The sequence below is a fragment of the Marmota monax genome, unplaced genomic scaffold, assembly GCF_021218885.2.
Source record: "Marmota monax isolate L192 unplaced genomic scaffold, Marmota_monax_Labrador192_F-V1.1 WCK01_AAM20220418_F8-fsc00014, whole genome shotgun sequence".
NCBI classification, from domain to species: Eukaryota; Metazoa; Chordata; class Mammalia; order Rodentia; family Sciuridae; genus Marmota; species Marmota monax.
In genome coordinates, this window is record NW_026695222.1 from 15,773,450 (window position 1) to 15,881,362 (window position 107,913).

General features: G+C 41.3%; 3 protein-coding genes across 7 annotated transcripts in view; 1 reads left to right on the forward strand and 2 right to left on the reverse strand.

Moving 5' to 3' along the window:
• Ggt7 (gamma-glutamyltransferase 7) overlaps window positions 1-7,204 on the reverse strand; it is a 24,336-nt gene extending 17,132 nt beyond the window's left edge. For 2 of the 3 annotated variants that reach the window (XM_046433744.2, XM_046433743.2), the window contains exons 1-2: window positions 6,989-7,203; window positions 1-183 (exon numbers count right to left, since the gene is read on the reverse strand). The exon at window positions 1-183 is cut by the window's left edge and continues 53 nt beyond it. In XM_046433744.2, coding sequence (XP_046289700.1) covers window positions 1-183; window positions 6,989-7,157 — 352 coding nt within the window. In that variant the 5' untranslated portion in view covers window positions 7,158-7,203. Of the gene's footprint in view, window positions 184-6,988 lie in introns of all 3 variants that reach the window. The other variant, XM_058575501.1, reaches the window with a different exon arrangement.
• A 3,287-nt stretch (window positions 7,205-10,491) lies between these two features.
• Acss2 (acyl-CoA synthetase short chain family member 2) lies at window positions 10,492-58,955 on the forward strand. Of its 2 annotated transcripts, XM_046433727.2 has the most exons (19): window positions 10,492-10,735; window positions 16,346-16,541; window positions 43,613-43,704; window positions 43,909-44,012; window positions 44,260-44,332; window positions 44,599-44,674; window positions 44,834-44,948; window positions 45,763-45,801; window positions 50,877-51,014; window positions 52,138-52,308; window positions 52,581-52,714; window positions 52,916-53,048; window positions 53,129-53,185; window positions 53,362-53,442; window positions 54,939-55,047; window positions 56,819-56,887; window positions 57,221-57,397; window positions 57,950-58,024; window positions 58,156-58,955. In XM_046433727.2, the coding sequence occupies exons 1-19, from the start codon at window positions 10,558-10,560 to the stop codon at window positions 58,281-58,283; spliced, it is 2,145 nt and encodes a 714-aa protein (XP_046289683.1). In that variant the 5' UTR covers window positions 10,492-10,557; the 3' UTR covers window positions 58,284-58,955. The 2 variants fall into 2 exon arrangements, with proteins under 2 accessions (XP_046289683.1, XP_046289684.1); XM_046433728.2 differs by lacking the exon at window positions 45,763-45,801 and having other exon boundaries at window positions 10,493-10,735.
• On the reverse strand, window positions 49,844-88,493 carry Gss (glutathione synthetase). 2 transcript variants are annotated; one of them, XM_046433730.2, is made up of 13 exons: window positions 88,386-88,493; window positions 84,265-84,399; window positions 77,247-77,392; window positions 73,927-74,002; window positions 73,464-73,603; window positions 72,662-72,778; window positions 68,071-68,151; window positions 67,915-67,992; window positions 66,376-66,442; window positions 62,988-63,182; window positions 62,405-62,486; window positions 60,862-61,051; window positions 49,844-50,050 (listed from the first exon to the last, which is right to left on the reverse strand). In XM_046433730.2, the coding sequence occupies exons 2-13, from the start codon at window positions 84,391-84,393 to the stop codon at window positions 49,939-49,941; spliced, it is 1,413 nt and encodes a 470-aa protein (XP_046289686.1). In that variant the 5' UTR covers window positions 84,394-84,399; window positions 88,386-88,493; the 3' UTR covers window positions 49,844-49,938. The 2 variants fall into 2 exon arrangements, with proteins under 2 accessions (XP_046289686.1, XP_046289685.1); XM_046433729.2 differs by lacking the exon at window positions 49,844-50,050 and adding an exon at window positions 52,580-59,916.
• Between the last annotated feature and the right edge of the window lie 19,420 nt (window positions 88,494-107,913).

The window sequence follows — 107,913 nt, forward strand, 5'->3', positions numbered from 1 at the left end:
CGAAGGTGAGGCAGGCAGTGACGATGACCGTAAGCCCATCTTGGCGGCAAGAGCACTCGGCCGCTGCCGCGGAAAATGGGTCCTTGCGAGTCTCTCTTAGCGGTGACCCGTCCTGGCTGCCCATCTCCGACGACGACGATGGCAGCCGCTGCAGTCGCGCCGACTTCAGGAAGGAATCCGGGTCTGCAGGAGGACGGGGACAAAAGTTGGTCTGGGCGTCTCCTACCTGGCCCTGCCTGCGGTCCCCCCTGCCTTGCCCCTGCAACACAAACCCCACTAGCCAGCCCTTCTCGCTTTTGGTCTCTGGGACCACTCCAGGGCTGGCAGGGACTGTGGTCCCAGGTTAGAAAGAGACAGAGACCCTCAATTGGGCAGCTGAGAGAGACTGCACCCCTTCTTGAGTGATACCTAGGTCAAATTTTCTGTGATCCTGAACAAGGACTGGGAACGCTTTGGGAGAGGGGGTGGACCGGTTCAGCCCTCTCTGGAAACCAGATCCTGCCCCAGTTAGGGCCCAGCCTTGTGTATAAAGAGGCAGTTATCAGGCAGGATAACTCCAGTTATCTACTTATTCAACAACTATGAAGAGCCTACTATGTGTCTGGCCCTATGCTAGATGCTAAGGGGAGAGGAAAAGACAGTTCCTGTCTTCATAGAGTTCATGGACCAGTGGAGGAAAAATGCAATAACAAGTAAACAAAGCACTACATTATTACAAGTTGTGGCAGGTGCTAGGAAGAAAAATAAGGATGAAATGATAGAGAGTGGGCTGGGGATGTGTCTTACTGTTAGAGTACTTGCTCTGGTATGATAGAGGCCCTGGGTTTGATCCCAGCCCTGCAGGAAAGAGGGGCAGGGTGAGGAGAGAGAAGAAAGTGAGCAAGGGGGAAAGAAAGAGACTGTTGGTTGGGGGAGACTGCTACCTGGGGAAATCAGAGAAGGGAGGAGGTGGTTTTAAGCAGAGAAGTCAGTCACTATTAGAGCACTGGGTTTGTATGTGGAATGTTCCTGAGGGATCAATAAGAGCCTAATGTGGGAATGAACTTGGTACATTAGAAAACAACATAAAACAAAACAATCAAACAAAAACCAAGGCCTGGGTGGCTCTAGTGTAGCAGGAAAGGAAAAGAATAGTAAGGAGAGAGTGTAGGCTCCATAGGCTAGGCCCTCGGTGCCTCCTGAAAAACTTGGATTTTACCCTGTATTATGGGAGGTCACTGGACAGTTTTAAGCAAGAACATGAAGTCATCAGTTTTGTGATTTTAAATGATCCATCTGGGAACTGGGGACAAAGCTCACTTACCTAGCATGTGCAAGGCCCTAAGTTCTATCCCCAGCAATGGGGGGAAAAATCCCCCTGGCTGCTGTCTGGAATAGATTGGAGGATAGTAAGAATGAAGTCAGAGAAGAACTGAAAGCCACTTACTTGTTGGGTGACTATGGACAAATAACTTCATGTCATGGGCCTTACCTTTCTCATACTGGTAATAGAAGTAATCCCTAACAGGTGGGATGTGTGATAAATACCAAGTGCACCATAGCTATAATGTAGTTAATAATTGTTGTTATTTCCATTCCTTTCCTACCTTGACCAGAGTTAAGACCCTCTTCCATCTCATAGTTCTCTCCTCTGGATGCTGCTGTCCTTGAACCCAAGTGCCTAAATGGTCAAAAAGTCCTGAATGTTTGTGAACAATAAAGAATTAGCTGAGGGTTGGGTTGTGGCTCTGTGGTAGAGTGCTTGCCTAGCAAGAGTGGGGAACAGGGTTCGACCCCCAGCACCACATAAAAATAAAAATAAAATAAAGATATTTTAAAAAAAGAATTAGCTGGTACCTTCACCTTAGCACCTTACTATATTCATATTTTAAGAGTTTATTCATTCAACAATTATTATTTTTTAAGATATTTATTTTTTAGTTGTAGTTGACCACAATATCTTTATTTTATTTATTTATTTTATGTGGTGCTGAGGATCAAAACCAGGGTCTCGCACATGTTAGGCAAGCGCTCTACCCCTGAGCCACAACCCCAGCCCTCAACAATTATTTTTTAGACCTTTTTTTTTTTTTTAAGGGGCAGTGTCTCATTAGGTCTTCAAAATTGTGGGCTCATGTGATCCTTTCCTCCTGAATAGCTGAGACTCCAGGTATGTGACACCATTCCCAGGACTAGGAGTATAATGCCTTTAAAAGTTTGTGTTATGGGCTGGGATTATGGCTCACTGGCAGAGCACTTGCCTAGCATGTATGAAGCACTGGGTTTGATTCTCAGCACCGCATATAAATAAATAAATTAAATAAAGGTTCATTGACAAATAAAAAATATTTTTAAAAAGTTTTGTGTTATCATATTAAATATCAACTTATAATTTCCTATTTAAGATACTGTCATGGACTGGGCACAGTGTCTCATGCCTAAAATCCCAGCAGCTCAGGAGGCTGAGACAGGAGAATCGAAAGTTTGAGGCCAGCTACAGCAACTTAGGAAGACCCTGTTTCAAAATAAAAAATAAAAAATGGGCTGGGATGTGTCTCAGTGGTTGAGCCTCCTTGGGTTCAATCCCTGGTACCAAAAAAAAAAAAGTACTATCATGGTTCACTGATCATTGAACCATGAATTAACATGAGACAAAACATGATTTAAAAAAATCCAAGCTTCTTGATTTAGTGTTTAAGGCCCTCCCTGATCCAAACTCTTCTCTGTTATATAAATAAGAAATCACAAATATCAATAAAATGCTGACATAGGCAAGATATTTTTCAGAATTTATTTATAGGCGTTACTTTTGGGAAAAGATACTACAAGTGGGAATAAGATGTGATGAAAGGATTTTTTGTTTACCACTTACATATATTTAAAAAACAATACATATCAGGGTTGGGAGTGTAGCTCAGTGATAGAGTGCTTGCCTAGCATAGGTGAGGTACTTGGTTTGATCCTCAGCACTGCATAAAAATAAATACATAAAATAAAGGTATTGTGTCCATCTACCACTAAAAATTTTTTTTAAAAAAATCAATACATGGGGCTGGGATTGTGGTTCAGAGGTAGTACACTCACCTAGCATGCGTGGGGCACCTGGTTCTATCCTCAGCACCACATAAAAATAAAATAAAGGTATTGTGTCCATCTACAAATAAAAATATATTTTAAAAAATAATACTACTAATTTTACTCATATACAAGACACTGGGAAAAAAATTATTTGGAAACAGAAGAAAACAAGTCTCTTAGGAGAAAGATGATGAGTTTCATTTTGAGTAGGACCACAAGGAGCCGCCGAGAGGATAGCTAGCCTAGTAGACATCTACTTTTTAGATGTTTAGATACCATTTCCCAATTTTCTTTTGAGGAACACCCTCTCCCTTCCCTCAACCAACTCCCTCATCCTTATCCTTGACCAGATTTAAGAGTGCGATTCAGGTCTTGCCAATCAGAACATGCATCTCTGTATCAGGCCACTAAGACTCAAACTTTGTTTTTTGGTTGGGTTTTTTTGTTTGCTTGTTTGTTTGAGACAGATTATCACAAATTGTTGAGATTATAGGTGTGCACCTATCACGCCTGGCCAAACTTTGTTCTTTTGCTAGAACTATTGGGAAAGAAAAAAGTCCTCTTTCTGCATAGGTTGATAAATTGGTAGAATATAAGCCTGTAGCTGCTGGGGGCATTTTGCCTCAACAACATGGAATGCTTTCTGACTATGCCCACAAAAACAAAGGCAGAGCAGAAGATCAAAAGTTAAATTCTTTTTTTCGTTTTTCAGCAGGATCTTGCTATTTTGCCCAGGTTGGTCTGGAACTCCTGAGCTTCCTGAGTAGTTGGGACTACAGTTGTATGCCACCATACTAGGCCTAAATTAATTTATTCTGTAATTTTTTAAAAATATTTTTTAGTTGTTGATGGACTTTTATTTTATTTATTTGTATGTGGTGCTGAGAATCGAACTCAGTACCTCACGCATGCTAGGCGCTACCACTGAGCCACAACCCCAGTCCCTGTAATTTGTTTTTGTTTCTATTTTTGTGGTACTGGGAATTGAACCCAGGGGCACTCTACCACTGAGCTATATCCCCAGCCCTTTTTATTCTTTATTTTGAGTCAGGGTCTTGATAAATTGCCAAGGTTGGCCTCAAACTTGCAATCCTTTTGCCTCAGGCTCTTAAATCACTAGGATTACAGGCATTGCTACTATGTCCAGCCTAATTAATCCCTATTTAGGACACTTTAATCCATCCAGTCTCCCCCAACCAACAGTCTCTTTCTTTCCCCCATGCTCCTGGACTTCCTGATTATACTGTCCAATAAAATTCCTTTTTTGATGTAACTGTTTTAACTGGGTTTATAACAAAGAAACCTTGAAAAGAGAGGATTATGAATCCATTGTCCAGGAGACAGATCTCAGCTAGAGATTCAGGTCGTCTCTGGTTTTCTCACTCCCTTAACAGGAGATTTTTGAACCAGGGATTACATGACCAGATGTACAGGATGGTGGATGGATTGGGGTGAGGACAGAGGCAGGAAGAGTAGCTACAAATCTGAGTAATATAGATCTGAGAGGTTCATAGTTTAGTCCAGTGGTGATGACAGGATGGAGATATAGAATTTGGAAAATACTTAGGAGGAGGAGAGAGCATTTGATCAGCTTTTGGAAGAAATAGGGAGTCCTGGAGAATGGTTAAATGACAGTATTAATTGAGAATGACATTGGAAGAAGAGCAGGTGTGTGGAGAAGAGATCATGAGTCCAGCATAAAATATATTCAAGATAAGGCACTTGCAAGATATTTAGAGGCAGATGTCTGGGAGAGGGAGGCACATGTGGGCTTGGAGTACAGGAAAAAGGGAAGGAAAGTATTTCTAGCCTTGGAGAGATTGTTGACTCGCTTTGTTTTCCATAAAGAAAACTGCTGTGGGATGCCTAACACTTGGTTTTGGAGAGTGGCAGAATAGTCAGTCACAATAAGATCCTAGTTAAGAAGATGGGACAATGCCACTAGGTGGCACCATGAGGTTGAGAACATAGGAGGCCATGTTAGCCAGTACTCTGGTCTAGCTGGAAGAAAGAAGCCTAGGAATTTGGAAGCAGGGCTAGGTGACATGGCACTGAAACATTTATACCAATATGATGGCAATGTCCTTGGAATCTACATAACATGTCCCTGGGAACCTTGGTATACAACCTCATCATAAGGTTTAAGTTCCTAGAAGCTTGGTGACCAGGGTGAGGGCACAGCCTGTATTGGCATGTCAAGATATTCCCTGAGGTTTTGGAATTCCCTTTCCTGCCATTATTTCATCCAGAGATCTTTTGTTAATTTTTATGTGGTGCTGAGGATCAAACTCAGTGCCTCACACATGCTAGGCAAGCACTCTACCACTCAGCTTAGAACCCCAGCCCATCATTCAATAATTATTTATTGAGCCCAACTCTGTGCTGGATGCTGGAGTGGTTAAAACAATCATGATTCCTGCCTGCCCTCAGACATTGGATAATCACATCATTGCAGAAACAAATAATTGAAGGCTTTTAAAAATGCTAATTTATTTGAGGGGTGGGAGAAGAAAATCAAGGGAGTCTCATCTTTGGGTTAGGAGAGACTGCCATTCTTTGTTGATCTGGAAGAGGAATCTAAGGCCCACTACAGGGGAGGTATGCCTATTGTAACACAATGAGTTGGGGGCAATGCTAGCACCAAAAGCATCACTCCTGACATCTAAATGAAAGACCTGGCTTCAGGCTAGTATCCACCAAACCACCCCTCTCCCTACTACCTCCTGATTCCAAAGCTATTCCCTCTGGAAAAGAAGTTTCAATCTGCAGTCCTGACATTTGATGTCCCAAATCCTCCACACCCCACTATCCCCTCACTCCTATCACAGGTAGAATAGAGTCTAGTCAAGTTGATAGGTGCTATTGGTCAGGGCCAGATGACCAGAAAGTTATGGAGTGGGTGAGAATTGGAGGCTGTCAGACTGGGAGCAGCTATGGAAGGGCCAGACCAGGGACGGCTGGGCCAGAGAAGCAGTATCTCTCAGGCGGTTAAGGGCTAAGGCTCTAGTGCAGGCACTAGGAGGAAGAGAGGCAGAAGGATGCTCTAATGCCAGGAAGTGACGTTGAGGGAAAGAAGGCTGGGGGATGGAGGATGAGAAATGGAGGGGAGAATGGAGCTGGGCCACATGGATAGGACAGAGACCAGTAGGGAAGGAATACTCAGAGAGCTCCTGGTCACCAGGTTTCTCCCAAGAAGGGTCTTGTCCCTCCCTACCCCCATTCCTTGCAGTTTCTGCAGAGGGCTGAGGACACAGTAAGATTCTGAAGATTGCTTCCTAGGGAGCTGAGGTACCTAACATCCCAGCCAGATCTATGTCTCCAGAAGGATGGAGTAATCCACAGGACAGAAAAGGCACTCTGGTCCCCAAGGACTTTGAGAGGTCATGCAGTCCATCCCCCTGTCTCCCAATAACCAACATTCCCAGACAGAGGGGAATCATATTCTCTTTATCCCTCCCTGGACATGAAGAGATTCTCAGCAGCTCCCCAGACTCTCTGCTTTCCATAACCCCTGGTCATGGTGAAGTTCTAAAACCTAGGTTCTATCCCTCCTGCTGCAGTCTCTGACTTGGTTTCTTTTATCCTGTCCTCTGTGGCTAGAGAAAAGCCTTTTACTGGGTGATCACAGCTGTTCTTTAGGATTTCCCCTCCAGCATTCCTTCCCTGTTGGTTGGTTCTTCCCAAGAGATAATCCCAATCCCTCCTACTGCAGTCCCTGGCATCAGCTCCCTTGTCGCATCCTATGCCTCCAAGGCAGAAATGCACCCCCTTCCTGACTAGATAATTAACAGAGACAGGGAGAAAGGAGAGGTTCAGGAGGATGGTGGTCCAGGGAATGAACTAAGGATATGGAGGCTGGAAGTGGATGTACAACACAGATGAAGGAGGATCGGGGACTTGGGTGGACACGGACGGGGCAAACGGGCCTCACCGGTATCGGGGTCTCCCAGGAAGGCATCCTCGTCCTTGCGTCCCCTCAGCGGAGCGGCAGGCGCCGGCTCATCCTCCGGCAGCCGCGGGAAGCTGGTGATGCTCATGTAGTCTACTGGCGAGTAGGCGCCCAGAGCGCTCTCCTGGCTGGCCTCGCTCTCTGCCGCCATCCTCACTTGCACCCTCTAGCAGCGCAGCGCCTGCCGGAAGTGGCTGCGGCGGGGGTTGGAGGGAGTGCGGAGCGGAGGGCGGGGCCTGAGCCCCTGGACAGCCGGGAGGGGGCGCCCCCTCCCTTGGCAGTGTCCGGGTCTGACTCGCCCCCGCCTGCTTAGAGCTGTCATCCTGCAGTGGGCACGCAGGTGCAGGTGGATGGAGAACCGCGAGGGCGGCGGAGCGTTGGGGGAGAGCGCGCAGCACAGTGGACCCAGGCACTTCATGCAACTGCAGGTTCAAAGTCCTTTCCCCTTACAGTCTGAATCCAGCTAGTATTCTCCTCAGAAGCAGACACTTTCCTGGGACCACAGACCTTTTCACTGACCGCAAACACTTCTTCGACCCCAAATTCTGTTTCTGGTCCCAAACTCTTTGGACCCTCCCAAACTCTTCTTAAACTCCAAAGATCCTCCTCTTCCGATCTCAGACTACTCCTTCCACCCTGGACATCTCTTCAACTTCCAACTGTCTTCACCCCACCCCCAGACACCGTTAAAAATGCCAGGCCCTACTTTATCCCTAGACCACTTTTTTACTTGCAGACCCCTCCTTGGACAAAGGACCTTAGATCCCTTCGTGCACACTGACACTTCTCAGATTTTTCTTTCCAACCACAACGGTTCTGGATTCCCTGATGGATCAGCAAAAGAGATTGGTCCTCAAATATTAGTGTGTATTGGGATCTTTGAAAGCAAACCCTAGATTCCACTGGATAGATCATGATTCATTCAGTAGGCTGGAATGAGGTCTTTAGAACCTGAATATCTACCCGTCATTTAAAGAGTTTTTGATGTGGTTCTGGAAAGGACACTTTTGAGAAATAATGGTGGCACAAGGTTGGTGGGATGAAGAAGATAAAAGGGTGAGAATGGGTCTCTGTAGTCTAGATTCTATTCTTGGCACTACTGCTCACAAACTTTGTGATCTTGGGTAAGACAATCTCATTGAGTATCAGTTTCCCCATCTGTAAAACGGAAAGAATAATAGTATCCATTTTAGAGGGTTTTCATGAGGATTAAATAAAGGATGGAAGGTGCTTTTTTCGTGTAGGATTTGGCACTTACTTAATAAATGCCAACATCATCATCATCTTCATCTTGTTGGTTCTCATCCCAGCCAAACCCATTTATCCTTTACCTACTGTCAGGAATTCCAATTAGACCACAACTTGCACTACTTCCCCATCTCCAAGGATGGAGGAGGTTTCCTTCCTTATGAAGCCTCTATTCCAAATTATTGTGCAGTCCACAGGCAGAGGCAAGGGGCTGAAGAAGCCCCTGGACACACTTCCCCTCCTCCAACCCCAGACTTCAGGCCCAGTTAACTTGAATTGATTTACCATTTACTATGAATGTAGCAGCTTCAGTGCAACTCTAGACAGGAGCAGGCAGCAGTGGGTGGAGCTGCTGTAGGTTTGGGAGAAAGGCTTGGGGTAGGAGAGAGGAACAGCGATTTAGAGCTGTATTGTGTGTGTGAGGCTCATATCTTCTGAATGAAGTTGGTATAGCATATTACAGTGCAGTGAGGATTGATTCTCTCAGTGGGACCTAAATAATGCCTGTGCCCTCAGTGATGTTCACTCCTTCAGCACAGTTAGAGGCCCTCGAGTGAGGTTTGAATCTTTTCACTCAGGTCCAAATCTCCTTAGTGAAGTCTGCATCCTCTGTATCTTCTAGAGTGGAATCTATATCCCTTCAGTAGGGTCAATGCCCTTCAATGCCATTCATATCCTATTAGAAGGGCCCAGAGCCCTTGGGTGGGATCTAAGACACTCACACAAGATCTGTGCTCCCTCAGGGGAGTCTTTGTATGTTCAGCAAAGTGTGTGAAACTCTAATGCAATTTATGCCTCCTCAGTATCTGTCCTTTCGTTGAGGTTAATGTCTACTCTACAAGCTTGGTATGCTTTCACTGGGCCCTCTCCTTAGGATTGGGTAGGCTCCAGATCATATGTGTGACCATTAGGAGTTGTTTTCTGGCTTAATGTATTCTGGACTCATGGTCACTGGGCAAAGAATAGAGGAGGAGGGGTGAGGGAGGCTAGATAGGTCACAAGTTCTGTGTAGGCACCAGAAGGCAGGGACTGCCTGCTTTAGACCTCAGAATCATTCTTGGAGTTAAATATTTAAGTATCTTCCTTGCATTGACAGCCAGTGTCTGAACTGACATGTACAGAAGGCCCTTCTTGGTGGTGAGCACAGGTAGAAATTTGAGGGTCCTGCCTGGCTTCTTCTTTCTGTGTGAAGAGAATAGAAGGAAACCAGGGGTAACTGAGCTCAAGTTGTGGCAGGTGGGAGGTGTCCCTTGGTGAAATAAAGAGATTGGTAAGCCAAGAAGAATAGTTGCATTACTTCTCCTATTGCATAGACAGGAATTTTACAAGCCTTAGCTTCAACTAGAGGGAATAAAAACAGACCTGAATCAGTGACCACAGGCTTGGCCCTAATTAGATTCTTTTTGCCACGACCTTGTGAAAGTTACTTCCCTTTCCTGAGTTTACAATTTGTACAATGAGCAGGTGGGTTTTTTTTTTAAGCAAAGTCTTATACCTTCACTTAATGCATCTTGTACTGGGTGAAGATTAATGGAGGCAAGGAAAATGAAAATATGTCCTCAGAGGTGGGAGAAAATCAGAACTGGCCCCTAGGTTAGCAGAGAGGGGTGTCCTGTCCTGAGCGCCATGACATCAAGGTTATGGAGTTTTTCCGGTGGACGGAGTGGGATTATTTCTGAGGGTGAGAAATTTGGGTGAAAGTGTGTCACTTAGAAGGGACTGTACTTCACTTGGCTTTATGATTCGGTGGAGTGACAATCAGGATTGTGCAATCAAACTACAGGGTGACTCCACGATGGACTCGATCCAACTTCCCTCTCCCTCTTCCCTCTCCCGCTGGAGCCCTGCCTAAACCCAACCCCTTAGCTGTCACTCCAAGATCCCAACTTGGTCACTCCACTGCCCTGCCTCCTCTCCAGTCATATTCAGCCCAGCTACTCTGGATCACTCCATGGGACCACCTTCTCTCCTGTCACGCTTTGACCCACCCCTTCCCTGTCATTCCATGGTTCCACCCTCTCTCCTGTCATGCCCAGTCCCGCCCCTTCTGCTTTCACTTTATGTTCCCACCTCTTCCGGCAAGACAGCTACGCCCCTATCCTTCGATTTTTCCATAGCGCTGTCTTTGCTAACGTGGCCCCGCCCACAATACACGGCCCCGCCCATCACAGACAGTAAAAGCCACGCCCCAGCAACAGGCCACGCCCCTCGCCTAAGGCTCCGCCTCTAGGATCGGCTTGTTTTCCCCGCCCGGCCACCCGCGGCCACCGCAGAGGCAACCCCGGTGCTCGGAACTTGACGTGATGGGACTTCCCGAAGAACGGGGTCGGAACAGTAGTGGGAGCGGTGGCCGGGAGGAAGCTGGAGCCGGGGGCCAGACACAGAGTTGGTCTCCGCCGCCCGAGGTCAGCCGTTCGGCGCACGTCCCCTCGCTGCAGCGCTACCGCGAGCTGCACCGGCGCTCTGTGGAGGAGCCGCGGGGTGAGGCTGGGCCCGAGCGAGCCTGGGGGGCGCCAGTGAGGAGAGGAGCAGGGGCTCCCTGGAGGGGTTGGGGGCTCTGTGAGGGGTTTCACCGAAGAATTGCGGTTCTGTGAGGAGATGGAAAGGGGATTCCTGAAGGAGATGGGAGTCTATGAGAATGGGGGTTCTGTGAGTTGAGAGTTCCCTGGAAGTTGGGGAGTTACTTGGGACTTGGCAGTTTTGTGAGGAGATGGGGGTTCCGTGACTGAAGAGTGGAGGTTCCTTGAGGAAATTGGAAGAAGGGAGATTTCGGAGAGGAGAGCGCAAGTTCCAGGAGGTGAGCTGCTGGGCTCCACGGGGCCAGGTGACGTCTTGAGGGGAGGAGGACCACCAAGAGAGTTTTTTGATCTCCCTTTCACACCAACTCAGAATTGCCTCCTGAGACCTTTAAATTGTGAACTAATCTCAGTTGTTCAGGGGGCAGTAACGGGTCTGGTTCCCATCTTGAGAGTTCCAGATTTTTTTTTTCTTTCTATCAAGCATTCCCCATAAATTACCCAATGTAAGACTGAATGAGTCACTGTAATGTCAGTTTCTTTTAAAATTTGGGCCGGGATTGTACTAACTCAGATTCTGATCGTTGGTTTCATGTCTTTAAAAATGTACCAAGAAAATTCCCTGACTTTGCCTTTAGACTGGGCAACATCATATTTGGTAGTGAGAAAAGCACCCGCCATGCCACTCATTTACTGTGGAGTCTTGGGCAGATTTTTAAACCCTCTGAAATTCCTTTCCTTCAACTATAAGATAGGAATAATAATATTTACCTCATCGATTTGTATGAAGACTAAAGTGGGTAAGAAGTGTGCATTATAAAATGCCTGGTGCACTGTAAACATTCAATAAATGATTAGTTTGATAAAAATAATGTGGATGAAGTAGTTACTGAGTAAAGCAAGATAAGATGGAATCAAGTGTGAAGTGGTTGATTGCTGCAGGCATTGTCCAAGTTTGAGTCCTCAGACCTCTTTTTACTTCTCTTTCCTCTTTATATTTTCTCCCATCATAAGTTCATCTGCTTCCCAGGGGTGAGCTATTACTACCACAATAATTCCTATTCTTTACCCTATACCCAGCATTTCACTTATGTTTTGGGCCCAAATTTCATAGGGATATAGACTATATGTATCTTGCACACTGTGATGTTATACCATATTCAACATGACTATGAATGGGATTTACCAATTTTCCCTTCCAAACCTGTTCTCCTCCCTAATTTTCTTATTCCTAACAGTGTCAAATGGCACTATCCCAAACTGTAAATCTCTTCTATCAGCCTCTCTTCTAATCAGATCTATCTATATATCTTACCTAGTTACAGATTGCTTACTGCTTGCTAAGCACAATTCCAGTTTGATTTGGTGTGGGGACTATAATGTTCCACATTTTACAGACAAGGAAACTGAATCTTAGAGAGGTTAACTGACTTGCACAAGGTCATAAAGCTGGTTAATGGTGGAGTTGGGATTTGAGCCAACAGTCTTAACTGCAGAACTTATCCTCCTATCAGTGATTCTGATCCTCTTTCTTTACCCCACAGTATGCTTTTCACTAAATTTTGTCAAATACTTCTTCAAAATGCCTCTTGGATTTACCTTTTCTTCTATTTCTATAGACATTTTGTTGTTGTTTTGTGGCTCTGGGGATGAAAGCCACAGCCTTGCACATGCTAAGCGGGTGCTCTACCCCTGAGCTACACCACCACTACCCTGACAGACATTTTAAATCAAGAAGCAACCTCCTAAGTTTTCCTTTCTTCCTGAGTCTTACCTCTTCCCTTCCATCTCTCACCATTAGAGTAATATTCTGGAAACACTGCTTTCAAATGTTATTGCCCAAACTATCAATAGTTTCCTATTTCCTTCAATTTCAAATCCTGCTTTTTTCCCAAGTCCTCTGATAATCTAGCCCCACTCAACTTCTTCATTCTTATCTCCTGCTACTCCCTACCCCACCCCTCATTCACAGGTCTTTCTCTTTTATATTCTGGATATGCAAAGGTCCCTTCCCACCTCCTTGCCTTTACCTATTTCCTTCTGTTCCTCTTAATCAAACTCTACCAGTTCCACAGAGCTTTTCCTGATCACCCCAGTATGTGTTCATCTCTTTCTTCTTCTGAACTTCATTACTAGATCATGCCAAGGGAACATTCAGATTGCTACACACACTCACACACACACACACACAAAAAAAAAAAAACCTGGAAAAAATTCTAAGTGAACATAAAACTCAGTTTTCTTCATTCCTTGTTGATGGACATAAATGTGATTCATAAATAGTCTTATATACTGTGTCTATTATCGCACTTAAATATTTTTGAATATGTATACTTTTATGATTAGCTATGTTGTCCTTGGGGAGAGTTTCTTTGGTGTGTTTTTTTTTTTTTTTTTTTGGTGGTGCTGGGGATTGAACCTAGGGCTTTGTGCATTTGAGGTAAACACTGTATCAAATGAGCTATATCCCCTGCCCTTCGGGAGAGTTTCTTATGCTTCCTGAACTTCAGTTTTCTCATCTATAAAATTAGGATAATATATATTTCATCAAACTATAATATAAACTTATTAAATGCTGATTCCCATTTGCTATCTCTTTTAATTGCCATTCAGAGTTCTGTTATAGTACTACTTGTTTTACTTGTGTTCACCAGTTAGTAGTTGTTGGACTTGAGTTGTTTCCAGTTTCAGTATTATAAATAGTGTTGCTATAAACATCTCTTAAATAATCACTTTCTTCCCTTTTAGGAATATTTTATTGGAATATATTCCCCAAAGTTGAGTTAGCAGATAAAAGGGTCAAAAAGTTTTATGGCTTTTCTCAGGTATTATCTAATTATTAGCTAATAAGATTATATTGACATCTTATAAATGCCATTATTGTATAAGAGTACCTGTTTTCCCAGGGCCACCCAAGTACTGGGTTTAATTTTTTAAAAAAATCTTTGCTAGTTTGATAAGTATACAATGGCGTCTTGGGTTGAAAATTAATTTGAATTTCTTTGATAGATTGAAAGGTTATATACCATGTAATTTATCTTTCAATTATATTGTCTTCTATATTCAAAACTATTTCATTTGTTAATCTTATCTCTCCAAATAGATTGTCTAAATTCTTTGTTTTTGAGATTTGGGTCTTCTTATGTTGCCTAGGTTGGTCTTGAATTTGTGGGCTCAAGCAATACTATGGCCTCAGACTCCCAAATAACTGGGACTACAGCCATGCACCATCATGCCTGACCTAGGCTATATAAATTCTAACTCATATAATCCTGAACAAATTATTTAGCTTTTATAATTTTGTTCATTATGAAATGAGGGCTGGAGTTGTGGCTCATAAATAGTGTTGCTATAACCGTCTCTTAAATAATCACTTTTTTCCCTTTTAGGAATATTTTATTGGAATATATTACAATCACACTTGAGGCACTGGGTTTGATCCTCAGCACCACATAAAAATAAATGAATAAATAAAAGGTAGTGTCCATCTACAACTAAAAATATACATTAAAAAAAGAGGGGGTGATAATTGCTAAGATTCCTTCCATTATTATGGATCTAAGTGTGTCTGACCCAATTCTCATAATATCCTAAATTTTCTGCATTTACTCATTTTACCTGTTGAGTGTATTTTTTTCAGAGTAGTAAGGCAGATATTTTAAGAATATAAATCTGATCATGTCACTCTTTTGCTTAAAACCGTTTAATATGGGCTGGGGTTGTGACTCAGCAGTAGAGTGCTCACCTAGCATGTGTGAGGCACAGCACCACATAAAAATAAATAAATGAAATAAAGGTATTGTGTCCAACAACAACTAAAAAAATATTAAAAAGTTCAGGGGCTGGAGTAGTGAGCATTCACCTAATACGGGTGAGGCCCTGGGTTCGATTGTCAGCACCACATAAAAATAAATAAATAAATGAAATAAAGGTATTGTGTCCAACTATAACTAAAAAGTAAATTTTTTTTTTTTTAAAAAAGTTTATCATTGGGATGGGGCTTTAGTTCAGTGGCAGAGCACTTGCCTAATGTTTGAGGCACTGGGTTTGATCCTTAGCACCACATAAAAATGAAACAAATTAAATAAAGGCATGCTGTGCATCTACAAATTTTTTTTAAAATTAAATTTTTTTAAAAAAATTTAATTTTAAAAATTTTTTTAAAATTAAAATTTTTAAAATGTTTTTCCATTGCTCTTGGGATCAATTCCAGATTCCTTATCATGCACAGAAGAATTGCATGATCTGCCCAGTTATGCATCAACTTCCGCAAAAATTCCTGCTATTCTTTCCTTTATTCTGTGTTTCAACCTCAAGAAATTTAACATAAACCCTTGATTTACTCCCATCCTATAGTAGCACTCTCTTATTTGGTGAGGGATTAGAGAAAAACTATTCATCTTTTAGACTTTAGCAAAAAATGTTTTCCTCAGGTTAAGTTCAAATGTTGACTAAGCAAATTGTGTAACCTTGGGACTGGGGTTGTAACTCAGTGGTAGAGCACTTGCCTAGCACATGTTAATTACTGGGTTTGATCCTCAGCACCACATAAAAATAAATAAATAAACAAAGGTAGTATGTCCATCTACAACTAAAATTTTGTTTTTAAAAAATTGTGTAACCTTGGGGCTGGGGCTGTAGCTCAGTGGTAGAGCTCTTGCTTAGCATCTGGGAGGCACTGGGTTCCATCCTCAGCACTACATAAAAATGTATAAATAAAATAAAGGTATTGTGTTCATCTACAACTAAAAAAATTTTTTTAAATTGTGTAACCTTGTAAAAGTTATGTAACCTCTCTGAGTCTTAATTTCAAATTTATAAAATGAGAATAAAAATAATGCATACCTCTTAGAGTTGTGGTAAGAACTAAATGAGATAATACATGTAAGGAGCTTAAAATAACTTCTGGCACATAGTAATACTTGTGCAAGTAGTAGTAGTAGAAAGAGATGCTTAATAAGTAATTGCTAAGAGAAAATGAACAAATTAAAAGAAGAAAGAGTTGGGTGTGGTGGCACGCACCTGTAATCCCATTGGCTTGGGAGACTGAGGCAGGAAGATCGTGGGTTCAAAAGCCAGCCTCAGCAACTTAGTGAGGACCTAAGCAACTCAGTGAGACTGTCTCTAAATAAAATATTAAAAAGGGTTTTGGATGTGGTTCAGTGGTAAAGCACCCCTGGGCTGAAACCCTGGTACAAAAAAAAAAAAAAAAGATGGTCATGGAAGATCTGGTTAAAGAATTTCTTCCTTTCACTAAACATTTTTAACTGCCTACTATGTACAAGACATTGTGTTAGATAATGCTTGGTTATTACTGGAATAGACGGTGAAAAATGAATAAACAGTTTAGAGGACAGAGGAATAATCTGAATCAAGATTCAGCCATGGGAGTAGAAGAAGGTAGGTTAGGAGAGTTGTAAATGATACCAAACTCAGTAAAGGAGTGAGGGATCCAGGTGGTGGGTCCTAGGACAGGGAAATTGTAACTTGGTCCTATGCATAGACTGGATAAGCCAGGTGGGGATAAATATGTCTGAAAAGCTTAGTGATGCCTGGGCTTCTCTTTTTGTTGCAGAATTTTGGGGGGAGATTGCCAAAGAATTTTACTGGAAGATTCCATGCTCTGGCCCATTTCTCCAGTACAACTTTGATGTGACTAAAGGGAAAATCTTCATTGAGTGGATGAAAGGAGCAACTACCAACATCTGCTACAATGTGCTGGATCGAAATGTTCATGAGAAAAAACTTGGAGATAAAGTTGCTTTTTACTGGTAAAAATATTTGTCTTATAGTCTGAGATAGATAAAAAGAGTTACCCCTTGACAGGCATTGTGGTACACACACACCTGTAATCCCAGTGGCTCAAGAGGCTGAAGCAGGAGGATTAGAAATTCAAAGCGAGCTTCAGCAATTTAGCAAGGCCCTAAGCAACTTAGTTGGACCCTATCTCAAAATTAAAAAACACACAAACAAAAAAAGGACTGGGCATGTAGTTAAGTGATTAAGCACCCCTGGGTTAAAGCCCCACTACCAAAAAAAAATCACTTCTTCATATTTATTTAGTGTTTCATAGTTCACAGAGTGCTTTAAAATCCATTAACTCATTTGATGCTTACAATAATCCAGCAGAGTAAATAAAATAACAATAAATTAAAAAATATTTCAAGGAAATTTAATTAGTTCCCTCAAATTATAAAACTAGTAAGTGATAGAGTTGACATTCAGAGCCAAGTGTCATGACTAATAATCTAGTGTTCTTGGCTTGTGGTTGGAGAAGGAAGACAATGGGTAAATGGAAGAGAACAGGCCTAAGTACTTTTCTTTTTTTGCTTTGAGAGAAAAGTGGGGGTATGGGGTTTTCATCACCACTGTCACTGTTATAATTATCTTTTACTGGATTATGTGCCAGACATTATGCTTAAGTGCTTAACAAATATTATCTCATTTGATGCTCACAACAATTATAAAAATTCTGTTTGTTTTTTTCATTTTACATATGGGAAACCAAATTCTGAGAAGTTCAATGACTTATCTGAAGTCAAACACCTAGCAAGAAACAGAGCTGTGATTCAAACCCAGGGAGTATAATTACAGAGCTTAAACTCTTTTTTTTTCAATTATTTAATTTATTTATTTTTATGAAGTGCTAAGGATTGACCCAGTGACTGCCACATGCTAGGCAAGTGCTCTACCACTGACTGAGCTGCAGTCCCAGCCCTAGAACTTAAATTCTTTTTTTTTTAATATTTATTTTTAGTTGTAGTTGGACACAATACCTTTATTTTATTTATTTTTATGTGGTACTGAGGATCAAACCCAGGGCCTTGTACGTACTAGGCGAGCGCTGTACTGCTGAGCCACAACCCAGCCCCCAGAGAACTTCAATTCTTAACCTTGATATTATACTTTTCTGACTCCTCTCAGCTTTACAAACTGGGATTCTTAGACCCATTTTACAAGTGCAGAAAAACTTGGAGGGGTTACATAGTGAGTAAGGTCATAGAGTAAATGACATGGCCAAGATTCAAATCCAAATCTGTCTCACTCCTTGTTTGTACCACTAGGCTGGCAGCCTCCCCAGTGGGAACTTCCTAAGACTTTCTCCCCCTAGCAATTTGGCTCTCTACGAAATATTACTATACGGAACCCAAATAGGGCATTAAATTTCTAGTAATTGAGGTATTGCTTCTGCCAATGCCCATGAACATTCTGAGAACTGATCTGTTTCTTTATAGGAAAAAGTTGGATGTTTCATGGCAAAGAATTAAATTGGCCCTCATTCAAAATCTGCCCTGTTAATGTGATATAGCAAGAAGTACCCTAACCTGAGATAAGAAATTTAGGTTCTTATCCCAACTCTGCCACTAACTTGCCATGTAATCACAGGCAAGGTATTTATATATTCCAGATTCAGTTTCCTCTTCCATAAAATAGGGATAATAATTCCAATCTTGTTTTCCTCACTAGATTGTTATAAATATCAAATGAGATGATATTGGAAAGCATTTATTTATTCATTGAGTGGTTGGTTATCATATTACTATTGTTTAGTAATATGAGGGTATTTGCCACCAAAAGCTCACTATCTGTTAATGTTTGTTGAGATTCACTTTAGCTCCTGCTCTAGGACTTACAGTTGAGCTCCAGCTGACATTTGGGCCCACATCTTAGGCACTGTAAGACCAGAAAATAATTAAAGATCTACACAGGAGATGCTTGTGTCTGAATTTATTTCCTGGTTTGAAAGAACTGATGCAGGTTTGAAAGGTGCCTATTGAAAAACAGAAAACACAGGCCAGATTTGTTCAATCACTAGAGATTTCTCCAAAATTCTGAGACACTGGTATTTCAGTGGTTTCCCAACCATTCTTACCTGAACAGATTTTAAGAAGCATCTCTTTCCCCACCTGAAAAATGAGGGGAGTAGATTAAATTAGTGTTTTCCAAAGAATGCTCCAGGAATCACCAATTACTTGAGATATTAGCAAGGACTTTTCTTTTTTTTTTCTTTTTTGTGGTGATGGAGGTTGAATCCAGTGCCTCTGCATACTAGGCAAATGCTCTACCTCTAAGATATATCCACAGCCCTAAATGTTATTGGTGCGCATTTTGTTTGTTTGTTTAGCAGGGGTTTCTAGAATCATGAAACAAATGAGTTGGGGAAACACTACATAATAAATTGCATTTGTGTGGCATCCTCAGTATATGTTAAAATAGTGAAGTCTCCAAGAAGTACCACAGGAAAGATACCTGATTAATTTGTTTAACATGGGATCTCCCAAATTTATTTGAGCCCCAAATATTTTTTGCAGTGTGTTGTTAGTATCACAGGAAACAGTATTCTGTGGGAACACTGGATTAAATAATCTCTAAATTTAGAGTATAAAATTCTTTAATTCCATAATAAGACATTCTCATTCCAGTTTTACATTGATCATTACTTCAACTGGAATTATTAAAGATATTAGGTATTCAACCCTGTGCTAGGTGTTATGGATACAGGGATAGAGGGGTGGGGTATAAGTATCATATAGACAATTACTATTTCATTTTTGGTGATGGTGGGATACCAGGGATTGAACTCAGGGGCACTTGGCCACTAAGCCACATCTACAGCCCTATTTTGTATTTTATTTAGAGACAGGGTCTCACTGAGTTGCTTAGTGCCTCGCTTTGGCTGAGGCTGGCTTAGAACTTGTGACCCTCCTGCCTCAGCCTGCAGAGCTGCTGGGATTATAGGCGTGCACCGTGGTACCTAGTTTACTGTATTATTATTATTATTATAGATTAAACTCAGGAGTGCTCTATTATTGAGCTATATTTCCAACCCTTTTATTATTCTTTCATTTAAAATTATTTATTATTTTAATGAATTATTTCATTATTAAAAAAATAAAATAAAATGAGAAAAAATGAGATGGAGTCTCACTAAATTGTTAAAGCTAGCTTCAAACCTATGATCCTCCTGCCTTAGCCTGTTGAGTAGCTGAGGTTTTAGGTGTACACTATCATGTCCATACATATGGCAATTATTATTCAATTCTTTCATGTTTATAATAAAGTAAGAGCAAACTATAAGTAAATAACCTTTTTTATAAGAAAGTAAAGTTCAAATATGGCATATAGGTTGTTATTTCCTTTTATTTTCTCTATTTTTAAACAATTTACTACTGTTTCTTCATCTTTGTTGGTGTGATGCTGAGGACTGAACCAGAACCTTTGTGCATGCTAAGCAAATAAATGCTCTACTACTAAACTAAACTCCTGACCTTTCTTTATCTTATCTTTCCTTCTTTCCATCCTTCCTTACTTTATTTTTTTATTAATTTCTTTCTTTTTTTGGTACTAGGACTTGAACTCAGGGGCACTTAACCACTGAGCCACATCCCCAGCACTTTTTATTTTTCATTTTTTTAAATATATATTTTTTAGTTGTAGTTGGACACAATACATTTATTTTATTTTTTTATTTTTATGTGGTGCTGAGGATCGATCCCAGGGCCTCACATATGCTAGGCAAGCATTCTATTGCTGAGTCACAACACCCTCCCCTTATTTTTCATTTTTTAAAAAATATTTTTTTTCATTATAGATAGACATAATATCTTTATTTATTTTTTTGTGGTGCTGAGGATTAAACCCAGTACCTCAGACGTGCGATGCAGGTGCTCTACACCTGAGCTACAGCCCTAGTCCCTTTATTTTTCATTAAAAAATTTTTTTGTAGTTGTAGAAGGACAGAATGCCTTTATTCTATTTATTTACTTTTATGTGGTGCTGAGGATTGAACCCAGTACCTCACGCATGCTAAGTAAGTGCTCTTCCTCTGAGTTATAGCCCCAGACCTTTATTTTTCATTTTGAAGCAGAATATCACTAAATTGCTTAGGGCCTAGCTAAGTTGCTGAGGCTGGCCTCAAACTTGTGATCCTCCTGTCTCAGCCTCCAAGTCGCTGGGATTACAGGCATGTGCCACCATATCTGGTCATCAATGCTTACTTTAAAAAAGGTAAAAAAGGTGGGCTTGATAGATGAGTTCTCATATACAAACCCATCTTTTCTTTCTCCCATCCTCCCAATATAATTATATTTTTTAGTTAATTTAAAATCACCATTTAGGGGCTGGGGTTGTGGCTCAGTGGTAGAATGCTTGTCTAGCATGTGTGAGGTACTGGGTTCGATCCTCAGCACTACATAAAAACAAAGAAAATAAAGGCATTGTGTCCAACTACAACTAAAAAAATATTTTTTTTAAAATCACCATTTATATAAGAGTAGTATATTAAGATTGCATTTCCTTTTAGGTAGATTTTTGTGTTTTTTTGAATAAACCATTACCTGCCACTTTTTTTATTCTATTAAATTCTTCTTTTCCCCAAAGTTCTTCCTTTAGATCCCAATTTCATTCTGTTTTAATTTTTATTGATTTTTTTTCAGTATTGGATATTGAATCCAGGAGCACTCTACCACTGAGCCCAACCCCCAGCCCATTCTCCTTTTTATTTTCAAAACAAGGTCTTGCTAAATTTCCCAGGTTGGCCTCAAACTTTTGATCTTCCTGGTTTAGCCTCCAAAGTGGCTGGAATTACAGGCATGTGCCACCATGCCCAATTTTTATTGATGCTTTAAAAAATGACATCTTCTTAGTTATTTGTTCCAATTGTACTTCTTGTAGAGCTTTCTTTTCTTACAGCTTTCTTCTCAATTTTAACTGTGTCATTTATATAACTGTAGTGACATTAACAGACTACTTTTGTAGCTCATTCTTTGTTTTGGAACATGCTTATATATGATTGAAATAGTCAACAAAAGAAATGGTGGTCTTAGGAAAATACTCCAATTAGGTAAAATAGAACTATAGCAAGTTAGAATTTGGCATTTTATTTTTGGCTTGACCCATTGTAAATGTTCATGGAATAATAGTATTTTTGGAATTTTAAAGCAATTGTTAGAATCAATCTAGTCCATCCTCTTTATAGATCCATAGATTAAGGGCCAGAGAGGCTGTGATTTACCTAAGGGTCATATACGTATTTGAAGGCAGAACTGCTACTGATATCCACACAGTTTCACTCTAGTGAATTATTTTTCTATATGATACACCTTATTCTAGAAATCTAACACTTGGCTGTGACAGATGGAAAGAGAAATTAACCAGATTAGCTAATTTAAACTAACTTTTAAAAAAATATTTTTAGGATATATAAATGGACATAATATCTTTATTTTATTTATTTATTTATTATGTGGTGCTGAGGATTGAACCCAGTGCCTCACATGTGCTAGGCAAGCTCTCTACCACTGAGCCATAACCCCTTCCCAATTTAAACTAGCTTTGAAAGTGTCAGATAAAGTTTGTTATCAGGTTTAAATGTCCTAACTCATGGTCTTGTGGAGTTTACATCCTATTTGGAAAGACTAAATAGGCCTCTATAAAATAGCCTGAAAGCAATTAAAAACCAAACTGAAAAGAGTCACTACACAATTTTTTTTCACAAGGGAGAAAGCATTTTAGGGAGGAAATATGATGTAAAGATTAAGAGAACAGCCAGATATGGTTTCACACGCCTTTAATCCCAGTGGCTCTGGAGGCTGAGAAATTCAAAGCCAGCCTTTGCAAAAGTGAGGCACTAAGTAACTCATTGAGACCCCAGTCTCTAAAATGCAAAATAGGACTGGGGGTGTGGCTCAGTGGCTCAGTGTCCCTGAGTTCAATCCCTGGTTACCCGCCTCCCCCTCAAGAAAAAAAAAAATGCTTAAGAGAGAACAAGGTTTTGGAGTCAACTAGCATAGTTTGAGATCTGACTGACACTAACCAGCTATCTTGTCTTGGAGAAATTAACCTCTTGAACCTCAGTTTTCTCAATTGTAAAATATGGATTAAAAATAGTTTTTATCTCATGAAGTTGTCACTAAGAAAGATTGGAAAGATTACAAACCCAAGTGGCCAATTCCTGGTATACTGAAAGCACTATTAGATATTAGTCACCAGTATTATTATTATTATTGATTAGTGAAAAGACTAAATCTGTTTGGAGTAAAAGCTTTATTCAGGGAACAATTTGTTCATTCAGTAAATACTTACTGAATACATAGTAAGTATGTGCCAGGCACTATTCTCAACCAAAGTTCCTGCCCTCATGTAGGGTACAATACAGTATGAAAGACAAATGGTAAACAAGCACAAGTAGTGACAAGTGTTATAGAAAATATAGAGCAGAGTAAAGGCTAGGAGAATGACAATGCAGAGTTGGGATTAATAAGGGAAGGCCACTCTTATAAGGTGTTGTGGTTTGGGTTTGGGTACTGGGGATTAAATCCAGTGGTGCTCTACCATTGAATTACCTCCCCAGTTCTTTCTTTCTTTTTTTTTTTTTTTTTTTTTTTGAGATAGGGTCTTGCTAAATTTCTGAGGCTGGCCTCAAGCTTTCAATCTTTCTGCCTTAGGCTCCCCTTGTCACTGAGATTACAGGCATGTGCAACACCTGGCTTGGGCAGAGATTTGAAGGAAATGAGGTAGTCCCTTTTTATATCTTATTTAAAGACAGGATCTTGCTAAGTTGCTCAGGGCCAAAGTTGCTGAGGCTGGCTTTGAACTTGAGATCCTCCTGAGCCACTGGGATAATAGGTGTGGGCCACTGCGCCTGGTTGACAAACCCATATTCTGACAGGGATATTTTTAGGAGGACATGGAATACCAGAGCCTATCATTCAGTGGCTCGATTAATTATCTAGGTCCAGCCTGGAGTTTACTTCAGTGAGTAGGAAGGGACTTTTTACCTCAATCTATATCTTTACTGATTTCACAACAGTATATCTTCTAATCAAAATATACTTGGTAAAGAAAAACACTCATTTGAGGCATAAGATAGCTTCAGATCATTCTCTTCCCCCTCTCTGAGCCTTCCTTTTGTGAGAATGATGGGAGATGAATTACAGATAATCTGTAAGATTCCTTCTGGCTCTGATCTTTCAGAATTCTATGATTGTTTCTGAAGAGGAAGTGATTTTTAGAGGTTCTGCTGCAACCTATAGTGACTCTCTGGTGATTCAATAGACAGATTGGGTTTCTGTTAAGATGGTAAGAAAAAGGGAGAATTTTAGAAAATTTGGGGTGTAGGGGCTGGAGGAGGAATCTGCTTTTCTTACTTGGGGGTAAGTTGTAGCTAGAAGTATAAACACTCAAAACTAATGGGAGATTGGTGGGAAATAACTTGTTGCTGGAAAAGTCTTCCTCTACTTAAATGAGGTAGGCAGATTGTGGAGGAGTGCTGGAGGATTTTATGTTTAACATAGATTTTAAAAAATATATATTAATTTTTTAGTTGTACACGATACTTTTATTTTTTATTTATTTTTTTTAATGTGATGCTGAGGATTGAACCCAGGGCCTCACACGTGCTCACACGTGCTAGGCAAGCACTCTATCACTGAGCTACAACTCCAGCCCATTAACATAGATTTTTAATCTGCTTCTCTCACTTTCTCCCTGAGTTTCATGACCCTTGATAGTCTAAAGAACCCTTCCCTAATGTGGTGAAAATGAGACAAGTAGGCTATACTTTTTCACTTTTTTTGGAAGTAGGTAGCAGATGAATAATAAATGGATTGTTCTGAAAACTGTCTTGAGAACTGTTTCAGTGTTCTGAGCTCCATGTCAGCTACTTGAGTTTATACTCACGTGTTCAGTAAACATTTAATGAGGAGATTGGCTTTAGGTAATGCCCCTTTTTGAGCCTGTTTTTCCCATGTGTCACAACTGTCAGGGGTAGGGAGGAGACTTATTTACATAACTTCTAGCACTGACCTTCAGAATTACACAAATGTAGGGAACTGCTCCTTCATTATTCATGGAGGTCTCCTAGACATAGTAAGGCAGCTGGGATGGGTGAGGTGGGGGAACCTGTATTAGTAGGTAGTCAGTGGGATCAGGGTTCTTGATTGAGGGCAGAGTAACATTTAAAAAATGTTACAGAAGGCTTGGAGCCGAGGATGGGCCTTGCTTCTTTTCCTGGATTTGGTTGGGGACAGATTAGGTACTGGTAATGATCATCAGTGTCTGACACCTTAAACTTTTTTCTAAGAATTTGAGACTCTCAGTTCCAGTTCTGAGAGGTCTTTTGGACTTCCCACGGAAAGCAGGAATTATATATCAATATCCCTACCCGAACAATCCCCAAAAGTTTAATTCTGATTCTTGATCATTCCAATTTGGCCCTTACTCTAACATTCACTTTGTGGGAAATTACCTCCCTTGTAAGCACTGTTTTTTCCCATTTGTAAAATGAGAATAATAAGCTCCCATGACATAGATTTTTAGAGGCATAATTGGAATAATCTTTGTAGAGGCACAGATGGGAAGCCTATTTGCTTCTCCACTTTATCACTGTGGACTCTGTGAGGTATGTGTATAGAAACTCTAGGAACTTGCAAAGCTCAGTCTGAAACCCCCTGAACCTAGTCCAATATTCTTGTTTTATGAATGAGGTAGTTCTGAGACCACATTCCTATGTTCCTCATATGATATGGTTTCCTAAACTCTTTCATTATTCATGGAGGTCTCTTAGACATAGTTTAGTTGGCAAATATCTCATTAAGTATTCCAGTTATGCTCTGCCTTACACACATACTATTACCTGCTTTGACTTTACATATCTAAGATTACATTAGCCTCATTGGAAGCCACATACTACCACTTAGTGTATAATATCTCATAATACCTAAGATGTTTCTATGTATCTTAATAGCAAACTGTGTCTCCCCTGTACTATACTTATATATTTGTTCCCTGTCCCCTGCTTTTTTAAGTGGAGGGTATGGTTCACAACACTTGACAGATGAGGAACTTGAGGATCTGAGAGTAAAAGAGATTTGACCAGGGTCTCATAGCAGTTATAACTTGTTCTGGACAGGAGGACACTTATATTCCTTGTTCTAGACACTGTGCTTCTACTTACACAGCTTTAGCTTCTTTGACAGTTTGTTATCTGTCTAGCCAGAAGTTTACTTAGGAGGGTTGGAGTTGGTTTGGGGAATGTTGACTACAGTTTATAAGACAAAAGACGTTAAAGAGAAAACCTCAAAGATATCCTTTCCTTAACTGAGATATGCTTATTCATCCATTCATTAAACAGTTTTTTAAACTGAGCATCTATAGCATATAATCTGCACACTATCTTGAGAACAGGTTTTTGGGGATGTGGGATAATAGCAAGGGGTCCAATAACGAGGCACTTACAGTAGTTCAGGCAAGATTTGATAATGATAGAGGTCATGAAAAGTGGTCACATTTGGATATTTTGAAGGAAGAGTCAATAGGATTTATTGATGAACTTGATAAACAGTATAAAAGAATGGAAATATCTCCAAGGTATGTGTGTGTGTGTGTGTGTGTGTGTGCTTGCTCACATGTGCTTGCAACTAGAAAAATGGAATTTTCATTAGTTGAGATGGAGAAGATATTAAGAGGAAAAGCTTTGGGGAAAGTCTTAGAATTTATGTTTCATACACAGATTGTATAAATGCAATATTACAAATGCTGAGAAATCATTGAAGAGTTTCCAGTAGGGGTATGACCTACCAGATTTTCAGTTTGAAAACATAATCCTCAGATGGCACATGCCTGTAATCCCAGCGGCTTGGGAGGCTAAGGAAGGAGGACACAAGTTCAAAGCCAGCCTCAGCCAAAGTGAGGCGCTAAGCAACTCAGTGAGACACTGTCTCTAACTAAATAAAATACAAAATAGGACTGGGGATGTGGCTCAGTTGTTGAGTGTCCCTGAGTTCAATCCACGATACCCCCTCCCCACAAAAAAGAATACTATCCAGCTGGGCCTGGAATATACTTGTAATCCCAGTGGGTTGGGAGCCTGAGGCAGTCTCAGCAATTTAGCAAGGCCTTAAGCAACTTAGTTGGACCTGGTCTCAAAATAAAAAAAAATAAATAAAAAGCCTGGGATGTGGCTCTGTGGTTAAGTACTCTTGGGTTCAATCCCTGGTACCAAAAAAAAAAAAAAAAGCCTATCCTGAGGATCTCTAGGCAGAGGCCCTAGTTGCTCTGTGATCTTCTGCAAGTTATGACATCCCTAGGAGCCTCACATTTTTGATCTTTAAAATTGGGTAACAAATCTTGTTCTTCAAATCTCCAAAGATTACCACAGGATTAACTGAGATGGAAGATGAATAAACACTCAAAATACGTACTACAATGAGAATTATAAAATTCTCAAATTTATAGAAATGTTGCAAATACAACACAAATAACTTGCCTGATCCATTGGAGGGAAGATGTGATATAGATCCTTTAGCATGTATATAGGACTTTCTCCCATATAACTATAATAAAAGTATCAAAATAAGGAAATCAGTGTTCATATATCACTGTCATATAATCCTCAGACTCTGTTACAGTTTTTCCAAGTTGTCCCAATGTCCTTTAAAGTAAAAGGATCCTGCCAAAGAATTGCATGTAGTATATAGTTGTTATTTCTCTTTTTAGTCTCCTTTAATCTAGAATAGTCCTTTAGTCTTTACTTGACATTTTTTTAATATTTATTTTTTAGTTGTAGTTGGACACAATATCTTTATTTTATTTATTTTTATACAATGCTGAGGATTGAACCCAGGGCCTTGTATGGGCTAGGCAAGTGCTCTACTGCTGAGCCACAACCCCAGCCCTTTACTTGACTTTTATTATCTTGATATTCTATCTTTTTAGTCTTATAGCCAACAAAATGTAGCCTAAACAGAATTGGTTGCTATTTTATTTAAATAGTGGTTGATATATTTTTTTAAAAATTTCATTAACACTTCAGCAAGTACCCAAATAAAAGTAAAGACATTTTGCCCCTGCAAATATCAACTATGACACCACACTGCTCAATTAAAAATAAAGATTTTGTAAAAAAAAACTAAATAAATAAAAAAATAAATAATAAAAATAAAGATTTTAACTGCATTAGAATAGAGCATAACATCACAACATATAGTACTTTATATTCAATAAATTTAGCATTATGAAAAAGTATCTCTGATAGAGGAAAACATTATTATTATTATTATTATTATTATTATTATTATTATTATTTTAGATATGAATGGACCTTTATTTTATTTATTTATATGTGGTGCTGAAAATCCAACCCAGTGCCTCGCACATGCTAGGCAGACGCTATACCACTAAGCCACCCCCACAGCCCCAGGTGAAAACATTATTTAGAATTAACTTTGGCTTTTAGATTGGTCATACTTCTCAGCTTCTTCACCTAAAATCTAAGACTGTTCTCTCTTCCTAAATAAAAATAAGGGCTTTCCTTACCTGGGCCAGTCTTAGTCCTGCTTATTCTTTCAGAACCATGTGAAATATCTCCTTTTTTGTGAGTTTTTTCCAGTTCTCACTTTCCAACCCTCTTTCTTGCCCTCAGAATGAACAATAAAATCTAGATTTAGAAAGCACATTTAACAAAACATTTCCCTCATTTACAGTTAGGCAAATGAATTGAAGTAATCTATAGAAGTTTGGTCTAAAATTCAGTGTTCCTGACTTCTAATCCAGAGTTTTTCCTCTGACCATTCATTTCCCTATTATTATAGCATTCTTGCCCAGGGACTGCAGGAGCTTCAGCTAACACTAAAGGCAGCCTAGAAGAACATTATAGCTCAGATGGATCAGTTAAGGTAGTGCCAGACCCTACAGGGACCCAGGATATAGGGCTGAGCCAAAAAACACATAGGAGCAGTTTGAACTCCATGCACTAGGCATCAGGGAGCTTGTAATTTTGAAGCAGAGATGGGACAAGGAATATCCAGAACTTCAGGCCTAGGAGAACCTTAGACATTACCTGTTATCTCTTTTTTGGGATGGAAGCTTTGAGAATAGCCCTCATCTAAGGTTTGGTCTACTTAAAGTTTTATGGTTTTATCAACAGGAAGAATCATTATTTTATTTAAAGAAAATACATAAGACCCTGAAGCTATTTACCCTGGAACATAGTGCATAGACTTGTTTATGCAGGAAATATTTCTAGTATACCAACACCTGCATTTCTTTTTATTTTCTTATTTGTTTATTTAGGTCTGGGATTGAACCCAGAGGTGCTTTAGCACTGAGCCACATCCTCAGCTCTTATTTTTATATTTTATTTTGAGACAGGGTCTCACTAAGTTGCTTGGGAACTCACTAAGTTGTTGAGGCTGGCCTCCCAACTTGCAATCCTCCTGCCTCAGCCTCCTGAGTCACTGGGATTATAGGCATACACCACTGTGCCTGGTAACATCTGCATTTCTGAGTATGATTTTTAACTGGAAGTTTGTTTTTTGCTCCCTTTTGCTCCCGCCCCTAATATATAGGCTCTTTTCATTCTGTGCATTGTATGAAGAAGTTATAGTGGTCCAAGTTAAATAATTATACAAACTATGAGGTTTTTAAACTTGTGACAGGGGACCGAAGGGAAATTCTATTAATTGCAAGGAAACCCTCACTTAAGCTTCAGTTAGCCACAAGCACTTAAAACCCATGAACCTTCAGTTGATTATCCTTACCCAATCCAGTCTCTACCAGGAACTGACTTATGTCCTGTGCTGGTCACCCTGTAGCTGTATTTTTTTTTTTTTCATTTTATGGATGCTCAATTATAGTACAATTGGAGGGCAATTTCTTCTTAAATGCCTTCACTAGTTACTTTTCATCATAATCATCAGCAATCCCTTGGACAGTAGAAGTGATCTTCCTGCCATTTCTCTGTTGAATTCTTTTTTTTTTCCTTTCCTCTCTGTTGAATTCTTACGTGGATATAATCCTTAGAGCCATCAGGAAGCTGGCACCCTTACTTGCATCAGCAAGGGGGTCGAAAGAGTGGAGTTTCTAGATTGCAGACATACAGTATGATTCCTTTTCCTCAGTGGAAACAGCCTGCAGAAGACAGCTGGGTAGAAGGCAGGTGGTGGGGTTGGGGGTTGGGGAGAGAGCTCAAAAGGGAGGTTGTTGAGTCCAGGGCAACAACGACCCAGTGACTAGGGTGGCCATGATATTTTAATACATGGAAATCTATCCAAATAAGCAGTCACACAGGCCTCTTATTGAACTTTAGTATCAGCTGCTTTTTCAGATGACTGTACCTTTTGAAATGTTCCCCAAACTACTACAAATATTGTTAGAGAATCTTAAATTTGACAACCAGATTGGTGAAAACCTATTCGGTTGTTTTCACATGATGTGAAACATACTGACAGAAATCTAATTTTATTTTTATAGATATATGTCAGGAAATATAATATGTGCTTAGGATATAGCAATAAACAGGGGAAATCTACCTCATGGATCTCACAATCTCATGGGGGCAAAATATTTGCCTGTGAGCTGCAATTTTATTTAGGAAATATTGGGAACAATGTCCTTTTTCTTATTTCAATGGAGAGGATGGGGAGGTAGGAGACACATCTCTGGGAGCAAATGGGTATATAAATGCTTCTATGACACTTGACAAGTCAAGAACTATGAAGGTTCAAAAACATGAGAGCTTCCTGAATTTGGGATCTTTCAGGAAGTTGTCAGGAGGTTAAAGAGATCATGGTAAATGTGGTCTTGCCCCAGTCTAAAGTTCAAAGTGGCTGGGAGTTTCCTCCTCAGCTTATGACAGTGCTCCTGGAGATTTTTAGGAGACAGACTTCTCCAAGTTCATTTGGGTGCACTTCACATTGGTGCAGTGGAACATACACTAGTCTGAAAGTCGGAAACCTTGAACCTTGTCACAGATTTGCCTTTAGCCCTCTTTGTGGTGTTGGCAAGTCTTTTCTAGATTTCTTGTATCTTTAAAATTGGGTTAATAATATGTGCTGTACTCACTACAAGGCAGTTGTGAGGATCAGGTGAGGCAATGCATTTTAAAGCAGTTTTATATTATATTAATTTGAAGAATTAGCTGAATTTGTATTGATTTATATAACCATGTGAGGCAGGCATGATGTGTTTCATTAATTTTCTTTGGCCTCTACCTTAGCTAAGTTTGTTCTTTTTTTTCCCCTCTTTCCCATAAAAGTATTGGGTTTCCATATGAGTGCCATAACCTGAATCCCAGCTCCAAGGGCTTCTTTCATTTTCTCCCATGGCACAGAGTCCAGGAATAAGCCTACCATAGGGACTCAAAAAACACTTCTTGACATGACTCCTAATTCTATTCTACAAGTTCCATCTCTTCCTCTCTCTGTCTACCTCTTTTCTTTGAAACTGATTTTGAAGGCCCATTCTCTGCTGCTGGAAGGGAGAGATGGAACCATAATTTGAGACCTGTTACAGATTATCCAGTCTAACATTAACCTTCACCTCCTTCTATTTCTCTTCTCTCATTTTATATTTTATCAAGAAAGAAACAGGCTCATTTTTTTGCAGTTCATACACTGAATAAGGAGTAAACAATAAATCTAGTGACTCCATATTCAGAGCCAGGACTTCCCAAATTTTAGCATGTATAAATAAGTGCCTGAGGACCTTATTATAAATCTATGACCCCACCCCAACCTAATGAATCAGAATCTCCTGAAGATAAAACCTCTGACATTTTTTGTGGGGCAGGGGGGCGGTGATATTGGGGATTGAACTCAGGACCTTGCACTTGCTAGCAATTACTCTACCACTGAGCTACATTCCCATACCTGACTTGTATTTTCACAATCCCCTCAGACAATTCTGATGTCAGAGTGGGGTACCATCAAAAAATAATTATTTAGGAGCTGGGGATGTAGGTTAGTGATGGACTGCATGTTTTAGCGTATGTGAGGGTTTGAGCTTGATTCCTCCCCATAATAAAGTTTGGGATAAAAGAGAGAATATGACATTCATATTAACATGGGAGAAGGAAAACTGTGAAGGAGAGAGTAGGCAAGGGGAACCAACTCCAGATTTCCTAACAGATCAGTGTTAGGAAATATTACACATGAAATTTGAGGATCTAGATATATTTAATCTCTGAAAACTTTTCTGTTTAGGTATCCACAGAAATAGAGTACACTAGATTGAAGACTAACAATTTAAACAATGCTGCTTACCTAGATAACAAACCACTGTAATGAGTATTTTTGCATGTATCTATTTCACTTGAGGGATCTGATGTACATGTAAGATGGTACCCTTGGCTATTCTTCCCATTTTCTTTTATAGTCTAGGCTTTCTTTCTCTGTCTCTGTCTCTCCCCTACCACCCTTAGGGATTGAACCCAGGATTTCATGCATGCTAGGCAAGCACTCTACCCCTAGCCCTCAGTTACAATTCTCTTTTAGGCAGCATTCCAAATGCTGTGACAATAAAGGATTTGAAAGCTGCCCTCATTCACTTGTTATGGGTAAGGCCAGCACAGAATGGTAGGAAAAATCGTGTATGATTTCCCTCCTGTAAGTAGATGGAGAAAAGGGTTATCTTCTGTACTGGCTCATGTTCTGTCTTCTCAACAGAGAAGAGGTACAGAGTCCAGCTGGCACCAAAGCTACCTTCCAAGGGGAACAGACACAAGGTCTCTGGATTAAGGCCTGAAAATAGCTGGCAGGAGGACAGTGTATAATAATAGCACAGATAACAGAGCAAGAGTACTGTACTTTGAACCTCAGCTCCAGGACCTTCTTCTAGTCTCATGGCAATGGAGTCCGGACTGAGCCCACTTTAGGGGTTCAAGAAATTCTTCTGTAGTCCATTCCAAAAGTTCCACATTCTTTTCTTCTCTGTGTCTACCATTTCCCGTGCCTGTCCAGTGTCTATCTTCTTTGTCTATATCTTCTCTTATCTCCTCCTTCCTCCCATATTTCTTTTCTCAGATCAGCCTGGGTCCTGCTGGTTACAAAAACAGTCATAAGTTTGTTCATTTGTTCATTCATTATTTTATCCAATCATTTCACAATTATGTATAAAATGCCCATCATGTATAAACTTGGTGCTAGGCACTGAGAAGGAAACAGATGTCTACATGACTGTAATACTACTAAAAAAGTGCCAACAAGCCAAGAAGGAATGAATGAATGGATAATGCTAAATTTTTCTGATGAAATAATGGTTATAATATTTCTGGAAAGGAATACTTGTAAAGACGTCTGTATTTTTTTCCAAATTAATCTATATGTTTATTGTAATTCTAATCAAAGTCACAGTGAGTTTTTTTATTGAGGTGTAATTTATATCAAACAATTCACCCATTTAAAATGTACAAATGATTTAAAATGTATATTTCAGGGCTGGGGTTGCAGCTCAGCAGCAGTGAGGCACAGTGAGGTAGTGAGGCACAGGGTTCAATCCCCAGCACCATATACAAATAAATAAATAAAATAAAAGAATTGTATTCATCTACAACTAAAAACTTTTTAAAAATGAATATTTCAATGATATTCACAGAGGTATATAGCCATTATCATAATCAATTTTAGAACATTTCATTGCCCTAAAAGAAATTCCTTTCTCAATAAAAGTCACTCCTCATTTCCTTCCAACTTTCCCCACTCCAGTTCTTGACATCCACAAATCTATTTTCTGACTCTCTGACTCTTGACTATTTTGGACATATCATATGAATGGAATCATACAATATGTAGCCTTTAGTGTCTGGCTCTTCACTTAGCAGAATTTTTTGTTGTTACTGGGGATTGAATCCAAGGGTAGTTAATCACTGAGCCACATCCCCAGCCTTTTTTTTTTTTTTTTTTAAGAAATGGTCTCATTAAGTTGTTTAGGGCCTCACTGAGATGCCGAGACTGGTCTCAAACTTGTGATCCAACATGCCTGGCGCATGTTTTCAGTGTTTATCCATGTTGTAGCATGCATGTATCAATATTTCATCCTTTTTATGAATGAATAATGTTCCTTTGTATGGATATATCATATTTTTATTTATACATTCCTCAATTGATAGGCATGTGTGTATGTGTGTGTGTATGTATGTGTTTGTGTGTTTTACTGGGGATTGAACCCAGAGCCCCATGCACGCTAAGCAAGCACTTTACCACTGACTTACCTCCCCATCCCTTTTTAATTTTTTTTTTTTTTTTGGTACTAGAGACTGAACTCAGGGACACTCAATCACTGAGCCACATCCCCAGCCCTATTTTGTATTTTATTTAGAGGCAGGGTCTCACTGAGTTGCTAATTGCCTCGCTTTTGCTGAGGATGGCTTTGAATTCTAGATTCAGCCTCCCAAGCCGCTGGGATTATAGGCATGTGCCATGCGCCTGGCCCTATGTATGTATGTATATATATATATATTTTCCAACTACAACTAAAATATATATGTATATATATATATATATATATATATATATATATGTATATTTTAACATGCTAAGTAATCTTGAAGTCATCACTTCCCATTTCTGTGCCATTTGTAAATAAAACTGGTAGATCAAAAAAAAAATATATATATATATTAGTTGTAGTTGGACACAATACCTTTATTTTATCTATTTATTTTTATGTGGTGCTGAAGATCGAAACCAGCGCCTCACACAAGCTAGGTGAGTACTCTACCACTGAGAGACAGGGTCTTTCTGAGTTGCCTGGGCTGGCCTTGAACTTGCAATTCTCCCACTTCAACTTCCTGAGTAGCTGGATGTTTTTACTTTTTGACATCAGGAATAATGTTACTATGGGTATTTGTATACAAATATATATATATATATATATATATATATATATATATATATATATATATATATATTTGCACTTTCAATTCTCTTGGGTATATATTTAGGAGTGTAATTGCTGGGTCATATGGTAACTCTGTACTTATCCTTCTGAGGAATTGCCAGTCTCTTTTCCAAAGTGACTGAATCATTTTATATTCCCACCAGCAATATATGAGGCTTCCAATTTCCCCACATGCTTGCCAACATGTTATTACCTGTCTGTTTTATTATGGTTATCCTAGTGGGTGTGAATTGGGATATCATTGTAGTTTTTATTTGTATTTCCCTCAACATTCAGTTGGTACAGACCTGGCTTTCTGAATCAGGGAGGAACAAAAGGTAAACTATGTTTAGGCAGGTGTTTCTCCTTTATTGAGACTTTTTACTCTAGTTTTGTTAGTTTTAGAGTTAATGGGAAGTACTTCCAGGTTCAAGTGATAGGATGATAGTTGATTCCAGTTTTTAAATCAGGAGCTGGATGAGGCTGCATTAGTGTCTGCAAACTAGCTATCACTTGAATATAGAAATCTATGGAGTTTAAAAAAAAAAAAAGAACAGAGTGAGAGAGAAACCAAAGAGAATGATAGATTTCTGATAACTACACTAAAAGTCATCCTTAGTAGTCTTCAACCACACTCTGATTTTGATTTTCTTCCTTAAACTTTTTTGTTTTTTTGTTTTGAGAACAGCATCTCTCTTTTGAAGACCATGTCATTTAGGAAAACAATGTCCTGAACTAGAGTCATTTTGTTATAAAGCCACACTATCCAGTATGGTAACCACTAGCTACATGTGATTATTGAAATTTAAGCTTATTGAAACTAAATAACTTTATTGAAAAAAATTCAGTTCTTCATCCACGTTTCAAGTGTTCAATAACTTTAGGTGGTTAGTGACTACTACTTATTGAACAGCACTACTTTAGAATAATGTTGATAGTAAAGTGCTAAGTAACCTTGAAGTCATCACTTCCCATTTCTGTGCCATCTGTAAATAAAACTGGTAGATCTCAAAAGCTTCATTTGCCTTTGGCATTCTGAGTGATTTGTGATGAGTTTTGGGGTGTACCTCCTTCTACTTCCTCTTTCTGCCTTTCTCTTTCCTCACTTCAGCTAGGGCAAAAATACCCAGAGGGAACATTAGACTGCTAATTTGTCAAGTTACATTGCTTCCACTTCTTGCTCCCTTGGTGAAAGGGAAAATAACTTGAGGGCATATTTACCTCAGAATGCCTCATATTTGTGCAGTACTTCATGGATCATAGAACTCTTTCATATTATTTCTTCATTTTATAAAAATCAAAGAATCTTAAAGTTGGAAGGGCCTTACAGATCATCTTAGTCTTCAGTGAACACAAATTATATGGAAAGCTTGTAAGATGAAAATTCCATGTCCCCCTCCCTGGAGAATCATCTATTAGAAGTATTTGTTTCCCTAACTCAAATTGTACATCTGTCTATCCTGAAGCTGTATGAGGTGGGACCTTGGAATCTGCATTATTAACACTATCTGACCATACTTTGAGAAACGCTGGATTTGCTTGTTCCACATGGCAGAATGTGCTCTTTCGTATTCCTGCAAATTCAAAATTGTTCATGATATCTTTAGAGTTAGGAAGTTCCTAAAGGATCTTCTATCTTTGGACAACTCTGACAGAAATGAGCTCTCCCACTGACCTAGCTTTTTTTTTGTTATAACAATCCTTCAGATTCATTCATTCATCCAGAAATATTATTGAATATGTATTATATACAAGGTTTTGTCAAGGCATTAGGAATTCAGCAGTGAACAAAACCAACCTGGTCTCTAACTTCAGAAGCTACCTTTTATCTAGTAGGGGAGACAGGCCATTAGAAGAGGTGGGGAAGAATAAAAGAAGCATCCTTAAGAAAACTGCCACGAAGAAAATGAAGGGAATGTTGTAAGGAAGAATAACAGGAAGGGCTGATATTAATTAAAGGTGATCAGAGGAAGCCTCACTAGGAAGGTGACATTTAAGCTGAGACCTGAAACATAAAAGCCATTCAAAAAGTTGGGAAAAGATAGTTAAAAAAAAACAAAACATGGAATGTTCTGTCTTTCTGAAGATTAGTGTGTTTGGAGTCAGTAAGCAGAATGAGAGAATGGCACAAGATGAATCTGGAGAGGATACAGGGTTTAGAAGCTTGGATTTCCTTCTTTATGCAAAGGAAGCCATTAAAGGGTTTTAGGTAGGAGATGATGTGGTATGATTTCAATTTTTAATAGATCATTCCAAATGATGTATGGATTGGAAGGGAGAAAGAGTGAAGTGAGAGACCAGTTAGGGGGCCATTGTGGCAACAGATTAAGGCAACTTGAACTAGTATGGAATCAATAGAGATAACAGAAATTTAAGACTTGTTCTCATACCCCTCAATATTCTGCCACGCAACCAGCACGCGAGCTTCATAAAAGAGGTTCGAAGCATAGAAATTAACTAGTGAGTTTTAAAATTAAAGAGATATACTCTCGTTACCTTTAATGCCCAGCTTTGGAGATGGCTTCTCCTAGCTCCCGCCTCCAGCCACCTAATGCAGTGGCGAGGTTTACACAAGAGGCTAGCAAAAGAAGAAGAGCATGCCAGGGAGTGAGCTTTTATTGGGGAACAAAAAATTCAAGAGAAAATCCCATCCAATGAAGGTCGAGGGGGGCAGCATTCCAAGGTCAGGGTCAGTGACTGGTCTTCGGATCAGTGGCCAGGCACACCTCCACACGGACAAGCCCTCGCACCTGGGACAGGGTGGGGAAGGCTCTGACACAGTTGTCTAAGCGCCTCTCACCCAGCCAGGGAGGTAACTTAAATCACTTGCGAGTATGGCTTCCCACACAATATCTTTTCTTTTCCTTGAAATCTCAGTTGGTTGCTCCTCCCATAGCAGGTTTGACTTCCTCCCATAGCAGGTTTGACTTGCTCTGGAAGACCTAACTTGCCAGTAGACTCTCCCCTCGAATCTATCTATGGAGAACTCAGTTTTCCCCTCTATCTTTATTTTTTTCTTTTGTTTTTCCTGGGAATTGAACCTAGGGCCTCATGCATGCTAGACAACTGCTCTCTACCAACCCTCCCACCTATTTTCTCTTAGCTCTTTACTCCCATTTTGTGCCTTGCTTGTAGTTGTAGGGAATTAGAATCTTTAGTTCAATGACTATCTTTCTCATATAAAGAGGGGAATATCAATATTTCTTGTCACTAATCAATTATCAGTCTTTCAATGATTTGACCATGACCCTTGAGTATCTATTGTGCTAGTTGTGCTTGGAGGAGACAGAGAAGAAGACATGATCTCTATTCCAAGAGCCCAAGGTGTAATACAAGGTGAAAAAATAAATCACAAGGAAAGTGACATAAAGGACCTTGGGAAGAAGAGAGAAATTTCAGCTTCCAGGTAGGTGGGGGTAAAGGAAAACTAAGAAAGACTTCATGGAAGATGTTAACTTGGATACCTGAGGCTAAGGGGGCCAGGTACTCTTTTATGGAATAGTCAAAGATGACCTCACTGAGAAACCAACATTTGAACAATGATTCAAAGAGAATAAATTATGTGGCTCTCTAGAGGAAGAATGCTCCAAGTGGAGGACAAACCCTCTGAGGTTAAGTGTGTTGTGGTATTTTTACCAAACACTAGGGAGGCCATGTGGCTGGAGCAGAGGGAGGAGAGGAAGAGAGAACGATAATATATGAAAATAGAAAAGGACTAGATCATGTAGGAACTAGTGAGCTGTTATAAGGACTTTGACTTTTACTTAAAATTAAATGGAAAGCAATCTGAGCATTTTGAGTGGAGTAATGATACAATCTGACAACTAATGGTGATATTGGACTGGGACAGTAGAAATAAATGTGAAAAGAAGTTGTCTACTTCTAAATATATTTTGAATCAATAATATATTAAAGTAAATTCGGAGAATATGAGGATGAGGTAGTTAGAAAGAGCTCCCTGGAGAAGATTCCTTGGAGGAAGGACATGAGAAGGACCTAGTGATTGTGAACCTTGGGTTGTCCCATTAACCCTGTGGCCTCTAGATAAAGGGTAAGTGATCTGGTTTATAGCAAAGGTTCCCAATCAGTAGTCCATTAGGCATTCATTAATAGTTTTGTTTGTGCTACAGCATTTAAAAGTTTTAAAATTTTGTTGTCAACACTTAAAAATTCAGAAGTTTTAACAAAAATAGATATTAGGAATGTCTTGAAATTTTGAAAAAATTGGCAATTGAGCCAGTGGACAAAATCAGGTACTAGATGCGTCTTTCTTTCTTTCTTAGTTGTAGATGGATGAAATACTTTTTAATTTATTTTTTATGTGGTGCTGAGGATCAGACTCAGCACCCCATATGTGGTAGGCAAGTGGTTTACCATTGAGCTACAACCCCAGCCCAACGCCTTCTTTTTTGCTAGAGCATGCATTCTCCAATTTTCTAGTTGCTGCCCCTTGCTAATGTTTCCCCACAAACTAAGGCTAACTGTTATCGTACATATATTGCTGTGTTCTCTTTCTCTCTTTTTCTAGTACTGGGGTTGGAAACCAGGGCCTTGTACATGCTAGCAAGTGCACTACCACTGAGCTAAACTCTAGCACTTTTTATTTCTTATTTTAAGACAGGATTTCCCTAAGTTGCCTGGGATGGCTTCAAACTTACAATCCTCCTGCCTCAGCCTCCTAAGTAGCTATGACTTCAGGGTGCACAACCATATCCAGCTAGTAAAGTATACTTTGCCATTTTGCCCTGCTCTGCCCTTGAGGGGCTGGGTTATGAACCCAGGGCCTACTGGACGGTGGGTGAGCCCTCTACTGCAGTTGCTGTTTTATTTTATTTATATATATATATATATATATATATATATATATATATATATATATATATTTAGTTGTAGTTGGACTCAATATCTTTATTTATTTATTTTTATGTGGTGCTGAGGATCGAACCCAGGGCCTCACACATGCTTGGCCAGCACTCTACCGGTGAGCTACAACCCCAGCCCTGTTGTTGTTTTCTTAAAGAAAAGTTAAGAGGACTAAAGAAGTGGGGCTGGGGAATTAAAAAAGAAAAGAAAAAAGAAAGAAAGTAAGAAAAGAGGAAAGGGAATAATATTTTGTCTTTATCAAAGATTTTCTTTCATGTGATCTACTTTCCTCATTTACAATACCTGCCTGGACCCTGTTAATTTTTGAGCATGTAACTCACAATGTGAAGGAAAGAGGCTTGGACTTTTAAGTCCTTATCCCTGCTCTTTTACAACCTACCCAGTGACCCCAGGAAAAACTCATAATCTCCTTGACTCTCAGAGTTAGGAGATAAAAGTGGATGCTCTGTAAAGAGCTCTGACTTCCTAGAGGGCTTAGGATCTTGTGGTATGCTAGTACTTTGTCCCCTCCTTTCTTCCAACCAGCTAGAGGCCCCAGCCTGGTGTATATGTCAGAGAAAGAAGACACTGGAATGAGTAAGGTGCCTAGATCAATAATGTAGAACTTGAGTCCATGGCCAGGGAGAGACACATACACTATGTGTGTGTACGCACACATGCATGACTAGAAGTGATTTCAAGTAAGCTGTACTTGTAAAGTTGTGCTTATATATTCTTGTTTACCTTCTGTTACCAGGCTGTATTCTAGTGGCTAGGAGGTAGCAGTGAATAAGCCAGATAAGGTCTCTGCTATCATGGAGCTTATGAAGGACATAAGCTCCAGTGAAAGACATGGATAATATACAAATAAAATAAATGAGATAATTTTAAATAATGTAAAGTTTCATGAAAAAATAGTGGGTATGTAAATGTGGTGCTTGCAGATGGCCCATGTTTGAGTTCTGAATATATATACTTATGTTTATTTGTGCCCATGTGTACAGATAGACTGCTTTTGTGCCTAGAATGTTTATGTATCAGTATATGTGTTTTTTTGTTAGTAAGTACACATGGGTGAGGTGGTATAGGTATACACATGGGGACATATGCACAAGGATATATATATGTCAGCATTCAACTGTAACTGGAGATGTTCTAACGTTCCTATAACATTGGTAAGTGGGCCAATCAAGGAAATGCTTTCCTGCCTCTGGCATTCAGGGCCATTTGCCAGCTCCCTCTCTCCTTGTTCCTTCTCACTTTAGTAAGCTCTCTGTGCTTGGCTTCTCTTAGCCCCGGGAGGGTTAAAGCCAAGGAGAGGATAGTAACTGACTCATCAAGCTAGAAGCTGGAAAGAGGCTGATAATATTCTGTGTAACCTCTGTCAGTAAGAAAAGATTTGGCTTCCCTGCCAGTCCCTGTCCTTCACACTATGAGGAAGAGAGTCCTGATATGAAATCAGAAGACCTGAGAATCTATTCTTGGCTCTTCCACTTATTATTATGTGACCTTGGCCATTTACTATGTCTCTCTAGGTTTCAGTTTCCTCCTTCATAAGAATTCTGGGTAGAAGGAGAGGGGATGCAAAGGCCTGTAGTGCTGAGGGAGAGCTACATGGTGCTGTGAAGGAGGACAAGGAACATTCTTAATTGAGGCAATGACTTGATCAAAAGTATGGAAGTGGGATTGAGCTTTGTGTATAAGGGAAACCAGAAAGAAACCATGTAGAATAAAATTCAAACTTCTTACTATTGCCTACAAGGTCCTGCATGATTTGGCTGTTGTCTAGCTCTCATTCTTTTTTTAAAAATATGAATTCTTTTTTTATAAATATTTCATTAGTTGTTGATGGTCCTTTATTTATTTATATGTGGTGCTGAGAATTGAACCCAGTGCCTCACACATGCTAGGCAAGCGCTCTATCACTGAGCCACAACCCCAGCCCTAGCTCTCATTCTTACCCAACCTCTTGTTCATTGTACTCCAGCCATACTGACTTCCTATTGGTCTTTGAATAGGTCTTAGTGCCTTTCCATTTGATGCTCTCTCTCTGCTTGGAATACACTTCTCAAGAATTAATATGGTGGGCTGGGGCTGTGGTAGAGCGCTTGCCTAGCATATGTGAGGCCCTGGGTTTGATCCTCAGCACCATATAAAAATAAATCAATAGAAAAAAGGTATTGTGAAAAAAAATTCTTAAGAAAAAAGAATTATAATATGGCTATCTCCTCCTCCTCCTCCTCCTCCTCCTCCTCCTCCTCCTCCTCCCCTCCTCCTCCCCCCCTTCCTCCTCCTCCTTCGCTTTATAGTTATACATAATAGTTAGGCTCAACCTACTTCTTATTATTCAGGTCTTAGCCAAAATATCACCTCCCCAGGGAGAAGCATTCTTTGGCCCTCCTACTGAATGTGCTTGTCTCCTAAATTTATCAATATTTAAAATGCCCAACAATTCCACTTTTAGTAATTCATCCTATAGATATAGTTGTAGGTAATTTATATATGAAGATATTCATTGAAGCCTTTATTGTTAAATAAATTATTGTATGTACAATTGACAAAGAGAATGAAATAGTTCTTTTAGTCTTGATAGAGAATGATACCAATATACATTATTAAAATTTTAAAAGCAAAATGACTAAGTGTACAGTTAAGTTTTGTGTAGTTTATTGATATATATGATACTGAGTTTTAAAAACAAGACAGAATAGTGTGCATTGTATGCTATCATTTGTGTATAAAAATGAGTATATATAAACATAGATATATAAATACATGCTTGTATAATAGGCTTCTCTCTTGAATAAAGCAGCTCTTCCTACCACTGTTTTCCTGTACTTAGTTAGAGACTGTGAGGTGTTTATACCTTTTAAAAATCAATTTTTTTAATATTCAATTTTTAGTGCTGGGAATGTGGCTTAGTGGTAGAGTGCTTGCCTGTCACACATGAGGCCTTGGGTTCCATTCCTAGCACCACCACCGCAACAATAAAATTCAGTTTTTGAATTTTGCACTATTCCTTTTTTTTAATTTTAATTTTTATTTGTTTATTTTTATGTGGTGCTGGGGATCAAACCCTGGGCCTCACGCATGCAAGACAAGAACTCTACCACTGACCTACAACCCCAGCCCAATTTTGTGCTATTCCAAGGATCTTATGAAAGATGCTAACAATGTGACTTCTTCCAAAGTAATTATTATAGTCACTACATAATACTTGAGTTACCCTAGGCCCTATATCCTACTAGGTGTGGCCCTAACTGCAAATTGATTGTCTTTGAAAAGACACACAAAATATTAGTAGCAGTGGTTGCCGGTAGGCAAGGTGATTGGGAGATAGAGATGGGAGGGACATTTATCCTTATGTATTTTTTTATGCAGTTCCACTTGTATGTATTATTTATATTAAAAATCATCAAATTACTGGACTTGTGGTGCATGCTTGTCATTCCAGTGGCTCAGGAGGCTGAGACAGGAGGATTGCAAATTCAAGGCCAATCTCAGCAATTTAGCAAGGCTCTAAGCAACTTAGTGATACCTGTCTCAAAATAAAAAATATAAAGGGTTGTGGATGTGGCTCAGTGGTTAAGCACCCTTGGGTTCAATTCCCAACGCCAAAAATAAATAAATAAATAAACAAACAAATAAATAATCAAATTGGAACAAATACTGAGGGAAAACTTTTTGCTTTATTTGTGTTGTTTGTGTGTTTTGCAGTGTTTGAACCCAGGGCCTCATGCATGCTAGGCAATCATTCTACCACCGAGTAATATCCCTAGCCCAACGGTGATGATTTCCAAACTTTATGGACATTAGAATTACCCACTGATTCTTTGTACCAGCTTGTAACAAAGAAGCACATTTTTGGACTCTGTGGTTTTGATTCAGTAGGTTTGAGTTTGGGCCTAGGAATCTAGTTTTAACAAATTCCTCAGGTAACAGGGCTGCAAGTGATCTGGAGACCATATTTTGAATAATACCAATGCAGCCTTGAGCCTCATTAGGAAAATACACATGTGTGATATTATTTCTTCTTAACATATTCCAAGAATGCAAGAGAAGTGACCATCACCCCATTTTTATAAACATAAAAAATGAGATCCAGAGATAGATGTGTACTTTTCAATGACATACACACACAAAACAAAGTATTTTTAAAAGCCAGAATATCTGTCCAGTCAGCTCAGATGTGATGGCAGATGGCTTATTCCCACAGGATAGTCCCAGGTCTTGCTATTGCTAGATAGATTTTATGACTGTTCCTGTCTCTTGTTTGAGGATGAAGTTGTACCCCTAATCACTTATTCTTTCTGGTGTACCTCAGGGAGGGCAATGAGCCAGGGGAAACCACCCAGATCACATACCGTGAACTTCTGGTCCAAGTGTGTCAGTTCAGCAATGTTCTCCGTAAACAGGGTGAGTGTGGGGGTGTGGGAAAGGGACCGAAAGGCCTGACCTTGGGATATCTGAGAATTTGTGGGAGAAGACAAAGAATGGAAAGACTCTGGTATTAGAGGAGCTGAAAAGTCAGCTGGGGTGGGGAGGGGCACAGCTGGATGGGAAGGAGCAAGTAGCATCAGGAAGGGTCCATGGTCCATATTCTGTGTTTTTTACCTGCAGGCATTCAGAAGGGTGACCGAGTGGCCATCTACATGCCCATGATCTTGGAGCTCGTGGTGGCCATGCTGGCATGTGCCCGCCTGGGAGCTTTGCACTCCATTGTGGTAGGAGTTTGGGCTAGTGAAAAGGGGTTATAGAGGGGGACAGGGCTCTGAAGAAGTAGGTTGGGCCTGGATAACAGAAGATTGTAAATAACAAACTAAGGAGCTTAGAGTGTTTGTGTCATAGGTCCAACTCAGTTATTCAGGACCCTGGCTTAGAGATCCTAAGTGTTTCATGAGCAACTTCTTTCCTTGTTCACTCAATCTCTGGGACCTCCCTCTCTCCCTCAGTTTTTCTTTCCTTCCCTAGTTTGCAGGCTTCTCTGCAGAGTCTCTAAGTGAACGGATCCTGGATTCCAGTTGCAGCCTTCTCATCACTACAGGTGACTAATTTTCTCACTCCTTCTCCAGAACCCCCCACACTAGAGTCTTGGTCTTTAATAAGCTTGTTGGTTCGGAGCTGCTCAGAATGGAAGGTGGGCACTGGCCTGCCTTTCCTCTCCTGTCCTCACCTCAGCTGACCTTCTGTCAGCCCAAATCAGCTGGAAGAGCGAGTCAAGAGGCCCACTCAGGAAAGGCCCTAAGTACATTGTGCCCACTGGGGAGTATAGTGCCTACTAAGGCCTGGAATGTTTGTTGCTCTCCAAAGATGCCTTCTACAGGGGGGAAAAGCTTGTGAACCTGAAGGAGCTGGCCGACGAGTCCCTGGAAAAGTGTCGGGAAAAGTAAGTGTGCTGACCTACTGGCTACTGCCCTGGATTGATTGAGCCTTTCCCCAGTGCCAGCTTTCCTGGCCCCCTCTACCCTAAATGGACATGGGGAAGTCTTGTCAACTTCTCTTTTAAGCCAGTTGGGCTACCACTTCAGGCTTTTCTTTCCTCTAGGGGTTTCCCAGTGAGATGCTGCATTGTGGTCAAGCACCTAGGGCGGGCAGAGCTGGGCACGGGTGACTCCCCCAGCCAGTCTCCCCCAGTTAAGAGGCCATGCCCAGATATCCAGGTGAGTCTGGCACTGCTGTACCCTCTCTGGGCTCAGATTTCTTCCCTTTTCCTGCCCAAGAAGTGTCTGATGTTTTCTTTTCTTCATCATAATGCTAAGGATCTGGGAGACATCATAGGAATGCTGTCTTTTGCAGGGTTGGCTGGGAACAGGTGACTTTGACCTTAAATATGAATGGAGAGGCCCTTGGACCTCAGGGACTTAGCATGAAAAGTTATGCAGGAGACTTCTTGTGCTGGTTGGGATATCTTGATTGGCACAGGGGAAACTAAGGACTGGGGAAATATGCCAACTTGAGTGATTGTATGTAGTCATCTTGACTGGGCTGTGACTTAGAGTGGGCTATCTTTATAGACTAGGGGATACCTGCCCAGGGTCCAGCCCTTAGGATGGCTCCTTAGTTTTGAATCCAGTTCTTCTGACCGGTGCAGTAGAAAAATCAATGGTGGCCTCCAGGTGTGGGCATAAGTAATGAAAGTTCTGGGATCCAAAAGGACAGAAGGTTACTTAGATTCAGTAACTCAAAGGACCCTGAGTTGTCTTTTCTTTTCCCTCTCTGAGTGGTTTTGAGGCTAGAGTGGCCCTAGTTTAGTTTAGGGAAATTCAAGAGTCCAATCAGTGTTAAGGATTCTATATGTATATATATAGAGAGAGAGGCTGGAATTAGGATTAGGAAAATAGAGACTGGGGAAACTAGTGAGGGGCGGGGGGAATCTGAGACATTCAGGAGTTTACAACACACTCACCCTTCCCTCCCACTCCTCTATCCTTGCATCTTGCTCATCAGCCTTTCCATTCCATGGGCTCTTAACAGGATAAGCTGAAAAAGAAATTCAAGTGCATCCAGCCCCAGGTATACACTTCTGTACTGCCTTGGGCACTACTTCCCTATGTGCTTGTCTGTATGTCCATCTGCTTCTTGCCTGTTTGTCCCATTGAGGTGGCTGCCAGACCTAACATTCTTCCTTTGCTCCTGGGATCCTTGACATCTATGTCACTGACAAGTGTTGTGAAATCAAATGTCTGTTGTTGCCTCTGTCAACCAGTATAGTGCAAGGATCTCGGATGGGTAGCAACACAAATCCCATTTCACTCCTGGTGCTTAGACCCTGGGAGAGGGAATCAGGTAACCTGTCAGAAAGCATTTACTATGTATTTAGCTGGGACAGAGACAGGAGAGACAGTAGAGGAGTTACAGATCCTGACTTGGGAATTCCCTATCAAGTTGGTAAAAAATAAGTATTATACACGACAGTAGAAAAGAAGATTCCTAAATACATTTATATACTACTTTGGAATTTACAAACTACACATAACTTTTTGATGTAATTAAATACTAAAATGAATAAGAGTCACACTGCAAGAGGTTCTAAGATGGGAGATCTATAAGTGTGTGTTCAAAGCAGTTTAGTTTAGAGAAGAGAGTGGGCCTGGAGTCCAGAGACCAAGTTTTAGCTATACACCTTGATTGAATAAATCTTCCCTCCCCTCTGGGTTTCATTTTCCTTATTAGTAATAGAGAGATGATAATACATGTTTAAAAGCAAACATCTCCTGGGTTGGGGTTGTAACCCAGAAGTAGTAGTGTACTTGCTTAGTATGCTTGAGGCCCCAAGTTTAATCACCACTGGAAGGAAGGGAGGGAAGGAAGGAGGGAGGGAGGGAGGGAGGGAGGAAATGTCTGTCTTTACTAAAAAAAAAAAAAAAAAAAAAGCTCACTATTCCTACATGAGATTTACCATCTTCACAGGTTACCTTACTCTAAGTCCGCTATGATTAATCTCTTATGCTAATAGTAGATATATAAGCCCCTCTTCTCTATTCTCACTAGTATGATAGAGACAGATCTGATTCCTAGGAAACACTCCTTTCCTTTTAAAACTCAAGCAAGGGACCCAAATCCTTCTTTTGAAAGGGATAACAAACTTGGGAGTTTAGAGGATAAGCTCTGGAGCCAGACTTGGGTTCAAATTGGGTTCAGATTCTGGCTCTGCTACTGTATAAGTTTGGACCAGTTGCTAAGATCTCTTGCTTCAGTTTCTCCAGCTGCAAAATAAGGATAATAATTGTACCTTTCTCTGGGGTTTTGTCAATATATGTAAGGTGCTTAATGTGTTAACTACTTAATAAATGTTAGCTGTTACTGCTTTCCCTTAACACAGCAGACAGACTGGCATTTTTTTAAAGTATATTTTTAGTTGTAGATGGACACAATTTTATTTGTAAACAAGTAAATAAAATTTTATTTTATTTATTTTCTTATATGGTGCTGAGAGTCAAACCTAGTGCCTCACGTATACAAGGGAAGCGCTCTACCACTGAGCCACAACCCCAGCTCCCAGACTGGCATTTCTAAAAGGAATAATAATAATAATAATAAACTCTAGTAATTCTGCCTCAAACTGCAGGCTCCTGGATTTTTACTTCTTGGTGGTAAAGACCAAAGAGCATAAAAATAGATTTAAAAAATCTAGGTTTGTTGGCCTGAAAGTGGCAGTAAAAGCTGTAAAAAATCTTGGCAGAGTTCCAGACCCCTCCATCCTTAAGCAATCTTCAACAGAAGGCGTGGTACAGTTTGCAGGTACCCTCCCCAACCATATCACCAATGGACTTCCTTATATTTGTCTTCCATATCTGGCAGCTCCCCTCCCTGAAGCTATCCTAAGGACAAAGGCCAACTCCCCAGTTTTTACTTTAGAAAATTCAAATCTTTTCCTGGATCCAAGTCATAGGCCTATGAGGCCCACACTCAATTTACAAGCAAAGTTTACTTCACTAATTGATCTCATCCTGCTTCCTGGTGCTCGTTATTGACTCCATGCCTGGAGTACCCCACCTCCTCCACTCCTCCCTGTATACTTATACACACACAAAGGAATCAGTTGTACACAATTATAAGAATACCCTCATTGCAGAACCACAATGTTGACCATTTCTTACCTTATGACAATTCACAGTTCGATAGACCAGCACCATTTTTCCAATCAATATTGACACAGTTCTGCTTAAATACATTAACACCCTCACCTCAAGAGATTTGGGTCGAGTGCAGTGGTGCACACCTGTAATCCCAGCAGCTCAGGAGGCTGAGGCAGGAGGATTTCAAGTTCAAAGCCAGCCTCAGCAACTTAACGAGGCTCTAAGCAACTCAGTGAGATCCTGTCTCTAAATTAAAAAATAAGCAGGTCTGGGGATGTTGTTCAGTGGTTAAGCACACCTGGGCTCAATCCCCAGTCCAAAAAAAAAAAAAAGAAAAGATTATATAACAATATATATACAAATTCATTAATTAGAGATCTTCCACCAAAAATATTCTTGTTTTATAGCTGAGGCAGCTTCTCTCTTTTCTTTCTTTTCCTTTTTAAAAATTTTTAATGCCACCCTCACATGGACTGGGATTGTCCTTCTTATGATGTTCGTATGCTAGAACTTCAAATTCTCTAGAGTAAGGGGCAGGTAGTACAGAAAGAGGAGTAGATGGAGAGTTATTTTCTGATTTATCAAAGTATGTGGCTAATAATTCAGGATTTTTTTTTTTTTTTGTATTTGGACTTGAACCCAGGGGAACTTTACCACTTAGCTCTATCCCCAGTCTTTTTTTACTTTTAAATTCAAGACACTGAATTGCTGAGACTGGCCTCAAACTTGTGATCCTCTGGCCTCCACTTCCCAAGTTGTTGGAATTACAGGTGTGTACCATTATACCCTGCTGCTTTGAGATTTTTTTCTTAAACCAAATATACACATAATAAATTTAACAGGTAAGAGCATTTCTTTAACATTGACATGACTACTTGTCATCTAGGACCATCAAACATTCAATAATCTAATGAAGCCATGGGGGTGCATACATGTAATCCCACTACTTGGGAGGCTGAAGCAGGAAGATCATAAGTTTGAGGCCAGCATGGGCAACTTAGCAAGAGCCTGCCTGTTACAAATAAAATTTTTTAAAATGCTGGAGGTGTAGCTCAGTGGTAGAACACTGCAAGCATGAGGCCCTGGGTTCAATCCCAAGTACTTAAAAAAAAAATCCAATGAATATAAAAGGGCTTTGAGACATCTAAAGCAAATCCCAAACAGTTCTCATATGTTCTTACACCTGTAAGTATATCTTCCAGTGGTCATTGAACTTAACCTCTATCCCTTCTGACATTCACTAGTCTTCCCCCAGAACAATCCAAAGCTTGATGTTTATAAAATAATATCCTTTTCTTCTGTTTTCAAAGTCTTTTTGAGATTATAAAACCAAAATGACTATTCTCATTTAAAAAGGAATAACTTGAAGTAGACTGACTTGCTCAAGGGCACATAGCTAGGAAGTAGCAGAAGTGGGATTAAAATCCAGTATAATTTTTTTATATATCCAGGGACTCCAATTTTACCTAGCAAAGAGTAGATTTAAAAAAACTAGGGGATGAGGTTATAGTTCAGTGGTAGAATGCTCTCCTAGCATGCATGAGGCACTGGGTTCAATCCTCAGCACCAAATAAAAATAAAATAAAGATATTGTGTCCTCCTAAAACTAAAAAATAAATATGTAAAATAAATAAATAAACTGGTGTTCAAAGAGGTGATATATCTCAGCATCATGGCACATGCTTGTAATCCCAGCAATTCAGAAGGCTGAGGAAAGATTGAAAGTTCATGGATAATTTCAGCAACTTAGTGAAACCATCTTTTGAAATAAAAAATAAAAAGGGCTGGGGAATGTGGCTCAGTGGTAAAGCACCTATGGGTTTAATACTCAGTACCCCGCGCATGCACACACACACACACACACACAAAAAAAAGTGATATAGGGTTAGGCATGTAGCTCAGTGGTGGTAGGATACTTGCCTACTCTGGGTTCTATACCCAGCAATGCCACCCCCCCCCACACACACACACAAAGATGTTGCAAAAAGGTTTTGTAGCTAGGAAAGGACAATAGTCTCAGACTTGAGAGAATTTTCAGGATGACAGATCCAGAAGACATTATCAAAGGCAATCAAGTAAAAGGGGGATGTTCCTCTCCTGGGAAGAATCCACTTTGGTCCTTCTCCACCTTCCTGAAGCAAGGCTTCCTGCTGAATGGAACCTGTCTCCTCAGGCAGAAATTGCTATGGGAAAAAAACATGGTATCAGTGCTGTAAAGGCAAGAGAGAACCTCCTAATGTGGATATGCTGTGGATATACAAGGAAAAAGTGCTTGGACCAAGATCTGTTGATTTCTTTACTACTAACAGGGTCAAGTGCCCACCTCACTTGCAGACTCTGACTGATTTTGCATTTCTAAATTGTGTGGTGTCTGTATCCCTGCTGATGAGCCCTAGTCCCATAGTACATGTGTGTATGCAGGCTGTGTGTGCTAGTCATTCATCCAACAAAAATTTTACTGAATGTCTTTTGAGTGTCAGGCACTTTACTAAGTGTTGGGGACCTAGGGGTGAAAAAAGGGCAGACATGCCACTGTCATTCTAGAGGTCACTAGAATCTAGTCAAGGGAGACAATAATCAAGTAAACAAAGAAGATCACTAGAAATATATGTTATTTGAGAAAGAAATATGATGTGATTAATAAGAATAGCAGGGATGGGATGGGAATCTGTCAGATACTGTTTAGGTAAAAGCTAAGAAGGTGACATTTCAGCTGAGAATTGAAGGATGGGAAGTAACCAACCAAGGGACCCTCCTCAGCCTGAGGCTTGGTGAGGGAAGAGGTGGGTAGGGGTGGAGAAAGGATGTCAGGGTGCTTGAAGAACCCAGGAAACCTGTGGTTCTTTTTGTTTTGCCCATTCTATCTTTGCAGGGCCCTCCTTCCCTTCCTGTACCTTCATCTACTAGTCCCACCCCAACCCTCCAGGTGCCAGGTAGGGCTGTCTCCTGCTCCCATCTTGAGTTGCTCACCGTCCTTCCCTGCCCATTCCTGTCTTCCTGTCTCTGCAGATCTCCTGGAATCAAGGGGTTGATTTGTGGTGGCATGAACTCATGCAAGAGGCAGGGGATGAGTTTGAGCCTGAGTGGTGTGATGCTGAGGACCCACTCTTCATCCTATATACCAGTGGTTCCACAGGCAAACCCAAGGCAAGTGTGTATGTGTGGTTGTCTCTACTATGTAAGAGTAAAAAGTGGTTTTCTGGGAAAGCATGTAACAACAGGAATTTTATTCTACAACTCTGAGTTTCAAAAATGTTACGTTACCTTTTCTAAATCAAATTAAGATATAAATTCTCAGTTACTAGAAGGTGAAGCCCAGGGTAAGATAAGTCAGTTGGGGGCCCAGAAAATGGCGAAAGGATCAGTCCGTGTGACTGACATGGATGCTACTTGCCCATTCCCTCATGGTTTGGTGGAAAGAGAGTGTCAATGTCAAGGATGGGCACAGGAATCATTCAGTTACTTCTTCATGGCTCACTGTTGACATTCTCTGCTAGAGCACAGTGTGGGAGCTGGAAGGACTTAAGAAAACTGACTCTTTAATTGATCTGAAAGACTTGAAAGCTATGTCACTCTGCTTTCCCACCTACCCTACCCCCTAAGTTCTCTCCATCATTTGGAATATCCCTCAATGGGTCTTTAAAAACACAATTTTGGCATCTCCTTTCTAGGGATAGGTTAGGGAGGGGGTAATGGTTACTGTTTATTCAAATCACTCTGACAATGTGGAATTGAGTGTGTGGGTGCAAATACACAGATGAGTGCTAGGAGTGTTCATGTGTGTGTGTGAGTAATGTGGGTGACTTAGAAATATACTCTGAGTTGCTGGGCACTATGGTGCAAATCTGTAATCCCAGTAACTCAGGAGGTTGAGGCAGGAGGATTGCAAGTTCAAGGCCAGCCTGGGCAATTTAGTGAGAACTTGTCTCAAAAAATAAAAAGGACTGGGGATGTAGCTCAGTGATAGAACATCCAGGGGTCCAGTCCCCAGTACCAAAAACAAACAAACAAACAAACAAATAAATACATAGAATTTGAGTGTGTAGGTTGGAATGATGGGATGCTATGCATGTGTGATATCAGGTATGTGATAAAGGAGATAAGATGGGAACATGGAGAAAGGAGATGGAAGAGAGACAGATGCTGTGAAAGGGATGCTGACAGGGTCAGAATCCCTGAGAAGGGTCTGCTCCAGCTCTGCCCAGCCTCCATTTTTTGGTCAGTGGAGTTGGGTACAAGAGCTCAACTGGAAGCACTATTCCTTCTACAGGGTGTGGTGCACACAGTTGGCGGTTACATGCTTTATGTGGCTACAACCTTCAAGTATGTGTTTGACTTCCACGCAGAGGATGTGTTTTGGTGCACAGCAGACATTGGCTGGATCACTGGCCATTCCTATGTCACCTATGGGCCACTGGCAAATGGTGCCACCAGTGTTTTGGTGAGAAGGGAACTGGAACTCATGGCCACCTGGCCTAGGCTGGGGGATGGACAAGATTATCCTGGGTGACTGCTTCCCAAGACACTTAGACTAGAGGCAGTGGACTTGTTTCCTGGAAAAACAGGAGTCTTTGAGGGGTTGTATGTGGTGACTAGGAAGTTCTCTACTTGGTTGGTCAGATAGGGCAAAATACTGAAACTAAGGGAATATTAGGGGAATGGTAAGACTCTTGGGAAGGACCAGGAATGATCTGCTGCTTTCACTGGGGTCAGTTTGAAGGGATCCCCACATACCCAGATGTGAGTCGTCTATGGAGCATCGTGGACAAATACAAGGTGACCAAGTTCTACACAGCACCGACAGCCATTCGTCTGCTCATGAAGTTTGGAGATGAACCTGTCATCAAGTGAGACACCCCCTTCCCAGTTGGTGTCCTATAGATAGAAATCCTTCAGAGCTGGGTGTTTCCCTTTGTACATAGTTTTTTTTCCCCATTGTTCCAATTCCCTGATGTGAATAGGGGAGAAAGTAAGAGAAGGACCAGGACATGTGTATCCTGGCTCCCAGTGGTACTCAGAAATTTCCTCTCTCCCATTCCCTGCCCAAGGCATAGCCGGGCATCCTTGCAGGTGCTAGGGACAGTGGGTGAACCTATCAACCCTGAAGCCTGGCTGTGGTACCACCGGGTGGTAGGTGCCCGGCGCTGCCCCATCGTGGACACCTTCTGGCAAACAGAGACAGTGAGTGAGGGGTTCAGAAGGATGGGCTCAGGGACAATGTTGGAAAACTGACTCAAACCCCTGATCTCTGATTTCCATAGGGTGGCCACATGCTGACCCCCCTCCCTGGTGCCACACCCATGAAACCTGGTTCTGCTGTGAGTGAATTTCCCCTGTTGGTCCTGGGCTTGGCAGGGATAGGGTTGTGGGGGTATTTGGTCTACTAGAGAATGGACCCATATGTATGAGGAATTTGGGGCACTGGGGCTCCTTTGGAGTTGAGTCAGAATTGTCTCATTCCTTTTCTTGGGTTCTGTCTCCTATTTGCTTTTAGTCCTTCCCTTTCTTTGGCGTAGCTCCTGCAATCCTGAATGAGTCTGGGGAAGAGTTAGAAGGTGAAGCTGAAGGTCATCTGGTAAGGCCCTGCCTTTTTTTTTTTTTTTTTTGGTGGAGTGGGGTCCTTTGAAGAAGGAAAAGGATCTACCACAGCTACTTTACTTCAGAGTTAATAACCTGATCTCTCTTGATAGCTGCTTAGAACTGAAGCTCCACAGTTGGTGGTTTGTCCTCTATTGAAAGACTTCAGGAGGAATTCTTCTAGATACTTTGCCTGCATCTCTGCCTTTTGGTGCACAAGGTTCTTATGGGCCTTTTAAGATTCTGTTCAAAGATTCTCTATGAAACTTTAAAAAAAAATTTTTTTAGATGTTGATGGACCTTTATTTTATTCATTTATTTATTTGTGGTGCTGAGAACTGAACCCAGTGCCTCACACATGCTAGGCAAGTGCTCTACCACTGAGCCATAGCCCTAGCCCCCCACCCCAATGATATTTTTTAGGGTATGGAAGACAGTCCTAATTCTTCCTTTGACAAACATTCTTGAGACAGGAGGCTTAATAAAATAGTAGATAATCATGTAGGCTCTTGAGTCAGCCTGTCTGGGTTCAAATCCTGACTCTGCTTCTTCTATGACCTCAGAGAAGTTACCTAATACCTTTGAACCTAACTTTTCTTATTTGGAAAGTTGGGTTTTAATATTACTTTTGTCTCCTTTGGCTGTTTTGTCAATTAGATAATCCATGGAAAGCGGTTAGCACAAAACCTAGAAGTTAGTGCTCAATAAATGTTAGCTATTATGATGTTTGTGTTAGTACTTAATAGGGATCTTATCAGCCATGTCCTCCAGACCCTACCCAATTTCATTTTTCTAAGAACAGTTAGTAACAGGAGCAGGACTTGAATCTAGGCCTTTTGACTCAGCCTATAATTCCATCTGTTCTCATGAATCTGCTACCACAGAACATTATTATTAACTCATGTGTGGGACCCATTTTTTTGTTTTGTTTTTGGTGTGGTACTGGAGATTAAACTCAGGGGCGCTCTAACACTGAGGTATAGCCCCAGTCCTTTTTATTTTTTGATAAGGTCTTGCTAAATTGCCTAGGCTATCCCCAAACTTTTAATGCCTTAGTCTCCTGAATACCAGGGATTTTAGTCATGTGCCACCACACCTGGTTTGAGTCCCATTTTTTATATGACTGTTTTCATTTGCTTTAAGCTGGACTTAAAATTTACTAAAAGCTTGTAACTAAAAGAATACTGTGCTAAGCAGTTTCTACATACTATTAATTTAATCCTCAAAATAACTTAAGAAGATTGAAATTATTTTCTCAGATTTACAAATGAGGATTCTAAGAGAAGCAAAGTTAGTTTCCCGAGATCACATAGCTAGTTAGTAAGTTGTAGAGTTGGGATTCCAAGTCAGGATCATTCATCTCCAAAGCTTATAGTTTGTCTTACTTCCTAGGAATGGACTTTAGGATATTCCCCCCATATTTAGCAAAGAAATTATTATCTTCCTCTGAGACAGCCTAGCAGTTGTGATCACTGTGCCTTCCTCCCTCCACAGGTGTTTAAGCAGCCCTGGCCAGGGATAATGCGCACGGTTTATGGGAACCACACACGCTTTGAGACCACCTACTTTAAGAAGTTCCCTGGGTACTACGTGACAGGAGATGGTGAGCCTTGGCTAGCCTCTCCCTGTACCTCCCATTAAGATGTACCTTCACCTTCCATTTTCAAAAGAGTTGGTTAAGGGTAGAGAACAGAAAGGAACATGTCCTAAATATCACTGTCTAGTAAACAGGCAGAGCAACAGAGAAAACTTTAAGAACAGGAATGAGTATTGCAGGAAAGGTCTCAAGATGATGCCATCTAATGTTAAATGTCCAAGAGTTTTCTTGTTTCTTGATCCTGTGTTGACAGAGATGTAGCATGTAGCAATGTTTGTTACTGTGTCATGTGTGTCTCCATGTTTGGAGCCTGTTTGTCTGCCAAGTCCATATTGTATTTACTGAGCACCTACTATGCCCAACCACTGATCTAATAAGCACAAGGTATATTACCATGAATATTAGTCAAGGTATCTTTTATCATGGGATTTACATTCTAGTTAGAAAGAGACAGACAGTAAATCCAGCAAACAAGTAAATAAGCTTATCTTAGGTAGAGGTAAGTGATATGATGAAAATAATGTGATAAAGAGTGTCTTCAGGGACAGCTACTCAACACAGAGTGGAGAGTGGTCAGAGGCAGCTTTTCTGAACTGACATTGAGCAGAGACTTGAGGGGTGAAAAAGAACCAGATACAGAGAAATCTAGATTAAGAGTATTGTTTTCAGTAGGACACAAGGTGGTGTTTTTGTCTTTTTGTTGTTTGTTGCAGTGCTGGGTATGTAACTCAGGGCCCTTATGCATGCTAGGCAAGTGCTCTACCATTAAGCTATACCCCCAGCTCCAACACAGCTTGAAATGAATGAGGAATGGACTGAAGCCTGTATGGCTAGAGTGTAGTAAGCACAGGGAAGAATATCACGTGAAGCTGGAGAGTAATAATATAGCGTCTTGTGGGCCATGATGAGCAGTTTAGATTTTATTCAAAGTACAATGAGAGACATTTACATGTTTTAAGAAGGGGAGTGATAAGAACTACTTTACTGTTTAGAAAACAACTACCTGAGTTACAGCGACTTGAGATGGCTATATTAGTTATTTACTGCCATGGAATAAATTACCCTCAAAGTTGGTAACTCAAAAACAACAAGTATTATATTATCTCACATAGTTTCTGAGTTATCAGGATCAGTGAACAGCTTAGATGGGTGGTTCTTTGTCAAGTGTCTCTCATGGATTGCAATCAAACTGTTGGTAGGGGCTGTAGTTATCTAAAGGTATGACTGAGTCTAGAGGACCCACTTTCTTACTCAATCTTGTGGCTGCTGGCAGAAATACTCAGTTTGTCACCATCTCTGTAGGGCTACTTACAACGTGGCAGCTGGCTTTCCCTAGGGTACAAGATCTGAGAGAATACATCCAAGGTGGAAGCCAATGTGTCTTCTGTAATCTAATCTCAGAAATGACACCCTGTTGGGCTGGGGTCGTGGCTCAGTGGTGGCATGCTCGCCTAGCATGCACGAGTCACTGGGTTCGATCCTCAGCACCATATAAATGTAAAGATATTGTGTCCACCTAAAACTTAAGAAATGAATGTTAAGGAAAAAAAAATAAATTACATCCCATCATTTCTGCCAAATTCTGTTGGTTACACAGACTAACCTTGCACAGTGAGAACTATTTGCAGGGCTTTAAATACTAGGAGATGGAGATCAATGGGACCATCATGGAGGCTGGAAGACTTGCTAGAAATCTACTGCATTGGGTATGACAGTTTGGTAATGTGGATCATGTGCTCTATTGTGGGGTATTTATATGTTGTGCATTTCTTCCCAGGCTGCCGGCGGGACCAGGATGGCTATTACTGGATCACTGGCAGGATTGATGACATGCTCAATGTATCTGGTGAGGGCCCAGGACCCCCTACCATTTCATTAGCTCTGTTACCCTGACAACTCCCAGCTAAAGACTTTATAAAGAGACCCAGGATTGTCATTTGGCCAGACCAAACATGTGTGGAGTGTGGTATTCAGTTCTGGGTCCAGGTTTTGGAAGAATGATCAGCACTGGAATATGCCTAGAAGAAACTGGGGTGGTGAGGTAACTGGAAACATGCCACGTGAGGACTGGATGAAGGGCATTCCCCATGCAGACTGGGGTCTGCCCTGCGGGTACCAATGGAACAAAGGCTGGGGCAAAGGCTGGAATCTCTCATGGCATTTCCTTTCTCTTGACAAGGACACTTGCTGAGTACAGCAGAAGTGGAGTCAGCACTTGTGGAACACGAGGCTGTGGCAGAGGCAGCTGTGGTGGGCCATCCTCATCCTGTGAAGGGCGAATGCCTCTACTGCTTTGTTACCCTGTGTGATGGCCACAGCTTCAGCCCCACCCTCACTGAGGAGCTCAAGAAGCAGAGTAAGGAGCTCTCCTCAGCAAGGACTAGAGGGTCTGCATGTTGTTAGGGAGGGGCTGCAGCAAGCTGTTCCCCAAACCATGAATAGAGCTCATGGGATCCCATGGTCCAAATGATTTCTACCTACTTAGTTTCCACTAGTCTTTCTACAGGTTAATAATAATAGCCAACAACTATTTAATACTTTTTTTGTGCCATCACTGGGCTTAGTGCTTTAAATGCATGACCCCATTTAATCCCTATAATCACCTCCACAAAAGAGATACTATTGTTACTCTAGTTTCAAAGATGAAGAAACTTCAGGTGCAGAGAAGTTAAATCACTTGCCCAAGACTATACTTCCTGAAAGGTGTATTTAAATTCTGGCAGGCTGATTCTACAGCCAGAGTTCCACGAACGTGGGTTAAGATATAATAGGAGAGGCAGAGAACCTGAGGGTGACTCTGTAGACAGGGCCTTCAAGGGGAAACAGTTGGGGAACTAAACCATCCCTCCCTTGGCTTTTGAGAGTCTGGCTAAAGGTGATGAAGAAAAACTTGATTTGTTGATTACAGTTAGAGAAAAGATTGGCCCGATTGCCACACCAGACTACATCCAGAATGCACCTGGCTTGCCTAAAACCCGCTCAGGTATGTTCAGATACCTCCAGGGATTGGGATGGGCTGAGGCCCAGTGGTATGGGGTGTGTGGATGAAAGCCTTTGGTGGGGTTGGGTGGGTCAGTGCTGTCACTTAGTAACCAGAGGCTTGTGGTCCCCCAGGAAAAATCATGAGGCGAGTGCTTCGAAAGATTGCTCAGAATGACCATGACGTGGGGGACACATCTACAGTGGCTGACCCGTCTGTCATCAGTCATCTCTTTAGCCACCGCTGCCTGACCATCCAGTGAACAAGACTCTTTACCCAGGATTCTCCTGCTTGGCTCTCCAAAGTTCTGTCCGTCCTCCCTGTCCCCTTTCTAGGAGTACTGAGGGCCAATCCTGACCCACACTTTGTCCCTATATGGAGACAGTTTCCTGTGACTGCCAGGCAAAAGGGACAAAGTCCCAAGTCAGCCTCAGACTAATATGTCTCCAGTCTCCAAAGAACTCTCCATGCCCAGTACAGGGACCTGAAGACCATGTCCCTAAGTTCAGAGGGTAAATAAGGGCCTAGACTGAAGCTGGGAGCCAACCCTAAATCCTGTGTCAGCTTTCTCAGAAAGCACCAGTACTTATCTTGGATATGCACTTGTCTTTAGGAATGACAGTTTATGAGTCCAGGAATAATAATTATTTTTTTAAATACTTTGCTGCTTCTGTTCTGAGTCTGAATTCCCTCTTTGCTCCAGAGGCTGTGCAAGCCAGTTCAGTCTCTAGATGCTTTTCAAATCATCTGCTTCTTTGGAGGAGTGGGTGTATTTTGTTACTAGGATCAGAGGAACTTATCTTCCCTGTCCTGTACCCACCTTTCCATGAACAGAGCCTGCCCATGAGAGATACACTCATATGGAACTCTCTTCTCTTGCCCTATTGATGCTTAAGCTCCATGGTTGTAGGAATAAAGTTTGTGACCTCAAGAAGGTGTGACTGGTTTTCTTAGGTATCTTTCAGGCTGTACATGTAGCTGCTCTGATTTGTGTGGCAGGTGGGAAGGGGAGTGATATTCCCGAGGACTACCCCAGTGTCTTCCTTCTAAAACTTTTGGGAAGAGGCAGGCAGGGCTTCACTCACAGGAACTCTGACAAGCCCCTCAGTTAAGTAAGAGTGACTGAAGCCACTTCACAACTTTCATATCCCATTGTGGTTGCTTTCCCACCTGGGCTTCTGTCAGGGACTCCTACTTTTCCCTATGATCCTATGGGAGTGTTAGTGAGTGACTAAAGATTGGAACTTCAGGATCCCATCCATAGGGTCTGGGTCTAGGGAGACCCTGACTATAGCCCAGTCACATTCCCTGCCCCAATCCACCGTAAGTGGGCTGATCTAGATTATAACTTTCCTCTTTCCTCTGTATACAAAACAACGATTCAACAGTCAGTAATGTAATTTTATTTAAGGCAGAGATGGAAAAAAGTCTATGCCCCCCCCCCTTATCTCTCCTCTTTCTACCACTCAGTCCTATCCCAAGTCAGGCACTTGAAGCTGCTGAAAAGGCTGATGAGGGGTCAAGAGGAGTATGGCAGAATTTATGGACCTTGACCTCAGAGCAGCTCCCTTCCCACACCTCAAAGATTTGGGGGCTTCTAGATCTCATCTAATGGAAACACAGCCTTTCTGGTCCTCAGATCCTTCACACTAGACCTTAGAAAACTTTGGGAGAGAAGGGCCCTCCTAAGGTAGTAGGGTTCGGAGATTAGTGACAAGTACGTGGGATAGAAGATCTCTTGAGTGAAGTCCAGGCTGTCCAGGCCGTGCCCTCATACAGGGTATGGGTTGTCCAGGACTGCTACTCCTGCAGCCACACCCCCATCTGCATGCTCGATGGCTTTGGTTCGAAGTAGATGCCCCACGTGCTTGTTCATCACAAGTGTCTTTCCCTGCCTATAGATATGGGGCCAGAAGACATACAACATCACCAAACCCAGGACTTTTCCTGGTCCTAGCTAAGCAGTACATGGGTAACCTACTATATCCAAAACAGGGCTAGGATTTTAGAATAGATTTAGGTTTGCATTCTAGCTTGGAAATTACTAGCTTTGTATCCTTGGAGCAAATTCCTTAGCCTTTCTAACTATCAATTTCCTCAATTTAAAATTGGGATAACACCCCTCACTTTGCAAGTAGGTCCTGAAGAGTAAATAAAGCAAGAACACTCTTAATTCATGTCCTGAGCTATGAGTTTTCTCTCTCAAGGTGGCTGTGGGGGTGGTAGGAGTGACAGGCAGAGATGCTGAAAGTGGTTAGAAGGGGAGGTTGTGGAGGGGCAGGTTTTGGCAGGGAGCATCTGGTATTCCTTGCCCTAACCTTGAAGTATTTTGTAGGAAGTAGCATGAGGGACTTGTTACTTACAAATTCCCAAGTCCTCCTCTCTTTCTGATTCTTTGTGTGCAAATCCAAATCCAGGGGCTATATAGCTCTTCAAAGCCACTGAATGATGTCTAGCTGACCTTTCTCATCTTTCTCCAGAATCCCCAGGGGACTTTGAGCTGGATCCAAACTCTCTTCCTCCCTGGAGAATCTACTCCTGACTGTCAGACGATCTATTCTCAATTCTCTTGGTACCATCTGCAATTTTCATTATATGAGAAGTTCCTTTATATGTTGAGAAGCAAAATACTTCTCATATGGGCTTCATTTGAGAGTTCTGTGAGGTGGGCAGCTCTTGAGTCCTTGGCCTCATTTCATAGACAAGGAAATAAGTAAAAAAGCTAGGGATTGGCAGAGCTGGGACTGAAGCCCATGATTCCTGACTCTGTCCATGGTTTCTTCTAGCTCCTTCCACTACCTGCTGGGAGGTAGGAAAGGAGCTTCCCCTTATTGGCTCACCTGACATAGACTCCAAAGATGCCCAGCTCTGAGATGCACTGGACCACTCTGACAGGGCTGCCAGGCCGTAGCAGGCAGTTTGCAAAAGGCTCAGGTTCAATCTTCTCCATGAGGATGTAGGAGGCCCTCTCCTCGCGGTCCTTTAGCTGCTCCAGGGCCTGCACCATTTCCTCCCCATACAAGTTGTTGCCTGCAATTAAACTGGCCAGTTACCTTGAACCCTCTACTTATCTTTTTCACTTCTGGGGCCATGTGAACAACTCAACAGCCTTAGTTCATGACACCAGCTCAGTAAAGCTGGAGTACATCTGGCTTCTAACAATCCAAGGCCAATCTAACAGGAAAGCCCTTACACAAGCGAACACACCTACCATCACACCATCCTGCCTGGTTCTCTTGTCTATGGATGCTTCTTCTCAGCCTCAGTTCCTTCTCTTCTTAAATGTTGGGGTTCCCCAGGAATCTATCCTACACCCTTGTTCTCTCTTCCATATACCTTTTTTCAGGGAGTTCTCTTCTGTATTTCCAAGATCCCACCTATACCCCATAACTTGTTAACTCCTGTATCTTTAACTTAAGCTGCTTGCTCTAGATATCACACGAATGTCCCACAGGTCTCCAAAACAAACTCAGCATGTCCAAACAGAACTCAATTTCTGCTTCAATATGCCCCTCTTGGACTTCCAATTCCCAATTAGGCAAAAGGCATCCCTGAGTCCTATTTCAACTCCTCCCTCTGCTTTACCTAGGACACTACCTCAGACATGTCTCTCCAGTCTCTGTTCCATGATGTCATAGCCCTAGTCTGGAACTCTACATCACTATTCTGGACAACTGTACCAGCTTCCTTTATGGTCTCTCTGCCACCAGTCTCTTCATTCCAGGAAATTTATAATGGCCGAAACACTGTACGTTTTGCAAGTTCTTACCACTGATAGCCAGTGGGATCCTTAATCAATCAAACGTCCCCTTCCTGCTTAAAACTCTCTAATGGCTTCCCATGATAAAATCCAATTTCCTAACATACATTCAGTGCTCTTTATAAGGCCTCCTACCATCTGCTACTCCAACCTCACCATTCTCATTAACCTCAAAACATACCATGCTTTCATGGCCTAGTGCTCTTGCTTGAGATTGTTCCTTCTGTTTAGAACACTCATCCCCCTTTTCTACCTGGAAAACTCCAACCAGGTCAAAAATCATCTCTGGATCTATGAGGCAGACACGATCCCTGCCCTCAAGGAGTTTCAAATGAGGCAGGAAGACAGACATGTATTTTGTGGAACCTAACACACTATTACCTGCTACTCTATCATCTGCCCGAGGCACCTCAAACTAAAGTTGTCCAAATCCTCCAGTGCTGGTTAATTCCCCTGTATTCCACAGCACTTGGTCACAGGGTCTCGGGGGACACTGTCCTTGGTGGGACCTATGTCACTTCCTCTTGTATCACCATGCCTGACCTATGTCCATGGAAGTATTCACTGGTGACAACTTGGTAGCTCCTTTTACTGAGCAGCTCTGCAGAGGGGGATTCACCTACCTCCACCCTCTCTTTGAGGCTTTAGCACAAACCGGTTTGGGGCAGCAAGAGCCTCATTAATGGCCTGGTCCCCTTCTTCACCCTGGCAAGAGGCAGAAAGTAGTCACCACACAGTTTTAAGACAAAAAGAAGTAATGAGAGTCCTGCTGATCATACAAGTAGCATTATGGGAAGAGCAGGAGTAGGAACAGCCACTTGCTCTTTCAGGCTGGACATTTCTTTTCAGATGTGATCCCCACAACCCTTGCAGCCATAAACACAGGGAGAATAGGTCTTCCTCTGGCAACACAGGCTCTGCAGCAGGTAGTCTAGACAGTGGGTACAGCTATTCCTCAATTCTTGCTACCTGCCTTAGTCCTGTCCCCTGGTTGACACCCCCATCTCTACCTTTGTTGAGGAGTTGACGGTGAATTCCAGCCCTCTGAGGCTGCTCTCATCTCCAAGGTTCTAGGGGTTCCCCAGAGCACCATTGACGCAAGTCACAATAATAACCATAATGCCAGTTCCACCCTTCCCGACACATTGGGCTCCAGCTTTCTGTCACTAAGAGGCCTGTGATGGGAGAAATGGGTTGCTTATGTACCATGTCCAATGAGTAGAGACCAGCGAAGGTGGCACGGAGGCGGGCCACAGCCTCAGGCTGGCCAGGGAGCAACATCTCCAGCACGCCCGCCCGGCTCAGCTCCTGCTGCACTTTTTTAGTCCCAGTCAGCTGGGTGGCAATGTCTGGGCACTTAACAGCGCATGACCTCTCCAGCAGTAAGCGTGCTTTCCAGTTCTGCAGAGAGAGGAACACAAAAAGCAAAAAAGAAATCTACTTTAGTTCATGTCTGCTGATCATTACTGATTATGATTTTTATCTTCACATTGATTGTCTCCCAAGATCATTGCAATATCCTTGTGAGGAAAGTGTGACCTTTTCAAATCCATGGGATTCTTGCCTTAAGGAGCTCATAGTCTAGCACACTGATACATGACCAAAAATAAAGGGAAACGACAAAAGGTGAAAAATCTTTTATGAGGATATAGAAAAACTGATGATGAGGTTCGAAGGGCTTGGGCCACTTATTTATGAGTTCAGCTTCCCACCGTTATTTCAAATAAAATTCAACACCTCAAACTCTGGTTTTTCTTCAGAGTGTATAAGTCTGTTGCCTTTTACCAAACAAAAAATCCAAACTCCTTATCATGGCCTATAAGACCCTGTGGGAGGGCTGGGGATGTGGCTCAAGTGGTAGCACGCTCGCCTGGCATGCTTGCGGCCCGGGTTCGATCCTCAGCACCACATACAAACAAAGATGTTGTGTCTGCCGAAAAAAACTAAAAATAAATAAATATTAAAAAAAAAAAAAAAACTTTTAGGTATAATAAAATTATTAAAAAAAAAAAAAAAAAAAAGACCCTGTGGGATCTGGCTCTTGTCTGTTTTTTCAACTTCATTCCATATTGCCACCCCTGACCTCTACCCCTGCATCCTGATTCCCCCATTCTAGCCACATAGGCCTATCATTCCTCAAACACACAAAACCTCCTCAGATCCTTTGCATTTGTGTTTTCCCTTTGCCTGAAATTCTCTTTCTTTTGGCTTTTTCCAGGAATGGCTAGATCCTTCTTATCATTAAGTCTTGACTCAGTTACCTTCTCAGAGAAGCCTTCCTTGACTACCCTATTTAATGTAGGTTCACCATAATTCTCTATCTTTTCACCCTGCTGTTTCATTCAAAGCAGTTGTTTCCCAACTAGGAGAAAAAAAACACTCTTTAAAAAAATTTTCAAAGGCCACATTCTCTGATCAGACTGTGAGCTCCATTAGGACCAGATTCTTGTCTTATTTTCTTCTGTATCCCCACTATCTTACATAGTTCCTGGCACTTCATAGGTGCTCAATAAGTATTTGTTATTTGTTACTGTGGCTGACTGAAGTGAAATTCATTCAAGCAGTATCCTGGAGAAAGGCAGTCTGACTAACAGGCTAACAGAAAAATATGGACAAAAGCCGGCTGGTGGTGATCACAAGATGAATGACCTGTTGTGTCAGGAGCTTAGGATATAAGAAGCAGGAAACATCAGAGAATCACGTGTCCCAGTTTTGGTCCCCATTCTCAGGCACTGGGGAGATAGTCTGTCCTTGGCTCCAGATCACAGCAAACTGTCCATAGCAGGATCAAGGCTTAAGACTTGAGCAACTCCTGCCATACTCAATGCTGCTCCCCTGTGGCACTTTTACCTTATCTTTACCCAATAATCCCAATCATCTAATTATTGGTCTGGGGTTCCAGGCAGAGTCACAGGTGCCCAGAACATGAGATAAACCCAGAAGTACCTCATTAAGTCACAAGCAGGGAAAGCACAACCCAAACATGAGCAGGGATTTGCCCAGGATCATCTAGCAAGTCACTAAGCTTTACAGATCTATCTCCATGTTCTAAACCCAGTTTGAGCTTCTCAGTTCCCTAAAAATGTCCACTTCCTTATATACACTACTTTCCTTACCCTGTTAGCTCTCCCTCTAAGTTTTCTTGGGCCTCTTCCCCCATCCCCATCTTGAAACTTAGATCCAGGATGGGTCCCAACAGATAGTTTCTTCTCTAATCAGCAAGTTCCCAACATTGCTACCACTTCTCTAGAGAAAAGGAACTTCTGTAGAGCTGCCACCTCCGTCCAGCTGCCCTCTACAGAGGTCAACCCAGGGGGAAAACCTAGATGAACTATAGACCTGAAAGGAGTTCTCTTGATTTTATAGTTCCTGCTTTCAGAAACTGAAACCCAGGAATGGTGCCAAGAGGCAGAATCAGGCTAATGACCCCCAGACCATTGCCAATGGTATTTCCTAACTTATCCCCTCCTTTACCTTCTCCCAAGTGAAAGCAGGGCTTCTTAAGTCTCTCCATGGTATGTACGTTAGGAGCAGGACAGAAGAATGGTATCCTGGGAATACCAGGATACAACACACTACTGGCCTGAAGGTCAGGAAGCCTGGAAACTTCCTGTGGGATCTTAGATAAGCCTCTGCATTTCTCCAAACCTTAGTTTTTCCATCTGTGTAATGGGGGTAACTATATGCTTCACAGGGCAATAGTTAAGTGATATAATGAATGTGGTAAATAATTTCAATGACATGGTAGGATAACAAGATGAAGTAACATCATTACTTCCATGAACATGAATGGACAGATGATAAAAAACTTTCTGACTCAGATAAAGGAGCGGTAAAGAAGAAGAAAATGGGGGCTGGGGATGTGGCTCAAGCAGTAGCGCGCTCGCCTGGCATGTGTGCGGCCCGGGTTCGATCCTCAGCACCACATACAAACAAAGATGTTGTGTCCACCCGATGAGAACTAAAATAAATAAATATTTAAAAAAAAAAAAAAAAAAAAAAGAGTTGCTGTTTGAATCTACAAGCTGTGTGGTGGCTCGTGATTGTGTGCCCAGCCAGACTGCGGCATTTGTGCCCAGCCAGACTGTGGCAGAGTAGAGTAACAAAAATTTATCAAATGTAAAATCTCAATAAAAATTATTTAAAAAAAAAAAAAAAAAAAAAGAAGAAGAAAATGATCAGTGGTGTGCTGGAACTAGCTTGCATCAGCTAGTGAGAGCTGACTGTACCCTTCTCTTCCCGACTCTGTGTTCAGAGATGTTGAGCTGGGGAGCTCAAAATTGTACTAGAGAAATCAACAAATGTTATAAGCTGGTACTTTTATGCCCAGAAAGATAGTTTTTAAACATCTGCCAGCCCACCTCTAGAAAATGTGTGAGTGGCTAAAGCACTAAATTCCTGAGGATGCTGATTCTAGAGGACAGTGTGTTTGCAGAGTAAGAGGTAGACACACTTGCAGGAGGGGAGGAAGTTCCAACAGCAAGTTCCCTGAGGAGAAATTGAAGCTAAGACTCAGAAAAACCCTGGTTGTTGTGACATCTAGGTTGGGGTAAGTCCCAGGAGGCAAAGAATTATCTAACAGAAAAATACCAACCTGTGTACTGTACTGAGTTGGCATGTAGCCGTCCCGGAAGTAAACCACAGCAATTTCCTGGCCATCCCTAGAACATAACAGAAAAAGCTATTGTTGTTAAATTGTAACTGATGTATTCAGTGGTTCAATCAATTTCATATTATATCAAAATGCATTTGGCTTTTCTGAAAGTCAGTCCATAGGACCTGGGCTGGGGTTCACTGGAACTATTAAAAGGAGATACCTGCACTACCAGTGCTTTCACTAAAAACACAGAGATGTCCAATATGGAATGTTTTAGAATATTCTACATCTAGAGTCATTCTAAGGAGACTACAGGGAAACAGGAAGGTAACCGGAATCAAATCAGGTAAATTCAAAATCACATGGCCTCAAAATGACTGAGTAGCAGAATCATATTACCATGCATAGAAAAACAGACTTTAGTCAGATGTGGTAGTGCACACCTGTAATCGCAGAAACTTGGGAAGCTGAGGCAGATAAATTGTAAGTTCAAGGCCAGCCTTAAGCAATTTTGCGAGACCCTGTCTCAAAATCTAAAAAGGGCTGGGGATGTAGCTCAGTGGTAAAGCATCCCTGGGTTTATTCCCTGGTGCCCCAAACAAACACGAACTTGTATTTCCACTGCTTAAAGTAGCTGAAACCTAAGATTTCTTAAAATGGTAGGGTGGGATGAGGTGCAAAAATGAGTCTAATTAAAATACAGACTTGGGCTGGGGATACAACCTAGCTGGTAGAGTGCCTGCCTCCCATGTACAAGGCCCTGGGTTCAACCCCCAGTACTACAAAAAGAAAAAAAGACTACCTTTAAATTTCTTCCTCTTTTCTTTGACCTATTTGATAGTATTGGTTTATCTGGAAAGTAAGCCACTTTGTTTTATTTAAAAAAAAAAGTAAGGGCTGGGGTTGTGGCTCAGTGGTACAGTACTTGCCTAGCATGAGTGAGGTACTGGGTTCGATTCTCAGCACCACATACAAATAAATGAATAAAATAAAGGTCCATCGACAACTAAAAAAAATACATAAAAAAGATTTTTAAAAATTAAGTGGTATTGTGAAATCCCATGGAGATTTTAACTTTAACAATCACAAATTTCCAAACCTGTGGTCACCTTGTAGTGGCCCATGGAGGGAAGGGCAAGGCCTGGCTTGGAAGACAAATCCAGGCCCAATCTCAGAGAATGGAATCTAGATAAATCACAGAATAAGCCAGCTGGCCCTCTGCTTCCCTGACTGTCCAGCCCAACTGCTTAGGCTGGACTTGACCAGCCTCCAAGAGGGGCAAGAAAACTTTGCAGAGCTCAGAGGAGTATGAAAACAAAGGTTATCTTTAAGGACGACACCCTTATCCAGATGTCATCAGTTATGAGACAACCCTTTAGAAGCAGTTTGCTTGGCCTTTCTCCAAAATTTCCTGAAGAATATTTCAGAAATTAGGAAAAAAGAAAACAAACCATCCATCCCATCCAGAAGGAAAGATCATTTGGGGAAAGAGGGTTTCACGAACAAATCAGCTAGTGGATCTTTGGGGATGCTTACATAAACAACCTACGGTCTTGGTCTAGAGACCCCTTTTCAGAGACATCTTCAAATCTTCGCCGGATTACATGGATCTTCCTGGGAAAGATGGACAAGAGTCAGAAGGAGCGGATGCTGTGATCTGAGTCGCCCTTCCCATTGGGACCACATACTTACTTGGCTAGTAACTCATTCTCTATGGCACGCTGGTCAAATATGTTCCTTTCCTTCTCTTGAGCAATCAGTAGCACCTGAGCACTGGAGAAAGAACACAAATGGCCTGAGGCTGCTATAGAGCTTATCCTTTCTCCCCCGCCCCCCATATGAATAAAACAGTTTCCCTGAAAGAGTAGATATTACCTTAATTTGGGATTAACTCAGGCATAGACACCTAAGGCTATAACATCTTATTTTCTGATAACAGGAAACTTGGAATATATGGAGATGTCTCTACCCTTTCTCTAGTGGGTATATGAAATACAGTAATAGTTGGGCATGTGGCACATGCCTAAAGTCCCAGGTACTTGGGAAGCTGAGATAAGAGAATTACAAATTGAAGGCTAGCCTAGGCAACTTACACTCTGCCTTAAAGGAAGAATTTAAAAAAGAAATAAAGGGAAAAAATTATAATGTCAATTTTAGATTTAAACCCATCTCAAAAACCCAAGAGGATTTTTTTTCTTACAACAGAACATAATGATTCCAAAATCCAGAAGAAGAAACAGGTAAGACTGTTGATATTTTGTAAATAAATAATGCTGGGGGTCAAGTACAAGTGATTCCATTACTAGATTGTAAACATATAATAAAAGAGTGTGAGGTTAGGATTGTAGCTCAGTGATAGAGTGCTTGCCTAGCACATGTGAGGCACTGAGTTCAATCCTGAGCACCATATAAAAACAATAAATAAAATAAGGGTATCGAGTCCATCTACAACTAAAAGAAAAAAAAAAAGTGTAGCTAGACATGGGCAACTCAGGAGGCTGAGGCAGGAGGATTGCAAATATGAAGCCAGCCCCAGAAACTTAGCAAGGCCCTAGGCAACTTAGTGAGAACCTGTCTCAAAATAAAAAATAAAAAGGGCTGGGGATGTGGCTCAGGGGTAAGCACTCCTAGGTTTAATCCCTGGTACAAAGCAAAAACAATTGTGGTTTTTGCATAAAACTTTAGAAGAGCTAGACAGATCCCTACAGAAAGCCACAGATCTAACTACAAATAAGGCATTATCACCTGGGGCTTCCCAACATTTCTGTGATGTCCACAGGACCATGTTTGATCTCACAGTACTAATGGGATCAAAGTGGCTTACCGGGCCTTTTCCTCTTTCTTTATCCATGTGTTTCTTAAAGAAACAGGGGCTTGAGAACTCAAGGAAAAGCTTATGCAGAGAACTATCTGTTTGAGTTGGCAGTTAAGATATTTTCAGTGTCAAAAAAGGCCTACTCTTAAAAAGCCTTTATGAGCCACCAGCCTCATAAAGCCAATGCTTATAATACCAAACTCCATTTTTACTGAAATTGTACTGCTTTGTGCCTGTTGTGTCTTGCTAAGACCATTGGGAACATTGGTTGAGGATGCTAAGTGTATATTCCTGACCTCCTGTACTGGGCCTCTTATCTCTTTGTCTTTGTTTTTCCCCATCTTAGCTGAACCTCTTGGACTAAACTTTGTTTTCCTGACTTCTTTCCACTTGGCCAAAATACAGGTCCTAAAATGTCCCCTATCCTAGTCCACCTGAAATCTCATGAAGCCAGATGTGACATTAAGCTGAGTCTTGGCTTTGAGCTGGGCATCTTAGAGACAAGTTAGAAGTGATGCTCTCTTAAGCCATCTTGCCCTGAGAGAGTCCGGAGGGACAAAGGCCTTGTTCTTCATTTTGCACTATGAACCACTGAAATGCTCTGCACACGAGTAGGTATGTGTGGGAGGTGGCATCTGGCCCAGGCTGAACTGCTTCTTAGAAGCCATGGAGGAGGAAGGCTGGAGGCTGAAGGTTAAAATGGAATTGCATGCTCTGGCTAATTAATTCAGCCTGCCACCTGACAAACAATGGGCATTAGACCAAGAAACATTGTATCTCCTCCTTCCTTTAGTTATGAGCAGTTGGAACCAAGGAAGACTACAAAAATTGTCACCTAAAGAAGGTGGTTAAGTGGCTCTAGCATGATAGCTTGGAGAGAGGACCTCTCAATGCTACTCATGCCTCTGCAAGTGACTTGTGATGTGTCCTAAAACAAGTGTTTCTTTCTCTGGACCCTGAATTTCCAAGGTGCTGAGGAGATAGATCATAGTTAATCAGATCATAGTTCCCAACCTTTTAAGCATTTTTCTTATTCCATTCATTCTAATCATAGACCCTAGAGTGTGTCTAAATTGAAATCATAATTAATTGTCTAGCCTTCCTTTAAAAAAATCTTAAAAAGCATGAGATAACTAATGAAAATTCATCTTTACAAATGTTAAGCTCGGTTTTTCAATCCATACTAGTGTAGTAGAGAGAACTCAGGTTTTAGAGGCAGATAAATTCTAAACTTACTAGTTACATAACTTTAGGCAAGTTACTAAACCTTTCTGAGCCTCAGTTTCTTGTGTTAAATAAAATTCAATAGTAGCTATTTTTATCATCATCATCATCACCACCACCACCACCACCACCACCATCATCAAATGAACCACATGATCCACACTGAATTTTTAAAGCATTTTTCAGGTCCATGGCCTTATTTAATTCTCACTTCCACCCTTTTAGGTATTATTATCACTTCTACTTTACAAATAAGAAAACTAAATCTCAGAAAAAAGAAATGACTTGCCAAGGCCATCGTGCTGAATCAGCGGAGCCTATTCTACTCATAATGGCAGAAACCAGTTCCAGCTTAGGCGCTGCGTAAGATGAATAGCTCCTACCCACCAGTGTTCAATTCTGGGCAATAAGTCTTTTCTCTTCATGCTATTCACAGCCTGGCAGGAGCCCTCTATAGTGTTTGTCCATCAGCAGCTCACCAGTTGACTCATCCCCTGGCTTCACTCTCTCAAAATGCAACCTAACCAGGAGTTCTACTTGACAGAATAATTGTCTGATAGCCTCTGAATGCTTATAGTCTGAGTTTTTTTTTTTTTTTTTTTTTTTTTTGTTCTCTTTGGATCCTAGTGAAGTTTAGCAAGCCCACAGATACTCTCTTGGAGGTAATAGTATGATTAAGAATACAGGCTTTGGGCTGGGGATGTGGTTCAAGTGGTAACGTGCTCGCCTGGCATGCGCGGGGCACTGAGTTCCATCCTCAGCACCACATAAAAATAAAATAAAGATGTTGTGTCCACCGAAAACTGAAAACTAAATATTAAAAAATTCTCTCTCTCTCTTCTCTCTCTTTAAAAAAAAAAAAAAAGAATACAGGCTCTGCAGCTACTCAGGTGGTGAAACACGGAGGACTGAAAATTTGAGGCCAGCCTCAGTAACTTGGTGAAACCCTATCTCAAAATTAACAATGAAAAGGGCTGGAGAGGTAGTTCAGTGGTAGAGCTCCCCTGTACCACAAAAAACTCTCCCCACACACACATACACACAAACAAATACTTCTGGAGGGAGATAGACTCTGGATTCTGCCACCTACTCACCAGTTGACCTTGAACAAGTCACTTCACTTCTCTGAAACTCAGTTTCCTCTTCTATAAAACAGGGGAGATGAATAGTACCTACCTCAGGAGTATTTGTCATGAGGATTCCATGAAATCCTGTATGTAAATCACTTGGGCACCAGAAAGTGCTCTAAGGTATGGCACTAGTAAGTGCTCTTTAAGGGATAATTGTTAATGCTATATGAACATTGCAATAACTGTTAGTATTATAATCCCTCAATTATCTTGCATCACTTACCTAGTATCTTCAGACATCTGGAACATGGTTGAGAAATAGGAAGAAAGCAAAAAATGCCTCTAAGCAGTTAAAATGGATACCATAAAATTCCCAAGCCAAAGCTTATGCAATTACTCATCTGAGAGGCCCTCATGCTCTTTAGACATAATCATAACAACATGGATCACTTCTTTCTCCAAAGCACAGAAAATTAGAAAGGCGATATGGGGATGACAGGGGAGCATTCCAAAATCAAACACCCTGAAAGCAGTGAAAGTAGGAGAAGGGGCCAGGGATGTAGCGCAGGAGTGTAACACTTGCCTAGCATTCTCAAGGCCCTGGGGTGATCCCTGGCACCACAAAAAGAAAAGGGCGAAAAAAAAATCAGAGCTGATAATTGGGAAGCAGGCAGGAAAATTATGAAGAAAAGGAGAACTTAGAGCCTAGCCGTAGAGCTGTCTCTCTAACCCTAGGTGGCACAGCTGCATTGCAGCAAGAGGCAGTCACCAAGAGGAATATTATCTCTAGCCAATACCATTGCATATTTAAAAAGGAAGCCCAAGTACACATATATAGTTCCAGCTACTTGGAAGGCTGAGGCAAAAGGATGGATGGTTAAAGGCCAGCCTCAGTGATTCAGTGAGACCCTGTCTCAAAAAAGAAAAAGGGCTGGGGATGTGGCTCAGTGGTAGAGCACCCCTGGGTTCAATCTCTGGTACAGGGATGGAGGTATGGGGAGGAAGCCCAAAACAAAACTTTATTATAATAATTTTGGCACTTAAACATCTAAGTTTCTGTTCTTAGCAAAATCCCTTCATTCCCTAACGATGTCAAGCAAAAGAGAAGATGCTGGACCCATGAATGCTGAATCTAAAGCAGTAAAAGAGCTGCCACTTTTTTCTACATCCTTACTTGGCTGAGCCGTAGAGCTCCCAGGCTTTGGCAATCCCCAGGGCCAGTCCCTTGCTGGGATTATTGGAGAGGATCTTCGCAGCTTCTTTGGTCTTGCTCAGGACATTGAGAACATGTCTGTTGGAAGAGAGATGGCTGTTCAGTTATTGGATTGACCAGAAGACCCCTCTGCCCTTGACCTCATAGAAACATTACTCAAATAATCATGTGCACACTTAAAAGCTTCTTACCATCACCTCTTATAAGATCCACTTTAGCTGGAATATGCTGAGCTGCTCTCACCCTGACCCTTGATGTACGTGCCCACAGGAGCTCTTGAGGCCCAAGTGAGCTGAAGTCCCTTCCCCTGGGCCCTCAGGTGCCGCCTGGAATGCTGCTGCAGCCCATCTGGAATCACAGCAACCTGGAGTATCTGCTGGCTAAGAATGGCTACTACTGTGACCCAACCATCACATGGAAGCTCCTGCATTCCTCTCTACCTTAGATTCAGAATTCCTTTCATGATCTCAGACATGTCAAATTCTTTCTCACTGCAAGCCCCTTGCAGATTATGTTCCTCTATCTGAAACACTGACTTGCTTAATGACCAGATAAGTAAGACTAGATAAGCCATGAGGTCCCTTCTCTCCCTGACACACTAAGAATCTGATTACAAGTGGAAACTGTGCTGCAGGACACAGGATGTGTGTAGGTAGGGAGAATCCATGACCCAGGGCCCAGGAAGGCACAGTCATGGAGATCCCTGGTTCAACCAGTGATTGAACCTCCATCAGGCTGGCCCACAGCCACCCAAGAAACCTACTGGTGCACGGCTGGAGTACGGGAGGCCAGGCCCCCAAAGCTGGCAGAGATAGTGTTGATTTCAATCTGTTTCAGGGCTGGGGAGCCATCTGCGCTGCGCTGGAACATGTAGTCTGAGCGGTTCAGACTCAGGAACACAGTCTGTGGGAAAAACTGAAGGCTGAGGCATCTGCCCAAGGGCTGCCTCTTATAATTTAGTTACAGACAGACAGGTACCATGAACTCCATGTAGAGGTAAGATGCACTAACTAATATTCCCAAACCCAGCAGGATCATTCTTCTGGTCATCCCAGAATTGCTGGGATGTACAAACTCAGTGGGGACCAGTGAGAGATAGATCCACATGAAATCAAGGCCTGCGCCAAATTCTTCTGGTAAAAACAAAACAAACAAAAACGAGCAAAACAAAACACGAGAGATGAGAGGGCAGGTCCCAGACTTGGGGAGGAGCTGGGAATGGTTACCTGGGCAATGCCTTCTCCCAAGACTTGTTTGTAGATGTCAAAGAGATGAGCAGTAAAGTTGTCCATTTTGATGGTGCTGGAGGAGGAAACAGAACATTTTCCAGGCTACCTGGGACCTTAAAGATCAAGGAATCTTGCTCCCATTCACTGGTCCCTGAATCCCCTATGGGTCTTCTGGCCAAAACTTGAATACCCATTCCAATCTTGTAAAGAATAATGGTTAAGAGCTGGGGTTGTGGCTCAGAGGTAGAGTGCTCGCCTACCATGCATGAGGTACTGGGTTCGATCCTCAGCACCACATAAAAATAAAATAAAAAGGTAGCAGAATACAACAGTTACTAATATGGCATTATGTAAAAATGTGGATGTGTAACCGATGTGATTCTGCAATCTGTATTTGGGGTAAAAATGGGAGTCCATAACCCACTTGAATCTAATGTATGAAATATGATATGTCAAGAGCTTTGTAATGTTTTGAACAACCAATAAAAAATAAATAAATAAATAAATAAAAATAAAATAAAGATATTAAAAAAAAAGAATAATGGTTAAGAATTCAACCCTACAGCCAGATGACCCAGGTTCGAATCCCAGGTCTATCACCTATTATTAGGCAACCTCATACTCTTTTTGCCTCTCTGTATCTAAGTTTATTCAACTATAAAATGAAAAGAAAAATAATTGTATTTATAGAGTTGTGGTGAAGAGTAAATGAGACATTACATGCAAAAAATTGAATATATTCTTCTGGTCCCAAAAAAGAACTAAAAAATGGCATGTGATAGGCTGGGGTTGTGGCGTGGTATAGTGCTTGTCTTGCATGTGTGAGGAACTAGATTCAATCTTCAGTACCTCATAAAAAATAATAAACAAAATAAAGGTATTGTGTCCATCTACAACTAAAAAATATATTTAAAAAAATGACGTGGTATAACTACTATTCAAATACTTGAAGAACTCTAATGGCTAGTAAGCTTTCTGACTGACTTGATGTTACCTCTCCATAGCTTCCCCTACCCTCTGGTTCCTCCCAGGACACATTTTCTTCTCCCTGTCCACAAGAGCTCTGAGGACAGTGACCCGTATGTTCCAGTAAGATTTCACAAACCCAAACTAAATATCCTGGTTTCTTTTTCAATCAGTCCTCAGATGAGGTGATTTCCTCAGAGGAACCTTTGCTACCTGGATCGGATCACCCTGCTAGGTGCTCTCACAGCACCTTTCTATTACCGCATTGATGGCTATTGCAACTTTCCATTTTATTTATATAGTGATTAGTGTCATCTCTCCTGTTTTTTTTTTTTTTTCCTTTTGTCATGCTGGGCATTGAACCCAAGGTTTTATGCATACTAGGCAAGTGCACTACCACTGAGCCACATCCCCAGCCCTCTCCTGTTGGTCTATAAACTACACAAAGGTGGGACTGTGTCTTAGTGGGCATAATTCAGTGTGCTGCTGTGACATGTGTAGTAGGCACCCATCCACTATGGCTTTCTGGAGCCTTAAGAAAAGGCACAGGCAGGAGTATACAGCTCGGTAATATGACACTTATTGCCTCTCAAGATTCAGGGTGGACTCTGCTGGCCTGCCCAAGCCTGACTTGTAGGCTCATTTAGTTATAGAGACCCTGCTGCAGAGAGTGGGAGGAGCCAAGTACCTCAGGCATGCCCTGAAATTCCTCTGCTCCTGGTCAGCTCTGTCACAAGGGTTAGTTTTCTCACTGGGACTATCTCAATCCTTGGTGAGGAGGAGAGTGCCCAGTGCCTCCAGGTAAACTTTGAAACATTTTCCCTTTTCTGAAGATATATTCCTTTTCAATCCCAAGCTCAAAGAGGCTGTTCTCCTTAGGAGCTAGGGTGTTGTGTGTGTGTTAGAGGAGAAAGGAACAAGGAAGATGGGGTTACAGAGATGGGCTGGAGGGAAGATTTCCCACATAATCACATGGTTAGGGTAAAAGCCATGAGCCAGGCTGTTTATATATCCCACAATTCAGGTACAGAGCTGGGCCCATTCTGAGAAAGAAGGTAGTGGTAGGGTTCATACATGCATGACTCATCGGGTTTTTGGCTCCAAGTCAATAGTTTCCAAACTTCTTTATCATTAAGATCCCTTATCAGACTCACTCACACACCAAATGCATGTTATTAGATTTTTGTCTCTAACAAAATAACCTAGTTGTCTGTTGAAACATTAATCAGGACTGAGGTTATGGCTCAGTGGTAGAGCACTTACCTGGCACATGTGAGGCACTGGGTTCGATCCTCAGCACCACATAAATATAAATAAAATAAAGGCATTGTGTCCATCTACAACTAAAAATATTTTTAAAAAGAAAAATTAATCAAAGACATGCAATTATGTATCATAATTGCAATTATATCTATCATATTTATATACTTAATTCTAAAAATATAAATGCTGTGTAAGAGAGAGTACATGGGAGAGAGAGAGAGATAATGGGGATTGCTCTACCATGAAGTACATCTTAAGCCATTTTTATTTTATTTTGAAACAGAGTCTTGTTAAATTGCCCATGCTGGCCTTGAACTCTTTGCTTCCTGCTTCCCTCCCAAATAGTGGGGATTACAGGCATGTGTTACCATGCTCTGATAAAATAACGGACTTATTTGTATCTCATTCTAAAATAAATCAAGAAATTTCACTTATCCAAGAATCTGGACAAAAAAACCTAGGGAGAGGGAAAAAAAGATAAATTTAAAAAAAAATCTAGGGAGAAGAAACAGAAATGGGTAAGTGGGGTGAATCATTTCAGGGGTTGTTTCCTCTTGTCCTGAGTGTGGCCCAGTCTTTATCCTATATTACCCAAAGGTAAGAGGCCTGAGGGGACAAAATAGGGACGCTGCTTAGAGGAAGATATAGGAAATCTCACTTTAAGCCCAATAATCTTCCCTATCCTTGAATTTCCTCTAAAACTAGGCCAATTGTCCCTAATTCTAAATGGAAATTTCATTCTTCAAAGTGGTGGTCATGGATTACAGAGTCACAGAATGTTAGCACTGTCAGGGACCTTAGATTTAAGACAAACTCCCATATTTTAGATGAAGATATTGAGGCCCAGAGAAGGAAAGGGTCTTTTGTGAGGTAATATAAATAAGCAGTAGAGCCAGGATTAGAAGCTAGCTTTCCTGACTCTTATACTATTGTTGCTTGTTTTTCCTGTGGGATATTTGACCTTTACCCCAAGTCACTAACATAGCAACATCTCATGTAACCCCAGTCTTCCAGCAGCTTCCTGAACCTCCAAGAGCTTCTAGCAGCTTCTAGCAGCTCTTGGATCCCCAAGCCTCACTTCCCGGTACCTGGAGAGAGTTTGCTCCAAAAAGGCAGAGTTCTGACTGACAGCATCCACTAGCAGGTTGAAATCCATCTGCACAGCATAGGCCTGCTCCAGCAGGGCACTGGGGACCAGTGAGGGGAAGAGTGTAAAAGGGGCATAGCTCACCACCTGATCAATGAGAGAAAGCAGGGAATGGTTAGAGCACCTGTAAATGGGGTGTCTTCCTGCAAACACAACCCCATGCAAAGCCTGGCCTATATTTATTAAGAACATACCAATTGCAAAATAGTGATTAGCTCTTGGAGGGGAGATAGGGAAAAGGGTGAGGAAGGGATACTAAGAAAGCTTCCAGATTATGTCACAATTTACCTCTAAATGTTTTAAAAAACAAGAAGCAAAAAGGCAACAGCAAAACAAAAACAAACCCACAAAAATGATTAAGCATTCATTGTTTGTAAGGCACATGTAACATGGATGAATCCATAACAGGAATTCATCACTTAACACTGTAAGAAAGACACTACTATTATCACACCTAACAGATAAAGGACCTAAGTTATAGGTCCAAAAAGATATTCATCTGGTAAGTAGTACTACGATGTGAATCAGGATGGTTACTAAACCAAGTCCACCCTGCCACCATGAATTCCTAGCTGGTTGATATTCAAGCCCAGGCCTCTTCCTATGCCAAGAACTTGCACCCGAGTCCTCTTCTCTTCTGGCTGGGGTAGAGGAAGAGTTCTGCTAGTGGGGATGCAATAGAAGTGAACTCTGGATCCCTGAGTAGAAGCCAGGAGTGGTTCCCCCTGACTCCTCCTGCGGCACTCAGGTTAACAGGCCTAGAGTTCATCTGCTTTTTGGGTTCTTTGGATTTTGACATAACCAAAAAACCCAAAACCATCTCAAATACTTTCTATGGGGAAAAATGCATTCTAGGATTCCCAGCAACAATGAAGTGGAACTTGGGTAAGATGATAAGAAGACTTTGTGACTTGAATTATGAAGCATTCCTGAGTTTAACCTTTGAGTTAATATCAGTTTGTTGTTAACGGTAGTATAAGTTTATGATGTTACAATTTGGCATTTATATGTTTACTTTAAAAATACTACTATTTTGACATAGATAATACAAACACATCATACAACATTTAAAAGATACATAGGATTCATAGTGAGAAGTGTGTCTCATTCCCACTCGCGCCCAAGTCACCTAGTTCTTCATAGAGACAAATGGTATACTAGTGCCTCACATATCCTTCCATACATCTATTTACTAATACATATGTATGCAAATATATTTTCTCTTTTTTATACACATAAAATACCTACATACATTGTTCCTTAAATAATTAAAGCACTTACATTCATCTTAATGGTTGTATAGTATCCAATTCTTTGGATACAGCATAACTTATTGAATCTAGCATCCTGTTGATGACTATTTGAGGGTTTTCTTTCATTTTTTCTTTTACAATCAATGCTTTAATAAACATCCTGGAATACATATTCTACGTATTTTATGCGAGAAGTTTCATAAATTCTAAATTTCTAAAAGTGGAAATGTCAGGTAATTAGGTTAAATCCATTTTAAATTTTGGCAGATAATTCCCAAATAACTCCCCTCAGTATTTATTTTTAAGACAAAACTGAGCAAGGATATTTGTAAGAGTAAGGATTATTCAGCCTGAGGGCTTCATGATCTAAAACGGGAATTACTGCAGATTATGTAAAGGGTGATCTAATATCCTGAGTGTATATGTGATGGCTACAGGGCATTTCCTTGTCTTTAAGAGTCAGAAGATTGCCTTCCTCAACACCTCCAGCTGGTTAAAAAACTCAAGTTTTTCTGATAAAGACTTCCCTCTGGCTCTGACCCCAGGATTCATTATTGCCCTCTTGAATTTTTGGATTAATGGCGCACATGTGTTCTCTGCTGCCCACAAGCTAAAGGTATAAACACCTGATATCTCGTTTTCAGGAGACAAGAACATAGAATAACATGGTTCTACTGTTAGAAAAACTATCACACAGGCATGAAAACAGCATTCTGCTTTGCAGTCAGGAAAGCAACAGAGAGTAACAGGAAATGTGATGAGGAGACAGGCTGGGTAGGTGCCCCCCACCCCTCTTCCCCAAGACTTTTTTCTTTTAATGTTAGCTCTGATTTTTAAACACTCTGATTAAAAACAAAATACTGTTAATAATTCCTGTCTCTGGAAGAAAGAGACTTACTGTACCCTTAAAGCCCTTTGAATTTTGTATCCTGTTCATGTATTACCTATTCAAAAACTGCATTAACTCAAAACACTGTAGGAGCCAAATCTTTGACTTGCAAGTGGCTGGCCTGCAGCCCAGATCCACAAGGTAAAGTTCACACTCCTACTCCACCCTGCATTCAGTGCCTCTTGGCGATCTGAACTGGCCTGCCTTCATTTCTACAATATTCCTGCCTTTCAGTTACATTCTCTTGAATACTTTTTTGTCTTTGCCTACTTTTGGGCCCCTGCTATGCTATTTCTTTCCCCCATCTGTTTTTTAAGATCTAGCAATACCACCCCTCATCTCAACCTTCTAATCATAATAAATTACTTCTTCTTCCAGGTGTCTTAAGAGAGGCAGTAAAGCTCAGATGTTCAGAGCGTGGTCTCAGAAGCCAAACCTCTTGGGTTTCAATTCTGGCTCTGCCAATTATTCCACCATTTAAATGACCTCAGGCAAGTTACTTAACTTGTCTGGACTGTGGTTTTCTCATCTCTGTTAAATGAGTCAGCAATTCCCAAGTGTTTAGAATAGTGCATGACACAGTAAATACTAATATTGTACAACTATGTTTTCTCATATTTAATTTTGACATTATTTAATTTCGTTTTGGGTATGTTCTCCAAATAAACCCTGAGCTCCAAAGGCTGGGGCTTCTGGCTGACTTACCTCTGCTCTCAGTATCTAGGATGATCTGACATAGAGCAGGCAACAGGTAAAGATATGGAATGAGTGCTGGGGATATAGCCCAGTTGGTAGAGTGCTTGTATGCAGAAGGCCCTGGGTTCTATCCCCAGCACCACAAAAGAAAAACCAAAAACATAAAAAGATTTGGAATGAAATCACACACACATATGCACACACACTTCCTGTTTAAATGTATGGTATGTCAAGATCATTGTATTGTCATAAGCAACTAATAAAAAAAAAGAAGAAATCTCATTGAGGATTGTGCCTTTCCTAGGCTCCATTAATTCCCAGAAAGACTAAGTGTTGGAGCTTTACATAAACCTATTTATTAACAGAAGAAATAAAGGCTTAAATGGGAAAATATGTTGCATCCTAGATTCAGGCAAACAATTCACCAAATCTAGGCTCACAAACCAAGGAATTTTATTGCCAAAGCCAGAGGCAGGCCTTTTACAGTATCAGCCCGCTTTAGATGATGGCCATTCTCATATGCTTGGGTCATATTACTGAGTCTGGACTCTCCAGTTGGCCCATACTAGCCTGGGGACTGGGAGATGGCTGGGGACACATTAAAAACTGATATACAAGGGGGCCTCAATGTAGGACTGAAAGCAATAACCTGGATAAACCAAAGTGGAAGACTGCCACTGAGGTCATCTCCATTCCATATGATATAGTTCCTTAGGTGCTAGAATTACCTGTTCTCTCACAAAATATAGATTGCAAAGTTAGTATGTCAGTTTAAAGCACATATTATGATCCAGTCCTATGAATAATTTGACTTAGGATTTCTAACACTATTGCTTTTGACAACCAATCATTGACTTATATTTACATCTGAAAAGGCAGATTGCATGAACACAGGTTACTTTTAATAGCATATAGTTCAGAAAACTTGAGGATACATTGTTAATCTGTGACTTGAGATTTTTTAAAAATTACTTTATTAATCTTATAGTATCTTGGCTTCATAAGCAGGATAGCTTATGCATGGATACATGAATACAACTTATATGGCTTAAAAAAATAGATATTCTAAAACATGTAAGTAGAGATTTATCAGAGCAATTAGATCTGGTTCATACGAAATATTAATACATGCAAATCGAGATATTTTATAGTGAAATTATTTTGCATATTTGTTAACATAACTCATATTTTTGTCTACTTTGGGTCTGTATTTTTCTATTATATATCTAAATTTTCTGCATGACATTTTTTGGGGATAATTTTTCTGTGGTGTGTGCATGATAAATAGATTGCCCTAGTTTTTAAAAAAAGCTGCTAAAATGAACAGGCAGTGCTCTGTTTCCAAGCCATTTTCATACTTTTCCAAGCCATTTCATAGAGTGAGCTTGTAACTTCCTTGTAGTCTTTACCTCTTGTAGAAATATTTTTACTATCTTTCCAGGCACACAGTAGAATCGAGGGATCTAGACTTGCTGGGGATAGGTGCAGGTCATGTGGCATTTTTCCTCTGGTGGATTATTTGAGGGGACTTGCCTCCATGTGGCCTAACCAGGCAGTTTCCCTGCCCCAATCTGTTCTCTATTGAATGAATGGTTTCACACAAACTAACAGAAAACAGAGTTTTATAACAAGTCCCCTCCCACCCCAGCCCCGCAAACCTGGCATTTATAAAAAGAGGAAACTACCAACGGGGAGGGAGGGAGGGAGGGAAGGAAGGAAGGAAGGAAGGAAGGAAGGAAATTGGTTTTTGCTATGAACCATTTCCACGATGCTTTTTTTGGTGTGTGTGTGTTGCTGGGGATTGAGCTCAGAGCCTTGTGCATATGAGGCAAGCACTCTACCAACCCCTCCATAGTGCCATTTTAATACTTGAGCGACTCTTAGGGTTACCATCTGCCTTAAATCTATTTTTTACATTTTCAGAAATAATCACTGTTTAACAAATTTCTGTATCTAATTCAGGGTTCACTTGGAACTTATTAATTAATGGCTCCATGGCAGTATATCAGCAGGCAACTGGAAAATTTTCCTAGGCCATGAGACTAGACAATCCATGATTCCATTAACTAAACTTGGAGCAAAGTGGTTAATAAAGAAGAAAGTGGTAAATAAGGAAATATTTTAGCAAGGATGGTGGAATGTGATGGCCATCATTATACAAAGTACATGTATGAAGTCTTGAATTCGGTGTCAACATACCTTATATACAAACAGAGATATGAAAAATTGTAGTATATATGTGTAGTAAGAATTGTAATGCAAAAAAAAAGTACAGGTATAATGGCATAAATTGACATGAACATACTTTATATACCGAGATTCGAAAAATTGTGCTCTGTATGTATAATAAGGATTGTAAGGCATTCCACTGTTGTCATGTATTTTAAAAAAATAATAAAATCAATAAAAAAATGTTTATAGCAACACAATTCACAATAGCTAAACTGTGGAACCAATCTAGATGCCCTTCAGTAGATGAATGGATAAAGAAACTGTGATATATATATATACACACACACATACACACAATGGAATATTACTCAACATTAAAAGAGAATAAAATTATGGCATTTGCAGGTTAAAAAAAAAGGAAATATTTTTTAAAATTAATCAAAACAGTAGAGCTCCCCTGGGTTTAATCCCCAGTATCACAAAAACAAAACAAAACAAAAATAACAAATAAAACAAAAACAAAAGTGTACAAAAAAGCTTGTCTAGAAAGCTTCTTTGTGTTAAAAATGAGAAAAAGTCTATATAGTTATTTACCTTTAGGAATCAACTACTTGAAAGGATAAATAAAAATACTAAAACATAGACTGCCTTCAGGATAGGGGAATTGGGTAACTAGGGAATGTGGAAAGGAAGGTTAAATTGTAAACTCATAACTTTTGAATTTTGGGTTCTTTTAAACTTTGAACTATGAAAATGTATTACCTAATAACAAAAGAGACAAGTTTTGTTTTGTTTTTTAAGGATGAGGGGTTTTTGTTTGTTTATTTGAGATGAGGTCTCACTATATTGCTCGAGCTGGTCTTCAATTGGTGGGCTCAATTGATCCTCTTGCCTCAGCCTGCCTAGTGGGACATGGTGGTACAAGCTCAGATGCCCATCTGAAGGATGAGATTTAAAAAAAAAAAAATTATATGATTTGCACTCAGCAGTTCTACTTTTAAATATCAACCCTAAAGAAACACTTATAGAGGGGCCTAAACAGGCATGTATGTGGATATTCCCTGTTGTGTGTTCTGTAGTTAACCCTAACCCTCACCCTAGCCCTGTTGTGTTATCTGTTATATCAGAAGTCACCTAGATGGCCAACAGGAGAGAAAAGTTAAGTTGTGACCCGTCTACATCTGGAATGCTATGCATCAGAGAGATACTGACTCTATGGAAGATGTTAGAAAGACTTCTAAGGGAGTCTGTAAAAACAAAAACCAAAAATATATCACAGAATAATATGTATGATCCAGTTTGTTTTTTTTTAAACTATGAATTTCTACAGAAAAAGACTTGAAAGGATATATCTCAACCCAATTACTGAGAAGGTAGTGTGATTAGGGAGGGCTTAAAAAATACTAGCTCCTGGGTTGAGGTTGTGGCTCAGTGGCAGAGCACTTGCCTACATGTGTGAGGCACTAGGTTCGATTCTCAGCACCACGTATCAATAAATAAAAGTTCATTGACAGCTTAAAATGTGTGTGTGTGTGTGTATAGACTTCCCTTAGAAGTCTTTCTAACATTATATATATATATATATATATATATATATATATATATATATATATATATATATAATACTTGCTCCCTAGACAGAGTGCTTTATGTGAATTATCTTCTTTACCTACCCAACTAGGTAGCTCCCATTATTTGCAGCTGAGAGAAGTTAAGTAACTTGCCTAAGTCATACTTTGAGCCCCTGATTTAAATTTGATTACTCCAGCATGCTGTACTTTTACTTTATGTATGTCTTGAGGACAATTTTAAGTATTGAACAAAATAAAATAAAGCAAAAGAAATGTGGTCCCTGAGCCAAAAGATCTCCCCTCAGTCTGGCAGGGCCAGGCAATGGGCAGGGGGATTGGAGAAGGGTAGTCAGGTTGTGGGGAGGCTCTAGGACTTACATCTGAGGAACTGGGCTCCTGTGTGGTCCGCAGCAACACGCCCTCAGCCAGGGCCCGGTCCACAGCCTGCCGAGCCAACTCTTCCAGCAGCTGCTCATCTTGCAAGAGGCTCCCCCAGCTGGTGGCCATCCCAACCTGTGACAGAGAACTTGGTGACACATGGCCTGGGGCCCATCAACCACTGAAACACTGTAATACCTTGGTTGGGTACCCTAAAAGACACTGTGGTACAGAGAAGTGAACACTGGCTAGTCCCAGCTCTTCACTTCCATATACACAAAACAACTTAACCAAGTATTTCTATGGCCATTCTCTCTTTTGATTTCTAATACAGCAATGGCATTATTCTCACAGTAAGGAAATAGAGCTCTGAAAATGAAATGTCTTGCCCAATGTACTGACTGGTAAAGCCTAGACCTGAACTCAGGTCTCTATGCTCTAGCCTAATACTCTTCGTTGGAGAAAGAAGCATTAATGTCATATGTGATTGGGACAAGTTCCCTCCCTTCCTAGAGATACAGATTCCCTGTTTGTAAAACAGAAGCATGGGAGAAATGAGTTGTTTCCAAAAGTGGACAAACAGGGCTGGGGATATAGCTCAGTTGGTAGAGTACTTGCCTTGCATGTACAAGGCCCTGGCTGGGTTCAATCCCCAGCATCCAAAAAAAAAAAAAAAAGTAGATAAACATTCTAGGTTGCTTCAAGAAATACATATATTCTGAGACTCTACTCCAGAGATTCTGATTCAAAGAGGTCCAACAGGAGGAAGAGGTTGAAGCTTACATTTTTTATGGGTCTTCTTGGGATGGGGACCATTACAGTAGATTAATTTCCCTTCTTATTCCAACAACCCATGTCAGCAGATCTCAAATAATTACATAGGAGGCAGGGAGGGAACCTTTTGTGGAATACCATGAAATGCAGAGACGGTGAACTCCTCCCTCATACTAATCAAAATCAAACATGTTAAGAGAAAACAATTACATTCTATGTATAGATATCTATCATTACAACATCTAATGAGAAAAAATATATATTTTTAAATAATTTTTTAAGAGAAAATATTTTTGAGAAATCATATTAGCAGAATAGAAATGACTGAAACCACCAAGCACAATGGCACATGCCTGTAATCCCAGCGACTCAGGAGGCTGAGGCAGGAGGATCACAAGTTTGAGGCCACCCTGGGCAACTTAGCAAGACCCTGTCTCACAACAAAAAGGGGTGGAGATGCAGCTCAATGGTAAAGTGCCCAAGGTTCAATCTCCAGTACCAAATTGAAAAACAAACACCAAAAAGCAGAAACCCAAGTACCTAGTGTAATAGAAGAAATCTGACTGATTGCTCAAAGACACACAGAGGTGTACCAACTCACGGCTTGCTACTCATTCATTTGGCATCAGGCCTTGGGAATCTAGAAAGCCCTAGATAAAAATGGAATTGCCAGTCACTGGTTTTGTTCCGACCTATTGTCATTTAATTTCGAGAGCAGAACATGTCTGCTCAACTCAGTGGTTCCCAGGAAGAGAGTCAGTAAATGAGAGGTAACCTACATCACATTCAGCTCTGCCCCCTTCTCATGACAGAGCTAGTGTTAGGCCAATTGTGCAAGTCTGCTGGCCTCAGCACAATGTTTTGAAACAATGAGCATGTGATCTCAAGAGAGCCCTGATGGCACCCCTGTTGGGCGACAGATGACAATAGTCATAGTAAAGAACAAGGCTCTGGAGTCCGTCAGACCTGTGTTTGAGTACACAATATTATTTCCCTTATAAGTAACTTTACTATATGGATTAAATGAGAAAAATCTGTGTGAAGTTTCTCAGCAGTGTTTGGTGCTTGTGTTATTCTATTTTCTGTTACTATAATGAAATACCTGAGGCTGGATAACTTTATAAAGAGCTTTATTTAGCTCACAGTTTTGGAAATTCAAGGACATGGCAGTGGCTTTGGTGAGGTCCTCATGCAGATGGCATTACAAAGGCGGGAATGCAACTGAGGGGGAGCCAAAGAAAGTGATTCTGAGGTTAGCCTCACTCTTTTCTGATACTGGGGATTGAACCCAGGGGCACTTCATCTCTGAGCCACATCACCAGCCCTTTTAATTTTTTATTTTGAGACAAAGTCTCACTAAGTTGCATAGGTCTCACTAAATTCCTGAGACTGGCCTCAAACTTGTAATCCTCCTGCCTCAGCCTCCCGAGTTGCTGGGATTACAAGTACTGCACCCAAACAGTCTCACTCTCTTTATTTTTTATTTTTACAGTACTGGGGATTGACTACAGGACTTTGCACATGTAATGAGCTATATCCCCAGTCCTTTTTGCTTTTTGATATAAGGGACTAAATTGTGCAGGCTGACCTCAAAACTTGTGATCCTCCTTCTTCAGTCTCCTGAATAGTTGAGATTATAGGCATGTACCACTACACTCAGCTAAGCTCACTCTTATAACAACTTACTCCCTTGAGAACTAACTCTGGGTCCCACAAATACTATCTTAATTCCTTCCAAGAGCAGCTATCCCAGTGACATAAGGACTAAGTCTCATCTTTAAAAAAAATTTTTTAAGCTGTAGATGGACACAATATCTCTATTTATTTATTTTTAAAAATGTGGTGCTGAGGATCTAACCCAGCGCCTCACACATGCTAGGCAAGTGTTCTACCACTGAGCTACAACCCAGGTCTACTAGGTCCCCATCTTTAAAAAAGTCCCACCACCTCCCAACATCACCATACTGGGCATGGGGACCAAGCCCCCAATACATGAACCCCTTGGGGATACACTCAAAGGTATCCAAACCATAGCACAGCTCTACACCTGAGGTTTTTTAATTTTTTAAACTGGTCATATAGCAGCCAGGCAGTAGAACCAAGACAAGAACCCATGACTTTGACATTAGAGAAATAAGACACTCCCTTAGTCTGCATCTCTCCACACCTATGGGATTCCAACTGTCAGCTGCTGGGCTTTTGTTTTGTTGGCAAACACTGATTTGCATGTAAAGCCAGGCCTTAGGCTAGATACTGGGATCATAAAAAAAGACCATCACTTCGAAGAAAAGTTCTAACTGGGACCTTTTTTTCTCAATCTATAGTCTCCATCCTTGTGCCTTATTTCTGTTTTGCTGATGATGCTCAAATCTATATTCTCACAGCAGTACTTTCCTGATGGTCAAAGTCGAATATCCAACACTTCCTGGAAATCTCCACACAACCAGAGAATTTTTTGTTGTTGTTGTTGTCTCAACAAAAATCTGCTTCTCTGATGAACCTCACCCTGGCACCCAAGCCTCGCGTGTACTTCTCTCCATTCTACTCCAACTTTGTGGATTCTGCTGCCTAAATACATAGTTTTGAATTCTTCCCTGTGCATCTCCACTGTTAGTAGCAGAGCTCCGCCCACCGTCTTCTCTTCGCTGTGCACCAACCAGATTCAGAATGAAGCATCTTCATGATGCACCAGCCTTGCTCCCTGTACCAGGCCTTGGCAGGTGCTGTTTCCCCTTGGGAACATTCCCCTCCACTCTGATTTAGTTTGGGTAGCTTTCTCTGTTCTTCTCTATCCAGGGCTTCTACAGTCCATTGATTTTTCTCGGTACCACAGCAAATGCATTTGTGTTGGTTACGTTTCTAGCTGATGCTAACGCTTACAACTGCATTCAATGAACCTTAAATAAGTCAATCACCAACGCCCACAAGGAAAGCCGGTCGGACTTTATCACCAGGGCGGGGCCCGTACCTGCCCAGAGCTCTGGGCAAAGACGTGTTCTCCCGTCTTAGCTTGTCCTTGACTGGCCCGCTCGCTCCCACCAGGAACAAAGTTTGTTTCTAATCGCTCCCAGTTTTTTTTTTTTTTTTAATTTTTTTTCCCTTTAAACCCTGATTCTAGTCTCAATAGCTCTGTGTCCCCGACACCCGCCCGATCTGGAAAATCTGGGATCAACACGCGCTAGCCCAACCCCCGTCACTGGACACAAGTTTCTCAGTGCCTGAGATAGGTTTGAGCTACAAGAGCTCCAGTTCTCTGCGTTCCAATTGCTGGCCTGACCCCTCCCTCACAGCTTTCCTCCAGAGGAAATATGACCCTCGCCAGCCGCCGTTGCCGAGCCCCAACCTACTAGTTCGTGGTCCCGTCGCGCACCGCACTCAGGCCCCCTCGCGCAGTTACCCAAGACTTAGGGGGCGGGGTCTCGGGGCAGGTCTGTGCGCTTGCGCGGACCGCCCCCGCTAGGCTTAAAGGGTAGGGCGGGGAAGAGACCAGTGCCGGTGGAGGTGGACGGCGGCCGGGAAGGGGCAGTCCGTGTGAGGGCGATCTTAGTTTTAAGGGTTCTCTCCTGCACTCAGGCAGACCTGGACTTGGGAAGTACAAGGAGGGGTCAGGCTGGGTCAGCGGGGTGCTGCAGGTATGCTCAGTTCATAGAGCGTCAGAGCTGTCGACGTCTAGTATAGATGGGGAAACTAATGCTCAGATGGGACAGTCACGATCTCAGGGACACCCGGGGGATAGGGGCGGGGGTGGGCGTGGTAAGAGAGTCTTAGGGGCGGGGACCGACACAAGGTCGTTGTGGCTTGTTAGGCGCTGAGCCAGCATTGGAACCCAGGTTATTTTCCCAGACCCGACAAATTCCAGAAAAACGCACCTGATTTTTTTCACCTAGGGTAGCAGTATGGCAAGCCTTAGAGCAGAAGGAACGCATTTTCATTTTTTCCTGGAATTTTGAAGTTAGGAGTGTTCGAGGGTGACCCAGTGTTTCTCAAACTCTTCGGATGCCTCTTGCATCGGAATCTGGGGAAGTTTAGGTTTTTTATTTTTTATTTTTTTAATATATGGATTCATGATCCTACCTTATTCCTGGCAGCCTCCAACGTCATAACTGTTTCTTCTCCCTAGGTTAGGAGACAATTGTTTGCAATTTGAAGCACCTAATGAGAATTTTAGTTAAGTTACACGAAATGTCTGTTTCTGAACCTCAGGGGGGATATGAAGTAGTATTATAACGGTCCTCAACTGACAGGGAAAAAAAGGTCGCTGTATTAACCAGAAACAAAAGTTATTTCTAACACAGCATGAATGTAAAAATTTAAAAATGGGACCCAGGGTTTTCTGTGCAGGTTCCCCACTTCCAAGATGGGTGCCCAGTGACATGTATTGAAAGACCCGCCGATTCCCTGTCCAAGAAAGACGCACGAGGCACTGGCTGCAAAAGCAAGAGGCGATTTATTGATACACAGGCGCCTGCGGGTGCTCAGAGAAACCTCAGCCGGAGCTTCGGTGAACTGGCACACCGGGCTTTGGGGTACAGATCTTTTATAGGGTACAGTGGTCAGTTTTCCTCCTAGCACAGTAACAGGTATCTCATTGGCTCTTTTGAATCCAGCATATAGGTCACTTAAAGGGTAAACTTGTTTTTCACTATAGGTTCCTGGAAAAACCACATAAAAACCATTTGTTATTCATTGTATGGTTTTTCATTGTATGATCCCGTTTGCCCAACCGTGCCGGCTCCTTTCCCAACCATCCTGTCCTTTCTTAATCGTTTACACTTAACTGATTTTCTGAAAAATACATCTGACGTCTGTGCAGGTGCGGAAGCAAGCCCTGGTGATTTATTACTGGGCCTAAAGTTATTGGGCTGGGTTCTTTCAGTATGGGTTATCTCTTGGTGAGATTTAGGGAGGATTCCAGACCTTAACAGCCCTTTGGTTGAGTCCCCTCACATTGTAGCAGATAAATAATTCTTATTTTGTAGGTGTGGCAGCTGAACCTCAGAAGTTAAGTGCCTTGTTCAAAGTGACCCAGTTTGTGGTGGGTCTAGGTCTTTTTAGCAGGGCTTTGCCTTTCTTGCTCCCTGTACCGACATGCTTTGCCCCTACAACTGGCATGACCAATATCCTTGTCTTTCAGGTGTTTTCTCCTTAGATGCCACCCCATCCCACCCCACCAATATGTATTACATAACCCTGTGAGTGTTCTAATAGTGATTAGTACCTGAAATTATTACTTTTAATTGTCTGTTGTTTCCCTCTGCTGAAATGTGAGCTCCATCAAAATCGAGCCAATATTGTCTTTTCACCACTTTTCACACTTTTCCCAGCACCTGAAATGGTTCCTGCCACATAATAGATGCTCAATAACATTTGACGAATGATGGAAATAGGTTAGGAAGGGAGGATGACTGGATACTGATGTTTATTGAGAATTTAGGATGTTTCAGGTACTTCTCACAAATTATCTCATTTAATGTCCTCAGTCTTTCAAGATAAATTCTGTTTTCTCCATTGAATGGATAAGAAAGCATACAAAGTGAGTCAAGTGTTTTGTTAATTTTGATACTTAGATTCCTTCAAGAATCTTCATTAGACACAAAATTTTGCATGTACTATGTGGAGGAATCCCCAGATCTTCTCAGACCCTCTTGGGAATCTCAGATCAAGAAACTCAAGATAAGGGCTAGGGTTGTGGCTCAGTGGCAGAGTGCTTGCCTTGCACATGTGAGGCACTGGGTTCAATCCTCAGCACTACATAAAAATAAATAAACAAAGTTAAAAAAAATAAAAGAAACTCAGGATGAGGGAACTTACCTAGGGTCTTTCTGGCACCAAGCCTTTGCTGGGTCCTTACTCCATGGCAAGGATGGATTCCATTTACTGGACTACAGGGAACCTGTAGATTCTGGAGCAGAGGGAGATGATGATGCACTGAGCTTTTGGTGTCCCAGATCTGGATGTAAATCCTCACTCCACAACCTACCACTGTGATTATGGGCAGGTCATCTCACTTCTGAATCTTACTTGCCTCATTTTCAAAATGGAATCTGTTTTTTCCTAATGTTAACTACTCTTCATTGATCTGGTCATTAAGTTCCAGGTCCTTGGCTAATGACTTTACAGTCATTACATCACTTTTAGCCACAATCCTAGTGGGGGGCTACTGTATAAGATCAGTAGTCTTATGGTTTGTGTGCATCTCTTTTTCTCACTCTCTCTTTTTTTTTTTTTTTTTTTGGTAATGTGAATTAAACCCAAGGGCACTTTACCACTGAGCCACATCCCCAGACCTTTAATTTTTTATTTTTAATTTTGAGACAGGGTCTTGCTAAATTGTGGAGGTAGCCTTGAACTTGGATTACAGGCATGTGCCACTGCTCCCGACTGTCGTCTCCATTTTACAGTGAGAGAAGTGAAGGCTTGAAGAGTGTCCTGACTTGCCAGATAAGACTGCTTGGCCCTGTTAGACATTTGCCTCCCCACCCCCCTACCTTACAATGTCCATGAACTCATACTTTCCCAAGCTGACTGTTGAATTCATTGACATCTCTGTTCTAGAGTTTGTGGGAACATTGGAGTATAAATTAGGTGAAAAAAAAATACAAGGAGGGCTGCACTGCAGTATGAATGGAAATCTGTCCCTTAACTTTGTGCCTTGCTTTTGCCCTCGTGAGAGCCTCTTTCCAAGTCTGGACTGGGCCTTTTGACTGGGACACCTCCCATTCCCAATGTCTGCATTGCACGTGTTCTGCATCTGTGCACATGCCTGTTATCTCTTTTTAGCAAGTGACAACACCCTGCCTGGCATCATTATTTATGAGAATATCTCCCCAGATGGCTGGAGGCCACTGTTTTGGCCTTTCACAGTGGAATTCCTCTGCCTTCTGTCCCCCAGCATGGCCTGGCCCAGTGGTGCTCCTCAGGAAATGCCTGTGGAATCAAAGTGAGGACTCTCCCATGTGTTGAGGATTTACTGTGTGCCAGGCCTGTCCTGACACTTTATATGTGCTATCTCATTTACACTCCTACAGTGCTGGGAGGGAAAAGTTACTGTTCTTATTTTACTGAGAAGACACAGACTTAGAGACTGGGACTTTGCTTTAGGCCCGCTCTCAGTGACTGATGGCACCAGGAATGGCTCTAGGGCCATGCTCTCATTGTACATGATGAACTCGTGGAGGGGCTATGGGCTGACAAAGGGGACACACACATCTTGGGTGCAGGATCCTCAGAGACCTTCTACTTACAAGCTTCTAATCTAGCTCTCATTTTTTTGTGAGCAAAGAGAAGCCCAGAAGTAAAATGGCTTACTTATACTATTTTCTATACTTATTACTTCTCCACTTACTTTTGGACAGGATGGGAACTGGTTTTACTCTTCATTGAACCACCCCCCGTAGTTCAGTGCTTAATCTAGGTCTAAACTCAGTAAATAATTTTTAACTTTTGTTAATTATGATAACATTGCAAAAGATATAAATATTAATGTAATGAACACCCACATACCTACTATACAGATTATGAAATAAAACATTGCTAATATAGTAATCCCCTCTTATCTGGGGAGAATGTATTCCAAGACTCCCAGCAGATGCCTGAAACCACAAATAGTACCAAACTCTTTAAACTGTATTTTTCCTTTATGTACATGGTTATGGTAAAGTTTAATTTATAAGTTAAGCACAGTAAGAGATTATTAAGTAATAATGAAGAAATTCACAGTAAGAGATTATTAAGTAATAATGAAGAAATTCTAACAATGTATTGTAATAAAAGTTATTTAAACCTTATGAATTGTTATTTTAAAATTTTTCTGTTCAATATTTTCAGACCACTGTTGACCACAAGTAACTAAAACAATGGAAAGTGAAACCTGGATAAGAGGAGAACTACTGTGTAACTGAAGACCCATGTGTGCCCCACCACGAATGACCTCTCCCTGTGCCCCCAGGTAATGACTCTCCTGAATTGAGTGTTTATTATCCCCACGCAACTTTGTTTCTTTTGTTAATGTGATGCTTGAGATCAAACTTGTGGCCTTGTGAGTGCTAAATACACATTTTATCCCTGGGATATGTGCCCAGTCTCCTATGCAACTTTTTATTGAGATATAACTCATACCATAAATTCAGTGGTTTTTATTATATTTATAAGCTTGTGCAACCATCACCACTAATTCCAGTACACTTTCATTACTCTGTAAAAGAAGCCCCATATCCATTAGCAGTCATTCCCCATTCTTCCCTCACCCAGCTCTGGAAATAGGTAATTTAATTTCTGTCTCTATGAATTTACCTATTCTGAATATTTCATATAAATGCAGTCATATAATTTGTGGCCTTTTGTGAGTTGTTTCTTTCATTTAGCCTATTTGAGGATTCAGCCATTCATTCAAATGATAAACATTTGGGTTGTTTCCACTTTCCTTTTTAAAATTTTTTTAGTTGATGATGGACCTTTATTTTAATTATTTATTTATATGTGGGGCTGAGAATCAAATCCAGTGCCTCACACATGAGAGGCAAGCACTCTACCACTGAGCCACAACCCCAGACCTATTTCCACTTTTTGCTATTACGAATAATGCTGCTCTGTGCTCATGCACAGTTTTTTTGTGAGTATTTTCAATTCTCTTGAGTAGATATCTAGAAGTGGAATTTCTGGATTACATGTTTAACTTTTTTGAGGAATTTCTGTTTTCCAAAGTGGCTGCATGTGTCAGAGTTTCTGTTTTTACATCTTTACCGGTATTTGTCTGTCTAATTATGGTTATCCTAGTTGGTGTGAAGTGGCATCTTATTGTGTGTTTGTTTTTTCGTTTTTTTTTGTGGTGCTGGGAATTGAACCCAGGTCCTTGTGCATGCAAGTCAAGCACTCTACCAACTGAGCTATATCCCCAGTCCCTATTGTGTTTTTTTAAATATATTTTTAGTTGTTGATGGACCTTTATTTTAATTATTTATTTGTATGTGGTTCTGAGAATCGAACCCTCACACATGCTAGGCAAGCACTCTACCACTGAACTACGACCACAGCCTTGATTGTGGTTTTGATTTGCATTTTTCTAATGATTAATGATGTTGAGCATCTTTTCATGTGCTTATTGACCATTTGTGTTTCTTCCCGAGAGAAATGTCTGTTTAAAATCTCTCATCCATTTAAAAATTTTAAGAGCTCTTTATATATTTTAGATACTAGACTTTTATTAGATATATGATTTGCATGTATTCTTTCCCATTCTATAGTTGTCTTTCCAATTGTGTCTTTTGAAGCACAAATGTTTTTAAATTTTTATGAAATCCAGTTTATCTAGTTTTTTCTTTGGTTGGTTGCGCTTTGCATGTCATATCTAAGAAACTATTACCTAATCCAAGAACAAAGAAAAGCCTAAGTTTTCTTCTAGGATTTTTATAGTTTTAATTCATATGTAAGTCTTACTTATTTCAAGTTAATTTTTTATATGACATGAGTTAGGTCTTGTGCTTTTTTTTATTCCTTTACTAGGTATGTTTCTAAATCATATATGATACTGCTTTTCAAGTTGTTTGGACTTTGTTTTTTATAAACGTAAATGAAACTTTATGATGACACTGTTTTTCCAAAAATCCCTTTGTCCAATTGTTAAATGACTTTGTTCAAAATAAAAGTGAGCAAATAGATTGAAAAACTAGGTCTGGCTCAATTTTTAAGAAATATAATTTAATTTAATTTTTCCCCTATTATTGGTACATTATAATTATACATAATAGTGGGATTTGTTATATATTCATATGTGCACACAATAAAACAGTGTAATTTGATCAATTTCATTCCCCAGTACCTCCTCTTTCCCTCCTCTCCCTCCCCCTAATCCCCTTCTTCTATTCTCCTGGTCTCCCTTTTATTTTTGTTTTTTAATTTGTTCTAACTATACATGACAGTAGAATGCATTTTGACACATTGTACGCAAATGGAGCACAATTTCTCACTCCTCTGGCAATACATGGTGCAGAATCACACCAGTAGTGTAATTATAAGTGTATATAGGGTAATAATGTCTGTCTCATTCTACTGTTCTTCCTGTCCTCACACACCTCCCCACACTGCCCTCTGTACAATCCAAAATTCTTTCATTCTTCCTTAATCCCCCCCCAACTATGGATCAGCATCCACTTATCAGAGAAAACATTTGGCCTTTAGTTTTGGGGGATTGCCTTATTTCACTTAGCATAATGTTCTCTAGTTCCATCCATTTACTTGAAAATGCCATAATTTCATTTTTCTTTAAGGCTGAGTAATAATCCATTGTGTATATGTGCCACATTTTCTTTATCCTTTTATCTATTGAAGGGCATCTAGGTTGGTTTCATAGTTTAGCTATTGGGAATTGAGCTGCTATAAGCATTGATGTGGCTGTGTCACTATAGTAAGCTGATTTTAAGTCCTTTGGGTATAAACTGAGGAGTGGAATAGCTGGGTCAAATGGTGGTTCCATTCCAAGTTTTATGAGGAATCTTCATACTGCTTTGTGGAGTGGTTGCAGCACCAATTTGCAGCCCCACCAGCAATGTATGAGTGTGCCTTTCCCCCCACATCCTCCCCAACCCTTATTATTGCTTATATTCTTAATAATTGCCATTCTGACTGGAGTGAGATGAAATCTTAGAGTAGGCTTGATTTGCATTTCTCTAATTGCTAGAGATGATGAACATTTTTCCATATGTTTGTTGATCAATTGTATTTATTCTGCTGTGAAGTGTCTGTTCAGTTTCTTAGCCCATTTATTTATTGGGTTATTTGGGGGTTTTTTTGTTTTTGTTTTTGTTTTGTGTGTGTGTGTTTGAGTTCTTTATATATCCTGGAGATTGGTGCTGTATCTGAGGTGTGTGTGGTAAAGATTTTTTCACATTCTGTAGGCTCTCTCTTCACGTTAGTGATTGTTTCCTTTGCTGAGAAGAAACTTCTTAGTTTGAATCTATCCCATTGATTGATTCTTAGGTGTTTGGACTTTAAGTGATAACATATCACCTGTATGTTTGTGTAGCTTGCTTTTCTCATTTAGTGCTATGTCGAGAGTCATTCACGTTGTAAGGGTAATTCCGGTTCATGCATTTTCACAGCTCTATAGATCTCATTGCATAAAAGCACCACGTTTGTCTCTCTGTTCTCCTATGAATGGTCCATTGGGTTTTCTTTAGTATTTTTTCCATTGCACATGGCAAAGTCTAGTGAGTATACCTCTTTAAATGTTAAGGTCATGAGCAATTTGCTAGATAATATAAAATTTCTCTCCCCCATTTTTTTTTTTTTTTACCAATTTGCATTCCTGCAAGCAATGTGTTCGAATTGCCCTTGTTCTGTGTCTTCATCAAGATATAGAATTTTCTGGGCTGGGGATGTGTCTCAAGCGGTAGTGCGCTCGCCTGGCATGTGTGCGGCCCGGGTTCAATCCTCAGCACCACATACAAACAAAGATGTTGTGTCCGCCGAAAACTAAAAAATAAATATTAAAAAAAAGATAGAGAATTTTCAGAAGTTTAATCCTTTTTGCCAGTCTAGTGATTGTGAAATGATTTCACTGTGATTTCACATATTAATAGCAAAACTTATTTTTCATTAAATATTTGCATGGCTGGGTACACGGATGCTAGAAAGCAGAGTGTGCACGGCTCTTTGGTGAGGAAATAACTCTGCCTGTTGGATGATGGCAGGGCTCTGGGTTCAGATTATGTTGGCGATTTGTAGGGAGACCATGGAGCTAGGGAATGTTGGGGCAGGTTGATAACTCTGCATGTGGGAGAGGACAATTATCATCTTGAACCTAGTGAAGGCAGAGGTTAAAGTCCTGCCCTTCCATCTCTCTGAACTTTCACCAAGAGGGGAAGGGGCTGCACAAACAGCAAGGCCAGAAGGGAATTGCCTTAAGATGAGAATGGTGGCCCACAGTCTTAGAAATGACCCTTTTCCTTCTCATGATCTCGGTGTTAGTGGGTCATGCACTTTTCTGGATTATTCTGAATTTGGAGATGATGATAGTAAGAAAAAGAAAAGTAATGATCATCTACTAAATACTTATTATGTGCTATGTGCTAGCTATTGTGCTTGTTTTTTAATAAAATGTGTATTAACCTCATTTAATTCCAAATGGGACAGGTGCTGTCTCAAAGGAACAGCCACTGAGGATTTACATACAGATAGTCAGACTCTAGTGCTCTTAATCATCATTCTGTAATGTTAGCTTGGCTTCAGATGAGCCCAGGAGAACAAAGAAGGGAGAGCCTTGCCCAGGCTGGGGTGGAAGAGAAAAAGGGGTCACAATATTTTCTGGGTCTTGCATGGATGAAACAGCGGGGAGCAGAGTGAGAGGCCCAAGGAGAAGATGATTCTTAAAAGCAGTTGTCCCACTTCAGCAGACATGGCCCATTCAGCAGCCACTCGTGGCTGTTCCTCTGTACCCAGGCCCATTCTGGTTGCTGGGTTATCACAGTGCCATCTGCTGCTCCTAATTCTTGTTTTTTGTTTTATAGTTTAATGTATTTTATTTATTTATTTATTTTTTTAAATATATTCAGTCCCACCAGCAATTGTTTTTTTTTTTTAAACATATTTATTTATTTATTTATTTATTTTTTTAGTTATTGGCAGACACAACATCTTTGTTGGTATGTGGTGCTGAGGATCGAACCTGGGCCGCACGCATGCCAGACGAGCGTGCTACCACTTGAGCCACATCCCCAGCCCCAGTTTAATGTATTTTAATAGCAAACTCATAGGAACAGCACAGAAGACCGACAACATTAAAAACATGTACTTGCATGTAGAACAACTCAGTTAGAAAAGTATAGTGATTGGATGGAATCTACTATTTGATAAAAATGTTACAAATACTATTTAGTTGCTGTCAATGAGAAATTTACTTGTTTAAAAAAAATCCAAATGCTTGCATTGCCCAGAAAAGTTTAACAGTTTTATTTATAATTGTAAAATTGAATTGCTGAAACTTGTTCACTGAAACATTTTGACTTGCATTAATGTTTTACATCCCTGCATTTATATTAAACATGCACACACAAATGAAAATGGAAAAACAGCCAGTACCTGAATTCTGTCCCCTATTTTTCCACTCACAATCATATAATTAGGTACCTTTTGACCCCATGGGAAAAAATATCTAACATTCAGAACTACCAATAACAGGAAGAAGAGAAAAAAATATTTTTGAGAATGTAATGTTGCCCATCACAGTGAATTCTTAACAACATTTTCCATGTATGTGGCATGCTAGTTGGATGTCTTGTGGCATAATTGTTACGTGTTTGCCTGCTCCTAATTCTTAAGAAATACCTAATCTTGTAGTGGAGACAGATGATAAATAAAGAAGCCAAGTAATAAATGTAATAAATTTAAAAATCAGGGTATGTCGTACAGAGGGGGATAAGAAAACATAAAGAGAAAGGACCTAATTTAGTTAATATCATCATGAAGGTCCTTTGAGGAAGTGACAACTGATCTGACACTTGAAGGGAAAGATGGAGGCAGCCTTGTCCTAGTTTAGGGAAAGAAGATTCCACGTGGAGGGAGTGGAAGATGCGAAGTCCCTGAGACAGAAAGGAGCTTATTAGTAGTTTATAAGCTCCCAGAAGGCCAGTATAACTGGAGTAGAATGAGTGAGAAGGTGGAGCTACCCAAGATAAGTCTGGGGCAGGTCATGCTGGGCCTCCTAGCTGGGGCCAACGTACAAATCTATAGTCTTCAAGTCTAAATAAGGTCTGGGGACTCAATGATGTTCTCTTCTTACTTGTCCCTAAGGATTGGATGTTGGCATACTTGGGAGTGGCTGGATTCCATTATCTGGTATGGGCAAGGGGAGGCAGGTGAAGACCATTTTGGGCACCTGTCCTTAGAAAGCTGGAGCAAGAACTTGGAAGCTGTATCCCACCTGCTTCTCCAGGTATGTTTGGGTGGGGATGGCCTCAGTAGCCCAGGACACCATAGTACGTCAAACTGAGGGCTATCCAAATACCCTTCAACACTTGAATAGTTAAACAAACTGCACTGTATCCATACCACAGATTGCTACACAGCAATAAAAAGGCACAAACTTGATATAAGCAACAAATTGGATTAATCTCCAGGAAATTATGCTTAGTGGAAAAAAAGTAGTCTCAAAAGATTACATGCTGTATAATTTCATTTATATCCCATTATTGGATGACAATTTTAGAAATGAAGAATGTATTGGTGTTTGCCAAGGGTTGAGGATGGTAGGGAAGTTGGTGCAATTATAAAAGAATAACATCCAATATCTTGGTGATGGTGGATCCACAAACCTACACAGGTGATAAAACTAAAGAACTTAATGCATGTGTGCATACACACATACACACACACACACACACACTAGTATATGTAAAACTGGGTACATCTGAATAAGATTGATAAATTATATCAGTATCAATTGATTATTATCAATGATGGTATTTTTCTATATTTTTTTACATTTTTTAAAGTTGTAGTTGGACTCAATACCTTTATTTTATTTATTTATTTTTATGTGGTGCTGAGGATCAAACCCAGTGCCTCGCACGTGGTAGGCGAGTGCTCTACCATTGAGCCATAACCCCAGCACCTATTTTTCTATATTCTTAAAACTGCACGTGAATATACAGTTATCTCAATAGAAATTTTCAATTAAGAAATAAAATTTGTGCTGGGGGTATAACTCAGTGGTAGAGTGCTTACTTAGCATGCACAAGGCCCTTGGTACAATCCCCAGCACTGCAACCAAAAAAGAAAAAAAGAAAAGAAAATTTAAGGTTTGAAGCATTAGAGAGAACAATAGAGATAATTTTAATAATAAAATTTTTAATACATAAAAACTCAAGACTGTGCTTGAGGATGACTCTTGTCCTTGAGTTTTTAACTTCATAGAGAGATGAACCATATGCCCTGAGACGGGGAAGGAAGCAAGTTATTTGGTATACTCAGGGTGGAACTGGGGTACCATTAGATCTATCTGGTAGGTTCCCAGCTTAATCTTATGAGTGTCTCTGTTCCCTCAGCTCCCAAGCTGATTGACCAAGACTGCAAGAGCAGAGCCATAATCCACTTCACCCTTACACTCCATTTCTAGTTGATATTTTACTGAAGAGAAGAGTCCTTCCCCCATTCTTTATTCTACCAGGTGGGGTTAAATGCTACTCCCGGGGAGCAGCATTTTTTTAAAATATTTATTTCTTTTAGTTGTACACAGTACCTTTTATTTATTTATTTATTTATTTTTAATGTGGTGCTGAGGATCAAACTCAGGGCCTCGCACGTGCTAGGCGAGCCCTCTACCACTGAGCCACAACCCCAGCCCCATGTTATTTTATTTATTAAGTTTTGTGATGGTATCAGAGATAAACTGAGGGCCTTGCTCATGCCAGGCACATTCTTTATGACTGAACTACATTCCCAGCCCTGTCATTTGTTATTAACCGTCTATGTTTTCATGCCAGTCTGAGGTTACTAAACCTTAGGAGCAAGCCCAGCTCCAGGGTGGGGGACATCAGGAAGGATTTGTTGTTGGATTGAACTAAATAGGAAGCTGAGGCAAGTCCATCCTGGTCTTGAGAACCCTAGGCAGGGCCTGGGCTTTGGCACAGGATTTGAGGGGTAGCATCACGGTGATTTTACAAGGTCCTGGGACTTCTTTCCATTGGGTTGGGGCCACTAGGACCTCTCTTACAGAATGTTGACTACCCCAGGCACAGTCTCAAATTCCACCTGCAGAGTGACAGACACAGGGTTTCCCCACATAGACCCCAGGGTACACATGGCCACAGCCTCACCTGTCACACCGTTGACCTCTTACCATGGGCTAAGCACTGTTTCAGTTATCTCTCTCAATACTCCAGACAGATACTCTTTGTATATTCATTTTGCAGAGAAGGAACCCAAGGCTCTGAGAGGTAATGCAATTTATTCAGGGCCACTTAGCTTGCAAATGGCAGAGCAAAGATTTGAGAAGTCCCTGTAGTTGCAGAGCTAAAAAAGAAACATTGCCTGCTCTTAAGGAGCTAATGGTACTGTCATCATGGTGTCTGTTGTAGATCTGGCACAGTCTCAGCTCCTTACATACATTATTTCATTAAATCTATTTAGTACCTCAGTGAGATAAGTTTATGCCCAATTTATGAGGGAAGTTGAAGCTCCACGAAGAAAAGCAGTCTACTTAAGGTCACCTAGTGAGTTCGACAGTCAGACCTCTTCTACCACCTCTTCCCTAGACCTCCTGTTGTTGTCTTCCTCCAGCAGTGACCTTCGGGTAGCCCTTCCCTGCTACTTTTTCTGCCCTCCCCTTGTCCCAGGCCCCTGGCTCATCCCTTTCATTCATATACAGAGTATAGCTTAGATCTTGGGTTTGGGCCAAACTATCTGAATGGCGACCCTTGGGAATACATCTTCTTCCCTAAGATGTCTGTAGCCCTTCTTGTCTCTCCTAGCTGCCTGGCAAGGGGAGTGTTGGAGGGACCTTTCACCCAGGTGCTTACCTACTCATGGTGGCCTGATTGTGTGCAGCCCATGCACTGTAGAGGAGACAGCCAGCAGGACACCCATATCAGTCAGGGAGCCCAGCACACAAAGGAGGTGGGGGTGGGATTGGGCCTCTCAGGAATGGGTGGTTCTGGAAATACGAGCAGCAGCAACTGCTGGCATTATCTGGACTCTAAGAATAGCTTGGGCTGAAGATTGGAGTCTGGGGCCAGGGAAGAGGATAGGAACCTACATTCCCCTCTCTCCTCCTACTTCTTGGCCTGGAAGCTGGGAAGCCTCTCTTTTGCCATACCATTTGTTCTGGGATAGTTTTGAATGGTCATACTTGTCCACCATTGGGCTGGAGGGAAGAGGGTACTCTAGGGTTCAGACTTGGGCTGCCCCACCTAGGCTTGAAGGCAGTGAACTTGCACCTGGGGACCAGCCCTCACTCAAGTCCTGTTCCACTGGTACAGAGTAGGGGCTTTTGTTTTTTAAAATCAAGGATCATACTGAAAGTGACCTTTATTCAAGTAGCACACATTTAAAAAAATAAGTTATACATACACTTGATTAAAAGGTAATATAAGGGGAAAAAAACTGGGGAGGCTGAGGCAGGAGGATCTCAAGTTCAAGGACTGCTTCAGCAACTTAGTTAAGGCCTTGTCTCAAAAAATAAAAATAGCTTGGCATGTACCTCAGTGGTAGAGTACCCCTTGGGCTTAATACCGAGTACTGAAAAATAAAAATGTTTGGGGATCAGTGTCCCTCCCTTTCTTGGCTGTCCCTCCACCAATTACTATTACCACCATCTTTTTCTTTCTCTTTCTTTCCCTCTCCCTCCCTCCCTACCCTTATCTCCCCTGACTCCCAACTCCCCTTCTCTCCTCATGTCTCTCCTTCTCCCTCCTTTCCCTCATTTCCCTTCTCTCCCTCTCTTCCCTCTTTTCTTACTTACAAAGTCTTGCTATGTTTCCCAGCTTGCCCTTGAACTCATTATCCTTTTGCCTCAGCCTCCTGCATAGCTGGGATTTCAGGATTGCACTCCCACTGTTCCTGCTCTGTTACCAGCATCTTGAGTGACTTCCAGAGGCAATCTGTCCATAGATGAAAATACACATACACAAATCTCTCTTTCCTTCTATTTTTACACAGGTGATGGCATGTCCCATACATTCTTATGTTCCTTGACCACCCCCACCCCCGCCAGCCAATGCTGGTGACCAAACCCAGGGCCTCACACATGCTAGGCAAGCACTCTATCACTGTTCTACATACCCACCCCCTCACTTATTTTTATTAATACTTTATCTTGGAACTAGCAGTAATTTATTAAATCTCCACTAGTGCCAGGCACTATTCTAAGCACTTGAGGTATTTTAACACATATAAAGTTCATCACAGCCCTGGAAGGTACGTACTGCTTATGCATATTCGTTGTTAAGAGATTAAGCAATTTTACAAGATTTCATGGCTGGGATTCAAACCCAGGATCTCTGACTTTAGATAAGGTGTTCATCTTCACTACTCTAGCCTGTCTCTGAAGCTTGAGTCATAAGAAGTGTATATTGAACACTTACCAGGTACCAGGCTCAGGCTAGGATTTGGCAGAGTATAAGAAAGACCCCTTCTTTGCTCTCATGGAATGGGCACCCCAGTGCCCATGAGTGTCAGCCAAGGCAGGAAGAGGGAAACCTACATGCCTTGTACCCCCATACCCATGCACAGGTCTGGTGTTTGGACACACCCTATTCCCTTACCCATGAGTTCTATAATCAACAGCCTCTGAGTTCAGAGGACTTGGAGCCAAGAGCTCAGAATTTAGGTGGAAATATGGGGGTTCATATCACCATGTAACCCTAGTGAGCCTTATCCCCGGCTCCCTGGGATCCATTTCAGTAGGGCTGGTGGAGGGTGCATCTCTAATCCAGGGCCCAACCATTGTTTGAAGTTGGGAACAATTGAAGGGCATGAGAGCTATAGATAGACCCACAGCTGCTGTCACCTGTCCCAGCCTGGGCTCTGAGCCCAAGCATTGTCTACACTGGGGCAATCTACCAGTGAGGGCCCCTGTGGGTGGGAGGTTGGCCCAGCTGAGTTCATCTCTCAAGACAGAGTCAGAAGCCAAAACAGAGAAATATAGAGTCTCAAGGGTAGAGAGAGAAAGGTCTAGAAAGACTAAGTCCCTTGAGAAATACAAGGGACTCCTGCCAAAGCCAAAAATGGAGTCTGTTTGGAGACCAGGGCAGAAGGTTGAACTCACAGAAGCAGCAACCAGAAACCCGGACCAGAACCAGTGCTGGGTCCAGAGCACCTCAGTCCAGTCCAAATCTTTGTGCCCATCCCTGTGGAATGGCTACATTTGTACATTTCTCTCTGTGGCCAGGACCACATCCCAGAACTCTTCAGGAGGTACCCTGAAGTCTGAGGGACCCTTGTAAGTGCTCCAAGGGGGCCTTTAGTGGCCTTCAGAAACCAAAGGTCTAGTCATAGCTTTAGTTCACTATGTGACCTTAGGCAAGGATCTGCTCTCCCTCTGCCTCAGTTTCCCTGACTGTTCAATGACAGTTTGGGCAGTTACTAAAGGGTCCTTTTATCCTCCGATGCTGTCAGGATATTTCCCCTCACAAGTATAACTTCCCTCCTCTTGTTGCAGCAGAGGCCGTTGTTCCCTCCTTTCTTTGTCCTTTGTGGGGATGGGGGACAGCTGGTTCCCCACCCCTTCCCCCCAGTAACCTTTCAGCCATAAATCCATGCTGAGGCGTCTCTCCTCCGGATAAACAGCCCTGATGCCTTTTGGCTGCCCTCATCCTATTTTCTGCTTGAAGCATCAGATCTGGGGCCCACTCAAGCCCTTTGCAGCTGCCCAGGGCCTCAGGAGGGGGACAGACCTGGGACAAGCAGGGGCCCAACCACCCCCAGGGTGCCAGGGTGGTGGACCCCTCTTGGGGCCTCACCACCCTGCATGTGGACCATTATGGCAGCCTCCTCCTGAGTCAGTCTTCCTGCCACCGGTCTCGCCCCTTCAGTTCATCCTCCACACCAGCTGCCACAGGGATCTGATGAACACATAAATCTGACCACACAATCTGATTCCCTTTCTCAGAGCTCTTTGATGAAGAAATAAATAAAAACGCCTTTGATGGTGCCCCAACTCCTGCAGGGGAAAGCTCTAAATCCTAATGTGGCTTTTGAAGCCCTTCATGGTCTAGTCCCTATTGCTCCATCCAGTCTCGCATCCCTTTATGCCCCTGGGGACCCAGCCTCAGCTGTGTGGCTGCTCAGGCCTACCTTTATTCTCTTCTGCCTTGGACTTTTGGCTGATGCTATCCGTCCTGTCTCCCCTACTTCAGTGTCTTTACCTGTCCAGGTCCATCTGTTCCCACCTGAACCACCACAGCAGCCTCTTCAACTGCTCCCTCCTACATCTCTTGCTCCTTCCAGTCCCTTTGCTACATGGCACCCAGAGACATGGTCTCTTATTTTCCTAACAGATTCCCACTGTACCTGTAGTAAAACCCAGAGTCTCTTCTGGTTCCTTCAAGACTTGAATGATCTTGCCTACCTGTCTACCTCTTTACCCACACCTCATAAAACTCTCCCCTTGTTCACCACACCCAGCTGCACCACCATTGTGACAGTGCCTCAGAAATTCCATCATGTTTTTTACCTCAAGATTTTTGTATCTGCCATTCTTTTGGCTTGAATGATCCTTCTCTGGGCTCAGCCTGGTTGGCTACTGCTCATCCTTTTGGTCTTACCTCAGATGCCACCTCTTCAGAGAGGCTCTCCCTGGCCAACCTGAATAAAGCACACCCCCCTCGCCCTCCAGAGCATTGCTCTGTTTATTTCCATCATAGCACCTGCCACAATCTTCAATTACCTTCAGAAACATATTTGCTTGTTTTATTTTTTGCCTCCCAGGGGAATGTCAGCTCTCTGATGGAAGAAACCTTGTCATGGCCCTTCCCTTGCCAGTCTGGGTGTCAGATTTGCTTTTGTCCTTCAGCCTTCCCCATTCAGACATCTTCCTTGAGTATCTTTCCTTTCTTGGACAATGAATGTCTCTTGTTCTAATCCTGGATGCCGAGTAGAAGCTGTCAGGTGTCTGTTGAATTGGAGTCTGCTGTCCCTCCTGGCTGTTGTAGGCTTTTCACGGTGTCCCCTCAACATTTCTACTCAAAGAAGAACTCTGACCCAAAGAGGGACTGGTGGCAGGCATATTTTAGGCTGGGTTCTAAAATCCTGGAATCCTAGAACCCTGAAGTTTGAACAGACTTCAGAGGTCACCCAGTGCAAAGCCTGAAACCCCGGGCAACCCCAGCCTGAGTCCTCCTTGGTGTGGGCAGGTTCACTTTCTTCCAAGGCAGCTTCTTCTGTTACTTACCACTTCAGAGTTTACAAATCCTTAGTGTGCATCCAAATTCTGCTTCCTGTCCCTGCCCACTGCTCTGCTTTTGAGGCCACACAAATCCCTTAGGCTCCATTTGCTTCAGGACAGCTCTTTAAATATTTAAAGTCAGCACCTTAACTCCTTGTAGATTGTAGTCTTTGTTGTATCTCTCAGGGAATTGGGTTTCCTGTTTGCTCTGTTATGTTTATCATGAGCTTGTCTCTGCAGGAAGATGTGCTCTGGGTAGTGGAAGTGAACCCAACAGGGCAATTCTAGACCATTTTTGGGGTTGGTTTCTCAGTGCCAGGTTGTACACTGAGCATAGGCAATCTAGAATCAGACCCACATTATACTTGCCATAGGTTAGGCTTATTAGAAGTTCTAATTCTCTAGGCTAATTTTATTGCTTGGTCCCTGGGCAAGAAGCCCAGCATTCTGAGCATCCTTGAACAGTGAAGAGCTTTCTCCACCTGCTATGCTTTCTATAAATGGCTCAAGTCCAGCCCCCGCCCCCCAACCTCTGACCCCATATATAAATTAAAACCATACTCAAAACTATCAAGTTTGATTTACTCATTCACTCAGTAGATATTTATTGACTTTCTATTATATAAAGGCTCTCTGCAAGATGCTGGGGATATTGACCAAACAAACCCCTGCCCTCATGGAGTTCCTTTATAGCAGTGGGAGGCAGGCAAGCAACAGCTGAATTCTACAAAGACAGTTAAAACAAAATGATGTCCCAACAAAAATAATGTTGAGAGAAAGAAGAAAAGAGCATATAATGTAAGATTCCACACATGTGAATTCTGAAAATAGATGAAATTAATCTGCAAAGTTAGTGTCAGTATAGAAGATTTCTCTGTATGAGCTCGGTCTGACATCTGGTTGGAATCCTGGCTCTGGAACTTTCTAGTTCTGTCTCCAGTATCTAAGGGTCTCGGATCCTTTGATTCTCTGATTCAAGCCCAAAATGAGATGATGGACAGCAAAGCATGGAAGTGCTCCCATATGTTCTAAAGCCTATAGACTGAGTGTCACCACCTCAAAACCTGTTGAGTTTGGGGTAAAGGAAGTTAGCTCCCTAAGAATATTTTTAATTAATTAATTAAATTAGGTATATATAACACTTGGTTCATTGTGTACAATTGCAGCACAATTTTTCTTTTCTCTGGTGATACATGATGTAGCGTTGCACCATATGTACAGTCATACATGTACCTAGGGTAATGATGTCCATCTCATTTCACCATCTTTCCTGCCCCCATGCACCTTCACTACCCCTCCCTCCCCTTTGCCCAATCAAAGTTCCTTTATTTTCCCCATGTCTTGCCCCCACCATGGATCAGCATCCATTTATCAGAGAGAATATTCAGCCTTTGGATTTGGGGTATTGGCTTACTTCACCTAGCATGATATTCTCCAACTCCATCCATTTACCTGCAAATGCCATAAATTTTATTCTTTTTTAATGCTGAGTAATATTTTTCTTTATCTATTCATCTATTGAAGGACATCTAGGTTGCTTCCACAATTTAGCTATTGTGAATTGAGCTACTATGAACATTGATATGGCTGCATTACTATAATATGTTGATTTTAAGTCCTTTGGGTATAGATCAAGGAATGAGACAGTTGGGTCAAATGGTGGTTCCATTCCAAGTTTTCCAAGGAATCTCCATATTGCTTTCCAGATTAGTTGCACCAGTTTGCAGTCCCACCAGCAATGTATGAGTGTGCTCTTTCCCCCTCTTCACCAACATGTATTGTTTTTTGTATTTTTTAAAATATTTTCAATTATAGATGAACATAATATCTTTATTTTGTTTATTTAGGTTTTTTTATGTGGTTTGGGGATCGAACCCAGTGCCTCACACATGCTAGGCAAGTGCTCTACCACTAAGTCACTCCCCAGCCCATGTTGTCTGTAATTCTTAAAATCAAGAATTAGGCCTGGGGCTGGGGATGTGGCTCAAGCCGTAGCGCGC

What these genes read in the sequence shown, in the direction of transcription:
- Gss (XM_046433729.2), bottom strand. Translation starts at nt 84,393, where the DNA reads ATGGCCACCAGCTGGGGGAGCCTCTTGCAAGATGAGCAGCTGCTGGAA. An exon ending in TGGGAGAAGGCATTGCCCAG is followed by an intron (nt 73,604 to 73,926) that starts GTAACCATTCCC and finishes TTTTTCCCACAG; the next exon opens with ACTGTGTTCCTGAGTCTGAA. An exon ending in GAGCTCTACGGCTCAGCCAA is followed by an intron (nt 68,152 to 72,661) that starts GTAAGGATGTAG and finishes TTCTTTCTCCAG; the next exon opens with TGCTCAGGTGCTACTGATTG.
- Acss2 (XM_046433727.2), top strand. Translation starts at nt 10,558, where the DNA reads ATGGGACTTCCCGAAGAACGGGGTCGGAACAGTAGTGGGAGCGGTGGC. An exon ending in TCAAGTGCATCCAGCCCCAG is followed by an intron (nt 45,802 to 50,876) that starts GTATACACTTCT and finishes CTGTCTCTGCAG; the next exon opens with ATCTCCTGGAATCAAGGGGT. An exon ending in GGAGATGAACCTGTCATCAA is followed by an intron (nt 52,715 to 52,915) that starts GTGAGACACCCC and finishes TCCCTGCCCAAG; the next exon opens with GCATAGCCGGGCATCCTTGC.